Here is a 143,687-nt window from a genome sequence, read left to right on the forward strand (position 1 = left end):
ACCTGTGCCTCCCAAGTGTTGGAATTAAAGGCATGCACCAGGCCTGGCATAACTTTCTATAGATTTTTTTTCCCAAGACAGGGTTTCTCTGTGTAGCTTTGCGCCTCTCCTGAAACTCACTTGGTAGCCCAGGCTGGCCTCGAACTCACAGAGATCCGCCTGGATCTGCCTCCCGAGTGCTGGGATTAAAGGCATGTGCCACCACCACCCGGCCTTCTATAGGTTTTTAATAGATGGAAGAAAAGCTACATTAATAGGCAAGAATTTCAGGACTATGGACAGAAGAACCCTAGGCAATCTTTGTATTTTTAGACAGACTATGATGTGGGTTTCAGTCCCCAATTCAGATCTCAGAGATATAGGGAAGCAATTTCTCATTTGGATGATCACCCCAGGAACTCCTGCACATTAACCTCAGGTCAGATTTGGTTTTCTACATCATCAGTTGGAGAAGAAGTATATTCTATACTCTTCTGCTCTGGTTGGGTTTGACACTGTTGGGCAGCCTGTGCACAATGCTGAAGTAGTGATGACCTGGAGGAGGTCATGTTTCTCACAGACACACTTCTGTGTGGATCCAGTGAGCATGGCTGCTGCTGGGTCCCTGCAGTGCTTCCAGGGCAGGAACGACAGAGTCTCAGCACACTCAGGAAGTGAAGCCACAAACAAGCTGAGAGACAAAAGTTCCGTTGGACCTGGACTGTCAGTGTGATGCTGAAACAGGAAATCCCATGCCCTTCCCTGTGCACTGGCAGAGACAAGAGCTCAACAATAACATGAGCTTGCCTTTGTGAGACTTCTAGGAATGAGTATAATGTCACAGCATGGCAGAGGCTGCAGCCAACCCTCCTCCCCCCACCCCCGGAAACTGATCAGGAGGAAATGTCCTGGCTGGACAAACTCTGAACTCTTCTGTCTCTTCTGTGTGGAGGAAAGAAATGGGAACCTGCCCAATATGGGATCTGTCTTCTACACCTCCTCCTTCCAAAGCTACAGATTTCTCTCTGCTTGGTTGGAAACCCCTTGGTACTTCCTATGTGGGGAACTGAGAGTTGATTTTCCATATACTGCTGAGGAATGTCTCATTCCTTCATTAAAATCTCCTTTCATCACATTGAGAAAAAAGAGAACTGAGAAATTACATCAGGAATAATGGGGAGGAGGAAAGATCACTGGTCTCAAGTACAAGAGCTTTGAAGTACACCCAGAAAGAGCCTGCAGGGCTGATTACAATGTGGTGTTTGGGTTAGGGAGTACACTCAGAAGTCATGAGCCTAGTTGTTGAAAACAGCCCCAAGTTGTCTCAGCAGATAAGATACAATACATCCATCAGGATTCTGGCAAAATGTGATGAGCTGTTGGCAGAGATAACTGTAATAGTGGAGCCACCAAAACAACATATCCTCAGGCTAATGGTGGTGCCCTTCACTCTACAGTACAGACACCAAAGGAATATCGATTCCAGGCCTCTGTGGGTTTCATACTGAGAGTTTGTGTTAAGAAAGGAAAAGAAAAAGCAGCTGAGGACATAGCTCAGTTGGCAGAGTGATTGTCTGGCATACACGAAGCCCAGGGTTCAATAAGTAGCATGATTCTCACTGGCCTTGATGGCCCCACCTGTAACCCAGATGCTTGGGAAGCAGGAGGAGAATGATACTAAACTCCAGGTCAACTTGAATACAAATCAGGTTTGAAGACAGCTTGGGAGAAATGAGACTCACTTTGCTGGAAACTAGACGTTTCTATTTCAATTCACTTTACAATATTTAAATTCAAATAGTGCCTGGCTAGGGGCTAGCTTTCCCATGCTGGACCTCACATTCTAAGGCCCTTTCCCAGTGATACTTGGAGGCTGGCTTCCTTGGTTCTACATATTCTTGGTTAGAAAAGTAAATTAGCAACAAACACTAAAAAGCTCTGAGATAGAGCAAATAAATAACAGTAATGTATTTACCTGAGTACATTGTAGTGGGTAGCCATTCCAGCTTTAACCTGGAAGTACCACCCACTTTGAGGCTTCGGTAACAGTCACGCCTACAAGGCGGAGCCCAGAGAGGACCCCTGAAGACCCAAGATCTGGATGGGCCAGCTCTCTTGGTTCCTGGATGCTGGACACTGGAGGTAGACTGAGCAGAGTTCTCCAGAGAATACCGCTGGACTGTGCTTCACCTTTCCCAGACCCTGTTACCTATCCCTTCACTTGAAAGTTACCCCACAAAATTAACATCCCTTTTAACTACATGGAGTTGCCTTAATATTTAAAGCCAGGTGGTGGTGGCACACGCCTTTAATCCCAGCACTCGGGAGGCAGAGGCAGGCAGATCTCTGTGAGTTCGAGGCCAGCCGGGGCTACCAAGTGAGTTCCAGGAAAGGCACAAAGCTACACAGAGAAACCCTGTCTCGAAAAACAAAAAACAAAAAAACCAAAAAAAAAAAACCCCACAAATATTTAAACCAATAGTACATCAGTGGAAAATCCAGCCTAACTGAGGAGTGAGAAACCATGATTACGTCATGATTACCTAGTCTCTCTGGGTCTAGACCTGGCTCACAAGCATCTGTGTGCACACCTTAGAAGCTTCAGTAAGGACAGAGTGAGATGTAATAGACTCAGAGGCAGGGTGGGCAGCAGTTTAGAGCCCCCACGGGTCAGGAAAAAAAAAAGCAGACTTCCAGTTCACCATCCAAGGAGCTCCTGTCAAGGCCATGGGACTTGTCTGACAATGATTACTGGTAAGGTCACATACACTTCTGTCTGAGGGCCACAAAATTGTTTTAGTCAGCAACAGACAGGACAAGAAGACAAGCTCAAGAATGGTGCCTTCCTGCCATGAACTATGTAGCAAACGGGATGTAGGAGTTACTTATGTCAAAGAGCTGTGGCCTCCTGGATGGGTTTGGGTCACTATTGGCCTTGTGCAACATCTTGAAGAGCTCAGTTCTGATGTTCATCAGGATCCCTGTGATGAAACACTTGGACAGGCCTGGAACCAATCAGAACTGAGGTCAGAGAGTGGACTCACAATGGAGGGAAGGTTACTGATTCAGGACTGCAGACTTGGGATCTGAGACAAAGCTCTGTTACATATCAGCTAGAGGAACACTGCTCATCACTTTCCTTCCCAGGTATAATAGGGGGATGGCTGAAGAGCACTGTCTCTGAAAGGACAGTGCCTGCCACAGCCTAGCTAGTCACTGGAGGCCAACTCAACTAAGTCAGTGCTCTGCCACAGGAGCCAAAGGCACGGGATAGATTCAGTCTTTGAGAAGATCCTTAGGAAGCAGCCACTCTGGATATGATAACAAAAAACCCTGCCTTCCTTACCTTACTGCCTAGAAGAAAAGATAAGAAGTTGCTTGCAAGTGAAGGGCCAGGAACACCAGTGCCATTATCAGAAGGTAGGCTACCACTGATTTCCAGAAGAGATGTGTACATATTCCCTCTGATTGTAGTTCAGCTCTTAGAAGCTCTAAGTATTGGCCATCTAGGGCTTTGAATATACAGGAAGCAAGTAAGAGGCTACTGTACTCTAAGTTGGTAACACAGAGAAGAACAGAACCAGAAAGGCCAAGAGCCAGACTAACCCCATGAGCAGTAAGAGCTAACCCTGGGCTACAGGGATTGAGGCATAAGACAGGGGACATCTCCAATTCGGGTAGGGGACAGAGGCTGTGCCAAGGCTGCAAAAGGGCCACTGGTGGAGAAGCACCAGGAAGTGGGTGCTGCGTGGCTTTAGCAAGAATTCAGTCTCCTGTATCATGGCTGGGTGCTAGCACTCAGTCTCGGTGTCTGAAGGCTATACTCTGCCTTGTACCTGGGCTTTTCCTATTCTGACACTTCCCACCTTAATCTCTGCTCACTTTTCTTTCACTTCACCTTGATGTTGTTTTGAAGACAGAATCTCACTGTATAGCCTTGACTGGCCTGACACTCGCTATGTAGAACAGGATGGCCTTGAACTCACAGAGATCTGCTGGCCTCTGCCTTCTGAGTCCTGGGATTAAAGCCGTGTACTGCCAGGCCAGCCTTCCTAATCACCTTCTCTATCTCTCCACTTCAAATTGTTGTCCCCCTATTTTCTTGGGTTCTTGGATCTTAAACTGTATGCTAAGTATCTTACCATGAGGCATGACGGCAGGCTACCTTGATGCTACCTGGTGGCTCCTCCTGTCAACCCTGGTGTTAGTCAATGTGGCCAAGTACAGCTTCAAGGGCTAAAAGGTCCCCATTGGCTCAGAATGCATCTTTTCATCTTGGAACTCAAACTATCTACATTGAAATTAGCTCACAGCTGAGTAAAAGGGAGGGCAGCTTGCCTTAGACTCTGGAGTCAAAGATACATTCATTCTGTAAGCAATAGGCCTTTGACACTGCAAACCTACCACATACGAGGTCTTTCTGCCCAAAGTAGGCAGCATCAAAGAGATGGTCCGCTGTCTTCTCAAAGGGGGACAGCATTAACACCCTTTCCATTTTTGGCCAGGCTAAACCTGAAAATACCCAGGACTTTACCCAGTGTCATGGGAGATGGTCGGAAGTGTCAAAAGCTACTCCCAGAAGCTCCAAACCATAGCAGGAGAAAATACCCTAACACCAAAACCAACAAAACCAGCCAAGCAGCTACTCATGGTACCACTAAAGGCAGATGGTTATCAGTGCAGCTTCACAGCCAGTAGGGCAGTAGGGTTACTTAGGACATGGGGCCTGTCACTTGTCAGTTGTACCCAGATGCTGTGCCATGCAGAATTAGGAATCTGAGTTTTAAAGTGGTAGAAGTTTCTCCTCCTTTCCTGTGTCCAAAAAGATAATACTTGAGACAATCAAGGTAATTCCAGACAAGGAAACATTATGTCAAACATGCAAAAGACTCACACCAGACCCATGCTGTCCACATTTTATCGTGTGAGGGAGGGTTTCATGAAGCCTCATCCTTCCCTGAGGATTTGTAGCCAGTTAGTGGTTGAGTGGGTCATGGGCATAGTCTTCAAAGTATTAAATATTAGTAAGGTATCTAAGTTCCTGTAAATAACACCTCCCTCACCCCTGCTCAGAAGTACAACTAATGACATTCATTGGCTTATTTTTCAAAAAGGGAGGCATGAAAACAGAAGGACTCGTTTGGAAAAGGAAGAGGATAAGCAGGAATGAATGGGTAAGAGGGTAAATGGAGATGATTACAATAAAACCACATCATATGCATACATTAAAAAGGACATAATGAAATCCCATGTTATGCATAATATATGCTAATAGAAGCATTAATAAAACAAAGACCAATGGTTTATGAGGAATAGCACCAAAGGTTGACAACTGGCTTTCACACACATGGAGGAGCACCAATATGATATATACACACCCACATGTATATATAACAAACAAATAGAAAAAAACATGGCAGATAGAGTGAAGATATATATGCATTTAAAAAAATCAGACCATAAGAATACACACTTGAAAACACCCTAGTCTCAGGGATCCCACTGTCACACATTGTCTATTTAATACTTTTGGTGCTGGGAGTGAGCCCAGGGCCTCAGGAATATTTACCAAGATTCTGCTTCACCTTTGTATTTTACCTCTGGTTTCTAAACGTCCTCTACTATAGTATAGGCTTATCAAGAAAGGGTCATGAAAAACTGAAATACTATTGTATGAAACCAAACACCCACATTATGTTTCTCCTATACTCCCACCTGAGAACATGATGACTTACTTTGTGTGTGTGCTGATGGAGATCAAACACAGGGCTCATGCATGCTGGGCAAGCACTCTACCACTGAGCTATACTCCCAGTCCTACTCTCTGGAAATGGCTAGGCAGCAGCACTAGGAACAGGTTAGGAAACCAACACCAGGTCACCAGGGCATCTTGGTTTTGGTAAAGGCAAGTTTTGCTGTAGAATAAGATTCAGGACATGGACAAAGGCCATGTTCCAGATTTTCTCCTCCAACAACTGTCTGTGTTAAAAATCTCACATTGAGAATTTACTAAAACACCTGGCCCCATCACCACACTTGGGTCTTTTGTTGTTGGTGACACCTTACTTCCTGTCCAGGTCAGTCCTCACAGTAGTGTGCTTTACATGACATAGATGTTCCCATCTCTGTTTGCCAGATATTGAATTTCAAGATCCCTGGCAACCTTGAACTTTCATCCCTCACACCTTGTAGGTCATCAGGACAGAGAGTAGCATCGCATTGTTCCCTCTTGATGCTCATGCCCTGATTGACCACAGTGTACGGGATCTTGTTGATGGCAGTTGTCTGACCAGCCTGGACGTTCAGATGGATGACATCAGTGTGTCACTGTTTCAGCATTCACCTGCAGGATGCCAGGAAACTTTTACAATGTACATCTGCAGACTGTTGTGACAAGGGCTCTCATTCTGGTTTCCTGGTGGATTTTTAAGAAGTCTGTTGTCATTTTTATGTCATCATCTCTCCCACAAAATTTACTTTTATTCTTATTCGTGTGTGTGTGTGTGTGTGTGTGTGTGTGTGTTTGTGTGTGTGTTTGTCTGTGTGAGTGAATGTCACCTGTGTGGGGGTACACATGAAAACAAGAATAGGAGTTTGATCTTATGGAATTGGAGTTACAGGAGGCTATGAGCTAGCCAATATGGGTGCTGGATCAGAACTTGTGTCTTCTGGAAGAGGAGTGCTCTTAACCGCTGAGCCATCTCTCCAGCCCCACAAAATTATTATATACTACATACTTATGTTCTGTATCTGTGCTTTACTCATAAATAGAATGAACATTTTCCTCACTAAAAATTCATGCTCAACACATGGCAACAGAGTCCAGAGAGAAAGTTCTGGATTGTCTAGAGAACAGAGTCCAGAGAGAAAGTTCTGGATTGTCTAGAGAACAGAGGCCAGGAGGACTGAAAAGATTATTGCATGTGTGCTACAGGCCATGTGTAATTGCATTCTTCAGTTTTTTCTTTCTTTTTTTTTTCTGGTCCTGAGATAAAACCCAAGATCTTATACATACGAGGCAATTCCTCTACTACCACACTATGTGCCAGGCCCCTAAGTCAAGTCTGCTAGCAGAGTCACAAGGCACACAGCAGACAAACATGACTGTGGTTTGGGAATCACAAGATTGTAACACATGAGAATGGTTTTCAGAACTCTTTCAAGGCTAAGATAGGCTTAAATAGAAAAGGGGAAGGGGAAGGTGACAGTTATCAATCTACAAGTTACCACCCGCCTTAGTTGACCCCTAGATACATGGTTATCGGTCAACTGATATCTAACTCCACAAATACCAATATGAGAGGTCTGGTTAAACTTCCAACTGAAAATGTTACAAACCAGCCAAGCCCTGTGTTGAAGACTCACAGGTGAGTAAGGCAGAAATGGTTCAGGCTTTTTCCATAGCATGTTAAGATGAACAAAGAGATAAATTTTTCTAACACTGCATGATGTTAAAATGCCAAATGTAGATTTCACTGAGTCTCAAACAGTTTCTAGTGCATCTACAGATGGCCATGTCTTGTTTGCATTGGAGTCAACTCACAAGAAGACGACTAGAGTAACCAATAATAAAGATCAGCCTGGTCTTTTTTGGATCACCACGTCCAGAAAACCTGGGAGATTTTTCTGTGGAGGAGAAACTTAGAGAACTGACTTTACTTTGTCAGGCCAAAGTGGGGCAATCAAGTCTCCCAATGTCCTGCTTGTCTACAGTTTGGGCAGGTTCTTGGTAGTAAGTGAGGCATAGAGCAGTTTTTCCCAGTGGTTAACATTACAACAATCCAGGTGGAGTCATCCTGCCCCATCATCTTCTTGGAGACTTTGGGATAACCACTAGGAGCTAGGATCTGTCTGTCATAGTAAGCTTTTTCCATTAATCATTTTAAGTGTATGTTCAGCAGATCTCTGACAAGTTTGAGGATCATTATCTATTAAGTATATCTAAGTTAAACAAACTTTGCTTGTTTTTGGTTATTTGCTTTTGGTTATTTCAAGGCTTAACCTTGAAAACACACAGGAAGCTAATATGGCTTATTTTTTATAGTTAACTACTTCAGTGCTTAGAATGACTACAAGTATAGTTTTGAACACCTTAAATAATTTGATCCTTTGTGAGGTGACTGACCATTCACTTGAAATTCTTAATTCTCTTTAACAGTTTACAATAAAGCAGTAGCTTTTTAGAAGATTAGGATTTTTCTGCTTTATCTCTGTTAAGTTTGAGCCTTCAAAAAATTCTGAATTGAAGTTCCTTTTAGAATCAAAATAAAATTTTAAATCAGGAATACATTCCATAGGGAGACTGGAGCCTTTAGTTTCCTGATCCTTTCACAGTGCACCATTATAGAATAACACAGTTTCTTACATGGCTCAGTTCATCAAAAAGGCTAAAGCTTAACAAAGTAGCAAAGACAAGGAGGTTAGACACTCATTCTGAAATCAGTCTCTGTTATCCTGAATAGACCTAAGAAAAGGAAAGACTCTGACAAATTGCTTAGGTCATTGTCTTACTGTATCATAAGAAAGGAGCATTCCAGTTTCTGGTGTTTAATGTTTGGTACTCTTAGCTGTGGCACTAACTCTTTAGCCTTTCATTTATTTTTTATGATTACATATTAATAAAGGTATCATAATATGAAACACTTTATGAATTTAAAATATCCCATAACCTTATAAATTTAAATAATTTTAAAAGCTGTTCCTTTTTATTTTTTAAGAAAATTTTTTATTCATTTTACACCAAAGATCCCCCTCTTCCCTCCTCCTGCTCCCCCAGCCTCCTTCAACCAACCCCCCCACTCCCACCCACAAGAAGGCAAGGCCTCCCATGGGGAGGCATATCCAGTAGAGGCAAGTCCAAACCCTCCCCCCCTGCCTCAAGGCTGTATCAGGTATCCCATCATAGGTAGTGGGCTCCAAAAAACCCACTCATGCAGCAGGGATGGATTCTGATCCTACCACCAAGGGGCCACCCAAGCAGATCAAGCTACACAATTGTCTCACCATGCAGAGGGCCTAGTCCAGTCCCATGCAGGCTCCACAGCAATTGATCCAACTTTCATGAATTCCTACTAGTTTGGTTTGGTCGTCTCTGCATGTTTCCCCATCATGATCCTGATGCATTTGCTCATAGAATCCTTCTTTTCTCTCTTTGACAGGACTCCTCGAGCTCTGACTGGGGGGTTGCCTCTCCTTTCTAGCCCCACCCTAAGCAGTACACACAGTCTGTCTTCTAGGCCCCAGCAAGCTTCATTTCATTGCAGCTAGTGTTTCTGGTGGTTGTCACATGGCATTAGTATGTCTTAAACTGCTTGGGCCCCATTGCATACTGGGCTCTGTTTAGAAACTCTAGCCTGGCCACACAGTGCCAAGGCTCAGCTGTTCTTCATGACCCTTTCATGCCTTTAAAAGCAATCCACCTGGAGGACTCTTACATTACAAAGTTTGCCTGCAAGCATGAGGTGAATTCTTGTATATGAATGCATGGAGATGCAGCTTTAATACCTTATTAAACATGCATTATTTTTAAATCCCATCTTTCATAAACCTTGTTTTTAGGACAGGAATTACTATACAAAAATCCATCCTAATCTAAAATATCTTGAAGACATGATGTTGCCTCAATGGTTGGCCCACACCACATGGTCATCTGTAATCAAGATGGTGAAGTCACATGACCTTTATCTTCTCCAACCTTAGCAAAGATGATTGCTAGCCACGTGGATGCCTAAAGATGGCAGTGAAGTCCCATGCTGCTTATATCTCAAGATGGCATCATACCTAAGCATGGATTTTTAACTATAGACCCTATGTTACAAGTTTTAAGTTAGCTTTTTTGTTACAGATATTACAAACTTTTAACCATACTCAACAAACTGACAGATCTTGAGCTAAGGATTATATCTTAGCAAAAGTCTTAGGCAATTAAATGAAATCAATAATCTTTTTTTAGCTATTCTGTTTTGCTCTCTTCTCCCTGTCACAGCATCAGGTGGCTGTCCTGACCCTGAACATAAAAACTTAAAAAAATCTGCCTGGGTCTGAAAAAGAAAGAGCCATAATCGAATTCCAGAGCCAGCTTTTCAATAAAGCAGAACAGCATAAAACAATTTGAAGATTATTCACACCCAAATGACATTTGAAGCCCTACTAAACTGGACCCACTGACCAGAAACCCCAGAGGTAAATTCTGAGCCCCCGGCTACCAAAGCAGTCGTGGCCGCAATGGAAGCTCACGCATGCAAAGGAGACCAATCTGAAACACATGATGTCATCATACATTCAACTGATCCGGACCCACCGCTGCCTCCATTCCAGGTTTGTGACAAAACTTTGTCACATCAGGAAGCAGACCTATTCATACACACCAGACAGATCAAACGTTCCTTCTACCAGAGCCTGCGGGTAATCACTGAGTGACCCCTACTTCCTTCAGTGTCATAATTCCAAGGGGGCCCATTTTCTTGGCAGGACTGGATCCTTAACTGGGGGGTGGTGGTGGAGGGAGTTTTTAGAGCACAAACCAGAGGGAAATCCAGCTTACCAGTCTTGTAACCCATGAGGCTTGTCCATTTCAGTCCCTCTAGTTGGAATACAAACACAGATAAAGCAAAAAAAAACAAGACACAGAGACAAAGTGACAGTAGACAACACAAGACAACGATGAGGACATCAATTAGAGTTGTTCAGAGATCCATTAGTTTGGACAGAGAAATATTCTTAACAAGTAGGAGGCCGCCTTTTTTTCCTCAATAGCCTACCTGCAAAACCCACATGTCAGGAATCACCACAAGCCAGGCCTTTCTGAGTTCTTCTCAGTTCCCAGAATGCCTGACATCCCACACTGGGCCTCTCCAAACCTATCATCCAACTGGAGACCTCAGATACAAGTCTCAAATGTGCTCAGTTCCTGGCAATAATGCTGGGACAGTGTGCTTGTTAGTTTTTATTATCAGATTGAGCCAAATTAGAGTCACCTGGGAAGACAAACGCTCAATGGAGAATTATCTAGATCAGGTTGATTTGGGGCATTTGGTGGATTTTACAGATTGTTAATTGTGATGGGAAGACCCACCCTGAAAGTAGGCAGCATCATTTCATTGGCTGGGACCTGAAGTGTGACAGTGTAGAAAGCTAGAGCATAAGCAGAGGCAAGCAGGCAGCATGGGTGTGTTTGTTTCTCTCTGCTCTTCACTGTGGATAGGATGTGACTAGCTGACTGAGTTCCTGCCTTGACTTCCCCAAAAGGGACTATACCCTGTGTCTGTGGAGTAAAATCAATTCTTGCCCTGCTAAGTTGCTGGACTTGGGACTCAATGCAATAAAGATTGCTAAGAAACCACTCTGGGTCAGTGGGATTACCACAAGTCTGTGAGATGTGAAAGTAATTCATAAGATGCTCAAGAGCAGCCTATCTGTCACAGATCAGGAGCTCCTCCTTCTCTGTGACTGAAACTTGTGTTTTCAGTCACAGTATTACAAAGACACCATTGACTTATATACCAAGTAACCCTGTCCACAAATGGCACCAAATGGTGTCTTGCCATATCAAGTGCTACCATAATTTCTTCTAATATATTAAATAGAACAAGCTCAAGTTCATTGCAAGTTATTGTCTATGGATTTCCTGACCACTAGAATGTTGAGATATGGAGAATGTTAAGCTATGCCCTTCCTTGGAAGTCAGGGGAAGCTCCTTAAAGGTGAGATCAGAGAAGCACCATTACTGGCAGGTATGGAAGGTGTAAGTGATGAGTAGCAATCTGTCCACTAGGTTCTTTAATCCAGAGGTTAACCACAGGGCTGATTCACACACATCCCTGTGAGGACTACTTGGCTCCCCTCTAATTTCTATGCTTCTTTAGCAAGGCTTCTGCAAACATATCTTTGATAAACTTCCTCATTCAAGAAATAAATAGAAGAAATTTGAAGGGAAAAGTTCCTTTATGAGGTCCCTTTCCTCTTAGGACATGTGACAGCCCCTTCTGAGCAAGTTCAAAGGGTTATCCAAGGAGACTATCAGCTTTGCCCAGGAACTCCAATAACCACATTTACAGGGATAGGGTGCAGGTCTGAGGAACAGAGTGCAAAAGCCCCAAGTCCAAGGGGGAGACATCAGGGACACCCATGATATTTTCTGTTATGAGGATGGGACTTTAGCCTCTCTGCATGTCAGTTTCCTCCAGCTAGAGAAAGGAAGGATGAGATGGTCCAGGGTAATGAGAGTTGCCAGAAAGGGCACCATATAGAATCACTCCCTTCATAAGTGCAGCTTTTAACAGCCACAGAAATGGGTCTCCTCAACCTAGGGCCCACAAGTTGTTACAGGAATTTTTGTTGTTGATGTTTTCTTTTTTGTTTTTCCCTGATCTCTTCATTCTCCCTTCTCTTACATGTGTGTTTATTGATTTTATTGTATGTATTGGTTCACTTAAGACAAAGGCAGGACCTAAACAAGACACATGTGCTATTGTTTTCAAACTCTGAATATGTTAAATAAAGCATCACACAATTATTAAAAACTCTTGGCATTCAATCCTTCCTGAGCATTTTAACCACCGAAAACCACAGTTTTCTCTTGGGCAAAGCAGAACTAATAGGTCACATGCCATTAACTGCAATTAAATTGGACAGTTTAGCATTCCTGCAACAACACACACCATGCATGGCAGCGCTCTTTCCTCTGCACTGTCTTCTTGCTTTTCTAAGAGGGTGGCTTCCATTCTCCTCAGATCAAGTCTACCACAAATTCCCAGCATCACCTCTCCCCCTCTACACACTTACAAATCAGTCACTTCCAAGTCAAGATCACAGGGTTCCAAAGGGCTCCACTCAAAATGGATAGTCACCAGCTCTCTCTCCTCCACTGGGAACTCAGAGCTCTCGGGGAGGGAACTGAGCCTCACCAACCACTACTAGGATTTTCACATGGTGCCTGTAACTTCCTTAACTTTTCTGGTCTATTAGTTTCTAAAGGGAACTGGGGAAAGTGGTGTGCATAATTCACAGCAAATGCAAGCCAGCTAGAGACCGAGTTCCTGGAAGCTAGAAGGAAAGCATCTCAAAGAGAAAAGTCCTTGTGATCCTAAAACAGAGAGTCAGGGATCAAAACTTAGGCTTTCTGCTCTGGCATAGAATCCCATTTTGATGATATCAACCCATGGCTCCCAAAGACCTAAGGAATGGTGAGGAGCTTAGAAAAGGAGATGACCCACATCCTTCCAAGACGTTCTCCACCTCTGCCCAGCCACCAAACATGATGACCTCCTGAGGACCCTATGGGAGCAGCAAACACAACAGGAAAGGCAAGGCTTTTGTTGCTGGGTTATTATTGTTCCCAGAGACCCTCAGGACAGAGGCAGGAGGTGTGAATTTGGGTGGAGCCATTGGTCACTTCCTGGGTAGGCTAAGGGAAGAAGTGTCACCCTTGTCATACAGATAGAGCAGTGGCCTCCACCAGATCCTTGCCCAGCTCAGTAAAGCTGTAGAAAGGAAGGGTGGCGGACAGGCTGGAGGAGCCAAGGGGGACTTCTACTCACCCTTGCCATCTGGGATCTGTGTCAGCCTGATGATGCCCTTCAGGTAGAGAATGGGCACCAGGTGTGGCTGCATCTTCTTCAGGGAAGAGCCCAGGTCCTCGAAGTGGTCCTGCTCCTAGGCCAGATGCACCTGGAGCAGCAGCTCCTCCTTGGTGCCTCCTTCCTCCTCGTCCAGTTTGAAACACTTTCCTAAGCTTGTCCCTCCCAAACATGGCCTCCACCTCAGTCAGGGCCCTGACCAGACTCAGCTGCCACCGGGCAAGGGGCTCCTTGCACCGAGGATCCTTTGTGGTGGCCTGCCCTTCGTTGTCTTGCTCAGGACCAGCTTTGCAGACTCTTGGCAGGGCTTCCGCAGAGAAGGATGCTGGGGTCGGAGCTGTCAGGCAGCGCCCACAGCCTGGGTTCTTATGCCCTGAGGCTTGAGCCTTAGGGTGGCCCTCAGCAACTGCATCCTGGCCTCCAGGGCTTAATGCAGTTGGCTGCTGTGGCAGAGACGGGGATGATCTTTGGGCTGACCTAAAGGCCCTCCTCCTCCTTTGAGCTTGAGCTTGCCTGTGGCCAGACTGCATTTGCTCCTTAGGGAAAGTGGCTGAGTGCCCAAGACTCCACCACCTCAGCCTGCACAGCTGTGGCCTGCACCCACAGCCTCTCTGCTCTGGAGACTAAGGCTGGTGATTTAAAGCACCAGAAGGTCACACCCCAATTCTGACTCTGACCTATCCCTGTGGCTGCTCCCACGCCTTCTCCATCCCCACTGGTCCTTGAGTTTTCAGGATGAAGGAACAGGTGATGGGAGTTAGGCCTGACCCCAAGCTTTTTGAAGAAACACCCCTCACCTGTTCACCTACTGCCCATAATCTAAGGTCTCCTGAAATTTCCAAAATAAACTTTGGACACAATTGAAAGCCCTTAGCCCTAAAGTTAGACATCGCCAATTTTAGACCTCTCAAGAATCAGTCACCATAGAATTTCTCACAAAGAAAATCTTCCACTAAACAGATAATAGCATCCTGCTCCCTGTATCTGAGCTCCAGAGTCAAACGCAGTTGGATGTTTGCAGGAGCAGGGCTGTGCATAAGGAGCTTTTACTGTGAGCTGTTCGAGGTTTCTAGTAAGAAAAGTGCTCTCCCCATAGGAATCATGCCCCAGTTGTAGCAAATCACAGTTACCTTGCTTCCCCTAATGACTTTCAGAGACATTTAATCAGGCTGCATCTAGTATTGTGTTTTGATTCATCTAGGTTCATAAATATTGCTCTTTTATTTTTATAATTTGCCATTAATTATTTGACCGTGTTTTACAATAGCTGGATCTTGTGGATAGTAACGGATTTTAGTAACATGATTAATATTCCATAAAGTGTAAAATTCTTGAAGGTGTTGGCTAGTATAAGCAGGACCATTACTAGTTTTAAGTTGTAATAGGAGTTCTAGAAAGGATACCCATAAAGAGCTATTTGACAAAGTCAAGTTTTAGATAAGACACAAATGTATTTTTGTGGAGGTGCCAGTGGCCCATGCTAAACATGGGTTGTGCTCTGCAAATGACTAGCTAGAGAGAGGCATCATGCATGCCTGTAGTGAGCCTATTCTGAGCATAGACATCTAGATACTTGATGGCCGAGAAAGAATAATTTTAGATGAAAACTACCAAATACTCCAACTTCTACTGATTGCGTTTTTGTTTAACTCATTTTGGCCTCCAAGGGAATTTGAGCAACATACAATTATTTTGGCATTGTTGGACACTATATTTATATTATCTAGTAGAAATATTTTTAAAAACTTTTGTTTAATTCACACTTATTTTTAAACCCAGCTAAGCCTGTTTACATTGTTTGATTTAACTTCTTATGATATACAAAACATTTTGATATAAAATTTATATTTAAATATAAATTTAAAAGAATTAAGGGTTTTTTTTTGTTTTTTTTTTAAAGATTTATTTATTTATTATGTATACAGTGTTCTGCCTGCATGTATGCCTGCAAGCCAGAAGAGGGCACCAGATCTCATTACGGATGGTTGTGAGCCACCATGTGGTTGCTGGGAATTGAGCTCAGGACCTCTGGAAGAGCAGCCAGTGCTCTTAACCTCTGAGCCATCTCTCCACCCCCCAAGAATTAAGTTTTTTAATCACAAATACAAGGAATATGAGTGGTGTCCTGGCTTTCAATTTCTGAAAGACATACAGTGCAAATGTCTCCATTGTTTGTGTTAAAGAGAAGACCAAATTTCTTTTGCTAGCACTATGCACATTGGATGTGTGCATTATTGGACCAGGCATAAGCAGGGAAAGCTCTTACAGTCTCAGTAACAGACAACTCATGGCACCAAGCCTTTGGTTAAGCCTCCTGCCAGCAACCTGAGTCAAGGCTGCTTCTAGCTTTTCTCCTGAGCAAGCTCTTTGTTCTATGTTCTCTGTGACAAATGATCGAGCAGTTCACTGTTTTAATAGAGTTGAATTTATTACTTGTTTATTTACCTGATTGCATAGCAAGTTCCCTGAAATAAAGGAATAGTGAGAAGTTCCACTGAAACACATCATGAGGAATATTTCTTTCAGTGTAAAGTCTTTCAGCAAGGTAAACTGTCTGTGTAAACAAACTTCATTCATTTTTAATCATTGCTTTTGGCCTAACTTTGAAAATATGAACAGCATTCTAGCTGAAGCTTTTCCCTGTAAAATGAAATAGATTTGTAATTAGTATGGCTACAAGCATAGTTTTAGAAGACTTTAAAGAATTTTATTATTTATAAGGTGATCATTATTAACTTGTAGGACCTGATTGTATTTAACAGTTTACAAAGAGTTGGAAGCTTTTTCTATAATTACAATTTTACAATTTTATCGCTGTTGAGTTTGAGTTTTAAAAATTTGGATTGAAGATTTAACTTAAGATCCTTTAGCCTCAAATATAAAACTTAAATGAAAACAGTTCATAGAATTGAACTTTATTTTATTTTTCACTCTTTCAGGGTGTACCATTATAGAATATCACAGTTTCTTGTATGACTCAGTTTATGCAAAGAGCTAAAGCTTAACAAAGTTGGGAAAGACAAAGAGGCTAGATGTATTATCTTCAAGTGCATTTCTGCTAGCCTAAATAGACCTGAGGTATTTAAGAGCCTTACTTATCAAATATACCAAATTTATCAATCACATATTTGATTCTTTTTTAATTTTTCCAGAATCCTGGTGTTCAACAGTTAGCAAATACATAAGTGGTTAGACATACATCTTTTGAGTCAGGTTCTTCTATCCTGAATAGACTTATATTTCCTTAAGGATATCTCATGATATTAAATTCATTCTTTCTCCAAAATATTTTGAGGAACTGTGATTGCCTATTTAGTCTATAAAGGAGATATAATAATAACCAAAGGGGACAGTAGGAATAATAACTTTCATATATGCTGCCTATGTATAGATTTCTAAAGTGATAAACTTTTGTTACAAGTTTTCAGCTGATTTTTGTTATACATTTCACAAATTTTAACCATGCCCCAGGAATTTACAAATCCAAAGTTAAAGAAATTATATGTCTTAAGATATTATTTTTTTGAGGTAGATGGCAAAGAAATTAAGAGATAAAATGTGTTAGAGTACAAAGTAGATAAAGCTCAGAGATTTCCATCTCTTCATTACACTTTTTTTTTAATTTATAACACTTTTGTAACAATTCATTTCTATCAGGTTAAGCCAGTTTCCAATTTTAGTATAACTCTATCCTTCATGTGCAAATATATATATACATATGAAGTGAGTTAAAAATAACCTATGACTGAGCAATGTCTAATAAAAACTGATGGAATATAGTAAGTTTTAACTGTTGAGCTGTACAGTCAGGGAAAGATACTATCCATTTTGAGGAGTGTGAGGAATTTGTGTATAAAATATATGCTCCTTGTCTTTTTGAAGAACAATCTGTTAAATCACTAAGAGCAAACTACAGGATTTTTACATGTAATTTTGGGTCATAACCACTGAGTATTTTCAAAAACTCTTAAAAGTTGATGTACTGTGCAGTGATTATCTATATATCCTGTGTAACATGCTAATGCAATCTGCCAGTGGTCATCAATTTTAATCAAATAAGCTGCATATTATCTACTAGCAGTAATTTCTGTGGGTTCCATACCAGGAAGTTGTTTACAAAGTGTCCTTTCCATTATCATTAAGTCTATCATTGCTTGATAATAAGAAGATGCAGGTACTTGTGGAGAATCATACCTCACATAAATGTCTATAATACTGTTACCTTCTGGAGATATACTTTCAGTGGGAGATGAACACTCATTTTCTTTCCCACATGGAAGTACTGAGGCATTTTCAAACAATCAGAGAGCAGTCTCTGGCCATGGAATAAAAGAGTGCTGAAGGATTTCTCTTGAGTCCCAGGAGAGATTCCTAGAATGGGAAACCTGACTTCTGGCGAGTTATGAAGACATCTGATTAGCAGGGAGGCAATGTCAGTTCCCCATGACATCAGGGGGTCTCATGCCAAGACATTCTATTGTATCCTGGAGACCTTAGAATGTTTTCTGATGTTACCTGTGTTGTAGCAACACCAACTGCCTTTGGACAGTTGGTTCAGTGCCCTTACAGTTCAGCCATGAACATGTTGGCACGACTCAGGAGTCTATTGGGTAGAGAGAATGGAGAGGGAAGAGAGACCAGAGAGAGGCAGACACAAGCTGGCCTTCAGCCTCCATGTAAAAGATCAAGAAGGAAATGGTCCAGAAGATGGTACAGTAAGTTCTGGGCAGGAAGTTGGGATCTTCCTGCAGGACTTGGGCTTGAGCAGAATCTTCCAGTGATGAGACACAGGAGGTAGGAGTCTCTGGGAACCAACAGAACTTCCCTGCTTGTCATGGCTCCTGAAATTCAAAGATTCCAGAAGAGTAATTTGTCTGTCCCAGAAGTCAGGAGCAAGTAAGGCCAAAGCTGTTGTGCTGGGAGCTCTTGACTTTCCATCCTACAGGAGGGTAGGGGTTGAGAGGGGACAAAAGAGCCAGTATTAGGGTAGGAGGTGGTGTGCCCAGCAAAATGCAGGTCATCAATATACTTCAACCTCAGTGGCTTCATTTATTTACTGCCCACCAGCTCTGTGTATCCGCTGTTATCACTGTGGAGCCTTATTGAGGATGGTGACCATGTTCTGCCCCTGTGTGGCTTCTCCATTTTTGCCATGTGCCTAGAGTGACCTGTCAGGATAGTTATGCATCTTTAATGACCTGAGTGCTTGTGGACTGTGTCAATTTTATCTTGGCTTTGAAAGCTAAGACTAGTGAACCCTGCAGCCAAGTTGAATGCAGAGTCCAGGGCTGTTAATAAGCCTTAGTTACCTGGAGCATGTGCTAAAGGAGCAGAGAAAATCAGCTGGCTAAGACACCTATCTCCCATCAGAGAGATGGGAGACCTGAGACCCCTGGCAGGGGCATCTCAATCCAGGGCAAAATTCTTTGGGGTGTCACTGAATTGCTTGCTTACAGCCTTTCTCAAACACCTTCTTAGGTCTCAGGGTGACCTGTTCATGTCTTGTCACAATGCAAGTTCGCTTGTGTTCATCTACCCACAGGGGCCTCCAAGGAGCCACCACACACTCCAACCTGCCTCACAAAGAGGCAAGTGAAGCAGAAGGTGGAGAGTCTGACCACTCAGCTACAGGTGATGACCGCCCAATGGAATGATCTGAGAGATCGCCTCATCTTAGTAACCGAAGGATCCTTGGACAACAAGTAATTAATGTTTCAAACTCCATGATGACTGTCTTGGTTCCACAATTTCACCCTTAGTTTATTTTGTCTAAGAAATGGGCTTCTGGGAGGTTAGGTGTCCCTTTGCCCAACACCATTTCTCTAAATGCTTCCCTGAAGCAAAACCTGACACATGGGCAGGAGTGAGATGGGGACATAGACTGTTCTGCTTCCTCCAAATGAAAACCAGAGCCTGTGGCCTGAAACACATAACTCAGGGATTGAGGCAGTAGTGTGTGAGTTCCCAGCATGCATTTGGAGAGATCCTGTCAAGTGGTAGCTAGTGTGAGAATGCTGTGATTTTTTTTTTTTTTACTTTCCTGGCAAGACATTGTCTGCTGGATGCTTCTAGTAGCAGCTGGAGAGGCCTGGTCCATCATCTTAATATGTGGCAGCAAGGCCTGGTACCGATGTCTGCTGCTCTTAGAACTCTCTGAGATGACACAATTGCATGCATTAGTTTGGCATCTCGATGAGAGCATTCTATCGCCTTTCCCTCTCTCAGTTTCTCTCTCTGACACTCTCTCTTTCTGTCTCCCTCTTTCTCCCTCTCCTCCAACTTTTTGTATCTATGTGTTTGTGTGTTTGTGCATATGCGTCCCTCTTCATCCTGCAATCAAGGGTCTATGGTTGAGCATGAAGTGTTGCTTGTCTCAGTATCTAGGTGTTGTCTACATGGTGTACTGGGAGCCCCATTTTGAGCAGCATAGCACTTTGCCAGTGTGCTCACTTTGGTGCCAACTAGGAATGCCCTGGGGGAGTTTATGAAGCTGTCATAATATTGAGTCCCATCCTCAGAAATGCTCATGATGTGATGTTAGCCTACATGTCAATATAAGCATCTTGGAATGAGAATCATTTATTTGAATACAGCAGAAACATCACAGTTTCTGGTGGGCCCAGATCTGTGATAGACTCTTGGGAACTCCATAACAAGCCAGCTGTGCAGGATTCCTGAGGGAGCTCATTCAGTCCCAGTTGCATCCCTCTTAACACCCTGCCTCTGCTGGCCTAGGACCAAAAGAGCAAGTGTGATAAGCAGCCCGAGGTCCCAGTACATAGGAGCCAGGCTGTGGCATCTCATTAAATCCAATAATATAGAACACACACTGAATTTATGTGATCCTTGAGGCCTATATTCATGGAATTCTTTGCTTCTGGGTCCAGGCCCTACCTCAGGCCAAATCCTTTCTATGAAACCTCAAGATGGAGAATCAGCAGGTGTTGTCAGAACTGTAGAATTTCAAGAATGAGAATATGGAGGCCTCACAGAAGCCTAGTGATTTTGGTGATGAACTGGAAAATGACTAAGCAGGTAAATATCCTGTAGACAAGACTAGGGACATGCAATTATATCCCTGGGACCCACCTTATTGATGGAGAAAATAACAATGTGCCACAAATTGTCTCTGAGTGGTATGTAGTTGGGGATGTCAGCTCTTGGCCCACAGAAGCTAAGACAACTGGCTTCCCATTCCTCACTTATGCTAGAATCTCTCCAACTGATGCATGCATATAAATATATTACTATGTATCCCATTTGAGTGATTTGGGACTTTTTCTTATTTTACTTTAGCTACACAAATCATAGAAATAAAGAAGGCCAAGAGCAAGTCATTATGAAAAAATAGATTAAGAGAATGTGGTCATCTCAAATTTGTAGATTTGCTAAGACCTTTGTTACTCCCCAAATGTCCCAACACATCTTCTATAGATGCTTGGCTAACCATGATTTATTGTCTCCTTATTTTCTCCAAGAGCCCAGACATTGTAGTGAATAATAAGACAGTCTCTATGGCTTGTCCATGCCAAACTGGAGCTGACAGACTCCTCAAATGAGGATGTCATGTTCTGAATGATTCAAAATTGGTTCAGGTCACCATAACTACCCTCTGTTCACATTCCTCTTAGCTGTGAGCAGTCTATACACCACCCAGAGCCAAGGAATCCACAGAATTAGCACTCCTGAGAATGATCCTGGGATGAACATGGTGAAAGTAGAGAATTAATGGCTGCAACTTGTCCACTGAATCACAACCATGCTCTGGCACATGTGTGTAAACACATATATAAATATATAGATAAATAAATAATAAAAGTTTTGAGAACAAAATTCCATACCAGGCGACTCTCAACCTTGTTTTGTCAAGTGACACAGACATTTATGGTGAAATGATGAAGGAAAACCATGTTTCCCTTGAGATTTTTGGACAAATATTGGATGTAAGGAGGTGAGGCTGCCAGAATGATGCTAAGGAAGGGGACCACAAAGGCTTTGGAGGTTATAGAAATTTTGTTTCATACAGAGTGAGGAAGAAGACTTGGATCTGTGCATGACAACAGACACACACATCTCTGATGTTTTCTAAATGGACAGAGACCCTCAGTGAGGAAACATTGAGAATGTTCAATGTTGTGACAGTAGAGGGGAGACAATGTCCTTCCCCCCTTCCTTCCCTGCTGTCTCTGCCACATTCCACTACCATTTAGCACTTACTGCATTCTATTTGTACTATTGTTAGCTATAAACAATCTCCTTTACTCTCCTTAATAGGTTCATTCAGTTGACAATTATGGAGGTTATAAGTGTCAGCAGGCACAAAGGGGTAACACTGTAGGGAACATTCAATAAAGATGAGCCACCAGCCATGATGGTATGGTGACATGCCACTGATCCCAGCACCAGAGAAGTAGTCACAGAACGATCAGGAGTCTGAGGCAAGCTTGGGCTACAAGAGATCCTCCCTAAGACAATAATATAAATAAAAATGAAGAACAGCCTGTCTTTACAGTGGAGAGAGAGCCGATTGTGCAGTATGTAGGAACATGGCCTGACTTGGCCCTGTGTGCTCTCAGGTTCTGTCTCCCAGAACATGTAGCAGTTGGGGAGTTGAAGCCTCTTATTTGATAGACCAGCCTGGATTTCCTGCAGCAGGCAGAACCCTCCCTAGCCACCCAGCAGAGTCAAGGCCTTGGAGACAATTGCTGGGCCTCTGGACATGAAAGCCTTTGGTATAAGTCAGGGATGCTCTCCTAGCTTACATGCAATCATAAACATCTTGGATAGTTCCTAGAGGGGATTCATGTAATCCTGGCTGACTGGAGTCTTACTGATAAATTGAGCAGTGTGCAGAGAGGGCTTATTATACTATTGGCCTGGCCAAAGTGTCTAGGCCAAAGCCCAGGAATCTGCATGTCACCAAGACCATCTTTGGCAGTAGTTATCAGTCTTCCTAATGCTGTGACAGTCTCAGGTAGACATCACTCCAGGGAGAGAGAAGCTGCCTGAATGAATAAAGGAAGCTTAGAGAACAGGTTCAGTTCATAATCCTTGAAACCAGAGAAATCAAATGATATGGAATGATAGCACTCTTTTCCCAAGCAACTGTTACCAGATTGTCGTCGAAAAGTTCCCAGGGTCACTCATTTCTCTGTGTGTGCGCCTGTTCATAGGGATAACCTGAAACAGTCGAAATTTCCCATAAACATTACGAGCTTTTCTTTCCGATTAGTAGAGGGGAGTGCCAGAACTAAGACTGGTTGCTTGGAGACCTCTGGAGAAGCCCATCTGTATTGTAAAAGTGCCATCCAAAGAAACCCACCCTGGTCCTGAAACCAGAGCCTATGAAAGAAACAGTGGGAGGAGGGAGGGGAGGGGAATCTGTAGTTGGCATGTAAAAATGAATAGAGAATTTCTTTAAAAAAAAAAGAAAGAAAGAAAGAAAGAAAAGAAAAGAAACACATCCTGGTCTGAAACCCAAGCCAGTGAAAGAAACACTTTAACCCTGAAACAAGAACCAAAGAAACACACCCTGACCCTGAAACTACAGCCAAAGAATCACACTTTGGCCCTGGAACCAGAGCCAGTCAAAAAAATACTGTGGCCCTGAAACTAGAGCCAAAAGGCTAAAAAGGGCCAGTAAAAGAAACACACTTTGGCCCTGAAACCAGAGCCAACTTTGCCCCTGACCAACTAAATCAACCAATCCCTGAGCAGGAAAACCAACCAATCCCTGAGCAGAAAATCTTCTTCCTGGAAAAACTCTACCCCTAAGAAGCCCCACATAAACTTCTCGGCCTGCTCAGTTATCAGTTGTCCTTCTCCACCCTGGCAGAGTCAGCCTCTATCCTGATTCCTCCTTCCCAAATAAATCTCTTTCTTTCAAGATTTTGGGTGAAGATCTTCTTTCCCAGGTGAGGGACAGAGTCTCTTCTGGGATATTCCCTTAGGGGAACTGAGCAGAAGAAGAAATGGATACTTCTGCTGGGAAACCCCCTTGGGAAAGGAGCATAAGTAGCAACTTTTTTGCCAGCATCTGAGCAGATTGCTACATTTCTGAAGTGGGTTCCCCTTCGCAGAGTGAAGCAGAAGAATTAACATCTTGGGTCTGAGCTGAGAAGAAATGGCTATCTCTGCTGGGACTTTCCCTTAGCAGAGGAGAGCAGAAGAAATGGATACCTCTGCTGGGCAGCCCCCTTAAAGCGGGCAGAACAGAGCTAAGCTGTAATGGCTCTTTCTCAGAGAAAAGAAGGATTGCTACATTCTGCAGGGAGACCATTCTCCACAAGACCCCAGCTTCAGGTATCACCTGACTTCCCAACAAGTCAGGTTACCTTTCCCTCTGGAGCTGTAACATTTGCACCACCTTTAACAGCAAACATGTTACCTGCCTGGAGGCCAGGTTCCATGCAGAAATAAAAAGGAAAGTAACCAGACCTCTGGAGTGCTCAAAGTAAGAGGAAGTGTGTTATATGGCAGCTGAACTGAGGTTACAGGGGACCAGGGAGTGGGGAAGTATCAGGTGGCTCCCCAAAAAATCCAAGGCATATTTCTCCTACAAGATATATGTTCAACATTATCATTCTATTTTATAGATAAGACAACTAGGCCATCCAAGGATGCCTAAAAGCTTATGCTGAGGGTGAGATCAATCTTGAATTGTAAACAGGGGCATTGTGGGGGTTCAAATAAGAATGATCCCTGTAGTAGGACAGGCCCATAGGGTTGAAGAAATTGGCTCAAACCAGTTGCCAAGACATGCACATAATGTACTTCCTTATTAGCCATCCTGGAGTCTGCCTGAGAGTCTAGCAACTGTCAATTTCAGAGTTCCTGGTCACTGTCAGAGTTCCTGATCATGTGGAATCTGCCTCAGGGCCTAGCAACAGGCACTGTCAGAGTTCCTGATCATGCCCAGACAATAAGGGACAACCATGTAATGCCACCAGATTGGGACACAGACTGGTTGCTGGGAGGAGGGTATATAAATCCTTCCCTGTTATTAAATCAAGGAGTCTGATATGTGCCTACCATTTGACTCCCAGTGTCTGTGTCATTGATGCCACATCTTCTCATCTTTTCATTCAAGGGAGCCCTTAGGATCCAGCAACAGATCCCCATAGGCTCATATACCTGAATGCTTAGTCATCAGGGAGTGGCATCATTTGAGAAGGATTAGGATGTGTGGCATTGTGGGAGGAAGTGTGTCACCAGGGGTTGGGCTTTGAGGTTTCAGAAGCCAGGGGTGGCCCAGGTCTCTCTTGGCAGATCAGGACGTAGCTCTCAGTTACTGCTGCAGCAGCATTGGTGCCACCATGACGGTAATGGAGTAAATCTCTGAATCTGTAAGCAAGCCCACAATTAAATCCTTTCTTTTATCAGAGTTGCCTTGGTCATGGTGTCTCTTCACAGCAAGAGTACAGGGACTTAGAGAGGCATCTTTAGCAGAATCTTCTAGCCTAAATTTATTTGCTTGGGTCTGTAGGGAAGAGGATCTGCTATCTTCTACCCCAGTTTTGGAAGCCCTTAATCCAGCATAATCATTGGTGTTGTGGCAAGCCCCCACCTGCCACCACTTTCAGGGGATCAGAGAGAGTTTGCAAACCTCCCTTGGGCTACTTCATTGAACTGGACCAGTAGTTCATTCTTCAGTGACAGGTTACTTAAGGGGAGGTCCCTAGGGTTTGGGAAAATAAAGGCAATTATAGCTGCAGTCATTAGTACCATTTTTATTTTTTATTTTTTTTTATTTTTTTTGGTTTTTCGAGACAGGGTTTCTCTGTGTAGCTTTGCGCCTTTCCTGGGACTCACTTGGTAGCCCAGGCTGGCCTCGAACTCACAGAGATCCGCCTGGCTCTGCCTCCCGAGTGCTGGGATTAAAGGCGTGCGCCAACACCGCCCAGCTAGTACCATTTTTAGTACCTTAATGCTGTGCTGGAGAAGACACAGCCTTGCCCGATGCTCATTCTCTACCTGAAAGGAATCACTGAGCCTCAGTAAACCTCAGAGAGCACAGGTGGGTGGGAATGCCTAGCAGCTCCTGATGCCTTCCTGACCTCCATCTCATTTCAGCTCACTGAGTGGGGCACAACCTGGTTGAAACCAGTGCTCCATCTGTATCTAGCTGGTGACGCTTTCTCTCTCATCCTTCCCCTTGACCATGGAGAATCTCCTGGAAAGGGCGCATTGGCTTCAGGGAGGTGAGGACTGTACCATGTGACATTAGCAATTCCTTCCTTAGACAATCTCTTGTATTCTGGAGAGCTCTGTCATCATCTGAGATGTCACCGGTGTTGTGGAGACACCCATGACTCTTAGGGCATTTGTCCAGTGCCTATAGAGCTCAACCAAAGACATGTTGAAAAGACTGAGCAGGCTACTAGAGAGATAGAATGGAGAGCACAGAGATACCAGAGACACACAGAAGGAAGCTGGCATTTGGTCTCATGTAAAACAGCAAGAAATAGATGTACCAGGGGAAGGCACAGTGATTACTGGGCAGGAGATGGGGAGCTTCCTGGAGGAGTTGGACTTGACCTGGGCCTCCCAGGAGTAGGGTTCAGCAGCTCCTCTGGGAAGCAATGAGCCTATCCTTCTCTGGATTCCTAAAGGGCAGACCCAGAGTTAGGGATTTCTGATGTTTAATTTGTCAGAGCCAGGAGCTTACAGACTGCTCTGCTGGAGGTCTTCTGCTTTCCCTCTGAGTGAAGAAGGAATCAGGGGAACTACTTTAGTATCATCACTGCTCTTCATCCCCACTCCATTCCTTTAGGAATTGTTGTAATAAAAACAGGGAGAGGAACCCCCGGCAAAGCCTGAGGTTCTCACAACCACTAGCAGGGCAGGAGTCCCCAAGCATTGCTGTCTGCCAGTGAGTCCTAAGGTGTCTGAGGTCCCAGCTGCATGGGTGGCAACCTAGATCTCCAGTGTAGCCTGAGAGCTTTTAGAGGCAGTGTATTAGGACAGAGACAGTCCCTTTCCTGACAGCACAGGGTGAGGAAGGGGTGGTGAACCTGATGACTAAGTTTTGTCCTGCATGACATTTCCATCAATATGAAGGTCTGCAGCATCCAGGAAGTGACTTGGGCACCCCCACACTCCCTGAGTGCTTGTGGGTAGTACCAGTTTTCCTCTGGCTCTGACAACAGAAGACTGAAGACTCTGAAGCCAAGTTGCATCCTGTGCAACTGTGAATCAGTCTAAGGAGATTGTCTTGTGGGTCACCTTGTGCAGGGAGGCAGAAGAAGCAGCTGACCTCTGAGACACCCCCTACCTATAAAGGGATGGGAGGATTGATAGCCACAGAGGGGGAGACTCCTCTGGGCTTTCAGATCCTGCGAGGGCAGAGTCTCATCTGCCAGTCACTTCCTGAATGTGTATGCTTCTGTGTGTCAGGTTTGCCTGAGATGAAGTAGTGTGTAGGGCAGGTCCTGTCCCTTGGCTTCTGGAATCGGGTATTCCTGAGATAGCTAACCTTGGCTAGCATGGCTTGTCAGTGTAACACACCATCTAAAAGGACACAGTACACCTCATGTCATTCATTTGTTCTGGGGCCAAACAAGTACACTTCCTAACCTCATTTCCTAGAAACTTTTATTTCTCATCTTGATTAGAAATCTTAAGGAAGAGAAGAGCCATTAGCCATTCCCTGGGCTGTTTTTGAAAAGCGAGTCTTCGACTCCCTACAGATAATTAGTGGAAAGAGAGAGAGAGAGAGAGAGAGAGAGAGAGAGGAGAGAGAGGAGAGAGGAGAGAGAGATCTATGCCTTTATAAGGAGGAGGTGCTGAATGACATCCCTGTTTCTATGGGAATGCTCCTTGGAAAAGGCAACTACTGGTTAATTGGGGAAGAGGTCAGTAACACGTAGTTGAAGGCTGTTGGCAGTGACCCTAACAGTACCTTCCCTGAACATTCTATTTTACCCTGAAGAGCTCCTAGCATTCTCTTTGATGTCATTACCGTTGAGGCAACACCAACTGCCATTTGGGGCATTTGTACAGTGCCTCTGGGATTCACAAAGACACGTTGGTGAGACTGAGAAAGCTACTTGGGAGAGAGAATAGACAGTCTAGAGAAGAGAGAGAGGCAGGAGGAAGCTGGTCTTCTGTCTCAGGGTAAAATATCAAGAAATAAATGTTCCAGAGGAAGGTACAGTGAATCTTGTGAAGGGAATGGGGAGCTTCCTGGAGGAGGTAGGCCTTGAGTTGGGCCTTCCAGTAATGGGGCTCAGCAGCTGGGAGCCTCTGGGAAACAATTGGTCTATCTTGCTTCTCTAGGTTCCTAAATAGCAGGCACAGAGAAGAATTTCTGAGGGTTTGTTTGGCAGAGATCCAGGAATTTTCTAGTCTGCAGCTACTGTGCTGGGGGAGCTCCTTAATTTCATTCAGAGTGGAAACAGGGCAGCAAGAGGCATAGGATGATAGATGAGGGATCCCTGTCAGTACAGGGTGTTACTGAACTTCACCCTCCGCAGATTACTTTATGTTCCATGGATATCCAATTATAATAACAGGTAGATTAACTCCCCTGGGTATTCACCAAGGTCCCAGCCATTCAATTGCTCTTGGTCTTAGACACAGGTGGACAGGGCTTGGTGCTGCTAAGCACTATGGACTCCAGGACTTCCCTGCACCACGTCAGATACGAGCTGAGGTTGTCCTCCAAACCAGCATGGTTGGACAAGCTTATGAGTACCAGGGCCTATGAGATTGAGGCACATATCTAGCCATTGTGGTGGGGGATAGGGATATGGGTTATATGCCCCAGCTTGAGGATAGCTGCCCTGTTCCTTCATGGCTCTACAGATTCCAAGCATTCTCTCTTCCTCAGGCCTCTACTTGGGACTTAGTGTAAGTATTACAGCTTTAGGGGGAATGGCTTCCCCAACAGAAGTGTTACAGCTCTGCCCCAGCAGGCAAGGTTTCCCTAGTGCAAATGTAACAGCTCTGCTCTGAGGGGAAGTTTCCCAATGCAAGTGACACAGCTTTTTTCTGAAAGGTATCCTGGCAATCAGGAGTCAAGAAATACCACAAAATCACACCACACAACATACCTCACACAATATATTTATTGGGAGAGAAAACCCCAAGAGGGTGACTTTTCTGCTTGGGTGAGAAGCCACAGGGAATTGAGCAGAAGGCAGGCTATATATGGAGTTTCTTGAGAGTGGGGAACTTTCCAGTTTGGCCTGGGGTTGGTGGGACTTTTGCGGACTGATCTTGGGGCAAGCTCAGAGATTGGTATGATTCTTTTCCTGATCCTGGGATCAAGTCAGGGTCAGAATATTCTTTCCTTGGCCCTGGTCTCAGGGCCTTCATGGTCAAGTTCTTTCCATGGTGCTTTTACCCTACACTTAGCATTACCTCTCCTGGCCCTATGCCATTCAACTATGTAATTACACTTATGTTTATCTATCTCCAGGGACTACGGGGAAGGCATCGTCCCAACTCTCCCCTCACTAAGCAGGATCTGGAAATGAACAAGGTTGAGAAACTGACCATTCAGCTACAGATGATGACCTGTTAGAGGAATGAACTGTTTGGAATCCTCGACCATTATACCAACAATAACTTAAAAAGCAGGTATTTATTATGCCTAGTTCTCTGTTGACTTTCTTGAAATCACTATGTCAAGCCCAGATTTCCTTTGAGACAGGATGACCTCCATGGTGTCCTCATGCCCAAACTAATTTTCCCAAGTGCATCTGAGAGGCAGAACTTGATGCCCAGGTAGGGATGAGATGGGGACACAGGCTGTTCTGCTTCATTCAAATGAAAAGCAGAGCCTGTGGCCTGAGTCACCATCTGGGTATAGGAGAAATAGTGTGTGATTGCTCATCATTCATTTCAAGATGTCTTAACAGGTGTTGGCTTGTGGAAATAGCATTAGCAAAATACCGAAACAATGATTACAACAAAAGAAAGAGCAAATAAATAGCAAAACCTTGAACCATAACAAAGAAAACAAAACAAAACGCAAACAAAACCCAACCCCCCCCCAAAAAAAAAAAACAATTAAGGCCAGCAGCATTCTCTGCTGCACAGTTAGCAGCACAGACCTACAGCCTGTGGCTGGCCTTGGAAACATGGTAGGAAGGCAGTCAGTGATTGGAAAAAGCCTTTTCAAAGCTAGTATAGCCATGCCTCCTTCGAGCTTTGTAGGTCAAGTCCTCACAGAGACTAAGGATGAGCCGTTTTCTAGAACATTGTTTGTGGCACTATGGGAAGCTTTTGATAAATTATTACCCACTGCTGATCCTATAATGTCTTGGTCACTATTTGAATCTTTCAACCTACAAACACTTGTGTGCTTACTGGAGACCCAACAAATCCATGGGCAGCATCTGAGTGCCCAAGAACATCAAAGATGACTCAGATGTCTTCTATTAAATCCTTTCTCAGGACCAGTCACTTCAGGCCAGGCTGTGAAACTGAAGAATACCCTCTAATTTTACATATGGAGGAAAAAATGTCTAACACAGGAATAAGGGACTTCCGCCATCTCTGTGGTGCGTTTTCTTCAGCAACACTTGTGCATGACGTGGAGTCAGCTTCAACACTGGACTGGAGAATAAAATATGATGCTTTTGGGTGTGGTCTTTTTAGAAGAGTTTGACATCAACACGGTCTTCCATGACATATTTCCCACCATGTAGGGAGAGCAAGGGAAGTCAGTCGGCTTGCTAAAGCCATTGACATTAAACTGACAGAAAAAGTCTTGTTCACTCCATCTCTTCCCTCCATGTTGTAGTACCCCTCACAGGGGCCACTTGCTGTTGAATGTCAGGGTTCTCAGTAATTCTTGTCTCAGGTTTTCTGTATCTCAAGCTCATTTTTGATGCTTTCTTTTCTTCAGGAGTACTGAGTCAACAGACCCATGGATCTGATGGGGGCTGGATCACCTGGAGGTCAATTGGTGTTTGTCTCCCTGGTGAGTTCACGCCTATGAGGGGGTGTCTTCATCTGAGGAGGTCTTGATATGAGGGTGGAGAGCTTCCTGGATCCAAGGTGTCTGTGGCTTCTTCGGCCTCCTCAGTTCTCCCAAGGGCTGCTCTGTGAGAAGGAAAGGCCATCACACCCACAAGTAGCCTGGCTGGACCCACACAGGCTAGACAAAATCAGGGCCTATTCACACAGAAGAGGCCAAGGTCAAGAGCCCCAGCAGCATGAGTGTTGGGATGCAGTGGTGACTCACTTGGCCTGTGAGACTTAGTGCTCCTGCTGCAGCGGCTCTGTCTGCAGGAGGCTCTCATCCTGGACTGCTGCCTGTTCCAACTCAGATGGGAGATCTTCTGACCTAGAGGAGGAGGGCAGTTAGGGAACAGGCCTGGTGGGGACCTGCCATGTCAGCTATTGAGCCTGAACCAGCTTTAGTCAGCTGGACAGTCCAGTGTGACCTTTCAACTCAGGTCATTCCCTGCATTCCCCAAGGGGGAAGGGTCAGAGTGCAACTGAGCCTGGATTTTATTCTCAGCTTTTAAAATCTACTAGAAGATGAATTGAGAACTACACTGTGCTGGGCAAGAAAATCGGCACATTTCTCCAGTTGTCTAGATACATTATTTTGGGGAAAACAACAGTGTAGCAAGGTCTGAGTTACAGTTCAGGACAGATATGCGTGGCCTTGATTAGATACCAGGGAATGTGAGCAACCTGGGAAACTGAATGTAGTCCCTCCAGGGGAGCCTACACAACACTGCAGTGAAGGATCTGGTTATTGTTAAGGAACAGAAACCTGCCTGGTTTCAACTCCTCAACCACTAAATCTTCTTATACCCAGAAAAATCTTTTCACAGGAAACAGATGCACACTGGAGAGAGCCTGTAATCGGCAGGAGTGTGCTGCATGCACATCTACCCAAAGGTAGGAGCTTCTCTCTAAAGGTGATGTTCTGGAAGGAAAATGAAATGGTAGGAGCACACAGTGTCCTCCACAACTAACCCTCCTCCTGCTAAGTTGAGGGCTACCATAGGGAGATTTGTGGGGAAACACAGGGGACAAGGTACTGAGAAGATGCCAGAGAGCTCAGGAGGGAATAAGGGGTACACACTCCCCAGAAACACTAAGGATCGAACGTAGTGTTTCCTGGAGAAGTTCTGGTTGACTGGACCAGCACAATACCCTGAGGTGTTCTTTCTCTGGCTGTGACTGAGAGCCGTCCAGATGGAGAGACACCAAAAAGGACAGGGATCCAGGGAGAGGTGACCCACATGGTTCTAACTGCTCTCCCAGCTTGGGCTCCCACCTCATCTCAGAGACACTGAAGTGATGTTGCAGCTTTTCTGCCAAGTCCCCTTGCTGGGTGACCAGCTCCTTCTGCTTCAGCAGGTCCTTCAGTCCTTCATCCAGGCTTTCCAGCTCCTGTTCATTAGAAGATTGTATTCTCAGGGGAGGGTTTGCTCATGCACATGCATACATATAAACACATGAACACACACAAGTATATGTATGCACACTTATAAGCACACTGTAAAACAGGAACATGTTTAGTTTCCCAGTTAATGCTAATATAAGAGGCAATCACCAGGGATACTATTGAGAAGACTAACTTTTATTGGAAAAGAGAACAACACAGTGAGCATGAGAGATAGGCAGTTCAGACACTGAATTGCCTGTCCTGTAACCTAATACACAGGCAGGTGGACCTCTGGGGTCTTGGCCCATGAGCCAACCCTGCTTAGGAAGTTCCCCAGGCTGTGCAGTATAGGAATGTTCCCCAGCACAGGACCATCACATGGTGGTGGACCAGACCACTGGTCTTGTTCACTGCTTCCTAGGTGCCCCCAAGGTGAGAAACTTCCTCCAAAGGAGGCTCCCTTTACCACAGGCTGCCTCACTTCACAGCAAATGAGCTCAGAAAACTAGAAAACCAGTGAGCTCAGGAAACTAGAATATCTCCCCAGCTAGAATCTAAAAGAAACAATTCCTGCCTGTAAGGTGATGTGTCGGGAATTTGTTTGAGTAACAAGTGGCTGACTAAATCAGTGCCAAATGATTTTTATGCATTATTTCATGCTGAACAATATTCCATGGAGGGGCCCAATCATATTGTATTTTTTCACTCATCGAATGATGGACATCTGGATAGTTTCTACTTTGAGGTAATCTGAGGAATGCTGCTACAACCCTGATGTCACCTAGCTTCTCCCTGGACACCTACTTCATGTTCTGGAATCACTGGGTCACCTGAGATTGCAGTTCAACCTTCTGAAGAATTGTGTATGGCTTCTCACTGTGCTATATCATTTTATACCACCAGCAATGTCTGAGGGTCCTCATTTCTGCCAACCTTCCTTGAGGCTGATTTTAACTCAGAGTAAACAACTTTGAAGAAAAGCAGTTACTGAGTGCTACCGATACAGAACAAGGTGAGTGCTTTAGACCCTCGGGAGCCTAAGTGGGGTGCACTGAGACACTCCCATTCTCACACCACAGCATGGCTAGGGGACTTCAGCTGGACTGAGATGCAGCTGGAAGCACACTGCAAGTCAATCTCTCAAGGACTAACATGGAGGCCAAGCTCCAAGGCCAAGGTTAACTGAGCCAAGGTTAGGCAAAGGGGGAAAGCAAGTGGTAGCAGGCAATGTGGATGAGGACAAAACAGGACATAGAGAAGACACAGCAAGTCACCTGACCATTGAGTGTGCAGTCACCATTCATCCAGAGCAGACAAGGACGCAAACCCTCAGCTAGGCTATCCTACCTCTCAGACACCTTTATTTGCCACAGTGACCTCCTCCTAAACTTCATGTACCACATTCCTTTGATTTGCTCCAAGGATTTCCATGCAGATAAATGTTTTTCCCTATATAAACACCTGAAAACCATTGACTTAGAGTAGTTTTTGTGTCCTTTTGTCCTAGAGAGCTAGGTGAGCATGCAGAAAGATTGGCAGAGCTAGGTGGGCATGCAGAAAGATGGGCAGCAGCATGCAGAAAGATGGGCATGCAGAAAGATGAATACAAAGTGAGTGTGCACAGTACTTTTTCAACAAAGCTGGACTCCATGATCATTAAAGATGAGTAAGTGAACATATAAATATACAGAAACACACACACAAGAGTTTACATATCCACACACACTTGCACATATAAGCACCCAACTCACAAACACACACATAAGCACTTACCCCCATACATACAGAAAACATGGGCACGCATACATACATACTTACCCACACATGGTCACATACACACATACAAAGGAATGGTATTGTACAAGCAATAGACAATATTCACATACAGACAATCACAGGGAGTTACACACACACACACACACACACACACACACACACACACACACACACACACCCTGAACCAGAATGGCCAGTGAGAAGAACGCTGACTTGCAGCACATTTTCTGCTGCAGGGGGAAGTAGTGTGTCCTCTATGCTGTCTGTCAGACTGAGCCAGGCTCTGCTACCCCAGCCTGCACTTACATTTACTTTCATGAACTTAATCTATCCCAACACTCCCTGATTCCACAGGTTCCAAGTTGATCTATCACATTTCTTCACTAAACCTACCCTAGCTCCTCCAAGAAGACCTTGATAACTCAAGTGAAAGAAAGTGACCCATGGTCAACACCAGGAAATTTTCAACAGATGACAGTGCATATGATATGAATTCAGCCCAATGTCAGTCAGGAGGCCAGTGACATCACCTGCAGTGCTTTTCAGGAATGCAGCACTCTGCACAACTATGAGAGGGAATCTGTTCTGAGACACAGCCATGCACAGGATATAGTCAGCAACACAATGTCAGCAAGGAGATGTTTATTTTTAAAATAGTTGTTTTGTTTGTTTTTTGTAACTTATTAGAAAATACATTAATATAAGCACAATAAAAGTAAATAAACAAAAGAGAAAGCTACTCCATCCTTCCGCTTTCTGAGCAATTGAAACTTGTAACAATTGGATGAGACAAAACAAGACAGAAGGTCTACCTTGGAGAACAGGAGATCCAAAGAGTGCTGGACAGCCAGATTAGCCCAAACAGAAAATGTCAGGTTCAGTGAAAACCTGGGCTCTAAGGGAATAAGGGAGTGGGCCACAGATGATAACATGAGATTTTATTATGTAGCCTCTGAACACATCCACCAATGTACACATTTACACAGGCCTGCATAGATCATACACAGACCACAGAAATCAGAAGTGAGAAAAAAACATGAAGAGGACATCATGCTGAATAAACAGTCGAATTTAGAATATGCACATCAGGTATTTCAACTGAGACCCACAACACTACTATCCATCCCTTGGGACTAAAAATTCCTAGAAGAGAACACAGCTTAGTCAGATTATGTTGAGGTGATTGAACAAAATATTCTCTTGAAGCTTCAAATCTGTCACTCCAACCCTCAGCCTGTCAAAGTCCTCCCACATGTATGGTCATCCAGTCAGCTCCAGACTGGAAGATCCAGGATGGGAGAACTGTCCAGCACCATGCCCAGAAAAAGGGCTAACAAGGTGCTACTCAGGCTTCTGTCACTTTGAACCAAGAGCTTGGCAAAAGGAAGAGAGCACACTGGGAGGCAGGAAGAAAGAAGACCACATTCCACCCAAAACGTTGACAATGAGAACCACTCACTTGGCACTGGCACTGGGCTCTAGTCCTTGAAGGCTGCTTCCTCCCTGTGATCTCACATGACCCCTGCAAAGCAAATGAGCCACAGGCCACTGACATTATCAATAAAAGCTTTGTGCTGTTCCCTAAGTAACTCCCTACATAGCAGCCCTCTGATCATAATGACATGTAGGTGTGTGGTATGTGACTGACCCATCTCTATCAATGTACTGCAGCTTCTAGCAGAGCAGGAGGGTTTGCTTGTCAATTATTCAGTTTTTTGCAAGATGCTAACTCTCCAGAAAGACTTGGGAATGATCACAGAAAACAACACTTGGATGGTATGTAAGTGGGAGTCTGGATGGATGGTTATATGGGTGTCTCTATTTTTATGGTTGGACAGGTATTCAGCCTGTCCCCAATGCCTCGGGCTACCAGTTGCTGATCAGCAGAAGGCTCACAGATCATCTCATGGGCCTCCTTCAAGAGACTCTTCAGATCCTCACAGGAATCTTGCAGTTCAATCTGTTCCTTCCATAGCAGTCTGTTCTTGAGTCTCAACACATATACATTCTTCTTCAGCTGAGTCCAATCTCGGAGGACCTGGTCATGGAGGTAACTGAACAATCACCAAAACATTGTGAGCCCTAGTCAGCCTCCATTTGCCATTCCTACCCCCAAGTACCACCAGCCCTGAAAAGTCTCAGACCCCCAGACAGCCCAAGAAGGGAGCTCTCAGTAGCCAAGCCAGCATCACTTAGCTGCAGGCCAAATCCAGAGAATAACCAAATTCCAGAAAGATTCAAACTACTTCTGAAAACCCTGGTACCAAAATAGATCCTGTCCCTCTGAGAACAGGGCACAGCCCACACCTGTGCTTAACTGTTTATGATATTGGGAAAGCATCAGCAGGTAGAGGGCAAACACTCTCGAAAAGAGGGCAGAAGCCCCAGCCAGTCTATGACTACCATGGAAACCAGCTCTGTGCAGCCCCAACGAAAGCCCCAGAGGACCTGGGCTGTCAGACATCCCCTTCATGGTGCAAACCAGTTTTCTATCTAAGGCTCCCAAGGCTGGCAGGACAATGATGGTAGGGCCTCAGTGTTTTTCTCACATTTAGTAAAACTGAGTCCAAGAGGCACAAGTCCAAGGGCCACAAGGCAGGCTGCTTGCTAAGAGGCAGACAGGCTGGAACCAGAGCCCTCACTTTGGGTCAAGGACAAAGAAGGGCAGAAACAGTCTCTCCCATGCTAAACTGGGCACTTACCTGATGGATTCAGTCTCCTCAATCAGCCCCTTGCAATTGTCCAAGACATCGCTGATCTCCATGGGCAATTTCTGCAGCTCAGATATCATCTGATTATGCTCCATTTTGAGCATCTAAAGCTCAAAATTCAGCCTGTGGTAGGGCATGGCCCCAGGAGAAAAGAACCTCATGAACACAGGCCACAAGGATCACATTAATGAGGCTGTGTCATGGACTACCCTAGCCCAGTGGATGCCACAGCCTGGCAGTTGTACACTGGGAGCTTCTGGTGCTTATTAAATTTCCCATCCTGTCCCCAGGCCAGAAGATGCAGCAGGTCCAAAGGGAAGGAGCCAGGGCTGCATGAGCTCCCTCTGTGGGCCTAGAGCTATAGATTAGCTCTCTAAGATTTTCCCAGGAGTCTGTGCCAGGTGTCTAGACCCACCAGAAACCTATGATGACACTTGTCCTGTCTTCACAACAGGGATTCTCATTCTTGTGTGCCTATTGCTAAACAGAGGACCGGAACAAACAATGAGTATTTCCAGGGAGGAGTCCCAACTTCAGGATGGCTTTATAAACTCCACAGGGAATTCCAATATTCCACCAAGATGAGCACAGTGCCCAAGCGGCATGCTGCTCAAAGTGGGCTTCCCTGGCCTCAGCAGTGCCATCTCCTGGAAACTGTGTAAAATCCTCAGGCCATGCTTCAGAGCACAGACTCTCAGGAGCACACAGACAACCCCCCCCCACACACACACACATACACCATGCAATCAAGATACCCAAGAAATGCAAGGAATGACATTGTCTCAGAGTATAAGGAACAAGACCAGAGAGGAGCAGTGATGAACTCCAGGCCTTCCAGCCACACACTGAGATGGATGAATGGACCAGGTCCCTCCAGCTACTGCCAGGAGCTTTCAGCACACAATCATCTGCTGGTCAAGCACAAAGACTCACCACACACTCACAGCACCTAGCATCTCCTACAAGCCAACACCTGTCAAGGCATCTTGAAATGCATGTTGAGAGCTCACACACTACTGCCCCTATCCCCAGACCGTGATTCAGGCCACAGACTCTGGTGTTCATTTGGAGGAAGCAGAACAGCCTGTGTCCCCAGCTCAGTCCTAACCAGGCTTCAAGTTCTAGATCTTGACTCCACTCAGGAAAATTAGTTTAGGCACCAGGACACCCTGGATGTTCAGTCTCCTGTTCCTCTGGAAACCTGGGCTTGATACTATGATGTCAAGACGGCCAGCAGCGAACTGGGCATAGTGACTACCTGTTGTTCAAATCCTTGTTGGTATAATTGGCCAGGATTCTACGAAGCTCATTTCTCTCGCATGTCATAATATGTAACTGAATGGTGAGTTTCTTTATTTTTTTTTTTTTTCATCTGCTGCTCCTGCTCAGTGAAGGTGGAGAGTTGGGATGGTGCCTCCTCAGTAGTCCCTGCTGGTAGATAAAGAAAAGTGAACTTGTATACTGAATGACATAGGACCAGGAGAGTCCATGCAGAGTCCCAAGAAGAAGCCTGAGGAAATGCTAGGGACCCAGTAAAGCTTCCAAACAGGAGGGCAGCTATCCTCAGACTGGGGCCCCCGAGCTCTGTCTCTGTCCTCAACCATCATGGCTAGCCTTGTGCCTCACTCCCTAATGCCCTGGAAGGCATAATGTATCCCAGTCATGTAGATTTGGAGGACAGTGTCAGCTCATATCTAATATGATGCAGCTAAGTCCTGTTGTCCCTAGAGCTTAGCCGCACCAAGTCCTGATCGCATGTGCCTAAGACCAAAACATCTGAATGTCTGAGACTTTGGTGCATGGCCAGGCGAGTTTCCCTCCCTTCCTATTGGCATCAGATTTCCATGGAAACTGAAGGAATCCACTGGATGAAGTGCAGCAACACCCTACCCAGAGAGGGACAGCTCAGTAGTCCTTGTGTTCCTCCTGCCCCTCTTTGCCAATCAGAATAAAATGAAGGAGTTCCCAGAAAAGCAGCTAGAGATTGAATAATACATGGCTCTCCTAAACTAACCATCAGAAATTCTTAACAATGGGTCTGCTCTTTAGAAACCTACAGAAGCAGGATAGGCCCATTGCTTCCCAGAAGCTCCCAGATGCTGAGGCCCATACTGGAAAGCCCAACTCAAGTTCACCTCCTCCAGGAAGCTCCCAATCCCCAGCTCAGGACTCACTGTGCCTTCACCAGAACCATTTATTTCTCCATGTTTTACACTGAGGCCAAAGGCTAGCTTCCTTATGCCTCTCTCTGGTCTCTCTATGTTCTCCATTTTGTCTCCCAAGCAGCCAGCTCAGTCTTACCAACATGTCTATGGGCACTGAACGAATACCCCACAGGCATGTGGTGTTGCCACGACACTAGTGATATCATAGATACTACCAAGGTTGTCTAGGATATAATAGAATTTCCAGAGAAGGGATTATTAGTATCACCTTCAGCATCCCTCACCTACCTACTAACTAGCTCTTTTGCCATGTTGCCCTTCTTGGGATCCTTCCCAGAAATATAGACAGACCTTCAGCACCCTCTCCTTACAAAGCCAGGGATCTCTCTTTGCTTCTTTAGAACATTTTCACTACTTCATGTATGGGAAGTTGAACATTCTATTCCCAACACATCCAAGGAAATGGTTCATCCTTTCTTGACATCTCTAATCAATAACATGGGAAATAAAGGTTGCTAGGGAATTAGGTCAGGATGGTTGGGAGGAAAGATCGTCCCCTGATGTGAAAAAGCACATTTTGGATTATTCACATGACTTATAACAGTATGTGGGTTTGTGAAGATTGTGGGTATCCAGTCAGAACAAAGATAAGTCTCATTGTTAATGAGGAAATTACCCTGAATCATCAGCAAAATGCATCATGATGTCAGCAATTTGTGATCAACTAGTGACATGTCAGACCAGATGCTAAGGAGCCCTCAGACACAAGAGCAAACACTCCCAGAAAGAGTAATGGCCCATCTATACACTACAGTTTGAGGAAAGATGAATGGCTAGTGAGAGGCCAAACAGATATATAAAGGCATTTACAGAAAATCAAATGTGTCATAGTCATGGGAATAGTATGTACTGTGTCACTGCTGTGGTGCTTCACCTAGAGCTACACAAGAGCCAAATTCCTTGATCTGGAGCCACCTGTGACAATGCACATGCCCTTAGGAAAGGTGGCACAGCCAGCTTAAATTACAACATCCATTGGAGCATGAGAGAGGCAGGCAAAGGGCACAAGAGGACAGGTTATTAGGGATCCTTCACCATAGACCTTTCCCAGAGCAACACTTCACACTTTTGAATTTACTGACAGTTCTGAAATGAATAACTAGCACCATGTTCAGCCTGGATTGAAAATTCTCAGAAGCCTGGACTGTGGCTTCAGACGTGTACTTGGTAGATCCCAGAACAAATGAGTGACGTGAGGCAAATTATGTCCATTCAGATGTTATATCACACTGACAAGTCACACTAGACAAGGTGAGCTATCTCTGTAATACCCAATTCTAGAAGTTGTAGACAGTGCCTGCCCTACACACTGCTTCATCTCAGTCAAACCTGACACACTGAAGCAATCTCATTGTCTGACAGATGAGACTTTGCCCAAGCAGGTTCTGAAAGCCCAGACTTGAGTCTCCCCTCTGTGGATGTCAGTTCTCTCATCTCTCTATAGGGAGGTGGATGTCTCAGAAGTCAGCTGGTTTCTTTTGTCTCCTTGAACAAGGTGACCCTCTTAAAGTTTACTCACAACTGCGGAGGATATACCTTGGCTTCAGAGCCCTCAGCCATGTGCTTTCAGAGCCTGGAGAAAATTGCTACTGTCCACAATCACTCACATAGTAGAGAGATGCCCAAGTCATTTACTTGATGCATCATAGTCTCATGTTAGTGGAGAAGCCATGCAGGGGCAGAACATGGTCACCAGATTCGCAAAGCCATCCTCACTGACAGTCCAGGACACCCAGAGCTGCCAGGAAGGGGAGAGTCTCAGTGCAGATCCACTGACTGTAACAGCTCTCAGGCTGAAGTGAACATCTGTGTGCCACCCACAGCTGGGAACTCAGAAACAACAGGGGTCACTGAAAGGCAGCAGCACTTGGTGGCTCCTGCCCTGCTAGTGGCTGTGATGTCAAGTATGAGAACCTCAGGCCTTCTCAGGCACTCTCTTTTCCATATTATCACACAACCTAAAGGACTCCGGTGGGGGTGAAACTCAGTTATGGTGCAGAAATCTCATTAGTTCCTCTGTGCCTCCTTCCCCATTCAGAGTGAAAGCACAGGGTACCCAGCAAAGCAGCTTCAGCCTTGTCAATTCCTGACTCTGCCAAACGAATCATCATGGATCCTTGATCTGGCTCTGCTCTTTAGAAATTCAGAGAAGCAGGATAGGCCTATTGCTTCCCAGAACCTCTCAGTTCCTGAGCTCTAGCCCTGGAGTGCTCAAGCCCACCACATCCAGAGAGCTCCCCAGCCCCTTCCCAGCACTCACTGCGTCTTCCTCAGGACCATTTATTTCTCTATTCTTTCCAATGAGACCTAGGGCCAGCTTCCTTCTGCCTCACTCTGGTCTCTCCATGCTGTCCATTCCTCCTCACAAATAGAACAGCATGTCTAGAGGCAAAGATTGTGCTCACTGAACAAATGTCCTCAAGGCAGTCAGTGCAGCTACAACACTAGTGACATCACTGGGGATTCCAAGAGATCTCCAGGATGCAATAGAATGCCCAGCAAAGGGTCTGCTGAGGTCATGGGGCAAAGTCTTTGCCTCCTTACTAATTAGTTCTCCATGAACTGACCAGAAGCTGAGGTTTCTTTCCAGGAGTCTCTCCTGTGACACAGGGGAAGCCATTCAGCTCCTCCTCCTTCCAAAGCTAGAGATTTCTCTCTGCTTCATTAGAATCTTTTCACTACTTCACCCATGGGGAGTTTAAGGCTCATTTTATAAGCACTGCCCAATAATGCCCCTTCCCCTCCTTGGCATCCATACCTAAAATTATGAGAAACAAAGCATGCCAAGGAATTAGGTCAGGATGATGTGGAGGAGGAGGGTTGAGTTCTCTGAAGTGAGCAAGCACCTGGGGAAGGCTACGGCTAAGGGGAGGTGACAATTGGGAATTTGTAATTGAGCTGAGACACTTATGAGACTCTAACTGCTCTAGAATGTCCTCTCTACCTGCCTGGAGTCTTAGCCAGGGTTCTCTAGAGTAACAGAAGTTATAAAATGAATCTCTTTATGCATAGGGTATTTGTTAGAAAGGCTTACAGGCTATGCTCTAGCTAACCCAACAATGGCTGGCTATGAATGGAAAGTCCAAAAATAGAGTAGCTGCTCACTCCACAAGACTGGATGTCTCAGCTGACTGCGATATTATGCTGTAATCTTTTTTTTTTTTTTTTTTTTTAAAGATTTATTTATTATGTATACAGTGTTCTGCCTGCATGTATGTCTGCAGGTCAGAAGAGGGCACCAGATCTCATTACAGATGGTTGTGAGCCACCATGTGGTTGCTGGGAATTGAACTCAGGACCTCTGGAAGAGCAGTCAGTGCTCTTAACCTCTGAGCCATCTCTCCAGCCCCCTATGCTGTAATCTTAAAGAAGTAGGCTCTAATGCCAGTGAAGGAATGGATGTGCTCACAAGGCAAGAGCAAGCAGAAAAAGAGTAAAAGCTTCCTTCCTCCATGTCCTTCTATAGGCTTCCAGCAGAAGGAGTGGTCCAGATTACATCTGGATTAAAGATCTGAATTAAAGGTGTGACTTCCTTCCTCAAATCCACACTAAAGTAGTTCTTCCTTAAGCAGAAATCTCCCACAGATGTGCCCTCTATTTTTAGGTGTTAGTTAATCTTAGATGTAGTAATGTTAACAACCAAGAATAGCCATCACAGTGTTATTCCCTCTTTACTAATATTTATGAGCAAATGGCTCCCTTAAAGAGTGAAAGGAAAGAGTGATAATAATCAGCAGGTTCCTGTTAATCAGCTGTAGATCTCATGGTCATGATGACTTTTATTATCCTTATGGCCATGGATGGCTGAAATAGGAATAAATACCTGTCCCTGGTTTCTAGGTTAGGAGGAGATCAGCTAGAAACCCAGTTACAAAAGAAACTGGTCTATCTCTATAATTGAAAATTTGAAATTCAAATAATGATGTTATGTCTGGTAGTGGAGGAAAAGGGTCCAAGAAGCAGAAAATGGGAAAGAAAATGGGAAGAAAGCACACAGACTGGACCTGTCAGAAAGAGTGGGGTGTCAGAACCATGTGAGTTTGGACTCGAACTCATCCAGACCACATCTTGCTTACTCCATGAATTCTGAGAAAGGAAAAAAAACTCCTATTTAAACTGGAGGACCCAGGAATGACTTCTGTGAGGTCTGTATTGCAAACAGCCGCTAGAAGCCTCCTGTTGCTTTAACAGCAAAAATGGTTTACTAGGATTTGAAGTTTCTCTGATGGTCAAAGAGGCAGAATTGGAGACAGCAGCAATAGGAAACAAATCATACTTCAGAGTTAAATTATGTTACAGAGCTCACCACTGACATTAGCATGATGAGTGTGGGCACTGCAGTGTGTGTCACCAAGAATAATGACAATAGACAATGTGCCTGGTGCTGCTTTAGAAGCTTTCAACATCCACGGCTCTGAAAATGGGATCCAGCCTTCCCCAAATCATCAAGCAGAATGGACTCCTCCATTTCTCTAGAACATAAGCTCTGGCATCCAGTTGGTGATTCAGGCTCGTATTTGGGACCTGGTCTCTGCAGTAAGGGATAAGGGCTTCTCATGGGAACCCCTCCATCAAAACACTGGAAGGATGGTCAAAGGTGCTGTCAGTCAACAGCCCCTCTCCATGTTACCCTGCAGCCTCCAGAACGGGCTTCAATAGTCAAATTTATCAACTTTTCCTTTGTGGCTTGGGTTTATCGTCACTTATTATTTGACTTATTTCATTTCTGATATAAATCCTTTTAAATTATTCTTCCTACGGTTGAAATTTCACTATGGACATAGAATCCTATTCATGGAGGGTCAATTTTCTTTGCAGTAAGCTGAGGTTTATGTTTTCCCTTTTCTGGCTTGCTGTGATGGCTAATCTTGGCTGTCTACCTGACACATAGTTGAGGATTTGACCCCATCAAACTGGCTTGCTGGCAAGTCTCTTTGGCATTTTCTTGTTGCTAATTGATGGAGGAAGCTCAGCCCCCTGTGAGTAGTGCCATCCCTAGTCATGTTAGCCTGGGCCTCAGAGGAAAGCTAGCTGAGCAGAGCAGTAAACAGGATTCTCAGTGGTTTCAAGCCCCTCCCTTGGGATCTTGCCTTGGCTTCCCTTGATGATGGACTGTAACCTGTGAGGTGAATAAACCCTTCACTTTCCCAGATTGGCTTTTTGGACTTTTATCACAATAGAAAGCTAACTAGAACACTTGCCATATTCTCAGGACATGCTCTCATATCCATCCTTCTCCTTCCGTCCTGTAGCCTCTCTTTTCACCAATTACAATTTTCTGGATACTGAAATCTGTTGCAATATCCACATTACCAATCACACCCACTGCTTACATATCTCCATTAAAGTATTTTTTTATTTTTTTTATCTCATATGTCATGTTTCTCTCTAATATGGCATGCTTCCCTACTTTACCCTTTTAAAATTATCTCTGGATGTTCTTGCAGGTTAATCTTTAAAAATTATCCTTCTGGGCTGGAGAGATGGCTCAGAGGTTAAGAGCACCAACTGTTCTTCCAGAGGTCCTGAGTTCAATTCCCAGAAACCACATGGTGGCTCACAACCATCTGGTGCCCTCTTCTGGCCTACAGGCATGCATGCAGACAGAACATTGTATACATAATAAATAAATCTTTAAATAAAAAAAAAGCAAGATGAAGCTTTGTCTCTTTAAAAAAAAAATATCCTTCGCCCAATAATAGAACATTTATAGTTACATTATTAAGTTCCACAGAAATGGGTGATGTATTGTATTCACATTTTCTAATTAATTTAGCATAACTGACCTTTTATATTACCTACTTATCCACAAAACTTTAAAAACTTCCATTCATTTAAGTCTTTAGCATCTTTCAGAACATCAGCTTTGAAGGTCTTGCATGTATTTAGGATTGCTCTTGGGTACTCCATAGCACTTTTTATTAATAGCATGCTTTTAAAGTGCGCTTATATAAAATGTCTTGTCATACATTTTTAAGCCTTTTGTGAGTGGAATTGTTTCCCTGATTTCTTTGTCAGTATGTTTGTGATTGGTGTACAGGAAGGCCACTGACTTTTGTGTGTTTATTTTACAATCTTTCACTTTTATGAATCTATTTGTCAGGCTTAAGGGACTTCTGATAAATTTTTAGTTTTATTTGTTTAGAATCATATCATCTGCAAATAAGGACATTTTGACATCCCCTTTCCATTTGTATCCCCTTTATCTCCTTCAGTTGTCTTATTGCTCTTGCTAAGAGTTCAAGTACTATATTGAATAGGAGTGGAAGGAGTGAATATCCTTTTCTTCTTCCTGCTTTTCTGGAACTGCTTTGAGTTTTTCCTCTATTCAGCATGATGCTGCTGTGGGCTTGTTGTACAATGACTTTATTAGGTTGAAATATATCCTCTATATTCCTATCCCTAGATTCTCCAGAACATCTCTCATTGATGAAAGCTGGATTTTTACAAAGGCTTTTTTTGCTCATATACACACATGTTCATGTTGGGTTTTCCTTTATTCATTTCATGTGGTGGAATAAATATGTTGATTTGTGTATGTTGAATTATCCTTGCATGTTTGAGGTGAAGACAACTTGACCATGGTGGATGATTTTTTTTATGTGACCCTGAACTTGATTTTCAAGTATTTTATTGAGAATTTGTGTGTATATGTTCATCAGGGTAATAGGCCTATAATTCTATCTATCTATCCATCTATCTACTATCTATCTATCTATCTACCTACATACCTATCTGTCTCCCTCTCTCGAAACCAGGATATCCCTGGCTTAAAAAAAAGAATTTGGATGAGCTCTTTCTTTTTCTATTTTATGGAATAGTCTGAGGAGTGTTAGTTGTTCTTTAAATGTCTGTTCAAATTTGACACTGAATTTGTCCTGTTCTGGCCTTCTTTTAGTTGGGAAATTTTTTATTACTGCTTCTACACCATTAGACTATTTAAACTTTTCATGTTATCTTGACATAATTTTGGTGGATCACAGACATCTGAAAATTCACCAGTTCTTTAAAAAGATTTTCCAGTTTGGTGGAATATAAACTTTTAAAGGATTAAATTCCCTCCATGTCTCCTCTTTCCTCCTTTGTTTTATTATTTTCATCCTCATCTTCCTTTTGGTTAATTCGGGTAAAAATGTGCTCATCTCGTTAATGTTTTCAAAGAACCCACTCTTTGTTTCACTGTATCTTTATGTTTTTGTTTTTATTTCACTGATTTCAGTCATATTTAAAGGGACATCTGTATCACACCCTTTCCACAAGGCTCAAAGACCACCATGGAAGATGAGGCAGGAAGACTATAGGAGCCAGAGGTCAGGGAGGATTAGAGCAAACAGTGTCTTCTGGCCATGACAGGACCACTGCACTCATGACTCAGAGCTGCTGTGGTCATTGTCCAATATCAAGCTGGTCAACATTGAAGCATGGAGTGGGAAGGGTCCTTGAGCCCCTACTCCTAACTGATGAGCTTTGGACCATTAATGGCTTCTGACAAATGGAGGGTCAGTTTTCTTTAAGAGTCTGCCCCTGGGGTTATTAAAAATTAATGTAATGAAGAAGATATAAATTGGTCATCATAGATGTAGGGGCAGACTTGGGATGACAAAATGGGAGGAATTGGGTGGTGAATATTTTCAAAATGTATTTTATGCATTTCTCAAAGAACAAGTAAAGTATATTGAAGTATATTCATTAAATTATTATTGTAAAAATTATTATTATATAAGGATATTTTATTAAATAACATTAATGAATTCTGTTAATCCCAATGTGTCTGTCAACTTCTGGGTTCACCCACAGGGCATTATCTTTTCTGCCCCTAATAGTGTTTTGTTTCAAATGGCAGCCTACAAAATGGGGAAGGGTTTTTTTTTTTTCATCAACTACATATCCAATAGAGGTCTAATATCCAAAATACATATAGAACTAAAAAAATTGTATATGAGGAAAATAAATAACACATTTAAAAACTAGGTATAGATCTAAACAGAAAAGTTTCACTAGCAGAAATTCTAGTACCTAGGAAACACTTAAAAATGTAGTCTTTAGGGCAATGTAAATCAAAACTATTTTGAGATTTCATGTTACATGACTTAGAATAGATAAGATTAATAAAAACAAATGATAGCTAATGTTGTCGAGGATGGGGAGCAAGGGAAACACTCATCCATTGCTGGTGGGAATGTAAACTTGTACAACCACTATGGAAATACATGCAGCTGTTCCTTGGGAAACTGGAAATCGATCAAGACACAGTATATCGCTCTTGGCATATACCCATAGGATGCTTCACCTACAACAGAGACACAGTAAGTGTTCTCTTTCTCTCTCAACCATGTTCATTTATGCTCTATTTGTAATAGCCATAAATTGGAGACATCTTAGGTATTCAACAGATGAATGTATAAAGAAAATGGGGTATATTTATACAATGGGCTATTACTCAGCAGTTAAAAAGGAAAAAGGAAATCATGAAATTCATGGGTAAATGCATGGAGCTAGAAAAAAACCATCCTTAGTGAGATAAGATACCCGGAAAGACAAATATGGTATGTTTTTACTTATATATGGATGTTAGCTGTTGAGTCAAAGATAAGTAAGTTACAATCTGTATAACCACAGGTTAGGTATAGAGTAAGGGACTGGGGGGGGGAGGTACAGATCTCTATAAAGGGGGAATAGAATAGATTGTTATGGGTGGGTGAGGAATGGAGTCTGGAATAGGATGGTCAAATGAGGAGGGAGAAAGAAGAAGGGGCAAATAAATATAGGGAGGGAGAGGTAAAATTAAGGGCCATTTGAGGGATCTTATGGAAACCTAATAGAGTAGAACCACTCTAAAATATATACATATATGAAGGGGATCTAGATGAAATACCCCCACACAGAAAAGAAAGCACAAATAAACAAAAACAAAACAAACAGAAACCAGAGTGTAGGAGACAAAGACCCAACTGGATATCTCTTGTTGCCAAATGAAGCTTGCAGTACTGGCAATGGGTTACATCTAGTCAAGTTGTAGGTGAAAGGTGTCCAATAGTGATCTCAAACAACCCAGGGTATTGCAAGGCTATTGGTTGCTCTCCATAAACTGACAGGAAGGTGGGGTTCCTGAAGATGACAATGACACAACTCATTGAACATGGAGAAGTCAAGCTAGTGTCTCCCTAGAGTCTTCACCACTTATAGACTAGATTTCATGGGACTGAAAAGCACTCTGCTCACTATCAAAGGAGAAAGGTAAACACCAACCCAGCTACAAAACCACCATCTAGAATGGTGACTGCATCCAAGATATGCTGGTGCAGTAGTGGAACAAAGCTTGTGGGAGTAATCACCCAGTACCTGACTTGATTAAAGGCCCATTCCCTGACAGGGAAGGCATACGCAGCACTGCTTGGCTGGCCAAGAACCTAAGACTAGATAGGCTAGGGTCTATAGGGAAAACCAAATACTACTGTTCTGCTTAAGGAACATAGCAATAAAATGATTCCTAACAACATCACGCTATACTCATAGACAATTCATTTCTCAGCCATCCATCATAGGAGCAGCTTCCTCCTGCAGCAGATGGGAACAAATACAGAGACCCTCAGCTAGACAATATGCAGAGAGGAAGAGATCTTGAACACTCAACATTAAACAGGACCTCTCTAATCAGACTCCTCCCCTCAGGACATAGGAAACCCTGTGGAAGAGGAGGTAAAAAGAGTGCCATAGAATATTGTGGATGGCAAGACCACGGTCCATCTACCGAGGGGAAGCACAGATATGGAGTGGAGCCAGACTAACCCTGAGAAAAGCTGCACTGCATGTGTTGCAAGCAGTGGAACTGGAGAGGGAGGAATGCCCCATCCACTTAGAGCCCAGAAGATCACACGAGTGCTGTGGGATGTGTTTCTGTACACTGTGAAAATGTGTTGCTCTGATTGGTTGATAAATAAAGCTTCATTGGCCAATGGCAGATCAGGATGGAGCCAGGCAGGAAAATCCAAGAGAGATAGAAAAAGGAGAAAGGAGAGGCAGGAGAGACTTGAGCCAGATGCCCAAAGAGCAACTTGTAATGGGAAGCAGGTAAAGCCAAGGAACATGTGGTGATACATAGATTAATAGTTATGGGTTGAGCCAGGTGGTGGTGGTGCATGCCTTTAATCCCACCACTCGGGAGGCAGAGCGAGGTGCATATCTGAGTTCGAGCCCAGCCTACTCTACAGAGCGAGATCTAGGAAAGACACCAAAACTATACTGAGAAACCCTGTCTCGAAAAAAAAAAATAGTTATGGGTTGACTTGAATTATAAGAGCTAGTTAGTAAGAAGCCTGAGCCATAGGCCATATAATATACAATTAATATTAAGCCTCTGAGTGATTATTTTATAAGTAGCTTCAGGACCTTGGAGCTGGGCAGGACCAGAGAAACTTCCGGCTACACATGTGTATCAGATGCTAGATACTGGGCTGTAGGAATTTAATTAATAAAGCTGGATTTTGGTAATGTTCCATCTGAATATTTCTGTGCTCCATTCCTTCATTGTGGAATAAGAAAATAATTTTTTGGTTTGTTTTACTAGACCAAATTAAGAGACTTTTTTTCTAAGGGACCTTGGACTTTCAAAATGTAAGTCTTAAAGTTTGTGGGGTTTTTTAAGCATACACTGCGTTTTATATTATGATATTAACATAAGAATATGGAGAACAAGAAATAAATGGTTATGACATTCAGGTGATGGGTGTGTGTGTGTGTGTGTGTGTGTGTGTGTGTGTGTGTGTGTGTGTGATGCTGACAAGGAATGGAAAGTTCTAGTTAACTTTATCTGTCAAATTGAAACAGCCCAGCAACAATAGAGATGAGAATCTCAATCTAGAGGCTGCATGGATCAGACTGCCCTTTGGCATGTCTGTGTGGGACGTCTTGATTTCCACTGACTTAGGATAGCCTAGCCCATTGTGGGCTGTGTAAGGAAGCTAGCTGAGCAAGCCACCAAACAGCATTCCTCCCTGGTTCCTGCTTCAAGTCCATGCTTTTGTTCCTGCCCTGACTTCCTTCAGTGATGCACTATAGCACATAAGCTGCAATAAAGTCTTGCATTTCCTAAAAACAAACCAAAAAAACAGTGTTTTGTTTCTATGTCCCTTTCTCATTCATACATATTTCATTTGATTTATTAATCAATTGATTGCCTTATCAATTGCATTATTACAGTAGCAGGACCTCTGTTATTTGCTAAGACATTTTCTTAATCTATGAAAGGAATGTATAATGTACTTAGAAAAAGATGATTGCTACTAACATTTATCATATAGACTTCACCAGATGCTGGAAGCTCTCATCTGCTCTTAGTTTCCTTAGAACATTTTTATCAAATGCTTCATTTGTATCTATTGATGCAATCATGTGATTTTTCTCTTTTAGTCTTTCCAAGTGATAAGTCACATTGCTAGATTTTATATTTCCTAATATTGTTTTCTTGGGAGCATATTAATATATGGTTAGGTTTACTTATAACTTTCATATTTGTGTTAATAACTGAAAGTGGACCTATAATTTTATTTGGCTTTCTTAATCTTGTAAACAATGCTAACCTACTCTCAAAAAGAACTAATGCAGAGCCAGACATTGCTGCATACCTCTTGAAAAACAAAACTAGAATTGAGACACTGTTTTCTTTTCTGTTTGGGAATAGCTTTCATTGAAAAGGCAGTACTGAGTGGGTCACAATGGAGCAAGCCTGTAACCCCAGCACACAGGAGTCAGAGACAAGAGGATGACTGTAATGTTGAGCCCTAGGCCAGTTAGAGTCACATAGCAGACTGTGTCTTTTTTTTTTTTTTTAAAGGGCATTAACTCTTCTCTACAGTTTAGTAGAATTTAGATGTTACCTGTGAAGTAGTCAGAGCCTGGAGCTTTCAGTGTGATGGGGTCAGTTTCTACAAAAGTTCCTTGTTTTATATGACTTCACCACAATCCCTGACAGAAACAACTGGGAGTGGAGTGTTTATTAGGGCTCATTCCATCTCAGCAGAGAAGGCAGGTGGGGAAGCTCGGTCTGTGGAGGTGGGAGGCAGAAGCTGTTTCCATGGCAGCAGACCAGGAAGCTGCCTATAGGCTCAAGGAGCTAGGCCAGAAGTAGGCCTAGGCTAGGCTTTATTGCTCAGAGGCACAGCTGAAGTAAGTGACTTACTTCTCCCAGTAAGCCCCTACTAAGAGTTCCCAACCTCCCACTAGAGGACAACTGTTCAAAGTGTGAACCAACCCTGTGGAGAGGTTCCTGTGACTCTCAGAAATAGAGCTTAAGTGGAAGAAGTAGCTCTTAGGAAAGAGAGGTACTCGGGGTCATATCTTTCCTGTCTGGCCCTTTCCTGTTTCTGTGTTTCTGCTTCCTGTCAGCAATGAGGTCCATTTGCTTCTCAGAGGCTCCAGCTCTTCTGCCTCATTACTGGAAGGCCCAGCTCAAGCCCACCTCCTCCAGGAAGCCCTCCATCTCCTGCCCAGCACTCACTGTGCCTTCGCCAGAACCACTTATCCTCTGAGCCTGGACGGCACCTTCCTTCTGCCTCTCTCTGGTCTCTGGATGTTCTCCATTCTCTCTCCCAAGTAGACTCCTCAGTCTTGACAACATGTCTATGGTGTACCCTACAGACACTGAAGGAATGCCCTAAGTGATGTTGGTGTCTCTACAACACTGGTGACATCACAGGGGATGCCAAGAGCTCTCCAGGATACAATAGAATGTCCCGAGAAGGGACTGCTGATGTCATGGGGAACAGCCTTTGCCACCCTGCTAATTGGTTCTCCCTGAACCGACCAGAAGCCCAGGTTCCCTTTCCAGATTGATTGCCCAGGAATGTGTCTCATTTCTTACTCAAAATCCCTTTATTCATCAAAATGAGCAATTAAATATCAAGAAGCCATGTCAGGGTGAATGTAGGTGAGGAAAGATCACCTTCCTCAAGTACAAGTGTTTGAAAGCACATTCAGGAAGAACCTGCAGGGCTGGTTACAGTGTGGGGTTTAGGTTAATGGTACAGTCATGGAAGATATGTGCTTAGCTTTAGACAATTGCCCCAGGAGTCCTTAGCAGATAAGAGAATGCAGCCATCATGGTGCTGGGGAATACCTGATGATCCATTGGCAGAGGAAACTGAAATAGTGGATCCACGATGAGAAAAAGCCTCAGGCTGAATATGGTGCTCTCCACTCTGCACCAAAGACACCAAAACTGGATTAGTTATAGGCCTCTGAGTTACAGTGAGATTCTGCCTCTTGGGGGAGAAGAAAGGATAGTGGGAAAATAAGGACAATACCTGAGACACACCTCAGTTGGGAGAGTGACTTCCTAGCATGTAGCAAGTCCTGGGTCAATGCCTAATGCTGTCCCCACCGGCCCGGTGGCCCCCCTGTAATCTCAGCACTTGTGAAGTGGAAGCAGGATGATCTAAGCTCAAGGTGAACGTGCAAAGCCAGTGTGAGGACAGCTTGGGAGTCATGAGACCCTGTCTCAACAAATAATGCAGAAACATTCCCTACTCCAAGGTCTCACCTACCAATCCTTTCTATTGAAAAGAACTTACCATTCTCCCTACCAGTCTTTCATCTTAGGGAGATGGAGGGGAAGGTGAAGTGATGTTTTATATCTGAGGACCGTGCTCTTGCCTTTCCTTAGGTCCACATACAGAATAGATGAAATTGTGTATGACCATGTGAACTACCGAGTAATACCCAATGCTGCCAGCATAGAACTGTGCCTATGACAAACTCTGCCTTTCCCTGAGGGATGCTGCCCCAGAAGGAAGTGTCAGGGTCTGAGGCCAAACCCCACTGATTCCTTCAAGGGACTAGACAGAAGCCATCAGAGACACTCCACTCCCTTCACCAGAGATTAAATCAAGCTGGTCCATTCCAAACCTGGGTGGCTATTGAATCACAAAGGATACTCCCATCCAATCATTTACATTCCTCACAAGTGCCTTTGTATACTGCCCAAGGCCCAGATTTCTTATAGGACTGGGTGTAGACAAGCAATGTGTTGCTGTCAGTAAGAGGTCCTGCCCAGGACCTCTGTCCAAAAGAAAGTTTAGAGGAACCATCCCTCTTCTTCCTCAGATCTGCTGATGATTTATTTTGTACAGTCTTCACTTGGGAGCCACAGGCTACAGAGCCCTTCAAAAGTGACTCACATTACTAGGAAAGTAGAAGTTTCCATTCCCTTTGCTTTTAAGGCACTTAAATTCAAATAGACGGGCTGGAAAGATGGCTCAGAGGTTATGAGCACTGACTGCTCTTCCAGAGGTCCTGAGTTCAATTCCTAGCAACCACATGGTGGCTCACAACCGTCTGTAATGATGCCCTCTTCTGGGCTGCAGGGACACATGCAGGCAAAAAACTGCATACATATAAATAAATAAAAATAATAAATAAATAAATAATCTACCTTTAAAAAAAAATTCAAATAGACAGTGCCTAGCCAGGGACTAGCCATCTCTTCCTGGACCTCACATCCTAGGTGCTTTTCCAGGAATGCATTGAAGCTGGTTTTCTTGGTTCTACAGCTTCTGGTTTCAAAGTAAAATAACAACAAACACTGTATATCTCTCAGACAGAACAAATAAATAACAGCAATTTATTTACATGAGCACATCAGTGGCAAATCCAGCCTGAGGAGTAGGAAACCAGGACTGTGTCCTGGCCTCTGTGGGCCTAGACCTGGCTCACAGGCATGAGTGGGCACACCTTAGGTCCTCTGCAGGGTCACAGTGTGGTGAAATGGGCACTGAGAAGACTGAATAGCCACCCTGAGGCCCCACAAGTTAGGTTACAAGCTAATTCCCAGTTCCCCTTCCAAGGAGTTCCTGCTGAGGCCATGGTCTGTCTAACCCTGTGCTCCATTTAAGGTCAATCAGGAATACAGAGTTCTTCTATTTAGCAACAGACAGGACAAGGAGCCAAGATCAGGAATGATGACCTCTTGCTATAAATTATGTGACAAGAGGGATGTGGAATTCATTTGTGTCGAAGATCAGAGGCCTCCTGGGTGGTTTTGGGTCCCTGTTGGCCTTGTGTAACAGCTTGAAGAGCCCAGTTCCGATGTTCATTGGGATTCCCATGATGATGCATTCGGACACACCTGGAACCAACCAGAACCAAGGTCAGAGAGCTGGATTCACAGAGTGGAGAAAACATGACTGAACCAAGATTGCAGACTTGGGGTCTGAGGTCCAGTTCTACCACATACCACCTGGCTGAACCTGGCTCATCATTTTTCCTCCCATGTATATACCCTAGGGGGATGGCCAAGGAGCACTGTCTCTGGAATGACAGTGCCTGCCTCAGACCAACAGGTCACCAGAAGTCAATTCAGTTCAAGCCAGTTCTCTGCAACAGGAGTAAAGATCAGGAGATAGACAGCCTTTGAGAGAGTGCCTTGGCAGCAGGATCCCTGCACATGGTCAGGAGATGGTGACTTTGCCACCTGCCTTCCTTAGCTTAGTGCCCAGAAGAAAAGATGTCAATGGGGCTGGAAGTGCAGGGCCATGGGCAGCGTGTCCTTATCAGACACTGGAAGGCAGGCTGCTATTGACTTCAAAAAGGGATAGTGATTTTCTCCTTTCCTGGTTCCACTTCAAGTCTTTCTTACTGTCTTCCTTCCTTCCTTTTCTCCCTTCCTTCCTTCCTTTTTTTCCTTCCTTCCTTCCTTCCTTCCTTCCTTCCTTCCTTCCTTCCCTCTCTCTCTTTTTTTTAATGGTTTTTGGAGACAGAGTTTCTCTATGTAGTCCTGGCTACCCCTCAGAGATCTGTCTGCCTATGCCTCCAGAATACTGGGACTAAAGCCAATGCGCAACCACCACCCAGGTGCAAATCAAGAGTCTAAGGCTCTATGCTAGGACTCTTGATTCTACAGGAAGCAAACAGGAGGTAGATGCATTCTATATTGATGCCAAAGACAACTCCAGAACAGAGAGGCAAAGAGACAAACTAACCCCAACACAGTGAGATCTAACATTGGGCTAGTGTTCTCAGCATAGAGACAGGACATTTCCTGTACTGTGGGGGACAGAGGCTGTGCCAAGGCAGCAAAGGTGTTGGTGGTGGGTGCTAGGTTTCAGTCATGGTGTCTGACAGCTATACTCTGGCTTGTGCATGGGCTTCTCCCATTCTAACCCTCCTCAATTTTCTTTCACTTCACTTCGATGTTGTTTTGAAGACAGGGTCTCAAAATGCATAGCCTTGACTGGCCTGGAACTTGCTATGTAAAAGAGGCTGGCCTTGAACTCAACAGAGATCTGCTTGCCTCTGCCTCCTGAGTTCTGGGATGAAAGGTGTGCATCCCCACGCCAGGATTTCCCATCACCTCTCTCTCTCTCCATCTTCCACCTTTGTCTCCCCATTTTCTGTCCTACTTGGCTCTTAAAATGATGTTCAGTGCCTCACTAGGAGGCAGGACCACAGAACACCCTACTGCTACACCTGGAGGCTCTTCCACTGTCTACCTTCTGTCAATCCTGGACAACATGTAGGCTGTTAGTCAATGTGGCCAAGTACAGCTTCAAGGACTAAAAGGTCTCCACTGGCTCAGGGTCCATATTTTCTTTTTGGAACTGAAGAACTGTCTGCACTGAAAGGAGCTCACAGAATGGGGAGAGGGAGGACAGGGTGCCTTAGCTGGGCTCTGAAGACAAATGATCCATTCTTTCTGTAAGCAATAGGCCATTGATACTGCAAACCTACCGCATACAGAGTCTTTCTGCCCAAAGTAAGCAGCATCAAAGAGATGGTCAGCTGTCTTCTCAAAGGAGGCCAGCATCAACACACTCTCCTTCATCTTGGCCAGGCCAAACCTGGTAATACCCAGGACTTCACCCTGTGCCAGGGAAGATCGTCAGATGAGTCTCAAGCCATTCCAGGAAGTTCAAAACCAAAGCAGAAGACATTATCACAACACTAGAACCAACAGGAACAGCCAGGCAGCTTTTCGTGGCACCACTAAAGGCAGATGGTTTTCAGTGCAGCTTCATAGCCATTGGGGTTTGATGATCCCAAGGACAAGGAGCCTGTCACTTGTCAATTGTACCCAGACACTGTGCCACACAGAATTAGGAATCTGAGGGTTAAAAAGGGGGTTTCTTCTCCTTTCCTATGATCATTAAGCTAATACTAGAAACAATTTAGCTAATTCCAGTCAAGGAAATGAGCCAAACATACACCAGATCCACACAGGACCACCACTGTCAATATCTTATCACGTGAGGGAGGGCTTCATGAAGCCTCACCTGAGGATTTATAGCCAGGTAGTGGTTGTTAGGGCAGGGACAGTCATATTCTTCAATGATGTAAACACTGGTGAGGTGCCCATGGTCCAGGAAAGAACTTGTCCCTCACCCCTGTCCTTGTAAGCAGCCCTTACAATGTCATTAAAAAAGGCAGGAAAATAGAAGGACTTATTAGGAAGAGGAAAGGGATAAGGGGGCATGGGAAGTGCACAAGAGAGGGAAACAGGTGAATATGACCAAAGTATGTCAGGATATGCATACATTAAAAAGTCATAATGAAATCCATGTTATGCATAATTAATATATGCTAATAAAAGCATTTGAGAAAACAAAGTCAATGGGTCATGAGAAAGAGTACCCAAAGTTGATCTCTGGCCTCCACATAAACGGAGGAGCACCCACATGATTATGCACCCACATGTACATACAACAAATAGATATTACAGATCCAGTGAAATACCACAACCATTAAAAAAAAAAATCAATGCAGAAGAAGACTTGCAGACACGGTCTCTTTCAGGGATGCCATGGTCACACTTGGTGTAGTTTATTTTTTTGGTGCTAGAGGTGAGCCCAGGGACTCAGGGATATTTACCATGGTGAATATTTACCTTGCTCTACATCTGAGCTACACCTCTGGTTTCATAATGTCCTCTACAGCAGTATAGGCTTATCAGGAAAGGGTCGTATAAACACAATGCACTACCGTATGGGGAGGAAGCAAACACCCATAGCAGCTTCCTACTACACTCTCACCTGAGAGCAAGGTAATTTACTGTGTGTGTGTGTGTGTGCGCGCGTGCGCGCGCGCGTGCTGACGGAGATCAAACACAGGACCCATGCACGCTAGGCAAACACTCTGCCACTGAGATACACCCCAGTCCTACTCTCTAGAAATGGCTACAGAAGCAGCACTGGAATGGGTTAGGGAAACATCACCCAAGTCCCCTGGGCATCTTAGTTTTGGTAATGGCCAGTTTGGCTGTAGAATAAGACTAAAGACACAGACAAAAGCCATGTTCAAGCTTTTCTCTTCCAACGATTGGTTGTGTTGAAATTAACTGAAACACCTGATCCCATCAGCACATATGAGCCTTTTGGTGGTGACACCTACTTCCTGTCCAGGCCAGTCCTCACAGAAGTGTACTTTCTATGCTGTTTACACTCTCTGGCTATTTGCCAGACAGAGGATTTCACGACCCCTGACAACCTGGAGCATCCCTTCTCTCATACCTTGTAGGTCATCAGGTCGGAGAGCAGCATCACGTGCCTCCTGTCGATGCTCATGCCATGGTTGACCATCGTGTACTGGATCTCATTGATGATGGTTGTCCGGGCAGCCTCAATGCCCAGAGTTTTCTCCACCTAGGGAGAGCTAGGAGTGAGTGGAGGCAGTCCCTTCTGGGAGCTACCTCACTCCTACTTCTTCCCATTTGATAAGCACAAAACAAACACTGCTTTATTTGCCAAAGTTGATTGTTTTGTAATTGCTGGGGAAGCAAATGCCAGGGACAGGAAACTGCTGGGTATTGGCTGAGGGTCCAGACGCAGTGGTACCTCATACGTGTTATTGGAAGTCGTCCGGGTTCCTTTCACACCATGGGTGGCCATGACTGCCCGAAGGTTGTCACCTTCTACCAGAAGCTTGAACTTCTCCTTCCCACTCTGCTCGTCAATATGGATGACAGCTCTGGACACCTCTGGGATGCCCTGTACCACCACCTACATTCAACACAGAACACTCAAGATGCTATAACCTCTAGGTCCCAACTGAGAGGTTCAGAAACAGGGCTGAAGAATGGGCTGGTAACTAATTCATGCCATTCTCAGCCCCATTATCACCGGCACTGTGTGTACTCCAGGAGTGCCTAGGTACTGCTGGGGTTAGGGGAAAGATGGTTCAGAGGACTGTGCCCCAACCTACAGTCAGCCTGAAGAGACAGCAGAAAAAGACTGAGAGTTGCAGTCTCAGAGCTAAGTATAAAATTTAGCTGAGGGCTCAGTGAATAAAGGAGACAGCCATCAAGTCTGACAACCTGAGTTTGATCCTTAGGACCCACAAGGTAGAGAGAAGGAGCCAACTCCCACAAGCACACCACCCACTCCCACACCCCCAAATCAATTAATAAGAACCAGATCAACCCCTTAGGCATATGGTCATAAAGTACTGGGGTGCCATCCTTGGTCTCTGTAGTAACCTGTTCCCCATCCCCACTCTTGGCTGTCTATCCATGAGAGGACTCTTGGCCTCACCTTGGGTAGATCCTCTTTCAGAAACTGCAGCACATAATACATGGAGCTCTTGCTGTTTTCCCTGGGGGTGACACACACCACGGCCTCACCATGAACAGCCACATCACCAGGCTTCACTCGGAGCTTGGATGTGCAGATGGAGTACCGCACTGTCTCAGCGTTCACCTGCAAAGTGCCAGGGGACATTACCAACAGACATCTGCAGACTTCTGTGTCAATGGCTTTCAGCCTTGATGTTATGGTGGCTTTTTTCCCCCTCTTGTTCAACAAAAGGGTTTCTCTGTGCACCACTGGCTATCCTAGAACTCAGTGTGTAGACCTGATGTCCTCGAACTCAAGAGATTTGCCTGCCTCTGCCTGGCTCATGATGATTCTTAAATAAGTCTTATAGTCATGTTTGTGCTACCTGGTCTACCACAAAATTTACTTTTATTTTGATTCATGTGTATGTGTGTTTGTCTGTGTGAATGTATGTCATCTGTGTGTAGGTACACATGAAGACAGGAAGACAGGGTCAGATGCCCTGGAGGTGGAGTTATAGGAGGTTGTGATCTACTCTGTGGGTGCTAGAACAGAACTTTTATCTCTTGGAAGATCAGTAAGAAGTGCTCTTAACTGCTCATGCCCAACCAATGGCAACAAACAGAGCCCATGGTGAAAGTTCTGGACTGCCTGGAGAACGGAGGCCAGGAAGACTAAAAAAGTTGCTGTTTGTGTGTTACACTCCTGCATGTAACTGGATTCTTCATTTTTTCTTTTTTCCAGTCACTAGACAAAACCCAAAATCTTGTACATGCTAGGCAATTACTCTCCTAACAAGCTACATCAATGCCTATAAATCAGCTCTGTTACCAGAGTCACAAGGCCCACAGCAAGATAGACTTGACTGTCATGTGGGAATCACAGACTGTGGCACTTGAGAATGGCTTCCAGAAGTTCTTCAAGGCTAAGACTGACGTAAGGATTAGAGGGCAAGGGGAATGTGGCAGTTCTCAGTCTGCAATCCCAACCCAAGTCAGCTGACCCCTAGATACATGGTTATCAGTCAACTGTTCTCCATCTCCACAAACACAAGTATAAGGGGTCAGGTTAACCCACCAATTGAAAAACACTACAAACCAGCCAAGTGCTGTGCTGAGACCCACAGGTGAATAAGGCAGAGCCGGCCCAGGCTCCTTCCACAGAACACGAAGACGGACACAGAGATCTAAATATGCTAACATGCTGTGATGGTAAACCCACAAATGTAGAACACACCCACACCAAGTCAAACAGTTTCTTATGATGGCCATGTCTTGTCTGCATTAGGGTCAACTCAGAAGGACATGACAGTTAATGGGGTGACCAACAACAAAGACCAGCCAGAATTTACAGTGATTCTCTGCCTGCTGAACGTTAACCCTGGTTTGGTAGCACCTGTCTCAGGACCATGGGATCACATCCTCCACATTTTACCTCTCTAACTCACCTCCAGTCTCAGAAGTCGGATCCGTTCCAGGGAAAGCTTGACGAGAATAAAGCAGTCATCAGGAAGAAATACTTCTTCAATATACTCTGAGATCTGCCGTGGCAAAAGAGCAAAGCATTAGTCTTCACTCTCATGACCACTGCGCCATCCCAGGCCTGCACAGACACACTCCCCACCAAGGCACACGGCCTCTGCTGCAGGCCCATCCACAGCTGTGGTGCCACATCCATACATTGCTTAAAGGAAGTTTGACAACATTTTCTTGTTATCAAGAGGGATTCCCTACCTCTCCCAGGAGGGTTTTCTCAATTCTGCCTTTCACCAGGCGTGCGTAATCTGCATCGTCATCCTTGTCTAGGTGTGCTGTGATAATTGGAGTGCTGAAAGAAGGAGAAAGGATCAGCACACAAGGGAGGGACCAGGACTGTGTGCTGTGAACTGCTATAAAATCTGAGTGCTACTCACAAACAATTAGTACTTTATTAGAACTCCCTTTGGGGAGGGCTGCAAGAAAGGACTTTAAAGACCTGTCACTGAGGCTAACTAATTTCAGAAGACCCCAAGTGCCCATTCCATCCAGGAACAGGTTTAAGAAAATTTCCTGATGGAGGGAGCCCTCCCTCTTAGTTCTTGACTTTCTGCTCCCCAGGGAACCAACTCCTCATGCATTTCACCTCCCTCGGGTCCTCTCCAGCAATACCCCTGCTCCTATGACCACCACTATCATCTTCTGTCTTCACAGGAGACAGTATCCCATCAACACAGGCCCTTGGCACAGATCTGACCAACATGCAGGGAGGCAGGCAGACCTTCAACCACCCTAGATAGCCACAGTACCTGGTCTACAACCAGGAGCAGCTATTTCTCATTTGATGCTATTCTTCTGCAAAACTTAGAGAATAGGTGAAATTACTTTTATCCCTAAAAATGCGATGTATCTCTAGTTCTTCTAGTCTTGGGTCTCTTGAAAACCTGATTGAATCACTAGGGGCTTACAGAGAATGGCTACAAACTGACTAGGAGAAAAATCATTCAGGGCTATTTAGGTGTGAAATAACGGCATCAAAAGGATGAAATGGCTACTGACCTAGTGCTCAACACTGTTAGCTCATTTAATATCTTCTCTTTCAAGTAACTAGTAGCCATAAAAACCCAAAACAGGGGATGGGAGAGTTGGTTCAGCAGTTGAAAGCATTGGCTGCTCTTTCAGAGGTTCTAAGTTCAATTCTAAGCAACTACAAGGTAGCTGGCAACCATCTCTAGTGGGATCTGATGCTCTCTTCTGGCTTAAATGCCTGCATGTAGACAGAGTATTCATCTATTCATATATACATAATATAAACAAATGTTTAAAAAAACAAAACCAAATAAAACCACAGATCCCACTTTGACTATATCGAGTTTTAACTTGAGTGACTTCCTATAAACCCAAACACTGATCAACACAGTAAACCTGCCCTCTGAATACCAGACAATGCCCCATTAACAAATCACAGACATTCATGAGCACAAGGACCATTGGTCCTCAAGAAACTAGCCAGGGAGCAGCTACCTGATGGCCTTGGAAGCATTGATGATCTCTTTGATCCGTGGCACACCCAGGGTGATGTTCATGGAGGCTACCCCTGCAAAGTGGAAAGTCTTCAGGGTCATCTGGGTGCCTGGCTCACCAATGCTCTGTGCACAGAGTGCACCCACTGCAGAGCCTGGCTCCATCTGTGCCCTAGAAAAAAAAGGCACAGAAGAGGATATGATGTAACAGTGAAAAGGACAGCAAAGTTGCTGGGCACAGGCTTCTTCTGGTTACTCCCTCTTAAAAGAAAATATATAGATTCTGTTGGGTTTACTATGGAAACAGCAATTGGCCAGACAATGTTGGTGCCAGAGAAAGAGACTGGCACGGACTAGAAACAAGCAAGGCAAGCAAGATGGTCAGAGGGACAGACAACATGACTAAATTCTGTGTCCTCAGTATGTGGTACACAGAGGGCTGATGTCCAGTGTGTGGAGTAGTTTGAAGTGGTCTGTTCTTACTCGGTATTGAGGTGGTCAGAGAGCTGGAATCTGCCACAAAGAACATGAGTTTCCTTATGTGTGGGACCCCGTTCTCGGGTTCCTCATGGCCTTACCCAGCAGGTCCACATAAAGGATGATTAGGACCACGGGCCTGAGTGCAGGTGTCTGAGATGGTCTGTACTTGGCTGTGCTGGGGGAGGAGGTCTTTTGCTCCACCCCTTGGCATCTCTATAAAAACCCTGGAGCAGAGACAGTCGGGATCCGTTGGAAAAGGTTCCAGGCCCTGTCGAGGCTATCCTTTATTTTCTATCTGTTTATCTCTGCAATAAATCCTTCTATCTAATATTTCCTGCTGCTCACACTCAAGAAAACTCTGGGGAACTGTGGGGGTGGTGGGTAAACGCCCCACACTTATGGGCAAAAGAAATCCAGGAAATTCCCTGTAAGTCCTTTCATGCTAAGGAGCATCCAGCCAATGGTCCCAATGGAGACCATAGATGCCAGGCACAAATCTGCCCAATCCTGGCAGTGATGCTGGGACAGTGTACTTGTCACTTTTTATTATCAGCCTGACCCAACATAAAGTCACCAGGGAAGGGGGATTCTCAATGAGGAATTATCTAGATCACATTGACTTTGGGCCTATCTGTGGGTGATTTAGACTGTTAATTGAGATGAGAAGACTCCCTTTAAAATTGGCAGAATCATTTCAGGCTGGGGCCTGAACTGTGTAACAGTGAAGAAAGCTAGAGCATAAGCAGAGGCAAGCAGGCAGCATGGGTGTGTTCCTCTCTCTCTGCTATTGAATGTCAACGTGATGTGACTAGATGAGTTCTTGCCTTAACTTCCCCCAAATAGACTCTAATCTGGAACTGTGAGCTAAAAATCAATTCTTTCCTCCCTAAGTTACTTTTGGTCAGAGTATTTTTATCACATCAACAGAGAGGAAACCAGGTCAGCCAGGATGCTGAACCCAGTAAGAATATCCCAGGCATGGGAGTCCTGTATGGATGCCTGGCAGTCTAGAATAATTAGCATGCCTACCTCATGTACTTGTCCCTACAGGTCTCCAGAAACTTCTCTATTTGGGTGGGAGTGATACGGTCCAACTGGTACAGCACACGAGGCTGGAAGGACAAAGCCAAGTGCACAGTCAGGACTAGATGCATCTGTGAAACCCTGTGTCCCACCAGTCTGGGAAGGCCGTACCTCTGTTGTGCCATTATCATTGATGCCATATTTATCTCTGGTTTTCTTGATCTTCTCAGACACCCCCTTAATGAATGTTTTTATTTCCTGAAAAGATTATAGAACACAAATCAATTGTACAATTCTCAATGATTTAGATAGCACAATCATTTTGTAATCCCCAACAATGGACACAGTGTACCATATCTTAGCAACTGCTAAATACACAGCATCAAGGATGTAATATGTGTCTTGGTTCTCTTACACAGTGCTTGTAGGAGCCTTTCACTCTGGGGAAACTGACCCTCTGCTTAAGATGTGGCTAGGTCTCATTACCCAACCTTTTCCCATGAGTGATCTTGGGCCCTGATCTCAGCCATGTGGCTGTGGGAAGGAGCTCATCATAGCTCTGGGGACTTTATGTGGCTTACATTTCCACACTCAGAGTATGCATGCCTCCACTGTGAAGGCCTCTTTGGAAGCATTATCAATCACTCTGAACATCACTGTCTCTGTCCTATTGTTACAGCTTCTCATAGTTCCTTGGGCTAGTCAACTCTTCTTTTTCTTTTCTTTTCTTTTTTTTTCAAGACAAGGTTTTTCTGTGTTGTCCTGGAACTCACTTTGTAGACCAGGCTGGCCTAGAACACAGAGATCCACCTATCTCTGCCTCCCAGTGCTGGGACTTAAGGCATAGGCCACCAAGCCTTGCTCAACTCTTTCTTAATATTGAGAAGGGATGAGACATGGAGGGTAACACTGCAGTTCAGACATCTTTCTAGATAGAAATGATTTCATTTAAGAAAGAGCTTTATTAAATTTTAAGAATTAAAGTCTCAGAAAGGGCTGGAGAGATGGCTTGGCAGTTAAGAACACAGGTTACTCTTCCAGAGGATCCAGGTTCAATTCCCAGCACCCACACAGTCAAAAACAAAAGGTAAACCAAGGAAACCATCAAGGCACACCATAATGAAGGCTCTCACGAGGAATGGGAAGACAACACAATGGGTTTCTGATCTGGATGGAAAGACTCTGCAATCTGAGACACACGGCAGTCACTAGTGACAGATGTTCAGAATGGCTGCAGAAGGAATACGAGAGTGGACGTGGGCTGGTGACAGGGCTCACACAGACCAGCTCTCTAGGTTCTTTCTCCCAACAGGAAGACAAGACATTAATTCTTCATGCTGGCTAGTGAGATACTGCCCAGGACACAATAAAAACCACACTATGACCACGGTTTACAAAATGCACTGGGAGGCATTTGACAGACCACGTTCTCACCACTACAGGGCAGAGCCTACCTGCAGAAAGCTGTCTTGGCAGCAGAGAAACTCATTCTTCTTCATGATGGCCTCAGTGGTCAAGGTGAGCTCGTTCTTACTGAGAGCAGGTTCACTCTGACATGGAAACACTGCCTGAGTACAGAAAAGACATGGCGTTACATATGCCTGATGAGGGGGAGGGAGAGTACTAGGCAGAGGAATTTACCAGACATAAAACTACTCAGTGAGCTTTTAGCAATCTGTCTCTCTTTGCTAACAAACGCTAGACTCCACTTTTCATCTGAAAATGAAAACCAGATAAACTGATACTCTGCCTTTTGTTTGTTTGTCTGAGATAGACTTGGGTAGCTCAGGCTAGCCTCAAGCTCACTATGGAGTGAAGCTGGTCTTTAACTCCTGATCCTCTTCCCTCTCAAGCCACAGGACTACAGGCATGCACTATCATCCCAGTCAGCAATCCCCACCTTATTTAAAGAGTTCCACTCTAATTCATGAGTATGGATCTTTTACTTCCCAATTCGACTCCAGCCCAGATTTGTAATAAAAATGAACAATGCTACAGCCAGGTCTCATGGCCCACTCTGTAATCTCAGCTACTTGAAAGCTTGCTTGGCTGTAGAACATATTCAAGGCCAGTTTGGGCAGCTGAGCAAGACCTTGCCTGAAAATAAAAAGTAAAAGCATACCAAAAGATCAAGGTGTTGGTGATAGTAGAGTTTTGCCCAGCATACCCTAGGTCCAGGCCTCAACTTCTGCACTACAAAAACCATCCAGCCAACTGAACATCTCCAGAGGGGAAGTGTGTCAACACTCCTCAAGCTCATAGGGTTTCCTCAAAGTTTTAGTGCTTTCTGACCCATTCTCAACTGGTGGCTTCCAACTACTAGAAACAACTGAAAAACCACCTCAGTGGAACCACCTTCTGCTGCTGGAAGATCTGGGCCAAAAGGCACTAAACTGAAACCCAGATGAATCTTGTCCAGTTACTATTCAAAAAGATTGGTTTCAACTCATATTCCTGGCTACAGTATATGAAATGAGCCTTCTGTCCAACACCCATTCTTTATAAAGCTTGTCTCTAGTCCACTCCAGCAGAAAAGAGGAGCCAGAGCCTCTTCCATTGGCATCTGATTTGGACTAACAATAGGCTCAGGAATGAAAACAGAGTAACTAATAGTAATAAGGTACCAATCTAGTACTGAGGCACAGATGATTAAGTGGGAAGTGTGGTACTACAAACAGTGTCAACACCTATGACAAAGCCCCCCAGAAGACTGTACCCCTCAACAGAGTGCTGCATCTCACTTTGATGTTGTCCAGAACCCTTTTAAACTCCAGAGGCTCATCTTTGCCCTCCATGGCAGCAGGATCTAAGCCATCTCCTCCGTAGATGAACTGGATGATGTCACCAGTGGAGCTCCGCACTGTCAGGTCATACTGGGAGCAGAGGTCTTCCAGGGATTTGACCAGCCTTCTCTACAGGAAGAGAAGGAGGCTCAGCTGCCGGGAAGACTGCTTCATAGCACACAATCAGACTTGACATTCAATTTCAAGGTTATAGGTCATTTGTTTGCTTGTTTTTCATGGTGCTAGAGATGAACCCAGGGCCTTATGTGTGCTAGGTAAGCACTCTGTAACCAAGCCACATCCCCAGCATGAGGTTACAAGTACTGAAATTACATCAACAGCACTTTATTAGAAATCCCTGAAGAGTCCCTCCTTTGCCTGAGAACAGCAGGGCCACATATGGCTCACTAGCCTGTGCAGTGAGAGGCAGCTCATGCTCCAACCTCTAGTCTGACCTGTGTCAAGTCTCCCTGCAACAGAAACCTCACCAGCCCCAAGAACTCTGCACACTGCTTTCCTGGGCTGCTTAGCCTTCCCACCCCGCTCCCTATGGTGCAAACTAGTTTTTATGCAAATTCAAGCTAGAGCCCAAGCAGACTTCAGTGCAGAGAATCAGATGCAAGCCCTCTTTGGGGACAGAGGATGAGGAAGGAGGGCTACAGACTATGAATTAAGGGCAACAACCATTTCTCAACTATGCTTGGGAAAACCTTCCTCCACCAGCCAGCAGTGTGACTCTGGCCTAGAGAATGAGAGAAACCTTAGAAAACAAACTTGCTCTTGCCAGAACCCACTGCTTCTAGGTTATCCCGGTGCTCTTGGAAATTTATACTGTACATTTCAACACCCTAAGTCACAGCTCCCCACACCACGAGTGGAAAAGGCATTCACAGTTCCTTTTGATGAACGTAGCACACCAAAGGGCAATTCCCAGCAGATGTCCACAGCATCAGGGGATAACAAACAAGGTACAGATGGGGCACTGTCTGCACAAGTGACTCCGGCCACTATCTTACCCTCTTCACCTTTATCTGGCTCAATGGCTCATCAAATCCTGGTTTTGCAGTCTGCAAGGTCCTCACTTCCACAGGGGGACAGACAGGACAAAAAGAATAAAGCTTATGGCCCAACAATGTGGCCTGCCACCTTTAACTGGTGTCATAAACAGTAAAAAAGATGAAAAATTTGGGGGGGGGGCGCGGGGGCTAGCTCAGCAGTTAATGCACTGGCCTAGCATTAAGGAGGCCCTGAGTTCAATCCCCAGCAACAGAAACACACACTGATTTTCTTGTAACACATAGAGCTATTGAAGAATTGGAGAGTGGAAATGATCATAGAGTCTGGAAAGAAATCCTCTGCTGTGACCTTAAGGGAGACACAGAGGGTCAAGTTTTACAGCCATTTGTAAGTGCAGCAAAGAACCCTCTAGCTCAGCCCTGTCACCCTGAAGCTATAATTCCTGGGAGCCATGGAAAGGATGAATGATGAGACCTAACCAGTGGCACGGTGAGAGTCAGAAATCTCTCAGTAACTAGCAGGTAGTTATCACCTTCATGCCCCAGTCATGTTAGGAAACAGCTAAGGGAGGTTGAATGAGAAGTCCAGGCTACAAGCTCAGCATCTCCCTCTAGAAGACTTAGCCATTTGGGACTCTGATCTCATCTCTACCTTTCAGAGTACACAGGATAATATGAGCTCGGTTATTATTTTGTTTCTTTAGTTCCAGAGCACCAACATGTCTAAATGTTCCCCTTCAACACCAAGAAGGGGGGTAAATCTCAGCTCTTGTACAAAACGCGCGCGCGCACACATACACACACACACACATATACACACACAAACCTACGCACAGAACAGGCATGGCTTACTCTCACACAGTGCTGTTGCTCTTTTGTCAATGACACTTCCTCAAGTTACCTGCATGTATCCTGTTTCAGCAGTCTTTACAGCAGTGTCTACAAGTCCCTCTCGACCAGCCATTGTGTGGAAGAAAAACTCAGTAGGTGTTAAGCCAGAGTAAAAGCTATTGGCCACAAAACCTTTGGCAGCAGGGAGCTAAAGAGAGGCAGGAAAAAAGAAAATCAAACACAGTTCAAGTTCCAAAATTCTAAAATCCATCCACAGAAGAAAATGTCCCCTGGAGGCTACACACATACCCAGCCAGTGACCCAAGAACTGGCAGGTGCCCTACGCCCTTGCCTACAGGAGAAATAATTTGGACACACCATCTTTGCTAGGGTGCCAGGGCAGGTAAATGGCTCAGAAGAGGAAAATATGAGTTGGAGCTGCTATTCCAGAAGTGTCAAGGACCTCAGAGGGCAGCCAACCCACTCCCTGGGAACCCACTGTCTTCAAGACATCCTTATTGTGGGCTAGTCCCACCCACCTCCAAACCAGATCCACCTGGAGCTAGAGCTACTGAAAAGGTAAAATAGACTGTAGTGATGGCGGTGGACTCTGACATACCAACAGTCACCGAAGAGGCACTTCATATGGGTGAAGACTGACATGAAGTACAACTCAATGCCACAGCCACACATTCTATGTAAACACCCAGTGAAAATAACCAATGGCTTTAGATCCTGATAAGTCTGTGTTCCTTAGGGGACAATCTAGACAAACAGACCTTCAAGCTTCCACTGCCATTTACCTTCGAATGCTTCTCAAAGTGAGGCAAAGATCTGTTTTCAAAGCCATCTGGAACCCGGGAGCCACTGATGGCTTGCTGTCCCACACAGGCGATCATCTGTGATATGTTAATGAAGGAACCTGGGAACAGGTCAGAAATGGAAACAATAACAGAAGCCAGGCAGGACAGAGGGATAAAATAGAATGCGACACAGCACAACCCTTACTCTCACAGCCTAGGGTCCAAGGGACTGAAGGACAGAACTACAGTAACAGTTGGAACCAAGGAAAGGGCTCCGGAGCATGTGCAGGTGTGGGGTGCAGGGAAGGGCCACTGGAGTCTTTCAGATGACCGTCAGACTGGCCTCTGGACATGGGGTCTGCAGAGAGAGGACGATGGGAGAAGGAATCTGAATGTGTGTGGAAGAGTGAGGGAGAAGCAAGGGTAGAGCAGGGGAGACCCCAAGTGTGCACAGGAGCAGGAAGTAGAACAATGGGTAAAAGGCAGCCAACTTAGAGAGCAGGCATTTTATTTCATAATGAACAAAATGACAGCAATAGAGGCCCTGAGGTTCTGAGTTTGAGCACGGTATTAGGAAACCTAATGCTGTAAGAGTCTGAGTAAATATGAAGTTAAGGAAGTTTGCTACATCTAAGCTAGTGCTATAGCTCAGTGATAGAGCACTTGCCTAAGATGCATGAGGCATCGGGTTTGATCCTCATGTGGAGGCCAAAATTACTCAGGGTCAGAGAATGTGAGCTTGCTTTACCCAGCAGGGCTACATAAGGGGATGATTTGACCATGGGCGTGGTTACCAGGTGTTTGGAAGGGTCTACACTTAGCTGTGCAGTGTGCTTTGATCTAGCAAAGGGGAGATCTTTTGCCCCACCCCTTGGCATTGTTATAAAAAGCCCTTTTGAATAAACAGAAAAGGCCTTGGGTATTGACCCAGGTCCTCCCAAAGCTATCCTGTGTTTAGGTTTGCGTACTTTCTGCCATAGTGGGGCTGTGGTGAGGAGAGCGCAGTCAGCCAGAGTGCTTGTGAGAGCAGACTGACAAGCTGACAACCTTGACAAGCTGAGCAGCAGAGACACCAGACCACAAGAGAGGAGAATGGCAGGCAGCGGCTTGCAGAACAGCATCCCCGAGGGTGAGACCATGATGGAGGTAGTGCTTCAGACCCTGGGGAAACTGCTAGCTGACAGCACACCAGGGTGGGACGTACCCAGGGATGTGGAGAAAGCAGAGGAGTTTTTTGAATCCTCCCTGCAATGAAATGTACAAGGTTGAGTCCCTAGCAGCCGTGTGCAACAGCAGTGCTCCAGGTTGAATGGTGGATACACTGAAACTCACACCAGCCTGAGCTCCCAGCAGCAGAGTAAGGTAGAGCTGCCCCAAGGGCAGCCCCCAGAGGCTTCCTGGACTCTGAGTGCTGCATTCGAAGACTACTGGCAAAGTAGGTAATGGAGTCGGGGTGCAGTGGCTGCTACTGGCTGAGGCTGGGTTTCCTCCCAGACCAGGTTGCTGAATGAGAGCTGTAGCTCATAGCTGCAGGGAGGAACCTTGAACTCCTGGGGTAAGAGGCAGTTGAAAGCCCTCAGTTCTGGGACTGGGACTGTAAAAAAGTCACACAGCTTCTATTTGCTAGCTGCACAGATAACTTTTTCCAAAGGACTCTGCTCAGCTATGGTGATGGTGATGCAACCTTCACCCTGAGGCAGAGTTCCTAGGGTAAGACTGTCATAAAATGCTGCTGTAACTCGAAGCAAAGTTTCAGAGACTGTTTGAACTGAACTGTTGCATTTAGGGGAACTGCAAAAAGTTTTTGGTTGTGGGCTTCTTCACATTTGGAACTTTAAGGCTAGTATCAGAAAGCTTTTAGTGGAATATTAAGACTGGTACCAGAACTGTCATCTTGAACTTTTCAGACTTAAGAAATAGAATGGACAGGAGTGATTCAATTACAATAGGACAATTTTGAATTTACTTACAAATATAAACCCTATTAACTGTGATGACTTATGAACTGTTTTGTGTATGCATATATGCTTTATTAACTGTGGTGGTTCACAAATTGTTTTGTGTTCCAAAACAAAATGGTTCTGTTTAAATGGAGAAGTTGTTTGTTTTTTTTTTCTACACAGGCCCAAGATGCAGCTCAAAAAATTATAAAGAAAAGGGGGATTTAATATTCCTCAGTCTATTTAATTTTTTAAAAAATGTTTTCTTGTCTTTTGAATGGATTAATGTTAACTTGTGTTAATGTACCTTATGTTTTGTTAGCAAGAAATACAAAATGTTTTATTAAGAAATCACTTTTGAATATTTGCTAAAGTTTGTAAAAGTGTAAATAGTCCTACTGAGAGTCTGCTTTTGGATGTAAGTTTGTAAGAATTATAATTGTGTATAGTAATATTCATGCTAGAATTACATTAATCCGTTGATATTAATGAACCATGGTTTGATGCAGTTGCATCAGGAATTTACTGATTTATTTGCTACAGTTACATCAAGAGTTCATTGATTTTAAAAAAGGGCTTTGTGCATCTGAGGCTGCTATAGACATCCTAGACCCATTCAAAAAGGTCATTCTATCTTTGTCATCCTCTACTCCTTTACTAGGAGGTCTAGCAGCCATAAGGAGCAGGAGTATTGCTTTAATTATTCCAGCTACTTGCAAGCTCTTAGTGGAAAGCTGATTCAGAGCTGCACAGAGTTAAGCTCTATACTCCCACTTGAGATTTATATTACTAAAAAGTGGAAATTTGTGGAGGCCCAAATTACTCAAAGTCAGAAAATCTGAGCTTGCTTTACCCAGCAGGGCTGCATAAGGGGATGATCTGACCACAGACATGGTTACCAGGTGTTTGGAAGAGTCTACACTTAGCTGTGCAGTGTGCTTTGATCTAGCAAATGGGTGGTCTTTTGCCCTGCCCCTTGGCATTGTTATAAAAAGTCCTTTTGAATAAACAGAAAAGGCCATTGGGTATTGACCCAGGTCCTCCCAAAGCTATCCTGTGATTTTATCTTTCTCCTCTTCGCTATCTTTCTAATATTTTCTTATCCCTCTTTCCACCTCATGGAAACCCTTGAAAAGGGGGGAGCTGGCCTCCCACATCCTCAGCACTACAAGACAGGAAAAAAGATTGCTATATTGCTAAATCTATTACTGAAATTTCCCAGCTTTCTTTTTAACACCGAATTTGGCCAAAGCACCTTCAAACTCAGGAACCCAGCCACATTATCAACCAGTTTCTCCAAAAGACTTAAACTACCCCAAGGTAGTTTCAAGGTCAGATTTCCATGATTTAGAGACAGGCACTTAAAGAAATGAAGAGCTTCTATGAAGTTACAACCACCAAAGACATGTTCTAGAGCCAAGCCCCTGGCAGGGCACACAAACAGCCAACCCTGAGGGCTTAACTCACCTTTGGAGCCACACAGGGCCATGGTGAGGGGGCTGTTGCTCTTGTCCAGTTCTCGGAGGCAGGCACTACCAGCATGGTCCCTGATCACAGACAGCTCCTTCAGGATCAGGGCCTGGGGGGAGGGAAGAAAATACAGTCTGTGAGGAGCCAGCCTCTGGCTCTGCAGATCACAAACCTTTAATCTGACATTTTTAGAAAATTAGAGAACATTTCATCAGGATGTCATATTTCTAATCAATGAAGTTTCCTGAATTCAGACAATCAAAAAGTGTGAGTTGCACAAAGTCCTTTCTTCTGCAAGGGTCTGGAAGAGTGTGAATAGCAAATTATAACAAAATCCTACATCCAGTCATGTGTACACGTGCCCCTGTAAATGCACAATGCTCATGTGAAGGAGAACTGTTTGCTCTACTTGTACAGTCTGTCTCTACCTGTTCTCATAAAGCATGCTTTCAATCTGCATGAGCAAAGAATGTGACAAGATGACTCCAGGACACCCTGACCTGTGAGCACAGTCAAAATTCACAATTTAAGGTGATGAGCCCTCTAAAAATTGTGGTCCTATTGAGCCCTTAATTAATTTTCTAGGTAGGTACAGTGAGAAGCCTCCTCTTACCTCTCTGTCTAAAACTCAGAAGACTGAAAAGGAGCAGACTTCCAGGGGACTAGTACACTCCTGTGAACCCAGCACTCAGGACTCTGGCAAGATTGTGAATTAGCGGCTACAGGTTACTTAGAGAAAGCCTGTCTCAAAAAAACCCTCACAGAAAGAAAGAATTCATCTTCCCACCTCTCTTTTAGTTATTGTATTGCTAAACTTGCCTGACCTGGTTTTGAATCCTCTTTAGCAAACTATTTATATGATCTGAACAGAAAACAAAACACTGGCTGTGAACTCTCCATCTTTCTGCCTCATTCTCTAGGTGGTTGAGATTATAGGTGTGTGCCACCACACCCAGCTGGGAAGACTGGATACTTCAAGAGCCTATCTTCCACACTCTAGGGAGGGAAAAGTGCAAGACACAGGCCATGGAGAAGGCAGAAGATAGCCAGGTATGGCAACGTGTACTTGTAAATCCCAGGACTTGAGGCTGAGATCAGAAGACATTGAAATTGTGGCCATCCTGAGCTACAGAATGAGACTGTCATGAAATACAACAAAACAAAGCCCAGTTCCCCAACTCCTGGTCCATTTGCTTTTGAACTTCAGGCTCCTAGAGGAGAAGATAGATTTTGATGTGGCCAGCTCAGCACTCAGCCAAGTGGTTTCAAACATGAGGAGGCTGTGACCAGGGTGAGACAATCCAACATGAGTATTTCCTATCCTCTATCCAAGTCATGGTAATGATCAACACACTGAGCGCTGGTGTGGTGTCTGTGGAAGGATGCTGCAAAGGAGGGCTGAGGATCTGAGGGACAGTGAGAGCAGCCCCAGTGAAGCACAGCCCCATGCTGTCAAATGAACAGATACCCATGTTTTTATACCAGAGTGTGAATGCTAAAAGAGCAAAGGTCCCACACTGCCAAACAAACAAGAACACATTGCAGGAACGGGTCAAGAACGCGTCCCTTCTTGCTTCTCGGCCACCTTCTCTTCATGGCTTTTGGCCCATCCCAAACACACTGTAAGCAGGACAGCTGACCACACCGATGTGGAGGGCAGTCTCACCTCTAGTGTCTCCTCAGCAGTGCAGCCTGGCTGCTGCTGCAGCTTGCCTGTGTTCAGGGCTTCGATGTATTCATCACACTTCTTGTAGCCAGCATTTAGTAGCTCATACTTGGCCTTCAGCAGTCCCTGGCCAGGTGTGACATCACCAATCCCGATGGAGAAGCCACGGTTAGCTGAGGAAGAATTGGCGGGCAGAGCAAACGAGCCATAACCATTAGTGTCCAGCTGTCAGGAAGAGCTCATCCCTGCTGCCTGCCCTCCTCCTCTCAGAAATCACTCTCCAAGAGAAGAGGAGGAAGGCTGGGGTCTAACTCAGTGGAGAGAGAGCGAGAGCGAGAGAGAGAGCACTATGTGAATCTGGGTTTACTTCCCAATAGGAAAAAAAGGCAAATATAAACACCATCTCTAGTAGACTTGGACTAATCTGTGAAGAAGTGGGTGGGTGACTGAGTGTTCAGTCTTAGTTGCACAGGGAAAGAGAGGCCCTTTCAATGTCTTCGGGTAGAGAACCAACAAGTCTGGAGAGGCTTGGAAATGAGACCACTAGTTCCTGCAGACACAGAGATGAATGTACTGGAGACAAGGAGAATGGGTGGAGAGTCTGTGTAAGAAACTGGCTCTGGGCTTTGCTCAGAAGGAAGATAGCAGTTCACGTCCTCAGGGAAGACCCAAGGGTTCTGGATTTGAGAATACCAGGCACAGCCGGATAGGATGACAAGAGACTGGAGAACCATCTGTGCAATATATGATGGCAGCCCTGGGCTCCCACCTTGGCCAGCTTCCAAGGCTCTATCCCCAGGGTGGGAGACTGAAACTAGAAGAGATGTCTCTGAGGAAATCAAGCCTCCCTAGAGAAAACTGTTATTGATGGGGTAAGTGGTGGCCCTGCAGTGAGAAAGTTGGTTCTCAGCTCAAACCAAGGAACCTAGAGGACAATAAACCCTGCAGCTCTATTTCCAGTCAGTGATTATTAGTCTCACACCCCAAGGATGAGTGGATAACCAAGAACAATGTTCCCTGTGTATGCTTGCATGCCAGAAGAGGGCACCAGATCTCAATACAGATGGTTGTGAACCACCATGTGGTTACTGGGAAATGAACTCAGGACCTCTGATCTCTTAACTTCTCAGCCATCTCTCTTGCCCTTTAGGAGAGTTTTTAACATGAAATATGAGACCACAAATACAAAAGGAAAGGAAAAGGAAGATTCAGGGAGCAAATATGAAAATACTCAGTAAAACTCCTTCAGAGCAGTTAAAGTCAAATCCAGAGATCAGAATGAGGCAGCTCCAGCCTGGTGTGGCAGTGCACGCCCTTAATCCCACTGCATGAGAGGCAGAGCCAGGCAGATGCCCATGAGCTTGAGGGCAGCCTGGTCTACATACCATTTTCCAGGGCAGTGGGGGCTACATAGTAGATCCTGTCTTGAAAACATAAACAAAAACAGAGGAAATTGGGAAAAAAAATCCCAATGTAGAAAACAGACAAATCCCCACCTTATCTGCAAATAATATTCATGGGAAATTTTATAAGAAATCCAAAACTTACCAAAGATAACATTTTATATCAACAGAAATGATAAAAGACAAAAGGAATGACTAAAGACATAGATTAAATAAAGGAAAGGTAAGAAAAGCAGAATTGATCCCGTAACTGGAAATGCAATTAACACAAGTTCCAAACAAAAAGAAATGCAGATAAAATTATCAAAGAAATGAGGAAATTTCCAGAAAGAAGGGCACTGCTGCAAGTTTATAGGAGCTGACTGAGTGATTAGCACAAGATAAAAAGCCTACCCCAGGGCATTGCTGTGAACTTTTGGGAAAATACTAAATATAAGACTCTATGGCCTCCAGGATGGGAAAAAAAAGGTTCAAAACACTGTGGGACTAGAAATGGCTGCACCCTTTTCACAGTACCCAAGAAGCTACAACAGAATAGAACAATACTGAGGAACTTCTGAGAGAAAATATTCAGTCTAGAATTTTCCATCCAGGCAAGAGTTAGTCAAAACGAGAAGAATCAAAATTTTATGGTTGGCAAGATGGTTTGGTGAATAAAAGTGCTCGCCGCCAAGCCTGACTACCAGAGTCTGATCCCTAAGACTCACCTCCACACTCATGCTATGGCACTAGTGTACCCATACACACACACACTCACACTCTCTCTCTCTCTCTCTCTCTCTCTCTCTCTCTCTCTCTCTCTCTCTCTCTCTCACACACACACACACACACACACACACACACACACACACACACACCAACAGCAATAAAACTCAATTTTAGGAAACGTGTAGAAATCACTTGATTTATGCTACCCTCAAAGTATGAACAAGCAAAACATGTAAGCACAGAGGGGCAATACTGAATCATCTGGTTGGGATAATTAAGGGCGGCCCAGAGGCTACAGAGCTTCCCTGGGTACTTGGGAAGCAGCCCACAAAGAGCTTTTTATGCAATACACCCATTCATAGACAATAAGAAGCTACCACAGATTCTGATTAGAAAAAATGAAAATCAAATTCCAAGCAACCAACTTGTCAGTACTGAGTCAAGTCACTGATAAATGCACAAATGGCTCAGCACACTTTATCCTGTGTGGGTGTGGGAAGGAAAAAGTGAAAGAACACACTATCAGAAGACACTAAGACTGTCTACTGCAGCATTAACATGAAACAGGAAGCTGCTGAGAAACTCACATAGGTAGACAGGAGCCAGCCTGGCAAGCCGAGACATGGCATCGGCAGCCTCATTCTGCCCCCAGTCTCGTAGCAAGATGTAGAAGATGTTGTTCTTGGATCCCGACCCCAGAGTTCCTTTGTCCATGCTGCCACTCATCAGCTCACTGTTCTGGATCGTAACATCTGGAAGGGTAATACTGACAATGCATTTAAATGAACAATTATCTGGTTGAGAAAAATGAAAATTCCAAGTACACCCAAAGAATTTCTCCTTAAAACTTTGTTTTCTGTTAAGGCAACAACTATGAGGAAAACCAGCGCCCTTCTCAAAGATATATATGTAACCTTTGATGCCCACCTGCCCCTCCCTCCCCTAGAAAGACAAATTGCATCAACTGACAAAACCGTTAAAAAGGGCCATTCTGAGCACTGCAACTCTGTCCAAATGAGCTCTGCCATCTAGAGACTGACAATGAGACAGAACACAGCTACACTTTCCTGAGGAAAACTTCCTTCCGAGCCCTTGTAGGAACAGTGAAGTTGCTCTCAGCCAGTGAAGCTCACTCTAGGCCACCTGCTTGTTCCTCCTACCCCATCCCATCCCTCCACTCACAGGAATCTTCCCCGTCCCATCCCTTCACTCACAGGACTCCTTCCTTCCCCGTCCATCCCTTCACTCACAGGACTCCTTCCTTCCCCGTCCATCCCTTCACTCACAGGACTCCTTCCTTCCCCGTCCATCCCTTCACTCACAGGACTCCTTCCTTCCCCGTCCATCCCTTCACTCACAGGAATCTTCCCCGTCCATCCCTTCACTCACAGGACTCCTTCCTTCCCCGTCCATCCCTTCACTCACAGGAATCTTCCCCGTCCATCCCTTCACTCACAGGACTCCTTCCTTCCCTGTCCATCCCTTCACTCACAGGACTCCTTCCTTCCCCGTCCATCCCTTCACTCACAGGACTCCTTCCTTCCCCATCCCGTCCTTTCACTCACAGGACTCCTTCCTTCCCCGTCCATCCCTTCACTCACAGGACTCCTTCCTTCCCCGTCCATCCCTTCACTCACAGGAGTCTTCCCCGTCCGTCCCTCCACTCACAGGAGTCATTGACGCAGAGGTCTTCCCCCTTGCCACAGTACTGCTTGCCCTTGGTCCGGAGGTTGGCCCTCACTGGATTGTCATCGCTGGGTCTGAGGATGACACTGAAGATCTGCTTTCCGGTCCACAGGGTGACAGGCTGGAGGAAAGGAGGCAGCAGATGAGAGCTGGGCTGGTCTCAGCATGGTCCACTTCAGTAAGGTAAGAGGGTGCAGGGACTACTTGCGAGCCCAGCACCAGCACGGCCCCTCCATTCCACCAGCCACCCACACGGACCCCAACACACCTTTAGTATCGTAGGGGGTGGGAGGCGCACTTTAATTTTCTCATCCTTGCCAACAAGTATTGAAGCAATGATTTGGCAAGCCTTGGCTCGATCAAAGAAAGTGTCCTTCAGGGTGAGAAGGTAGGCACCTAATGTAAAGAATCAGCACAAAAAAATGTGAATTTAATAACAAGTTGTAGATTTTCAACACTGTACACAATGGAGTTTGTTATAAATATTTGCTTCTTTAAAAAAAAAAAAAAAAAAAAACAGCACAAAAAAGAAAAGACCACATAGGGGAATGCACACATTTTCAACCTTCAAGTCAAGTCAGACAGTTCCCAGAGAAGAATAAAAACAGAGATGCTGACTGTGCCCCAACTCAACCAAGTAAGTCAAGGGGCTTTGTTCATCCACTGCCTCATTTCAGAGCCGTGGCAGAGTCTAGGCCAGATAGTAGGCCTAGAAAACCCCCAGTTTCAGGAAGATCAGCCTTGGCTGCATCAGAAGCTCAGGGCCAGCCCAGATGACGCCCTACTGAATGCCCCCTACATGCTCAGCCTACAGGAAGCCCTACCAAACTGCCCCCCAACTTAGCCTATATGAAGGCCACTGAATCCCCTGACTCAGCCTACACGAAGCCCGCTGGCCCCCTCATTCAGACTAATGAAGCCCTCTGTACCCCTATTCAGACCACATGAAGCCCCCTGTACCCCCACTCAGACTACATGAAGGCCCCTGTACCCCCACACAGACTACATGAAGGCCCCTGTACCCCCACTCAGACTACATGAAGGCCCCTGTACCCCCACTCAGACTACATGAAGGCCCCTGTACCCCCACTCAGACTACATGAAGCCCCCTGTACCCCCACACAGACTACATGAAGCCCCCTGTACCCCCACTCAGACTACATGAAGCCCCCTGTACCCCCACACAGACTACATGAAGCCCGCTGGCCCCCTCATTCAGACTAATGAAGCCCCCTGTACCCCTATTCAGACTACATGAAGCCCCCTGTACCCCCACTCAGACTACATGAAGCCCCCTGTACCCCCACTCAGACTACATGAAGCCCCCTGTACCCCCACTCAGACTACATGAAGCCCCCTGTACCCCCACTCAGACTACATGAAGCCCCCTGTACCCCCACTCAGACTACATGAAGCCCCCTGTACCCCCACTCAGACTACATGAAGCCCCCTGTACCCCCACTCAGACTACATGAAGCCCCCTGTACCCCCACTCAGACTAATGAAGCCCCCTGTACCCCCACTCAGACTAATGAAGGCCCCTGTACCCCCACTCAGACTACATGAAGCCCCCTGTACCCCCACTCAGACTACATGAAGCCCCCTGTACCCCCACTCAGACTACATGAAGCCCCCTGTACCCCCACTCAGACTACATGAAGGCCCCTGTACCCCCACTCAGACTACATGAAGCCCCCTGTACCCCCACTCAGACTACATGAAGCCCCCTGTACCCCCACTCAGACTACATGAAGCCCCCTGTACCCCCACTCAGACTACATGAAGCCCCACCCTACCACCGTTCCCCCCTCAGCCTCCATCACAAAAGAAACAACAGACAAACCCTGCCAAGTCTGTGGAGCTCAGTGAGTACACACAGAATCAAATGAACAAACAACCGGTAAAAATACCTTGAGCAAGCTCAAGGGTCAACGACAAACCTAAATACAGGACAGGGCATGGTGCTGCACACCTGTAACCCTGGCACCTGGGAGTGCGGGGCAGGATTCTGAGTGCCAGGCCAGATCAGCTGAGCCACCCAGGGGCACCCTGTGTCAAACTAAAAGTAGGAAGACTCCTAAGTACAGATAACAGCATTCAGGCCATCGTCTGAATCACTGTGCCTGGGAAGCCAAAGCCTCCTTTCTAGGTAACACTCACCTGTTAGGAAGTCCTGAATGGCAGCAATGAGTGGCTCCCCGTTTCTCGGGGTCACAAGGTTCGCTTTGGTCTGAAGAGAAACAAGCACAAGTCAGCCCCTCTGGCTGGACAGTGCAGCCTGAAGGTCTGCATCACGTGACTGTAGGCATCACATGACTGCTGAGCTGAGAGGTCTCCACCCCAGCATTCTTACTATCTTGCAGTTGCCTTACTGATAAAGGGAAAAGAAAAGTCCCTAGTAGGGGCTCACTCTGTAACCCAGGTTGGCCTAGAACTCACTATGTAGCCTATGCTGGCCTGGAACTCACGGTGATCCTCTTGCCTCAACTTCTTGAGCGCTAGTGTTAACAAGTGTGTAGACAAGCCTAGCTAAGAACATTCCCTTCCATGAGAGCTGTATCTCTGGAATCAATCAATTCCATGTTTCTCCACAATGACAGAACTGAGCGACTTCTCTTGTTAAGTTCTAACAGCAATTGAGAGCAAGCAGAAGTTCCTTGTCAGAGCGGGAATCTTCTAATGTTCATGAGAGGCTGTGGAGGTGCTCCTGTGAGTCTGTGGGTTTTCCGGGCCTCCTTACCATGTCCAGGGTCCTGTCAGGCAAAGACCTTTTACTGCCCATTTGTGAGTCATCATAGGGTAATGACCCTACATCTGGAGTGGCCGCGACACACTGACCTAGGTTTAGAGACCCTCTCAGAGGGAAGAGGGCAGGTGGCCTCACGTTAGTAGGGACGTGGGGTAGAGTTTCATGATTTTGTAAATCTGTGTACTCTGGGCCCACATCCATGCTGGGCCCTACAGACTTAGAACTGCTGCGTCAAAATGTCTCCAGTGACACTCAAAGAGATGTGTTCAGATGGAACAAGGGACTTTACCACCCCAAGTGTCCAAGCCTGTAGTTTATAGTTGTTATTTTAATCAATAAGATCTTATAACAAAATGACAGTGGTATGGCTCCTGACAGGCATAGTTTAACTGGTTGAATCCAAGTGGTGGCTGTTATTCCCCATAATATTTTAATATTATTTTTAATTACAAAAACAGCATGTGCTTTTTCCTTAAAAAAAAAAAAAAAACAACCTAACTACAAATATAGACAATCCAAAACCCCACAACTAATCCATGGACTAAGGCCTCCATCAATGCAAGGCTAAAGTATCCCATCAGTGATGGAGGCCATGGCTGAGCATGGTAAAACATTAAAGTATCACATCAGTGATGGAGGCCGTGGCTGAGCATGGTGAAACATTAAAGTATCACATCAGTGATGGAGGCTGTGGCTGAGCGTGGTGTCTCATGTCTGTTATCCCAGTGCTAGGAGTAGATGCAGGAGGATCACAGTGAGTTCTAGGCTAGCCTGGGCTACAGAGCAAGTCCATCTCAACAAGCAACTGTGGAGGCTGGGAGTGTGGTTTAGTAATCAAAAGTAACTGGATTTTATTTACTCATTTACTTTTAGTGGGGCTGGGAATGAAGTAAGGGTTACAGCTACACTCTGTCCCCACAAGTGGTTTTTGTGGGTAGCAACAGGAAATTTTTACAACCATACATAGGTGAGCTTATAATGTAGGAATGTAGGCCAGAGGGGAAAAATACTCAAGCCAGATGTGGTATAACGTGTGTACTCTTGACCACTAGGGAGACTGAGGCAGGAGGATCACTTGAGCTCATGAGTTCAAAGCCAACATGGGCAACAAACCAGGTCCCAAATAAAAGTCCAAAGCTGTACTTGTCAATAGTCAGGGATTACTAGAAGGGCGGAGCCCTACACAGTAGATACCCAACAGTGCCATGTGCAGCAGGATGTAGGGGCAGTGTGGATGGAACAACAGGTAGAGACCAACTCCTAAGAGCAGGCATGAACCCCCCCATCACAGAACCCCTGCAGCCACAGCAGTCTCAAAAATAATTAGGCTAGTGCCCTTTAAGAGGCCAAAGCGGCACCTAATACACTTTGGGAAAGTTTTCATTTACAACATACTGAGCAATCCACTTAGTAGGGCATCTTCCCCCACAATACCCATACTGGCACTGGTGCACAATTTTTTTTTTTTTTCTTTTTTGAGACAGGATCATGTGGGCCATGCTGGCTTTGAACTCATAATGTTCTTGTCTCTGCCTCCAGTGGGTTGGGGCTCCCTCTGCAGCTCAGGTTCTTAAGTGCTGGGATTACAGGCATGCAAATACACCACCATTCAGGCTATTTGGTTTAGTTTCTTTTTTTGTTGGGTTGTTTGTTTTGAGACAGAGTTTCTCTGTGTAGCTTTGGCTGTACAGGAACTCACTTTGTAGACCAGACAGGCCTCAAACACAAAGATCTGCCTACCTCTGCCTCCAGAGTGCTAGGATTAAAGATGTGTACTACCACCTCCCAGCTAGTTCATAGTTGTTACTCTCTACATACATTCTTCCAAGAATCCAGTGTAAAGACCAGAAAATGTCATCCCACCCTAAAAAGCACTTGTGAATAACTCACTTTTATGCTATTATTTTCAAGACTGTTCAAAGGCTCAAAGGGAACCAATGAGAAAACAAGACAGAAGAGCACAAGTATTGTAGCATGTGTGAGAACAGGAAGGCCCGGCTTCTCTGGCATTGGTACCTGAATGGCTTCCATGTGGGCCCTTTTCATAGGCAATACCCCAGTACCTACCCCCATGAGAACAAGGGCCTCTGCTTTGGCCTCCTCTGTCTGGGGAAGATGAAGGTTCATTTCATCCCCATCAAAGTCTGCGTTGTAGGGGGTGCAGACACATTCATTGAATCTGAAGGTCCGGTGGGGCTTGACCCTGGCCTGTAGAATACCAAAACAAAATATGAGCACAAAAGCTTCCCTGTTTCAAGCCATGAGGAAAAAACAAACATTGCCTAGAAAACTAGGCACTTTAAGGAAGTAAACTTCTATTTCTTCTGTTGTGGTTAACACAAATCACTGGTAGATTTAGTCAAGCAAGCCAAATTTAATATGAGGCAACACCAGAGACAATGTGTACAGTCCACACTCAAGTATTAATAAAGTTTCCTACCGAGTCTATAACAGGGGAAGCTTCAAAGTCATGCTGCCCCTAAGCCTGTGGCACTCAACACTCTGCAAGAGACCCACTGTGCAAGTCTCTTCAGCATTTTAGGTGCTAAGTTTCCTTTCTTTCCTTTTCTTTTTTGTTTGTTTTTTTTGTTTTTTCAAGTCAGGGTTTCTCTGTTTAACAGTCCTAGCTGTCCTGGAACTTACACCATAGACCAGACTGGCCTCAAACTCAGAGATCCACCTGCCTCTGCCTCTGCCTCTGCCTCCCAAGTGTTGGGATTAAAGGCACGCACCACCACCACCTGGCTTTAGTTGCTAACTTAACAGGCAAAAGCAAACCAAATCAATTTTTTGCCTATTTTACATAAAGCTTTGTACACAACACACATATTTTCCTTTGCCAAATGAAATCATTCCAGGGATTTTCACTCCAACTCTCAATTAGATTTGTGCCACAGTAATGTTGTGTATGAACCTTATACCTCACATCTTAAAAACACTGAAGGAAGGGCTGGAGATGGTTCTGATGTTAGAAGCACTTGCTACTCCAGAGCACTTCCAGTTTGCTTCTCAGCACCCATTTTAGGCCTCTCACAACTGCCTACAATTCCAGTCCAGGGGATCCCATGCCCTCTTCGGGTCTCTACACTTTCCTGCACACATGTGGCATACATCAGACACACCCACCCACACATACGTATACATAAAATGAAGATGAAATCAAGTCAAAATCCAAGTTTTACTCCTGACAACCTGACTTTGATCTCGGGGAGGAAGAGAATCAATTTCTGCAACTTGTTCTCTAACTGCACATGCCCATCATGGCATGAATGCAAACACACACTAAATTTAAAGGTTAAAACCAGTTTTATCTAAACAGAAAGGGAAATAGAAAGTTCAAAGTTACAAAACTTTGAGAGTTCCAGCAATTTTAACTTTACTCCTTCGGAATTCAGCTCAGAGTAGACCCTGTAAGTTCCCACTCAGTGGGTACTAAGAGTAGCAACCTCACACTCACCAGATGGGCCATGATGCTCAGTTTGTGCAGCGAGGGCTGCCGGTTGAACAACACCACATCTCCGTCTATCAGGTGTCTCTCTACGATGTCGCCGAACTTGAGCTCCTGAGCCATCTTTTCCCGGTTTCCATACTTCAGGAACCTGAGAGTACAGGACACACACACACATATCTCTGAACCAAGTTCTCTCGACACATTTCTCCCACTCAGATCAGAAACTGATGCCTATGACACTTAAACTAATCTAAGACGCTACAAACTTACCGACTTATATGAGACAAGATCTCCCCATGTAGCCCAGGCTGACCTGGAGCCTCCTGCATTAGCCTTCCAAATGCTGGGACAACAGACATGTGCCACCATACCTGGCCCCATTTTCTTTTCTTTTTTTGAGATAGGGTTTCTTTGTACAGCCCTGGCTGTCCTGGAACTCACTCTGTAGACCAGGCTGGCCTTGAGCTCACAGAGATCTACCTGCCTCTGCCTCCTGAGGGCTGGGATTAAAGGTGTGGGCCACCACCACCCAGCGAGACCCTATTTTTAATAATAGGGTGCTGAGAACTGGAGGTACAGTTCAGCAGTACACAAGGTGTTTGATTAGCATCCTGAAAGCCCTGGATTCAGTCTACAGATCCAGGAGAAATGGATGTTAAAATATGAAAGTATTTGTTTTAGAATCGTAGAACTACAGTAATATTCTTTCTTCTATGGGATCCTTAAAACCCTCATGACATAAGCCACTGGTGGTCACCTCACCTGGCTGTCAAGCCAGACTTGGTGAAATGAGCACCAATGAGAGATCCTTAAGAACCCAGTGACACAGAAAACAAGCTGTTCGTATCTCAAGCTGAGTCTATGTATCTAGGTCTAATAATGTCCCATGTAAGAGAACAATACTTCATGCATATGCAGTGATAAGAGACAATGATAGACACAGGACTACTCAATTTAAACATCTACATTCTACACGCCAAAATGCCCGTCAGTGTATCTAGAATGCATTCCATGGTTCTGGTGAACAGTACCGTCAGGCACGTTAATCCCACACAACAGGGAAAGCATTACCTTTTCATCTGCATGTGTCTCTGCTGGATGAAATTGGCTCCTGGGTGAACATCAGGGCCATTTCGAACCAATTTCCTCAAAAAATTGATGTTTGCTTTGTTCACCTACAGGACCGTGATAAAAACACAGTAAGACAGTTTCCTGTCTATAAGCTAGCCAACAGTACTCAGTTGTTCACAGCATAGGGTCTAATGACAGAGAGCTACCACGGGGCAGCTGTGGCCCCCAGTCGTGACTGAAGTTGCAGGAACAGCAAACTGGCAGACAGCAGCCTAGATCTAAAGAGGCTTGGCTAAGTCTTTATCAGTCTCTAATCTCCCTATATGTACTTTACTGCACAGTACTGTGAATGCAATCTGTGGCAACTTCATCTGTCAATTTTCACCAGGCTCTAAGGCTTAAAAGATATGGCAGCAGTACCATGGGCTGTTGTCTGCTCCAACCATGCTCTGTAACTTCTTGGTCAATGGTTTAATGGGAAAGAATTCTTCTTTCAAATGAGGATACTTGGAACAGGTTTATGACAAGCATTGATGATCCATATTGTCTATAAACCTCAGGTATGCAGCTAATCAGCAAGCTTTTATTACCAGGCACTACGGTGGTCTAAGTCGCTATATGGAGCTTAGGGTTGGGGAGCACTGTATCCACCATCTTATACTCAGAGTATGAACTGAATGCAGATGGTTGCAGGCTTTCTCACTGTAACCATCATCTTATACTCAGAGTATGAACTGAATGCAGACTGCCGCAGGCTTTCTCATTGTATCCACTAGAGTATGAACTGAATGCAGACTGCCGCAGGCTTTCTCACTGTATCCACTAGAGTATGAACTGAATGCAGACTGCCGCAGGCTTTCTCACTGTAACCACCATCTTATACTCAGAGTGTGAACTGAATGCAGACTGCCGCAGGCTTTCTCACTGTACCCACCATCTTATACTCAGAGTATGAACTGAATGCAGACTGCCGCAGGCTTTCTCACTGTATCCACTAGAATATGAACTGAATGCAGACTGCCGCAGGCTTTCTCACTGTATCCACCATCTTATACTCACAGTATGAACTGAATGCAGACTGCTGCAGGCTTTCTGGATGAGCAGAAACAGCTTTCAAATGATCAGACTCATTTTATAGTTAAAAACTAACAACCATACCGAGAAAACTAACTAGGAAGAAGAACTGATTATTTTTATTATTTTGACAATGTTGTGACCAGAAGTTTCTGGATGGCTAGACTACAAAATGTATAAACACATCGGAGCACTGCTTATTTATTAAATATTTTTAAATAACACTGTTTAGGAAAATGTTTTCAGTGAAATACTGTAGAATGTGAGGATTAAACTAACAAAGGTGTTGAAAGTGTTGTCAGTAGGGAAAAAAGCTGCGGCATAGAATGTGGAATGGATGCATTCATAAACACCAAGCAAGATACAAGGGCCACTCCAAAGACAACACCCCCAAACTGCTACTCATCTCAAATGCTCCCATCACCAAAATGTACAAACCAGAATGACTAGGTGACACTGACTGAACTGATCATGGATTGAGTGGGTTTGGTGTTTGGGGAACGCCTGAGGTAGATGGGTGTGCCCTTTTGTTTTAAAACTGCTGAATGGGCTTAGGATGAGGTCAGCTGACCTCCCAGCTATGAGGCCTCAGTTTCATCTCTAGCACTGGGGAAAAAAAGAAAATTAAAATTGATAAAAACAAACAGCAGATTCTTTTGCAAATATAAAAATGTTTTCTTTTTTCATCTGCAGCTATCTCTAATTGACAGCGATATGGTAAGAGCTGGTGAGATGGCTCATTGGTTTGGTAAAAGCACTTGCCAGAAGGTTTGAGGGCCTAAGCTCCATCACTGGAACTCACTGTGGGAAGAACTGACTCCTGAAATTTGTCCTGTGACTTCCACATGCACACTCGAGGACATGTGCACTCACACTCATGCATGTGTGCACACACATACACTAAAATAAGAACAGAACACAAAGACAGTAACTTAAGTACTTTATCCACCACCCCTTTAAACACTTAAAAACCTGAGCCAGGCATGGTGGCACAAGCCTTTAATCCCAGCACTTGGGAGGCAGAGGCAGGCAGAGCTCTGTTAGTTCAAAGCCACCCTGGTCTACATAGTAAGTTCCAGGACAGACAGCTACATAGTGAGACCCTGTTTCAAAAAAACCAAACCAGAACCAAAAAACACTTTTTAAAAAAAAGGAAAGAAAAAAAGCCTATTATTGAATATAGCTATTTTACAAGAATTGTCTCCTTAGAGTAAGTGAAATTCCATGGTGTGTGGCACACGTGGTCCCAGGCTAGGTCTCTACCTTTTCAACAAACAAACAAACGAAAACCCAACAACCTCCAGCTACAGCTACGACTGCACCAGTGTAGATGTAGAGGTTGTGTGTTTAACAAAGTGGAATGGAATGAGTTGGAGAAATGGCTCAGCAGTTAAGAGCACTGGCTGATCTTCCAGAGGTCCTGAGTTCAATTCCCAGGAACCACAGTGAGGTTCACAACCACCTATAATGGGTTCTGATGCCCCCTTCTGGCATGCAGATGTATATGCAGACAGAGCACTATTTTTAAAACCAAAAAAATAAAAAATAAAAAAAAAAAAGGAATGAGATATTTTCACAAAGCTGTGTAGGTTTCTGGAGACTTGCCTCTATATGTAGCATGAAATATCAAAATGGAAACATTGGATTGGAAACAAAGAACTGGGCAGCTGAATGGTATTTACCTTCTCAGGAAAAGTTAGAATTTTGGCCACATGAACTGGCACAGCTACTTCATCAATCCGGAGGTTGGGGTCAGGTGAGATGACTGTTCGGCCAGAAAAATCCACCCTCTTCCCTGACAGATTACCTCTAAATCGACCTAAATAAATAAATAACACCATAGGTCTCATTATATGCCTCGGGCTGTTTCTGAGGATCTGAACAGACATATACTCCCTCAGTAGGTAACAATGGTAGATCTTGTCAGGAACCTACCCTGCTTCCCCTTCAGGCGCTGGACAAAGCCTCGAGTCCACTTCTTGGGGGCCATGTTGAGGGGGATGCCGGAGAGCTCACTGTTGATGTAGAGGGCACACTGCAGCTGCAGGAAATCCCAGTCCTCCATGATCATCTGCGTCTTGGCTCCTGAGATCCGGTGCTACGAGTACAGAAAGATCAGAAACAAACCTGCTCTCTGAGTTTTCTCTGAGCATTCTAGTGAGCTAACATCTCTAGATGCACACAGTGCAGATTGCACAAGTTACCGGGAAACACTGACCTTTTTAATGACATCATTTAGGAAAATGATCTCTGTCAGTTTCATTGTCAGGTCATCTTCATTGGTTCCAGACTTCAAATCGCTCACGACAGAGGGTCTGATACACAAGGGAGGCACCAAAAGTCGGGTGAGAATCAAATCAGAGGGCTTTCCAGCTTCTGGGTTCATCAGAAGTAAAGGGACATCTTCAGCGGGGATGCGCTTAAACAAATTCAGAACAACTAAGGGATTCAAGTTCTCCTATAGGAAGTAGGAAGGAAGGAAGGAGATAGGAGGTGAGTTTCCTAGGGGTTGGTAAAGTTATCCTTCCCTATGTTTGCTTTTCTGAAGACAGGATCCCATGCAGCCTCAAACTTGCTATGTGGTGGAGATTTGCCTAGGGCGAGCTAGCCAGCAAGCCCTAGGGTTCTTCCCATCTCCACTTCCCCAGGGCTGGGATTATAAGCATATACCACCACAATGGCTCCCCGACCTCATGTGGGTTCTGGATAGTCAACTGAAATCCTTTTGCAAACACCTAACCACTGATTTTGTTTTCTTTTTATTATAGTCAATTTTTTCTTAATAAGTTTATATCACCTTTGGATTAAGTTCATCAGTGTAAGTGTTATGTTGTGGAGGAGGGGAAGGGCTCACGACACTCCACCCTAGCTAAGGAGCCATTGCTAGTTTATGGCTTAGGGAAGAGAGAGCCAGTTCTCTTTAAGGGTGTGGCTCCTGGTGGGTTAACCATGTTCCAGCAGATGACCCCATACCCTTGAGATATGGGCAGCATAAATTTGACTGGTGGGTTATTTAAAAGAGAGAGAGAACATGAAGTTGGGAAGAGATAGGCAGTGGATCTGAGGGGATTTAGAGGGGAGAGTAGGGTGTGAACATGATAAAAATATATTGTATGTATGTATGAAACTCTTAGAGAATTAACAAATATATTATATTTAAAATGTTAAGCTATGAATCACTAACTTACTAAGAACTCTGCACATTACTAGAGATCTAAAAATCCTAAGAATGGAGCCAGGTATGGTGTTACACACCTTTAATCCCTGCTTTTCGAGGCAGAAGCAGGCCAGCCTGGTTTACATAGTAAGCTCCAGGACAGCCAGGACTACATAGAACAATGGTTCTCAATACTCTTGATGCTGAGACCCTTTAATACAGTTCCTCATGTTGTGGTGACCCCCCCAACCATTAAATTATTTTTTTGCAACTTCATAACTGTAATTATGCTATTGTTATGAATTGTAATGTAAACATCCGTGTTTTCTGAAGGTCTCAAGTGACCTCTGTGAAAGGGCTGTTCGACTCCTGGGGGTCAAGACCCACAGCTTGAGAACCACTGACATAGAAAGACCCTGTCTCAAAATCAAATGCACAAAAAATGGTCATTATGTGTCTTGTTTTCTACTGACTAAATTTTCTGGGGATTTTATTCACTGAATCTTACGTTTCAATAATGAAATGTTAGAAACACCTCCCTACCATCGGAGAAAACAGGGTAGGAAACCCTGAAGAGCATGAGAAATGGCAGGAAGAGAACAGAGGTCAGACCTCAGCTGAGGATCTGTCAGAGCTGGACAGGACACTGGTAAGCCAGGAAACTGAAAGGCCAGAGGACTGCAAGGTCTAGAAACCACTTACTAGAAGAGCAGTTCTCCAAGAGGACACACAGCCTGCCAGGGGCACTGGGAAGAGGAGGCTGGCAACTGCGCTCTACTCTTCACCAACCTCGGGACTTGTACTATGTGGGACATGAGTTTGAGTGCTCACTAGTCTTCTGGGGACAGACTATAATTTCTGTCCAATTCCTGAAGGACCTGTACTGCAGTGCTGCCCACAAAGGCATGGACTGGCATAGACTGGACTGGACTAAGCAGCTCCATCCACAACTGGGATATGGCAGCAGAAGCCTGTAATGCCAGGACTCAGGAGACTGAGGAGTTATGGGAATGGAAGATCTTGGGCTACACACTGGGACCCTGTCTATTCCCCCACATCCACGAGGAAAGAAAAGCACTAAAGGGAAGTACAAGCAAACAAATGGAGTTACATCCAGACTCAGAAGGACAGACATGGTATGTACTCACTCATAAGTGGATACTAGATATAAAGCAAAGGACAATCGGACTGCAACCCACAGAACCAGGGAGGCTACCTAGCAGGGGGGACACTAGGATGACTGTGGCTTATAATAAGTTTTGGTTTTACCCAAACACTGGGCAAGCTTTAGTGAAACATTTCACTATTACGGTAAGAATTTGTACTGTTATCAAGGTGATAAAATAAAATGCTGGCCATACTTTCAGGAGAGGAGGCTAAAATCTTTTTAGAATATGAACTAGCCTATAGAAAAATGTCTGCCGTAAATCAAACAGTGAAGGGGAAGATGAATAGGAATCTAACTTAAACAACTTAAGTAAAACATAGCTCTCGGAACAGATTAAGATAGGTTTCTTCTGTATCCCAGAATCTAATCAATATTTATACGTATAATTCAGCTATCATTTGGCTTAAAAGGGCTTATTGGGAAATGTTATCATTTAAACAATTTTCTACAGAGAAAATATTTTACTGTTTAAAATAACCCTGGACTTTTACATTATAACCTGTTTTTATGTTCAGGCTATCTGTGTATTATTTCTCCTGCAGTTGTACATAAAATGTTTTTACATTCAAAAAAAAGGACAAATACTATAGAATTGTATTACATGAAACATATAGAATATGCCAGGTGATGGTGGCACACGCCTTTAATCCAGCACTCAAGAGGCAAAGACAGGAGGATCTCTGTGAGTTCGAGGCCAGCCTGGGCTACAGAATGAGTTCCAGGAAAGGCGCAAAGTGACACAGAGAAACCCTGTCTCGAAAAACCAAAAAAAAGGAGAAATATATAGAATACACAAATTTATAGAGACAGAAAGATTAGACATTATCTCAAGATAGAGAAGAAAGGAATATAGAGCAATGATTTACTAAGTACAGAATCTGTTTTGTGTGATGGAAAAAACCCACAAATAGATAGTAGTATCAGGACATAATATCATGAATGTAATAAATCAATACAATTATTAATTAATTAATATCATAATATAATTATTGAATGAATACTGTGAATGTAATCAATGAATACCACAAATGTAATTAATATCATGAGTCTAATTTAAAAAATTAATTAATTAAAATAAATAAATAAATAAAGCAAGCCGGAAAAAAAAAATGGAGTTACAAGGCCAATCCCAATAAACTCAGTGCCAGACGCACACCTGCCACAGTTCCATGAAGTACTATGGGGAGCTGACAACATCATTGGGGATGGAGCATGTAGGAGGAAAAGAATGTGTACAAGTGTATGTGTATGCACATGTGTGCCCTGCATGATGTTTGAGAGGTGCAGGCAAGGGGAAGGCATGTGTTTTCAGCTCACCTGAGCCCTTCCCAGCAGTGGCTCAACCTCTTTGTTATGCTCAATGGCTGTCTCAAAGGACTGCAGGAAATTTGATACAATGGGATCCACGACTTTTTTGTTGGTCTTGTATTTTTCATGAATTATCTTCAGCAAACCACATTTCTTTACGGTACCTACAAGAATGAATTCATTTACCAAGGATTAAAAAAGTCAGGTCTTAGCTATGCTAGCTAAAGAGTAGAGTCTAATGAAACTACTACAGCAATCAAAGGAGAGAGAAACATTTTCTAGGAACAAACCAGCTGCTGCGCCCATAAGCCTAATTCACAGGGAAAAGGCTGATTCTAAAACATCCTGCAGAACCAATTCATGAAACAAGAATGGGGCAGAAGGGCTGTCACTGAGCCTCTGGGCATCCCCCTCACCGTTAAAGGCGCCACAGTAGTGACAAGTGCTCTTCTTCCGGCACTTATCTGAGATCCTCTTCTTCAGGCCCCGCTTCTGCAGGTAAGTCAGACCAGGCCTCTTCAGGAAATCTAGAAACTGCTGCTTCTCCTCCTGGGATAGCAGAATGTGGCAGCAGGTTTTGCAGATCATCTTTTAAAGGTTAAACAGAATGGAAACCAAGGTAAGAAACAAAAAAATTCCTCCCTTTTAAAACTGCCACCTCTGACTGGGCAGTGGTGGCACACGCCTTTAATCTCAGCACTCAGGAGGCAGAGGCAGGCGGATCTCTGTGAGTTCAAGGCCAGCCTGGTCTACAGAGTGAGTTCCAGGACAGCTTCACAGAGAAACCCTGTCATGAAAAAAAAAAAAATCAAGCAAACAAAACAAAAAGCCACTCTTAGAGCTACCAAAATGGATTACTGGGACAGGTGCTTTGCTGCTAAGCCAGATCATATGAGCCCAATCCCTGGGAACCACAAGTTAGGAGAAAACTGACCCCCACTGAGTGCCCACATATATATATATATACATATATATATATATATATATATATATATATATAAATAAATACACACAAAATAAATAAATGCAATAATACTGCTAACTGTCACCCCTTTGTTGTGTACACAGAGTGAATTATCATGAATCAAGACCTACACATAGAGCCAGCCCATGTTTTCAGAATGTTGGCGGTACTCAAGGCCAGATTGGCAAGATTTTGTTGCTATCTTTTTCTTTGTGCTTTTTCTATTATTTCAACTAATTATTTTTGGGCAGTGCTGAGGAATTGAACCTAGGGCCTTATGCATGCTAAGCAGGTGTTTATCAATGAACTATATCCACAGCCCTTGGTTTTGGGCACAGGGTCTTGTTATTTAGTTCAGGCTGACCTTGAACTCACGTGGTGTCTCAGGCTAGCTTCAAATTTTCAATTTTCCTGCTTCTGCCTCTCTAGCTCTGTGATTACAGGTGCACATCACCAGTACAGAGTTTTTAACAATTGGAATCTGGATTTCTGAGCCCTTATACAGCCTCAGCTGGCCTTGGACCTGGGAATTCTCCTTTTCTGCTTGAGTGCTAAGATTACAGTGTGTGTTAATCCTAGCTTAACATTATTTGCAATGAATAAACTACCATTTGTTTGTTTGTTTTCTTTTAACGTTTACTTATTCTAGTGTGATAGTGTGTGTATATCTGCACACATGCTATAGCTTACGTGTGTGTGGAGGTCAGAGGGCAGAAGGAGTCAGTTCTCTTTTAGACATCATGGGACCTGGCCATTGAACTCAGGTGGCCAGACTTGGCATCAAGTACCTTTACCCACTAAGCCATCTCCTCTGTCAGCTATTACTTCTCAAGGGAAATAAAACATTACAGAATCTGTAAGAAATTTAACATAATGCAAGATTGTGATTGTGGTAGTTTGAATGTAATTGGCACCCATAATTTCATTGGGTATGGCACTATTAGGAGGTGTGGCTTTGTTGGAGTGGTTTGTGTAGGAGGAACTGTGTCACTGTGGGGACAGGCTTTGAGGTTACGCTCAGGATTCTGCCCAGTATCTCAGTCAACTTCCTGTTGTCTGCAAGCTAAGATGTAGCCAGCATCATGTCTGCCTGCACACCACCATGCTCCCCGCCATGATGATAATGTACTGAACCTCTGAAACTCTAAGACAGCCTCAACAATTAAATGTTTTCTTTATAAGAGTTGACTTGGATATGGTGTCTCTTCAAAGCAATAGAAACCCTAAGACAATGATAACATGTATTTAGTATAAAAACTTCCCCCAGCTACACAGAGAAACATTCTCAGAAAAATAAAAATAAAAAACAAAAACAAACTAAAAAACTTCCCCCGACACACCCCTCCTCACTCACAGTGCCTGGTTCACTCCAGTGCCCCTGACTAAGCACTGTTGAATTCTTCCCTGCTCACCTGTAGGATGCCAATGACTGCTCTGAAGTACCCCACGTGAAAGCACGGCAGCTCTAGATCGATGTACCCGTAGTGGCCTAGACAGTCTGCCAAGTTTTTCCCACAGGTTTCACAAGGGCGGTCCTTTTCGCTTGTGCCCTTTGGAGGAAAGTATACCCAACCATTAGTGGAAAGCACAAGAAAGGGGCCCAGGGCTCACACCTCACAAACAGCTGGGCGTACAGGCAAAGGCTAGAATTCCTAATTCAGACTCAGACATGCAGGGGGAGGGGAGGGAGAGAAACTCTGGCTCCGTCCCATATGGCAAGCCACCTGATTTAGTGGGTCAACTGTCGGACACTGAGTGGGACAGAACCTTACCATCCTATGGTCAAGCACTCCATACAACAAAGGGGCATGGTTGTTGTCTTGACTGTAGAGGTTCTTACTGACGACCTGGATATGTGCCTGCTGGCGCATCTCCTCAGGGGACTTCATTCCAAAACAGATATGGCTTCTGCAATGGAAACAAACAGGGAGAAAAGGTATATCAAAGCCCATGGGTCCAGACACACACATGGAACCCACCAAAACTACCCTGCCCTTCTGACTCTCTGGACAGGCTAGTTCCACCAGACTCAAATATAATTTAACTTCTCTAGGTCTTCCTGCAAAACAATCCTTTATCTTATGGGAAACAGTTTCTATTTCCCTCATGAAATGTTATTGCTCTCCAAGGTCACGGGTGACTGGCCTAATGATGAAGAGAATAACTTTCTCATTTTACTGTTCCGCAGGCACTGGGGGTTCACCCCGCTCCCTTCCCAATCTGGAATTCCTTCCCTCTCTCTGCTGTCATGGTACTCTACACACTGAGGATTCCTCTTCTTGCTGTATACTCCTTCTTCAGTGTCATTTGTTTATTTACTTACTCCTTTAGTGTCTGCTGAAGTTTCTTCTTCCACTGCTGTCATGTAATATTGGAGCCCCACCTTATCCTGGCTCATAACCCTCCGCGTTTCTTTTCATTGCATGAGCCTCTGACTAGTTCCTTTGTACAAATGGCTATCTGCTTGCCAAATCTCTTTAGGTTAGCCACTTCTAGTCAACCAGGCATAGGCATCTTCAACACAGTGTATCTGAATTATTACGTCTATATTGAATATATATAGGCTTTCTCCATTTCATTATTTTCTAAGAAATCAACCAACAAACAGACAAAAACACAGTAAAGTAACAATTTACAAAGCCAAATAGTTTATCTAGAGATACCGTGCCACTTTGCATAAAGGACTTAACATCCTCTTAGTTTAGTATCTGTTTATGAGTGCTGGGGGGTTGGAACCAATGTCCCATGGACTGTTCATAAAAGATGCAGAGAATCAAAATGACATAGAATGGTGTAGTCTAGGGGCACAACAGGGTCTCCGCAGAAAGCTTCTTTGCAAAACTGACCTTCCAGCTGGATTCCAAGTAGGAAAGGAGCCCACACATAAGGCAATTAGAAGAATGAACATTGGAAGCAGAAGACAGATCCCTGGGTCCACCCACTCTGGGCATCGTCAAGCAACCACATGCAAGCAGCACAATGGGGCACAGACAGCTAGCTAAGGGTACAGGATGGCTCTAGTAAGGTCTAAGGGGGCGGGGCTGGGCAAGGCTTGGGAATCAGGAGAGTATGAAGTGTCAGTGTAATAGAGAGCTACTGGAAGATCCAAGTGACAGATCTAGTTTTCTTTTGAAATGAAGGGTCTTGCTATGCGGCTCCAACTAGCCTCAAACTTATAATCCTCCTGCCTTGGTCTAAGTGCTGGGATTATGGGCCTGTGCCATCACAATTGACCTCATCTGCATTCTAACAGTATCCTGGGGCTGCTGTGAGACAAAGTATTTTAAATGTATAGGGTGGGTGTGAAGTACTGGGAAGGGTGATACTGAGAACAGCTGGGGATCACCCAGGTTAGACATCTGTTCTAGTGAATGTCAACCACACACATAACAATGTCCATCTCATTTCTCTCTTACCTCCATCTCTACTCTTTTTTCGACTTTACACACTAACCCTCTTTGAATCCCCTTCTCTCCATGTCCCTACACCCATCCTCAGGTCCCCACCCCCTGTTCAGGCCATCATCATTTCCAGTCTGGATCCCTGCCATGGCCTCCCAGAACAAGGAATCTTACTCAAATGCTGTCCTGGTCAAACACTTCAAAAGTCTGACACTCCTTGCAAGACTCACACAGTGTAAGTGCCCTGCTTCACTTCTATCAGCCCACCCTGTCCCTCCAATACGCATTTTGAAAAGGCCTGGTCTGTGGTGAGCCCGGACTTATTCATTACATGTGCTCCCATGATCCCCTCTGCTTGTCTTTGAATTTGCCGCAACCATAGCTGATTTGACTACTCTCCACTAGACCAAGCAGCAAATGTTGCATTCATGCGGAATCTTAAGTGCTCAACACTGGCCTCAGAACTCTCTGGTGTTCCCTGAAATATAAATGAATGCCGGGCGGTGGTGGTGCAAGCCTTTAATCCCAGCACTCAGGAGGTAGAGGCAGGCGGATCTCTGTGAGTTGAAGGCCAGTCTGGTCTACAGAGCGAGATCCAGGAAAGGCGCAAAGCTACACAGAGAAACCCTGTCTTGAAAAACAAAACAAAAAAAAAAAAAAAAAAAAAAGAAGAAGAAAAAAAAAAGAAACATAAATGAATATGAATCTGCCTTAAAATAAAACAAAATGCCGGGCATGGTGGCGCATGCCTTTAATCCCAGCACTGGGGGGCAGAGGCAGGTGGATCTCTGTGAGTTCGAGGCCAGCCTGGTCTACAGAGTGAGTTCCAGGACAGACTCCAAAGCTACACAGAGAAACGCTGTCCGGGGGGGAAAACAAAACAAAACAAAAAACCCGAAAACTCATAAGGAGGGTCTACTGTTTAATAACTAGGCTCTGAAGCAGAAGGCCCGGAACAGCAGCTTGCATCTCAGCCTGCCGCCTAGCTGCTGTGAACCCACTTTCTAGCTGACAACCTCGGGTCAGCACACTGTCTCCTCGTGCCAGGGAAAAGTTCCTGAGAGGAGTCAGCGCGGGGCCTCGGGAGGTGGCATCCTGGCTCAGGACGCCCGTTCTGACACTGCTCGGTCCGTCCCACTTTCTCCGCCGCAGTTCAGGGACCCGGTAAGATCTGAAATCCCATCCTGGACCGTCTTTCTTCGCTCCCTTCACAACTGTCCCTCACCTGGAACACTCTGGGACCCGGGACCCCAGCCTCCACCCCCAGCCGCGTCTTACATTTTCTTAGCTACATCCGTCTCCCGGAACTGCTCCTTCACCATGGTGCCGGCTGCCGGGCGCCCTTCTCCAGGCTCGGACTACAGAAACCACTGTCGCTGCAGCTTCTCGGGCGCTTCTGGATTTAGAGCTCAGAGAGCAGCCGCTGTCCCTCGGCCACCGTAGAGCGCCGCACGTGCCGCTTCCTCTTCCGCCGCGGGAGTCTGTCAAGAGAGGCTTTGCACATGCTGCTTTGCGACCTCCCGCTACACCGCCACCTAGCGGCTCCTGCGTAAAATGCACCCAGGCCGCGTTAGTCAAAAAAAATCCTCTTTCAGGTGGGTTTCTCAAAACGTCAGAGAAGTACTGTGCTTTCTTTATTCCAAGGCAAAAAAAAAGAAGAAGAAGAAGAAGAAGAAGAAGAAGAAGAAGAAGAAGAAGAAGAAGAAGAAGAAGAAGAAGAAGAAGAAGAAGAAGAAGAAGAAGAAGAAGAAGAAGAAGAAGAAGAAGAAGAAGAAAATCAATATTTTGTGAATGAAGAACATCTAATTGTTGGAGACATTGGAAGCCAAAATTCACCCGCCAAAGGAACAGAAGAGCACCATGTGGGCAATCAAAAGAAGAAATAAGTAGCTGAAGACAAAGCTGCACACACAAGCCTCCAGTCTATAAAGTTATTTGAGGGGAAATTGTAATTTATACAAGGGCAAAATTGGACGTGTGTGTGTGTGTGTGTGTGTGTGTGTGTGTGTGTGTGTGTGTGTATTTTGTTTCCTGAGAAAGGATCTCATTATATAGTCCCGGGTGATCTTGAACTTACCATCTTTCTGCTGCCATATCCTCAGTGCTCAGATATGTCTGGCTTAAATATACATATATATATATGATTCATTTTTAATTATGTGTTTTGTAATTAGGTGCAGCAAGAAACTGCAGAATCCCACCAATCTCCATGGAGAGAAATAACAGTATATTAAAAACTGCCTGGCTACCGTAGAGGCCAGTACCCAGCTGCCAAAGCTTATTAGGTTTAATAGGGTCATATGACTGGGGTGGGGCAGCTCAGAAAAGCCAGTGGTTAGCTATGGGGCAGAGGAGACTCTGACAGATGCCATCAGGAGCCTTCAGCCAGCTGTTATGAGCTTCTGAGAAATGCTTTAAGTTTTTGTTTCTAGCAAAACCAAGCTCAGGTGGGACCCAGACCATCACCCTAAAATATTGCCATCTGAGCTGCCATTTTGGGGCCTAACGCGTATGTGCAGGCAGATGCCAGAGGTATAGTCTGATTTCCTTGTGCACACTAGCCCCTGGGGATTCCCCTTGAAATAATGCAGGATTACATTCCTTTTTACATACTGCTTCACTTTAGGCAAAGCATAACTCTTGGATCAGGAAACATTATAAGCTAATTTTGTGTAAGGACAGAGATTTGAAAAAAAATGACAATATTTTTGAGACAGGTTCTTTTCTGTGTAACCCTAGTCAGTGTGTTGGTACTTGCTTTGTAGCCCAGAGTGGCCTCAAGTTCTTGGCTACTCTTGTTCAACTTTGCGGACTGATGAGATCATAGGTGTGTGCCACCACACCGGGCTCAAATAGATGACTTCATCCTACCCCGCCCCCGCCTAGTGCTGGGAACTGAATCCGAGCCCTTGCATAATGGACAAGGTTCTACCCCTGAGCGAGCGAACTACATCCTCGGTTCTTTCAGAATTTTGATTGGAGCCAGGATACAGCCGGGCTGGTCTGCAAGTTGCTATGCAGCCCAGGGCAGGTTTCAAACTTTGATCCTGTTGTCTGACCATGCCGGGCTCAGCACATTTTTAGAGACACTCAGTCTCATAACCAAATCATAGCAGTCCCAATCCCCTCCCAATCCAATATATTGGTACACGTGGTGCCACACTTGGGAGGTGCCAACAGGAGGATCAGGAATTCAGAGTATTCTTAGTAATACAACGAATTCTTCCAGGCCTTGATGGTCTTCACCACAAAGCCCTGTTTCAAAGAATCCAAAACAACACACATGAAAAATCTTACGAAAAAATAAGCAACCATGTGCCTTGTTGCATCCGTGAAATGAAAGACTGAGTTAAGGTTTCTGCTGTTTCCCTTGGTGTAAAATGGAGATGCTGACCGAAAGGCCTTCCTTAATGGTCTTCAAGATTAACTCATCTAGAGGTAATCTTTATTTTATTTTATTTTTTTGAGTCAGAGTCTCATTACGTAGCCCCGACTGACCTAAAAATTATCTATTTAGACCCATGCTGGCCTTGATACTCAGAGATCTGCTTGCCTCAGTCTCTCACGCCCGGCTTGATGGAAGCAATTTAAACAAAGAGCCACTGAGAAGAATTTAAACAAACAACATTAAAAGTGAACTGTGCCGAGTGTGGTGGCACAAGCCTTAAAATCCCAGCACTCGGGAGGCAGAGGCTAGCAGATATACGGAGTTCGAGGTCAGCGTGGTCTACAGAACGAGTTCCAGGACATCCAGAGCTAAATAGTGAGATCCTGTCTCAAAAAAAAAAATAATAATGATAATAATACAATAAACAGGAGGGAAAAGAAGTGAATCGGAATGGAACGTGGGGCTGCGAAACCATAAATCGGGCAGGCTAGTCCTGGGGGCGTGTCTAAAGGCAGAGAGGCGTGGCTTTAGGCACTTTCAGTCAGGCATTGGCGTGGTCTGCCCCGAGGCTTTGGCCACGCCCCCGCGCCGGGCCTCGGGTCCTTCCGTGCGCGTTGATATGATTGGCCGGTAGAGCGCGATCCTCTTTTCCTCCTGTGCAGCTCGGGCACCGTAGCCATCATGGTGAGTCTCCTCGGCCTGTCGTCTCTATCCGTCGCGTATCCGCGCCATCCCTGCCATCTCGGGCCCGTCACTGGAGCCGCAGCCGTCCGGGGCCCACCCACTCCGCTCGGGCCATGTCGCACGGAGGCCAGTCGCCCGGGCCGCTGAGCCGGGGCTCGGGCCGCCGTCCACAACACGCCGGGCACTTCGGGTTGCAGGGCCTCGGGGCCGCGGAAGCTCCGGCTGGGCATGCGGGGCAGGGGAGAGGCAGGCGCTGGCGGGCCGAGGTGAAGAAGGCGCCTCCGGCTCCTGGGCCAGCGGACCCTTCGAGTAAGCTAGCAAACGTAGCGACCCAGTAGAGTTGGCGTAGCGAGCCAGTTAGAGTTGGGGTGTCTTGGGAGCATCAAAATGCTTGGAGGGGAGGCTGCCAAAACGTGGCCATGCCCAGTCTCTTTTCCTCTCTCAGAGGTAGAGTACTGTGCCCGCCACTTGCAGGCTGGTTTTCTTTTTTGCTCAAGGACTAGGCACCATTGAGAGGACTTGAACAAGAGTCTTCCAGGTCGACAGGCTAGCAAGCATTTGCAAGCTTCTGCAGATTTTAGTTGATCTCTGATAAAATTCTAGTCTGGTTAAGCTTGCTGAATGCTAGCTACTGTGGTACTTCGTCCTTTACGGAGGGTAAACGCTGGCAAAGTCATGTGTGTGTGGATAATGACTGAGGTCAGAAGAGGGTGTGAGATTCCCTTGGAACTGGAGTTTATGGGGGGTTGTGGAGCAACCTGACATTGGGTTCTGGGAACCACTGAGACTTGTTTTCCAAGCCCTTGGAAGCATTGGCTGCAGTAACTAGGGTGGTGGTATCTAATGACTGGAGGTCAGGCATCTTCAGGAAGTCCATACAACTTGAGAGATCCGAAAGTCCAGTAGAGCCGAGCTTGGGAAACCCAAATGGTAACCATAATTAAAAGTAAGCTGATGACAGAAGTCAGTGGTTCAGGGTAATTTTATGTGGTGGCTGAGGTTGCCACATGCTTTTTGGACTGAGATCCTCCCCCCTTATTTAACAGTTTGCCACCAACTCTTGTGTCTCTTGGCCACATGGCTACTACTGAATTAGCATGGCAAAGGCAAGAAATGGTTAACGTAATTTTACTAACTTGTGTGTTATCTGCAGAATGACACAGTAACGATCCGGACCAGGAAGTTCATGACTAACCGTCTGCTTCAGAGGAAACAGATGGTAAGGATAAGCCTGTCAAAGTTTGGAGTGCTGTGTTTCAATTTTGAAGTAGTTAATTATAACAAATACTAAACTTTGTACCTCTTTTCAGGTTATTGATGTTCTTCACCCTGGAAAGGCAACAGTACCAAAGACTGAAATTCGGGAGAAGCTAGCCAAAATGTACAAAACCACACCAGATGTCATCTTTGTGTTCGGATTCAGGACCCACTTTGGTGGCGGCAAAACCACTGGCTTCGGCATGATCTATGATTCTCTAGATTATGCTAAGAAGAATGAGCCCAAACACAGACTTGCAAGAGTAGGTATCTGTTTGTGCAACAGCTGCTGAAGATTTAGTTCTCTGGGTGCATGCCTGTAATTCCAGCCTGGGTTGAGACAGGATGGCCAGTTAGAAGAATTTGTTTCCCAATGTCACTGTTGTGAGTAGATAGAATGAGCAATACCAAACAGTTTGGGAACAGTAAACATATGTACTAGGAATTCTAAATGTTAATCGAGGGTTCTTTGCTTAATGCAAAGATTCCTGGTCATCTATGGGATTAAGTCTAAACTTAAACCTTTTGACTTTAAAAGACCTCTCAGTATGGTATTAAGGTACTTTTCCAAACTTAACCTCCCACCCTAGGCCATCTCCATGTAGTTTACCTGTCCTGAACTGGAACTCGGCAGCAGTCTTCCCCCACAGCCTCTGGAGTGGGTGGGGTTGCAGATGTGCTGCCACATCTGGCTAGGAAAAGTCTGGTTATTTAGTGGGCAGGCTGCAGTGTGTTACAATCCACAGACAGTGGCTTTAAAATTCTAGGGCCGAATTCCATTTAGTCCAAAACTGGTGACAAACGCCATATCTGTTGAGACAGGGTGTTGCTCTGGCTGACTTCAAGTCACAGATCAACCTGCCGCTACACCTGGCTAGATAGATTTATTAAAGTGGTGCTCTGGGAATCATTGCTGAAGAGTTGGCTGAGAGGGTATTGAAGATTCTGCCAGGAATAACCAAGGGCAGATTAATGGGTTAGGATCTCCACAGTAGGAAGGGTAGAGCTTTTAGTGTCGTCCACCCCTTCACTAGAAAAGAAGGAATTGAAAGGGAAGTCTGTTAGACAGTGTCATGGCAGCTTCAAAAGGAATGTTAGGCTGGGTGGTGGTGACACACACCTTTAATCCCAGCACTGAGGCAGATTTAGGCGAATCTCTTGAGTTCAAGGACAGCTGGAGCTAAACAGAAACCCTGTCTTGAAAAAAAAACAAACAAAAGGTATGTTTGTAAAAGCTGTTTGAAAGTCTTTTCAGTTTTTTGAGACAATGTTTCTCTTTGTAGCTTTGCGCCTTTCCTGGAACTCACTTTGTAGCCCAGGCTGGCCTCGAACTCAGAGATCTGCCTGCCTGTGCCTCCCGAGTGCTTATAGGGTGGTGAGGGATGGTACACCAGATACATATGCTCTCTCTCTCGTAGCATGGCCTCTATGAGAAGAAGAAGACCTCCCGGAAACAGCGGAAGGAGCGCAAGAACAGAATGAAGAAGGTCAGGGGCACAGCAAAGGCCAACGTTGGTGCTGGCAAAAAGGTATGGTTCCGGGAGACACAGAAGCGTCGGTGGTGGTTGAGCTTAATATTGTCTGTGAAGAGGGTTTCTTTTCTAAATAATCTTTCTCGGTGTTTTTTCTTTCCCCTCTTCTGGATTGCAGAAGGTAACGTTTTGAGAAGCTATGTAGCATAGTAGTGTCCTAGAGTAGATTGGCCCACCTCTTCTGCTCCTAGACTAGCACAATCCAACAGAAGGCCACATTGACTCAGCCATCCTAGTGGGTGCTTTCAGTGAGAATTTCCTTCTCATGCTAATTGGCATAGACACCTCAAGGGAGAGCGGATCATGTTCCTAGGGTTTCATTTTATTTTTTAACATGGGTGATGGTTTTTGAAACAGCTGGATCAATGTGGCCCATGCTTTCCAAATGTCAAACTGCTTTCCTCGCCAGTTAGCTGAGATCACAGTGATTTGAGCGATAGCTTTATACCAGCTTTGCTAGCTAGTTGTGAATAGAGGAATGGAATTAAGGTGTTGGGCTGCTGAATAATCAAGTGTTCTGTGAATTTTTTTCCCCTCTTCTACTGTCTTGGATTTCTTGTTCAGCAGAAATGAAATATCTAGCAGGTACTGAGATTGAGCACGGTGTGGGGATGTGTCACCTTCACTGAGCTGGCTTTGATGCTTTGCATGTTGGCTTCTGAACAACGATTTTCGTAGTGTGGCCTATTAAAATAAATGCCAGTCACCTGTCTTAAGTAGTAGCTTACTACCAGAAGGAAAGACTTAGATTTATTTTGGAAACTCAAAAATGCATGTTACGTGTGGGGTGGTGACTCACTGAAGGAGGTAGGTGCCCTGGTCTCCTGAACTTGTAGTTTGAGACTGGTGTTCAGGATATGGCTTCAGTGACCCATCCTCTCCAGGGTGCTACAAAGGCAGCAGATTCTCTCGGGAGCAGCATCTGCTCCAGCGTCAGCATTCTATCCTCATTAGTCTCCTACTCTTAATAGAAAACTTTGGGGTAACATACTGAGGGTATTTTCACCACATGCATTTTGAACAGAATGGGTCTCCTACTCTACTACATTTGTAACGTGCAGTGGAATTAAATTAGTAGCGTTTTAGAAATGTGCCCACAACCCCTGATGCCTACCTTTCAAGCTGCCTGCCTGAGACCATGATCAAATGGCTTCTCTATCAGTACTGTGGAATTAATGAACACTGCCCATAGAACTACATAGGTGTTGCAGGTTATACCTTTTTATTGATAGAAGTTTTGATGGTGCAGTCAGATTTGTCCCTTGAGCCAGACCTGAAGGCCATTTAACAGATTCTTTATCGAGCCACTAGGTTCAGCCTCAGTCCCTCTGGAAGGTGTTCTGGGGGCTGACACTGGGGCTAGTGATCTCACTAGCACCACCTTGGAAAATAACCAGCTCAAAAATGAGCTGTAAATAGTAATGGCCTCTGGACTGTTTTGCTTGATATTGGAATGTGGTGTTCCTTTATATGTATGCAGTGGAGCTTAAACCAACGCACCAGTAGTAATTTTTTGTTACAAATCTGTATACCTCATGGTATCCAAGATTGATGTGCTTTAAAGATTTAACAGATGTCACAAGACTTGCCTAATCATTAGAGCCCCCCCTCCCCATTAGAGTCTAAAGAGTCCCAGGTCTGGGTCCTCTGCTTAGCATAAGGCTAAGCAGAGCCAAGGGGCCTCAGCCTTGGGGACATGTCTTCCATCTACATGCTGGTATTTGACAGTGTAGGGTTAGTACCACTCTGGCATTAATGCAGTTGTGTGCCACCTTGGAGCTGTAGTAATCAGGCAAGGTGCTGTCAGAATTGGGTGATGTGAGGAATGTTCATGTACAACCACAGAACAGTCACCCGAGGTTCCTGATTGCATGTACTTTTCAGTGCAGCTAATTTTGGTGTTTGAAAAGGGACTACTAATTAACTGTCTGTTTTCCTCCTTCCCATTCCCCCTTTCCTGCCACTGATTCAGTGAGTGGAGATTGGATACAGGTATAATTCAAGCTCTTACGTAGATCACTAGACTCCTTATTACTGATGTAGTTTGAGCAAGTGTGTGAACATTTATATGTAGATTTACAAGTGTACCGTTTGTAACAGTACTAACAGTGACTGTCTACAATTTAGAGGTGTTGACTTGTTTTTGTTTCATTTCTAATTTGAATGTTAGTTTAATTTCTGGATGTTTGCATCATTTTCTTAGTTTCTGTTTTAGGTTATTAATACTTGTTTTGCATGAGTTTTTTTTTTTTTTAAGAGTTTATCTGTCTTTGAGCTTTAAAAATTCTTTCAAGGTTGTTGCTGACTAAATTTATTTTTATATTTTTGATTCACAGCCAAAGGAGTAGATCTGCGGTGATTTGATCTGCGGTGGTGTACAGACAATTTCGGGGAGAACAAATAAACTAAAAGCTTATGTGTCTGGAGTCTGCTGTTTATTGGGTATTCTTTCAGTCCACCTGCCAGTCCAGCTTTAGATGAAAGCTTGCTGTAGGGGCTTGTTCACATTCTTCCTAGCAGAGGGTGTAGAGTAACTGCGTGGGCAAAGTCTGGGACCAGTGTGATGTACCCTGTTAGCATTTGCCTTGGCCGAACCGCTTTCTGTGTCCCTACATTCCAACTTAGTTCTTTTGGTTTTTCGTAAAGATTTATTTATTATGTATGCAGTGTTCTGCCTGCGTATATGTCTACAGGCCAGAAGAGGGCACCAGATGGCTGTGAGCCACCGTGTGGTTGCTGGGAATTGAACTCAGGACCTCTGGAAGAGCAGCAAGTCTTAACCTCTGAGCCACCTCTCCAGCCCCCCCCCCGCCCCTTTTTTTTAAAAAAAAATATTTGTTATGCATACAGTGTTCTGACAGCATCCCTGCAGACCAGAAAAGGGTACCAGATTATATTACAGATGGCTATAAGCCATCATGTGGTTGCTGGGAATTGAACTCAAGACCTTTGGAAGAACAGCCAGTGCTCTTTAACCCCTGAGCCATCTCTCCTCTTTTTGTTTTTTGAGTCAGGGCTTCTCTGTCTTTGAGCCTGTCCTGGAACTCAGAGATCACATGCCTCCCGAGTGCTAGGATTAAAAAGTAATTACCCTTTCTCCCTACCAGCCTGGCTCTCCCCCCCCCCCTTTTTTTTTTTTAAAGATGATCTATAGCTCTGACTGGTCCTGAACATGGATCTCCCTGCTTCTGCTTTGCTTCAAGCTGGGGTTAAAAGTATGCCCTCCCCCATTACCCCATGCCTGGCTCCTGGCCTTTTTTGAAGCTAAATCTGGTATGGCTCATTCCTGTAATTCCTGAGTTTGGAAACATACATGGGGAAACGCTTAAGACAATACAGTAAGACAACCTTATAAGGTCTCTTTGTTTAGCTCTAATGGAAATTCAGTCTTTCTTTGTCTGATTTTGGGAGGGGTCAAATTCAAGGGCCTAAACTGTGGATTAGTTGAATTAGGTGTTTGGGCGATTTGGGTAGGAGTCTGCATGAAAAGCATTACAGTTATGGATGCTTTATTTACTTTTGTGGTAGGTTCCTTGACCTTGCATATACTAGTTAGTACTGGTTGAGTGCTTTTCTGATGAAGCCCAGTCCGTGGTTTTTAGGGTTTTTTTTTTTTCCCCTTAAAGCTTGTATCAATTGGTATGGGTCCATGTGGGAATAAGACTTGACAGTGCAGTGGAGAACACTAGGTGGAAAACTAGACATTTTTGAAGAGGTTTGCTCTTGAAGACCTTGTTTCAAATTTTCAGCTCCTCATGGTCATTTGTAGCTCTGGTTCTAGGGGTCTGGTGGTCTCAGCAGACCCCACCAGGTATATACAATGGAGATAAAATACCCATGAATGAGACATCTTGAAGCAATGGCCAGCCACTGAAAGGCCAGGTATGTAGGACAGGTGAAATTGGGACAGCATCACAGGTCACATGGAGAGGCCTCCAACTTGAGCAAAGATGTGACAGCAAGTGTGCAGCTTTGTGGGCTGTTTTAGGGGAATCTTCCTTTGCTGGCTTCAAATGGCCAGTAGAAAACACCATAGGCTGAACTGGTTGGTTATCAGTGATTACAGGGTTGTGTGGAGTAGGATCAAGTATGTAAGATAACTAAGTCAAGGCTGGAATAGGTTGACTGTTGAGCTAGAGCATGCAAGCAAAGAAGTAGCCTGTGGTACAGGATGGACTGATGGGCATGTTGGTTCATGGCTAGAGTGGAAGGTGAAGGTAGCGGCTGTGAGCGGGGCTATGAAAGCAGTAAAACAGACTGGTTTTCTTAGAAAGCAAGTGGGAAGGCATGGGTTACAGGAGGTGCATGGGCCTTCCTGCCTTAATGTGGGCAGGGTCCCCTGTACAGGCGTGCTGCCGGGGCTCCACAAGGTGGGCCAGGCTTTTCAGAGAACCAGCTGAAATCAAGCTGGCTGCCTGTGAGCTTTGCTGGATAGTGATGGTTGAAGGCAGCCGAGTGGACATTGCTCTGCAAACAGCCTGTGTGCTCCAGCCAGTCATCACCCTCACTAGCTTGTTCCCTAATCCTCCCCTCAGCTACTTTTAGTCTGGATATTTGGGTTATTGTCAAACCAAGGACTTTGAAGGAGACCTGTTCTGCCACTCTGAATCACAAGCTATTTTGAGACTCGGGATGACAGAACCGTGGAGGCTGAAGCTTGAGCAACTGACAGGAAGTGAGGGTTTGGGGAAACTAGGTTGTGTGCAATTGTGCTATTGAACTTGGGAGTGTTGGAGGCTGGAGCACAGCGCTGACAATAACTAGACACTGCTCTCTGCATGTTTGGGGCAAGTCTTTATAAGAACGCAAAATCGATTTTACTGAGGAACTGGGGAGAGCAGCCCCTCCAGCTTGGCACTAACTGCATACTAGTGAGAGTACTGGACTCAAGCTCCAGACCTTGTGCCTTCTTGATGGTATGGTGAGCTTCCCTGCTAGAAACTATCAAGGGGTGGAGACGCTGGAGATGGTTCCGCAAGTGTATTGTTTCCATTGTGTTGTAGCTGTGTGTGTCTAAGCAATCAGGCAGCTTTCAGTTGTCCTTTACTGCATCCTTTCTTTGGCAAGTTGTTTTGTTTTTTTGAGACAGGGTTTCTCCTTGTATCACTGGCCATCCTGGAACTCAATCTGTAGCCAGGCTAGCCTCAAACACAGAGATTCACCTACTCCTGCCTCCCGAGTGTTTGGATTAAAGGTGTGTGCCATCACTGCCAGCTAACATGTTTATGTTGGTTTGCCTCAAGAGCATCTTATACAATACTCTCACTTAGCTGAAGCAGGGAGGGTTGTAAACTGTCCACTATGTAGACAGTGGTCTGCAGTTAACGTCAGGAGGAAGGTGTCTTTTCCAGGTTAGAGAGAGTGGACGATAGTTCTTGGTTACCAAGTGGTAGTGAGGGTGGGGTTAGCATGCAGTTGTGTGACCCAAGACATTACTGTATTCAGTCATATAGCTGCTTTATTTGGTGCATACCGTTGCTCAGGGAGGTGCCATTTGCCACAGGGATAGTGAGCATAGATAGCTAAACACATTCTCCATTTGCCAAGTTACTATGTGCACCACCAGTCCCTGATCTGGCACCTGAGGTGGAAAGATAAGCCAATAGGAGAATACACTTAAGATCTTACGGTCTGGCTCCTGGAGTGGCTAGCAATACATGGTACACGATGACAGTCCACAGCCAAAATTGGTGTAAGAAGCTGGATCCTGGAAGGCTTTTGGGGGAGGCAACACCAGGGCAAGTGACATGATCTAGTTCAAATGCATAGAGGCAATCTCATTTGAGGCCATGAAAGATGGGGCTACGGTGCACCAGGGAGTGGTGATTCTGTGGTGGAGCAGGGGATGGAGGGATGGATGGATGGACATCCTCCTGAAGTCCCATGTGACCGGTGGCTTCAGGTAGAGTTGCTCTTTACTCCTGCCTTTTCTCACAGGGGAAATTCCATTCCAAAAGACCTCAAGCTGACTAAGCAGAGGGCAGGACTCTGGGTTATCAGTGTTATCAGGGTGAGTTTCCTGAGTCCCAGAGCTCCCCACATCCATTCATCTACCCTTTAGACATCCCCCTACGCCAGACCACAGGCCCTGCCTCCCAGTGTCTTCAAGCTGGAAGTGAGTTAGGGTACAAGGCATGTTCTAGTGGAAGGGGCTTGGAAAGGTCAGCAGGGAACAATCCAAGTAAGACCTTGTGTGCCAGGCTAAGGACTTTTCTCATCCAGTATTTTGGTTGAGCGAGAGAAAATGTGGACAATTAGAGTTGAACAGTAGATCAAGTGCCCTTGTCACATGCTGAGTTTTTCCACACAGAATACTTGAACCGTTCAACTGCTCATCAGGCATGATGGAAAGATTGGTACAGCAGGAGGGGGATGATGAACTGGCAGCCGAGCCATGTACTGGGGAAGGAAGCCAAGCTGGGCACCCAGACCGGTTCCTGCTCCTCAGCCTCCAGGCAGCAGGCACCATGGGGGAACAGGGCCATTTCCCCTCCCTCTGTATCAGGTACAAGGATTAGCTTGAGTCATGAGGGTTTGTTAAAAATACTCAGCTGCTTACCCCAGAGTTCACTTTGTAGGTTGGGGGGGGGGGGGCAGGAGCACTATACATCTGAAATTTTAACCACTTCGAGGTTTAGGCTGAAAGTTCACAAAGGTCCATTCTGCCTGTGTCTCCTGTGGCAGGCCTTGTCCGAAAGAAGCTTGCAAATGAATGCTAATACTACGACTACTGCTAATAAAAATTATGAGCATAGAGTGAGGGAGATGGTTCAGTGGGTAGCGTCATTGCAGTGCAAGCCTGAGACCTGAGTTCGGGTTCCCTAGCACCCACATAAAAGCTGGGCTGAAGTGGACGCCTGTAACCCTAGTGCTGGGGAAGCCAGGCAGCTTCCTGGGGGGCTCGCCACCCTGTCCTAAATGATGAGGTCTAGGTTTCGTGAGAGACCCTGTCTCAAAAAGCAAGAGGGAGATTAATAGAGGAAGAGGTCTGAGGTTTACCTCTGGCCTCCGCATGTACATGCACAGGTGAGCACACACGGGCACCCACATGTGTGAATATGCACATGTGATATACATACACACACAGGAACACCTTTTTAAGGATATACTGTGAGCTAAGTCTAGGAGGGAGGCGCTTTTCCCCTGTTTTGCGGATGAAGAAGTTGAGGTTCACAGGGAGTTGCACAGTCAGTCTGATGAGCCTGGGAACTAGCTAAGGCAGGTTTTCCTTGTCTCCACCCGAACCTCAGCACCACCTTGGAGCTTGTTAGAACTGCACCTTTCAGGGCCCCACCCAGCCAACTCTACCAGAAAGTGAGAGTAGGGCCCAGTAACTCGGGTTTTAACAAGCCTGGCAGGTGAGTCTGGTGTGGACTAAAGTTAAGGGTATTGGGGAGTAGATACTGCAGCGGGGACAACTGTGGGGGCCAGCGAAGAACACTGCTGATAGTAGCCGCGTTCAGAATCTTCCTAGGTGGGATAAAGGCGGTCCCTCCGGCTGTCGTCCACGAGGGGGCACTGTGGGCACAGGCTTGGACTCTTGCGCTTTGTTGTCAAGGCCGCTGCTCTCGGGAAAGCCTGCTGCTAGATTAACAGAGGGGTCAGCCTTTCTTCTTCCGGGAAGGTCTGCCGGGGTGGTAATCTTGTTTACAGGATTCAGCCCTTGTAGGGAAGCTGAACCTGGAGGGCTTGCTGCTGTTCACATGTGCATGGCGATGTCTACCCATCCGTGGGGCAAGGTCTCTGCAGATCCTCTGCAAACAGCATTCCCCTTTTGTAGCTGCCCAGTCAGGCAGCTTACAGTTTCTTTAGAGGGCAGAGCACTAGAACCCCAGTAGCTGATTATGGCTCAGCATTCGGCATGCTACAGTGTCATACTGCTGTCTTGTTGAATGGCAGCCAGAAACTATCTTCAAGTCTTTGCTTTGTGATCTGGGGGCAATTTTCCTTTGCCTCTGGGCCTCAGTTTTCCAGCTCGGTTGAGGGAGTAGCTTTGAATTAGGTGGCTGTCAGCAGCTCTTTCTGTGTCTAAAATCCTGCCATAGGGAAGAAAGGTGGAAGCCTTCCTCTGTCTCCTAGTCCACTATGATGTGAAGCACCGTTCAAACATGTCCTCCCCTCCTACAGTAGAAGCTCCTGAGATGTAGAACCTCTCCTCTCAAAAATAAGTGTAAATGCATACATGTAAATAGATATATACAAATTCTGCCCCCAGGGAGCTAAGGAAGAGCCATACTTGTGCTTTGAAAGACATGTGATGCAAGGGGGCTGGCTGCAGAAGCTGCGACATGACATCCATCTCCGGTGTCCATTTAAGTAAGCCTTCCCAGGGACTTGCAAGGCAGTAAGGTGGAACCTACCAAATTGGATTTTTTTTTTTTTTTCTCCAGGTCCTTAGACACCCAGGATTTGCCTCTATATGGATTTCTATTCTGTGTTGTTTGGAAGGAGGAAAGATTTACATCATGATCTCTCTCAGCTGCACTGTGTATTTCTTCAGAAAATACATTGCCTCAGAGTGACTTCAGCGTTTCCGTCCTTAATACAAGGACTGGTGTCTTACGTTTATACTGGCTGGCCGCTCACCCAGTTGAATGCTGAGCTGTGCTGTAGGCCTCTGGCATTGCCCATCCTGAGTCTTTATAAGTACACAATACTTGTGTATTTGGGGATTGTGGCCCTCTGCTCTTCCCACTGTGTCTGGTGATGTGCAGAGAGTTTGATTAGAAATTGTCCATCCCGCTAGGCGGTGGTGGTGCATGCCTTTAATCCCACCCAGCACTTCGGAGGCAGAGGTAAGCGGTTCTCTGTGAGTTCGAGGCCAGCCTGGTCTACAGAGCGAGTTCCAGGACAGGCTCCAAAGCTACACAGAGAAACCCTGTCTCGAAAAACTTAAAAAAAAGAGAAAAAAAAAGAAAAGAAAAGAAAAAAAAAGAAATTGCCCATCCCACTAGCAAGACCATTGAGGCACAAGCCTCCACAGTATAAATGTTAAGCAAGGCATGTATCTTTCTATCTGCTTCCTCAGAGAAGCAAAGGAAAGTTTTTTGGCTCATCTACCAGCTCCATAGTAGTACAGAGTGTCAGTGACTTGTGAGGTCTCTGAATTTGTTAATGGTGAGGAGAGGACTGGGTTTTTCAGATTGCTTCACCCACAGTTCATGCTCCTCCTGACAGCGGTCATTTGAAGAAGCTCAGGAGCATTTATACATACATAAACATCTACACACACACACACACACACACCCGCCCCATATACACACCCCAACACACATGAGCCTGTGGTGCTGGGGATGGAACAACCTCCTTGCACACTCAGGGAGGGAGATTGCTTTACCTGAGCTGCACCTCAGCCTCTTTACTTACATCTTTGAGTTAATGAAGTTCTGTGGTACCCTACCCAGGATGTCTGGCTCATTTCCTGTGTCATCCTGCATAGTCTGTCACTAGCACATCAGTGACCCCTGGGAGGCTGAGGTTTGACACGGCAACCCTGGTCCTCCCTATGCCATCGTCCAGCGCACTGGAGGAAGCCTTGGCTGCCAGTAACTTTGAATCAACATAAAGAGCCTTGAGTAGGCAGGACACGGCACTCATGGGAAAAGGCCTCTGGGGTTGGTGGAGGCAGCCGTTCCCTAGCGCCATCAATGGCACAGATAGTTTCTCAGCATTGCTATCTCGTGTGGGTGTTTGTTCTGTGGGACGTGCCAATCACAGGTGGGCACAGAACGAGGCAAGGAAGTGCTCAGCGTGAGAGGTCTGAGGAGAGCTTCACTCTGGCTGACTCAGTGAAAGCTCATTCCCTGCCAACCCCCAGCAAGTCTGGAAGAGGCCACACCATCTCCACATAAGCCAGCTCTAGACTAGACCATCAGTAGAGAATGGATTGGGGACCACTACCAGTCTTTGCTGTGGCAGGAGGAAAACAATGGATGCTTTGTAGGGTCCCTCTGACCAGAGGCCTCTGGAGCATGAGGGATATTTATTAGAAAACTCCAGCAGTGCTGGAGGCTTCTCTGGGATTGGTTCAAGAAAATCATTCCAAAACATGGAGCTCTAAGCTCCAATTTCTCTATACTTTCTCTAACACTTGTTAGTTTCTGTTGTGTTGATTCAGCTTACCCCAACAGTGTAGGGTAAGCTAATTTTGGTTTTGGTGTTTTTGAGATAGAATTTTATGATGTCACCCAGGCTGGCCTCTAACTGAATATGTAGCTGAAGGTAACCTTGAACTTCCAACCTTCCTGCATCTACTTCCCAAGGGCTGAGATTGTAGCCCTCCACTACCATGCCTGTTTTTATGTGGTGCTGGAGAGCAAACCCTGGGCTTCATGTATGCTAGGAAAGCACTCTACCAAGTGAGCTACATCTCCAGCCCTCCTCTTCCTCCTCCTTCTCCTCCTCCTCCTCCTCCTCCTCCTCCTCCCCCTCCTCCTCCTTCTTTTTAAATAAGGTCTCATTGTATGGTTCAAGTTGGTCTTGAACTCACTATGCAGCTTTCTTAGTTACTGTTCTATTGCTGTGAAGAGACACCATGATCAAGGCAACTCATAAAATAAAGCATTTAATTGGAGTTTGCTTACAGGTTTAGAAGGTTAGTCCATGCTCATATGGTAGGAAAAAGACAGGCATTGTGCTGGAGCAGTAGCTGAGAGCTTTAAATCCTGATTCACTGGTAGTAGACAGAAAGAGATGATGGACCTGGTGTGGGCTTTTGAAACCTCAAAGTCTACTCCCCATGACACACCTACTCCAACAAGGCCACACCTCCTAATCCTTCCCAAACAGTTCCACTAACTGGGGACCAAGCATCCAAATTTATGAGCTAATGGGGTCATTCTCATTCAAATCACTACAGTAACCCCAACTGGCATTGGACTTGAGATCTTCCTGCCTTAGCCTTCCTAGTGCTGGGCATCTGCCACCACCCTTCATTTATGAATGTCTTTGTGTGTGTGTGTGTGTGTATTCTGGAGATCAAACCTAGAGTCTTGTACATACTAGGCAAATGTTGGGTGTAGTGGGTACCCATTCCAGCTTTGATCTGGAAGTTCCAACTCCCATTGAGGCTTCGGTAACTGTCATGCCTACAAGGTGGGGCCGAGAGAGGACCCTGAAGACCCGAGATCCAGATGCGCTGGCTCTCTTGGTTCCTGGACCCTGGACGCTGGAGTTAGATTGAGCAGAGTTCTCCAGAGAACACGGCCAGACTGCGCTACACCTTTCCCAGACCCTGTTACCTATCCCTTCACTTGTGAGTTACCCCACAAAATAAACCTCCCTTTTAACTACGTGGAGTGGCCTTAATAATTTCACCAATAGTTGGGTCATTGAACTGAACCTCCAGCCTTCATTATAGTTTCTATTTATATTTCATAGTAACTAATGTTTTTGTAGGGCATGGTGGCTCCATGAAGTCCAGTCACTTGGTTGTCATCCTGGGGATGTTTAGGATTATGATTATCTAGATCCATCCAATGCAGGATGTAAATGCCCAAATCTAAATGTAGATAATGTAACATCCTACAGTGATTTCATGTGAGCTGAATGTCCAACTCTCTGCCTTAGGAGAATATGAATGGGCTCCTGGAGTTGGGGCAAGGTTGTGCTTCTCTGCCATGTCTTATGGGCTTCCCTGGGAATTATGGCAGTTTTTTGAAGCTATGAGGAGAGCCAATGCATAGTAGAGTGTCAAGGTGAGCTTGCCTTCTGATTGTGGCCAGTTCGAATGTGAGGGGCTGTTTACTTGGGAGTGAAAAGGCAGTAGTTCTATTGGTCACAGCTATCCTATGGGAAAGGCCTAAAATTAGTCCTGGGAATGGAAGGCACAGGATAGGTATGGCTGGACAATAGGTCATTTCTTTCTTTCTTTCTTTCTTTCTTTCTTTCTTTCTTTCTTTCTTTCTTTCTTTCTTTCTTTCTTTCTTTCTTTTCTTGTTTGTTTTTCAAGACAGGGTTTCTCTGTGTAGCTTTGGTGCCTGTCCTGGATCTCGCTCTGTAGACCAGGCTGACCTTGAACTCACAGAAATCCACCTGGCTCTGCCTCCTGAGTGCTGGGATTAAAGACGTACACCACCACCGCCCGGCTCTTAATCTTTCTTTTTGAGAAGGGGTCTGTCTCATGGAGTCCAGGCTGGCCTAACACTTGCTCTCTAGTGAGGAGGATGATCTTGAATTTCTGATCCTTCTACCTCTACCTCCCACGTGCTTGGCTTACAGGTGTGTGCCACCACACCCCAAAGCCAGGGCTTTGTGCAGGGCAGGCAAACATTCCACCAACTGAACTGCAGCCTTCAACCTGGGAGCAAGTTTTTAAAACTCAGAGGTAATAGAAGAAGACAGGAGCTTCTTGAGGACAATGAGTTTCCTGTCCGGGCTTGGGGATAAGCAGAAGCTGCCTGCTTCTGTGGTGGGACTCCCTTGGAGACTCTTCCAGCCTTTGGTGACGTATAGACTTGAAGTGGGGGCCATTTAGGGTTTCTTTTAGCCCCCAACGCCTGCACGTCATGGCTCCTGATTTTATAGGGACTTCCTGTCCATGCAGCTGAGATTGCTCCCGGCCCAGATTTGTCATGTCTCACTGATCCCGAGGGCTAAATTTGGAATTTAATAATAACACTTTGGATTTATGTAGCCTGTTTCCTTGGAGGCGCTTCATCTGTTATCCCATTAATTCTCATAACGTCCCTGGGCGGAAGGTGAGTGAGCAGAGAGATGAGAAGGGATCTCTCTCCAGCTTCTACACATCCTGAAGGTGAGAGGAGATGGCTGCCGTGGGAGCAAGCTAGGGACTGGCACATGACCTGCATCATTGCCTCCTGGGCTGGCCCTCGTGGGAACAGGCTGCCGTTGGGTAAACTGAACATTTCTCAGAATGATGCTTATATCTCAGGCAGTGTGTTGTTAGTTTAGTTCCACACAAAAACAATTTAAGACCTACCCATTGTGCATAGGTTTCTAGGTAGAAGCCGTAATAGCAGGGGAGGGTGAGTGTGAGACCATGTAAGAATATGAAGCCTGAGCCTCAAGGTACATAGGGAAGGCCATTGTGTCAATTGTACCAGAGGAGACAAGTCACAGGACTCCAGATGGTTTCTGTAGAGAGAGGAGGGGGGCATGCTAGAGCAAACCCTAGCCTGGCAGTCTGGTGCTGGGAGTTCTTGTTGGTTTTCGTACCTCCCGATGGACTGCAGGTGACACCACTTTCTCCAGAATGGGGTGCTTTAAGACTCTTAGCCACGATTGGAATGCTTCTGGATGCAGCCACAGGGAGGCAGATTATTTCCAGGAGGGATGGCAGATTCTGCTGGTAGGGAGCTACCGGAAGTGGCTGGGGGAGTTGAGCAGGAAGGGAGAAGCCCAGGGGGAGTGCTGTGTCAGTTCCTTTTCTCATCACTGTGACGAAATAGTTGGTGAGAGCCGCTTGAGGGAGGAAGAGCTTATTTTGGCTTACAGTTGAGGGGATACAGTCCATCATGGTGGAGAGGGTTAGATGGATGGTTGCGTGCTGTCTCCCTTTGAGAGGGTGAGGTAGATGGTGGTGTTCTGTCTCCGGTCAGGAAGCAGAGAGAGATGAATGCCAGTGCTTCGCCTATTTTCTCCTTTTTATTCATCCTGGGACCCTAGCCCATGGAATAGCCAGTCAGATCTTAGGGCGAATCTTCCCACTTCAGTTAAGTCCGTCCAGAAGCTTTCTCCTAAACATGCCCAGAGGGGTGTTTCCTAGATGATTTCAGAGCTTGCCAAGTTGACATCCATATTAGCCATCTCAACAGTCTTGCTAGACAAACAGGCTGACTTTGGGGTTCAAGTCTGCTTCAGACCATAATGCCAATACTTTCTCTATGCAGACTCAAGGCACCTGACTTATAACCCTCTCAGGCTCTGTGACTTCAAGCCTGGGCATTTGGAATCTGGGCTGGCCTGGACATTCATTCCAGCCTTCAGTGGGGAACCTCTTAGCTGAGCTTCAGAAATGCATGGCAGCAGACTGCGACCAGAGACAGCAGGCAGATGCTTTGAAAATTACCTGGCACTGCACAACTCTTTCCTTTTCCCCTTTGGAGGTGAAGGAAGTGGGTCTGGGGGCTGCAGATGTGACACAGACTCCTTCAGGCAGAGAAAGAAGTATACGCACAAACCTGGAACTACACGAGATGTGCTAGATGGGCCTAGAGACTGTATGGGAAAGAGGCTGGGGATGTGGGCGGGGCTGACTGCAGGGACAGTAGCAGGTCTTTACAGGCGGGGCTGTACCTGGAGGGGCCATGTGAGGCAGGGTGTGAGCCATCATGTGTGCATGCATGTGTGCATATAAGGGCCTTGGCCAGATGTGGAGCCTCTGGGGTTCTGTCTTCATCCGCTTCCCACTTCCCTACCCTATGGAGGGCAACTGGATCCTTCACCCAACTGGCCTGAAAGCCTCGTTTCTCTGCAGCCGGGACTCTTCCTCTTATGTGACACAACTTGTTCATTGACAAACCATTTGTCTCTTCTTTCATGTCTGGGGTCTAGCTGCTTACCACCCCATCACTCAACTCTTGTCTAAGCCATCGACATATCTTCTTACCCATGTCACGTCCATGCCACATCGCTGCTTCCGCCACCTTTGTCCCTTCGGTTACCTTTTCTTTGACTCATGCAGCTCATGCAGCTCAGGCTGACCCTAAACTTCGTTTGTATCTGAGGATGACCTTGATTTTTTTTTTTCCTGAGACAGAGTCTTACTATGTAGCCTGGGCTAGCCTGAACTGCCTATTGAACTCATAGAGATCTGTTTGCTGGTGCCTTCCTCTTCCTCCTGAGTACAGGGATTAAAGGTATGCTCCACCATGCCTGGTGACCTTGAATTTTTAAATCCTCTTGCCTCTGCCTTTCGAGTTCTGCGATTATTGGCATATGCCACTGTACTCCGTTTGCACAGTCCTGGAGATTGGATCCAGTGCCTCGCACGTGCTAGGCAAGTGCTTCACCAGCTGAAGGGCACCACTAGCTCTCCCCCACCCCCAGTTCCTTTTGCACTCAGCAGAGTGTGTGAAAATGTGCATCCCCTAAGCTTGTTCCTGTCCTAAGCCCTCCAGGGCTTTATATCTGCCCCTTTGCCCCAGCCGTGTGTATGAGCGTTTCTGTGGCTTTTGCTCGTTCTCCTCGGCATTCTCCTTCAGTATCTTCTTGGTCACTAACCGAGCCCTGGCCGCAAGGGAAGCACATGAAGGCAGAGGCATCTGTGGTACATGGATGTCATTCCTCGCCACCCCCACCCCACGCCCCGCCCGGTCCCTGTGCTTCAAACATTGTCTGGCACACAGTTAATAAACTTCCGTTGACTGACTGACTGAGCAGTGGCCGTGTGAAGGACTGGGCTGGGACTGAGGCAGAGAGAGCAGCCAGGAGGCTGGGGCAGGAGTTCTAACAAGAGGAGATGATCATAACAGTAATTCATGGGTTTCTAGGAACCAAGACTCAGGCCCCTTCCCCACTGTGGATGCCAACTCTCAGTAAGAGCATTTAGGTTACACCTTCTAAACCACAATTTCTAATTTTTAAAGGTTTATTTATGCCAGGCAGTGGTGGCACACACCTTTAATCCCAGCACTTGGGAGGCAGAGCCAGGCGGATCTCTGTGAGTTCAAGGCCAGCCTGGTCTACAGAGTGAGATCCAGGACAGGCACCAAAGCTACATAGAGAAACCCTGTCTTGAAAAACAAAAAACAATAAAAACAAACAAACAAACAAACAAAAAAAGATTTATATACTATGTGGTGGTATTTTACTTGTACTGAAATGTGATTTTAATTGTATGTTAAAAAATAAAATTGCAGGCCGGGCGGTGGTGGCGCACGCCTTTAATCCCAGCACTCGGGAGGCAGAGCCAGGTGGATCTCTGTGAGTTCGAGGCCAGCCTGGGCTACCAAGTGAGTTCCAGGAAAGGCGCAAAGCTACACAGAGAAACCCTGTCTCGAAAAACCAAAAAAAAAAAAAAAAAAACAAAAAAAATAAATAAATAAAATAAAATTGCCTGGGGGTCAGAGCTATTAGAGCCATAGCAAGTGGGTGGTGGTGGTGGCGCACGCCTTTAAGGACCTGGAGGGCGGTACATACAGGCAGTGACAAGGCAGTCACGTTTTTTAGGTTTACAACCAATGAGAAGGCAGAACATCTAGACTATTTAAAGACATACACACAGGAAGTAGGCCCCTTTTTTTTCGGAGAGCTCTCTTGGCTGAAGCAGGAAGGGTAAGGCTCTTAGTTCTGACCTTTTGGCTTTCTTCTCTGAATCGGCTCTGTGTTTCTTATTTAATAAGATGGTTGGTTACATCTACAATACTATATCATTTTATGTGTGTGAATGCTTTATCTGCGTGTTTGTGTGTGCTGCACATGAATGCCTGGTGCCCAAGGAGGCCAGAAGAGGGCACTGGGACTGGAGTTACAGGTAACTGTGAGAAGCCGCATGGGTGCTGGGATTTGAACCTGGGTCTCCTGCAGGAGCAGCCAGTGCTCTTTCCCACTGAGCTGTCTCTTCAGTTACCTGCTCCATCCATTTCTAATTTGGAGGAACTTCAGCACACAGAGGGATTTTCCTTTAAGCTGGGGACAGATAAGGACAGCCTCTTATCTCCCGATGAACTCCCTCTGTGTCTCGGCAGCAGGCTGAGTTCTTGCCATTATTCCTGGGACACATAACAAGGATTTGCTCAATGGTCACTAGGCACTTGGTCAACAGGGGTCACAAGGTGTCTCTTGCCCTGGGCACTTCCTATTAAGTTGAACAAAGAGATGTTGGCTCAGTGATTTGTGGGAAAACCGATCTTGCAGGATCTCCTGGTTACTTCTCTAGGGTCTATTCTGTACCCCTACTGTTCCCACTATTTGTGTGTCTTGGGGGTGGGTCTGGATGGGCTTCAGCCAATAGAAGCACAGCGTCTATAGTTTAGGAATGAGCAGTGGCTCAGCCAATCAGCATATGGAAGCACCCTTGCCCAACTTGACTGGCTGAAGTTGGCCCAATCAGAATTGGTGATAACACCACAGACATTTTTTTCTGACACAAAGAGAGGCTGCTGAGACAGAAGAGGAGAGCAAAATAAGGAAATAACTGGATCCTTGAAAAGCTGGGTGAAGACTCCACCACCCCTGCACTCCAGTTGTAGAGGCTAATCAATATTATTTAAGGTTAAAAAAAAAAAAAATAAGGCCAGGTGGTGACGGCACACACCTTTAATCCCAGCATTTGGGAGGCAGAGTCGGGCGAATCTCTGAGTTTGAGGCCAGCCTGGTCTACAGAGTGAGTTCCAGGACAGCCAGGGCTACATAGAGAAATCCTGTCTCAAAAAACAAAACAACAAACAAGCAAACAAAAGTCATTAAAAATATGCTTAAAGTGGCTTAAATTGGTTTATCTGTAGACAGACATGGTGGCACACACCTTTAATCTTAGCACTTGGGAGGCAGAGGCAGTGGATATCTGTGAGTTTGAGGACAGCCTGGTCTACAGTGTTGAAGTGTCCTTTACATAGTGAGACCCTGTCTTGGAAAAAAAAAGAAAAAAATTGGTTTATCTGTTATGTGTTATTGAAAAAAAATTATTTTGCAGGGCATGGTAGTATAATTTGTAATCCCAGCACTGGAGAGTGAAGCTATGGAACTGAGAGTTCGAGGTCAGCCTCGGGTACATAATGAATTTGAGGCCAGTCCGAGCTACATGACACCCTGTTTCAAACAACAATAATAAAAAATTTAATACAAGTTATACTATATATATATATGCATATATATATATATATGCATATACATATATTTGTGCGTGTGTGTGTGTATGTGTGTGTGTGTGCCTTGAATGTATGTTGTCTGTACCATGTACTTGCAGGTGCCTACAGAGGCCAGAAGAGGGCACCAGATCCCATGGAACTGGATGTCATAGCTGATTTTGAATCCCCAAGATGGATGCTAGGAATGAAACCTGGGTCCTCTGCAAGAACAGGAAGTGCTGTTGACACTGAGCCATCTGTACAGCCCAGGACATAGTCAGAAGGCAGGAGAGGAAAAACACGTGTGCTTACATCACATGTAAGCAACTGGAGACAGACAACAGACAGTGATGGAAGTTGGGGCAGAGCCTGACATAACTTTGATTGAAAAGCTTTCAAGGTCTTGTCTAAGCTCTTGTTCTGTATCACCCTTCAAGGTAGGGGCCAAGAAACACTCTAAACAGTTTCTTCCTGAAAGGGACCAGTGTGGTTCTGGCCATGGGAGAAACATGTCGCCTTACAATGTCACAGTAATCAGTACCTTACAGGAGCCCCCAGGATGAAGGTGACATTTGGAACAGGGAAGAGCTAGTTTTTATTCCCTTCCGTTTTCACCGTAGGCATGAGCAACATGGGAGGGTCCTGGAAACCACAGCTGCCTCTTCCGCCACAGGTCCCTGCGCATGCGTGCTTAGATGTAGTGAGCCAGTACCTGCTGTGGCCACATGGCTTGATGCCATACCACACACAGGGTCCTCTGTTTCTCTTTACCCGTTGGTGGGAGTGGCCCAAAGGCTCCTTTATGTACAAACAAGGTACGTGTGATGGCAAGCGCCTTCAAACCTAGCACCTGGGAGGCTGAGGCAGGAGGATTGTGAGTTTTTTAAAGCCATGGAAGGCAACATTTCAAAATCCTGTGTCAAAACAACAACAAAATGAAGACAGAAACACGAATTTACAAAGAAAACCATGTTCGCTCAAGGACCTATATAGCAAAATGCCTATCTATTGGAGATGAGAACCCATAGATGCTTTTCTTTTTCTTTCAAAATTTTGTCTTTTTGTTTTTGTTTTTTTTGTTTTTTTTTTTTTTGTTTTTTGGTTTTTGGTTTTTGGTTTTTTTTTTGAGGCAGGGTTTCTCTGTGTAGTTTCGGTACCTGTCCTGGATCTCGCTCTGTAGACCAGGCTGGCCTCGAACTCACAGAGATCCACCTGGCTCTGCCTCCCAAATGCTGGGATTGAAGGCACGCACCTCCACCACCTTGCAAAATTTTGTCTTTTTAAAGGCTGGATTTCATGTAGGCCAGGCTGGCCTTGAATTTGCTATGTAACTGAGGGTGGTTTTGAACTCCCGATCTTCCTGTGTTGAAACTCCTATTGAGTGTTGAAATTACAGGAATGCACACTTCACCACACCTGACACAAATGCTTCATGTTTCTGTGTGTATGTGTGTGTGTGTGTGTGTGTGTGTGTGTGTGTGTGTGTGTGTGTGTACACGTGCACACACCTGTGTATACATGCTTGTGGGGCCTGAGGTCTACTTCTGTTGCCTTATTTCCTTGCTCTCCACGTGGCACTCATCACTTTGGCTATGCTGGCTGCCCAATGCACTTCAAGGATCTACCTGTCTTGACTGCTCCCACCAGGGGTGCAGAGATGCATCACTACACCCAGCTGTTCACGTAGGGCTGGGGATTTGAACTCTAGTCCTCGTGCTTGTATAGCAGGCACTTTACTGACTGAGCCATCTCCCTACCTCCTGCCCCAGGTGCTCCTTTATCGATATAATTGCATTCCTGGACACTCTGACATTCTATCCATGCCCACCATGAGGAGGTACCTGTGGGCCCCAAGTTAAGAATCCCTCACGTGTCAGGCAGCTAAAGAGCATTCCCACACATGTGTGTATGAAACGAGGTAGCTACGTGTACCTCTGTTCCTACATATCAGACTCCTTTTACTCACATGCATAGTTGCAAAGGCCAGCTTCTACACCTGCTGTGCACGAACACACACAGCCACAGCTGTGTCCAAAGAGACATTTGCACATTTGTTTACTTGTTGGATCTGTCACAAGGGCCATTGTACCTACCCCCTGAAATGAGTCCACAACTGACATCCATGTCCACCTAGAAAGCTGCAGGGACATGTGCTGGCATGCACAGTGTGGGGACATACATACCTGGCTGGACCCAGAGCTTTCTGTACACATGTAAACACAGTCAGGCCCCAGGCCACTGGGTGGCAGTGGGCATGCAGAAGTAGAGGTCAGACTTATGTCACGCGGACACTGCCTCTAGGTACCAAGAGGGCTCAATCCAGAAGAACAAAAATACCACCCAAGCTGCTCTCCGAGGCATGAACTAAGGAGACACCAAAGCTTGAATCTGTGTCCTCATGGGGACAGGGATTTATCTGACATAGCTGCCCCCAAGAGTGGGCCACCAGGGAGCCCTCAATGGAGGCTTGTCTGACCCTCAGGGGCAGCAGGCCTATGGACCCAGTACAGTGCTGAGATGCCCTCAGAGGAAAGCATTCTTCATTGGTAATGAACATTATGTCTGCAGAAACTAATGGCCCCACCTCCTATTCAGTTTATGTAAAATAAAACAGGCCATATGTTGCTGCTTCCAGAGTTTGGGTGTTTAAATTAAATGTTGTTTAATGAATATTCAAACCCATTTGCTCCAAAGTTGTGTTCAATGTGGTGGTGGCTTTCATCCTCCCCCTTCTCCAGAGCCCCCTCCCCACTTCAGTACCCAGGGTATTAAACCATTAGAACGGGGTGTGAACATCCAGGCATCTGTCTTCCAACGGGAAGTTGGATATTAAAATGCCAGAGCAGATGACAACATAAAGACATACAGTGAGAGGGGCTGGCGAGGTTGTTGTCGCTGTTGTTGTTTGGTAATTAAGACTGAGGGGCTTTGGACTTGAGTTCTATGTGTGTAAGAAGCAGAGGTGGGGAGCTGAGAGGTGTCCCCCTCTTTGCCCTTCGCTTTGCCTCAGCCCAGAGCGGGGCTCCACGGTGGCCTCCACGCGTAACAGGTTTGTTGACGAGTGTCAACTTGGTGGTGTAGAGAAATGAAATAGTTTCATTTCTCCCCAGCCACTTCTTACTGCTGAACTCTGTCAAATTACCCTTAACGCCGGCTAGAGTGGAGACCATAGCTTGACAGCCGTGGAGGTCAGAACTGCAGGTTTAAGGCTGGGGGATGGAGCTCAGCTGGTAGAGTGCTTGCCTAGCGTGCACAAAGATCTGGCTTCAATCCCCAGTACTACATAAACCTGGTGCGGTACAGCCCCATAATACAAGCACTTTGGAGGTAGAGGCAGGAGGATCAGAAGTTCAAGGGTCATCTTTGGTTATATCATGAGTTCCAAGCCAGCCTGGGCTACATAGAACCTTGTGTCAAATACACACACACACACACACACACACACACACACACACACACACACTAAAACAAAATAAAACACTATGGGTTTATGGAGGGCTAGAATTTCCCCTTTCCCCATTTAGGGTCACACCTGGACTTGGAGGGTAGGAGCTTTAGGGACAGTACATGTTCTGTTACTCAACTGCCCATCTAGAGCCTTAGGTCTGCCCTGGGGTTGGAGACAGGACTTCCTGGGAGTTGTGGGAGAAGTAATTCCCATGGAATGTCAAAGGAGACAGGTCCTGTTTTCTCAATGGCTTTCTTCCCCAGCTTGTGTGGTGGTCCCCACGTAGACTTAGGGGCTGCTGTCAGAGGCTGAGTTCAGTTCAGGCTGGTACAAAGCACTGGGAAGTCCTTCAGCCCTACAATATTACCCACCCCTAGACTCCTGTCTGGGAGGGCCGCTGTTTCTCTAGGACTATTCTGGGGTTCTGGCCCATTCTCTAACCTCTGTACCTTCAGGTGGTCACATAGGAAGTGCCATGGGACCAGAAATGCAGAGGTTCCCCCAACGTTTTCTTTCTAGGCCTTGTCTTAGGGTATGGCTTCCATCAAGCCTTCTACCTTCGGTGAACTCTGGGAGAATGGGAGTACTGTGCGCTATGCTCCAGAGGGCTGGGGTATCATCACCCCATCCCCCCTCCCAGCTCTATCGTCTTCTGTCCCAACAGCATCAGACTGGCTCTGCAGATGCTGTAGCTCGGTAGACACCCAGCCAGGAAGGAACACTACCTTCTCATACCTCTGGCACCCTCTTTCAAAGTGTGATTCTCTCAAGCCCCTCCTTTCCCTTCCCACCTCGTGTGTGTGTGTGTGTGTGTGTGTGTGTGTGTGTGTGTGTGTGTGTGTGTTGACTTGGGGATGGGGCCCATATTGGAGGGTCTGGGTCAGGTTCTTGTTGAAACCCTTGGGGATACATCTATTGCTAGTGCCTCTCTTTTATTTTTTTTTCTCTTTACCTTGGCTTATCCCCGCTGTCCAATCTCCAGCCACAGTAAAACTCCCGACTGCCAGGGTTGTCTATGCTGAGAATGATTTTAGGAACATACTAAATTTAGGATGGGTGATTTTAGGAAGGGTGTCATTCTCTCTTTCTAAGTTATCTCCTAACTAAAAGAGCTGGAGTTGTTCCCATGCTCCTAGTTATCAGCCCAATGTAGGATAGCCCTCTAGTCCCCTCACCATCCCCAAGCACTGTGTGGCTCTGTCTGCATGGGGACATCACACCAAATTTCAACTTGTTCATATCCAACTGTGTTATCTGTCCTTATCTTCTCTTTCATACAGTCCAAGCTACTTTTTCCTCCACAAATTAGAACTGGCCCCACTAGCATTAATTAAACAACTTCACACCACGCCCTGTGATAGGTGTTGGGGCTCCAAAGATAACCAAGAAAGATCTTGGTCCAGGGCAAGCCAAGGGCCCATAGCAAGACTCTAGGAAGAGGTAAGAGATGCAAAGCACAGGAGATGCACACTTGAACTTACCTGGTTTGGTGGTCTCTGAGCTTAGTCTTGGGTTATAACAATCAGCAAAGCGAGACATGGAGGAAGAGCTTCTGGGGAAAGAGAACATCAAGAACAAAGGTGTAGAGGCATGAGATAACAGAGTGTGCTGAGGAGCCAGGGAGCCTGTGGTCCTGGGGTCTAGAGACCAGTGGGGAGTAGTAAGATGCCTCCTCTTAGCCTTTACGTGAGGTCATCTGAAGATGGAGGTAAGCTGGGGCAAGGCAGCTTCCTACCACTAGCTCAAGGAACCTGACTCTCCTCCTGGGCTCAGCTCTTGAATTCTGAATCTCCTTCATATTTGACTTCTATTTCTTTCCTGGGTCCATGATTTCACATCAGAATCTAGCTGCCTGATTCAATACGGTCCCTTGAATAGGCAGCATGTTTATCTGGTGGTATTGCTGTTTTGCACATGGCAGGATATGCCTCAGGACAATGGAACGCCCTGTGGACTCCTGGTATCACCAGAGCTCAGCTCTCCACAATTTATGGCTTCCAGTCAACTGTCTGGAAGGCTGAGTTGGTAACTCTCTTCCCTGATTTGGTTGTATACATGCATCTGCATGTGCACACACATACGTGTCTTACAAGAGATTGGACTGGGTGTAATGACAAACTTCTATAATCTTAGTATCTGGAAGGCTGAGGTAGGGGCTCCCATGTTTGAGGTCAGCCTGGGCTATAGTGAGACCCTGTCTAAACAAATACAATGTTGATGAGGAACCAAAGTCCCATCTCCAAATTTGTTCCTGTGATTACAGGAAGGGGAATCTCTCCCCACTGACCTGGTCCCTAGTCATCTACCTCACTGTGCATTGTTCACGGGGGCTATGGTCTAGCCCAGTTTGGTGAACAGCCTGGTGCCAAGGCTGTTTGATGCCCAGACTCTCTTGGGTGACAATGGAGACCTACAGAATGCATGTCCCTGAACAACAGAACTTGGCAATTCAGGAACTGGACATTTCAGAAGGAAACCATTCACTTATTTTTTCACTCTTCCAACCAACTTCAGAACCAGGGACGAGACTGGGGGAAGGCAGGGGAGTAGGTGGTAGTGGCTGAGAGGAAACAACTCACAGGGTTTGTGGTCTGTATGTTTTGACAGCATTGGCATAACCACCAATATCCTGCTCAGGATGAGGCCTGATGCTCGTCCAGCCCTTGCTGTAGTCCCCACCGGGGGCTCATTTGCCTCACTACATCCTCACTTCATTCCATCAGTCCTGCTCCACCTGAGGAAGCATGTCCAGGGAGGAAGAGCCAAGTGTCCACTGTCACTCAGCACAGAGGAGCAGGGACAGGCTTAGAGTATATGCAATCCTCGGGGTTCCCGAGTGACCACAAACTGCAAATTGCGCCTCTAGTGTGTAGTTCTGTACTGATAAAACACACAGGCAAGGTTCCCTAGGACAGGAATGGCTCTAGAGCAGTGGTTCTCAACCTTCCTAATGCTATGACCCTTTAATACAGTTCCTCATGTTGTGGTGAACCACCAACCATAAATCATTTTGTTGCTACTTCATAACTGTAATTTTTTTACCATTGGTAACCATAATGTAAATATCTTTGTTTTCTCGTGGTCTTAGGCTACCTCTGTGAAAGGGTCATTTGATGCCCAAAGGGGTCGTGACCCACAGATTGAGAACTACTGTTCTAGATGCTCTTTACTCCTGAGCATCTCTGAGACTGGCAGAATGATCCAGCCAGCTTTCTAAGGCCTTCAAGCATTAGATATGCCTGACCCTGGACCCAGTCTGGGACCCTTCATCACCCTGGGGCAAAGGTTCTAAGGGTCAAGTGTTTATCTCATAGTTTTATTTTGTTTTTTAATGACATTCTAGGTAGAGACAACTGGTCGACCCGAGTGCACTCAGGTCTCCACACTGTGCTGCCAGTGCAAGGGGATTAGAAAGCCCTCGTGAGGGTAGAAGAGGCAGCCAGGAGTCAGTGTGTCATCTGTGCATTGGAGACAGTTCTGCTTTCCTGAAAGAGGCATGGTGAGCAAGTAAGAGCTCAAGATATGGCTGGACTGATGTGTAGAATTAGTGTTGGGAAAAGATCAACTCCTATGACAAGGTAAAACATTACACTTCAATCTGAATTTTTTTCTCTCTTTTTTTAAAAGATTTATTTATTTATTATGTATACAGTGTTTGACTGCATGTATGCCTGCAGGCAGAAGAGGGCACCAGATCTCATTACAGATGGTTGTGAGCCACCATGTGGTTGCTGGGAATTGAACTCAGGACCTTTGGAAGAGCAGCCAGTGCTCTTAACCACTAAGCCATCTCTCCAGCCCATGAATTTTTCTCTTTTCATTACCATTAGGAGTTTCTTAAAACCAAACAGCCAGCCAAGCTGCCCTCCCCACATACCCTTCAACCCACTGTAACATGTTTCTTCTCTACCTCCTGGTTGTTGGCCATTTATACGAAAGAAAGGTAAGTGGTGGACAGACAACCTTGCATTATTCTGATATTTTATTTTGCTAAATATTTTCTTTTATTGATATTTTCATACATGTATGCAATGTATTTTGATCGTATTCATTCTCCCTATTACCCTCTCCTGTCCCTTCCATCTCACATTGATCTACCTCTTCTCATCTTCTACTTTCATTTCCCCTCCCTGTCTTCCTCCTCCTCCTCCTCATCCTCTCCTTCTCCTTCTCCTTCTCCTTCTCCTTCTCCTTCTCCTTCTCCTTCTCCTTCTCCTTCTCCTTCTCCTTCTCCTTCTCCTTCTCCTTCTCCTTCTCCTTCTCCTTCTCCTTCTCCTTCTCCTTCTCCTTCTCCTTCTCCTTCTCCTTCTTCTTCTTCTTCTTCTTCTTCTTCTTCTTCTTCTTCTTCTTTTTTGGTGACCTAATAAGTTTAATTAGAGTTACTTACAGGAGCATGGATAATGTACCAGTGGCTACACAACTGAATAAAAATGTGTCTCCCTACATTTTGTTAAATATTTTCTAAACCATACTAGTCAGCTTCTATTTCCATGAGAAAGGAGAAAAAAATTCTTGTTGTGTAGGAGACTCAGTCTAAAATCTCTGGTGTTCAGCACACATTTTCTCCCACTGAGCTACATATTCCCAGCCTGAAATGAGAAATTTGAGCAACAGAGGTTAGAAAATTTTCCTGAGGTCATAGAGTTAGTCAGTAGTAGAGCCATCATTTAAACCCAAGTCTTTTGACTCCAAGCAGCTTGCTTGCTAACGATGCAATGGCCTGGCAGGGTTATAACTTTGTCAGTTCCAGGCAATCAAAAACGAGCAATCCTTCATGTCATGGCTGGATATGAAGTGAAGGTCAGTAATTGTGGGAGTATTTCAGGCTTTTTCTCTCATCTTCAAACATAACCAAGCTGTTTGTAGGAGCCTAACCTGCAGATTTACCCAGAAGATTTGAGGGAATCTCTGCAGACATGTGGATCTTAAAAAGGGTATTCAGACACCATGGGGTCATGTCCCTTGTAACAGAACCAAGAGGCCTTGAATGATGGCCCTGTCCCCAGGTGGGTGCCCCATGGAAGACACTAGTCCATTGCTGCTGGTGGAGTCATTAGCTTGCATGGAACATTGCCTTCCGGAGTGAGCTCATACACCAGGGATTGAGAAGTATGCTGTATTGGAGGAGGAGGACAAGGATATTCAGTTGGAAAGCACAGCTGGCAGGACTCATGGAAACAGGATCTGGGAGGCCACCAGAGGCAAGATGGCTTCTTTCTCTGTCTCTGTCCCCAGTGTGCAACTCTCCTGGGCTAGGTGTCTAGACATTTGTGTCTCCATGACTAAAATATTTGACAGAAGCAATGTGAAGGAGAAAGATTTATTTTGGCTTATGATTTTAGGGCATTTCAGTTCAATGAAGGCATGGCAGAGTGGATCTAACCCATGGTACTGGGAACATGAGGCTGTGGCTACTTACAACTTGGTGGATCCATAAGTAGAGAGAGCAAGGCTAAAACCAGGGGTGGGGATTACCTATTCTGCCAGTGATGTCCCACCTCCTAAAGGCTCCAGAACTACCCCAAATGGCACCACTAACTGGGAACAAATATTCCAAACATAAACCTGTATGGAACAATGTTATTGTTGAAATCTGAAAACGGATTTCAACAATAACATTGATTTTCCCCCCTCTTTGTCTCTGTCCTGGCTTACTTTCCATTGATGGGATAAATACAATGACAAAACTTGGGGAGGAAAAGGCTTACTTTACCTTATAGCTTATAGTTTATCATGAAGGGAAGTCAGAGCAGAAACTCACAAACCTGGAGGCAGGAACTGGAATAGAGACTATGGAGGAATGTTGTTTATTGGCTTGCTCTCCCTGGCTTGATCAGCCTGCTTTTTTTATACCATGAAGGACTACCTACCCAGGGATGGCACTGCCCCACAAGGGGATGAACCCTCCCATATCAATCCTTAGTCAAGAAAATGCCACATAGACTTGCCTACAAGCCAATCTGATACAGGTGTTTTATCAACTGAGGTCCCCTCTTTCCAGATGACTCTACCTTGTGTCAAGTTGGCATAAACCTAACCTAGACAGCCTCTTTCTGAGCCTGTCTTCTGTGTCTTTCTCTGCAGGCAGGCTTCTACTTGCCCTTCCTTCTCCTCTGGTTTCAAGCTGAAAGAGATTCCATTTGCTGTGACTGTGACACCATACAACACCAAAAAAACCACCAAAAATCTATCACCATCTAACTTAGTTCAACTCCTCTCTTCTCTTCTCTTTTTTATCTTTCTCCATCCCTCTCCTCTTCCTCATCTTCCCTCTTTCCTTTCTTCTTTCCTTTTCCTTTTTAGACAGGGTCTTGTGTATCCCAGACTAGCCTTGAATTCACCATGTAGCTGAGCATGACTTTATGTGCTAGGATTGCAGGTGTGCACTATGCCTGGTTTTATGTGGTTCTGGGGATTGAATGTAGGACTTCATGTATGCCAGGCAAGCACTCTATCAACTATCAACTGATAGTTATATAGCTTTCAGTTTTGATAAAGGCTACAAGAATAAGGAGGTGGCACCTCATGCTCCTTGCATTTTTCCTTTAGTTTCTTTGGAGCTGCTATGGTGGCATGGGAATGGGCAGGGGATTCCTTGTAAACAATAGGACTTTGGTTAAGTTATGCTTGAGCTAGAGGGCTGGGGAGACGGCTCAGCAGTTAAGAGCATGTACTGCTCTTACAGAGGACCCTAGTTTGGTTTCAAGCACCCACATTGGGTGGTTCGTAACCACCTGTAACTCTAGCTCCAGGGAATATGACTCCCTCTTCTAGACATCACGAGGAACCTGCACTCACACGTTCATATACCCTCCATACACAATTTAAACTAAAACTAAACTAAACTAAACTAAATACTTAAAAAAAGAATCAAGCTGGGGAAAGCCTGAGGTCCTTGGCTGGAGAAATGAATGCTCCTCCAGATATAAGCTTGGAACATATGTTCCCCTCTCCCACCTAAAATAGGACAATGGCTAAGAACCAGATGAGATACCCAGTGATATAGGGTGCCAGGTCCATTTCTGGCAACTTGGACAGGATCAGATTTGGAAGCCCTGAGATTAGCTCTCTCCCTGCTGGAACTGGGGGAGGAGACAGGAGTTCCAAGGACAGACAGAGAAAAGATAAAAAAGTGGTTGGAGCTGGTGGGGAGGTGATCTTGCCCATCTTCCTCAGGGGCTGGAGGAGCAGAGTCAATGGCATCTTATTTTGTAGGCCCCATGCTTCTCAGCAGAAGACTTCGTCTGGTCTTTTGTTGCTGCTTTGAAATAAGGTATCACTCTATAGATCACACTTGTCAGGACTCATTTTCCTCTTGTGTCAGCTTCCTGAGGGCCGGGATCATAGGCTCATTGTTAACTATGAGCTGCCCATCCTGCTCTTAGAGTGGGTGGCAGTGAAGATGGAGAGCATGTGGCCATCTTTGGTGTCCTGGAGATTACCAGGTCTTCCATCTTACCCAGGATGCAGCTGATGGCCTTGCAGTAATTTCTGATCATTCTGTCTACATAGGAAATTTGATGTTGTCCTGGGCTACATGAGACCCTGTCTCAAAAAACAAACAACACTCTCAAAGTTCTGAATGAAAACACATCTTTCCCTTCCATCTTTCTTTCCTTCCTTCCTTCCTTCCTTCCTTCCTTCCTTCTTTCCTTCCTTCTTTCCTTCTTCCCTTCCTTCTCTTCCATAGGATCTTGCTTCATTGTCTAGGCTGGCCTCAAACTCCCAGGTTCAAACAATCCTCCTGCCTCAGCTTCTGGAGTAGCTGGGACTACAGGTGTGTGTCAGGGCATCCAGATGAAGGTGCATCTTTAGTGAACGAAAGGGTGACCTGGGAAGTACTGTTTTCATTTCCCTTGGCCCAGATGGTGGGGAGAAAGGTCCTGGAGTTCCTCTGCCATCCTCCTTCACCCATAGGCTGTCATTTCTGCCTTCCATCCTCAGCACTGTTCCTGCCCCTTGGTGTGACCCACTTGACGGTTATGAGACTCCTGGTTTCCACACCGACAATGTTTGTGTCTGGGAGCCCACTGACCAGATGGGGCACAGCCACATTTGTCTGCACCTTCCCGTGCCAGACATTTCTCATTTCTCCTGAACTCCTGTGGATCACCCCAGTATGTCTGTGTTCACATCTCTGCAGAAAGTGTGTGTGTGTGTGTGTGTGTGTGTGTGTGTGTGTGTGTGTGGTCACTTTTATCCTTCACCTTTACAAGAGTTCTAGGAATCAAACTCAGGCTACCAGGTTTTGCAGGGCAAATGCCATTACCCACTAAGCCATCTCAGCCAACCCTTGGCATGAGCATTTTTAATGGGCCAAATGACAAGAAGACCACACGTAACTGGCCAACACAATAGCCACTTGTGTTCAGCTGCATGTACGCAAGCCTCCTGCTTCCTCAGAGGGCATGTCTTGGAGGCCGCTGGGAACATGTCTCAGTGCAGAGTCATCGGGCACCTGGAAAGCAACAGTCAACACCCTCCCCCTCCCCAACCTCCTCATCCTCCAAGGCTGGAAGACTTGAACTTACAATCATTGACTGACTGGGAAGTTTTTGGTCTGGATAAAAACAGCTCTCTCCACCCAGTGACTTTCATCCTTGCCCAGAACAGGGACTTCAGCTGCTTGTGAATAGTTCACAGGTCTCTGTGACTAATGCTTGGTGTTTGGGCTAATCCAGAAGAGAAGCCCCCAGTGAGCACACTGGTGAGGCCATCAGTGCTATATGGAATGAGCTGGGAGAGTGAGAAAAACCCTGGGGTGCTTGTGGACTGGGAAGGAAGGCAGAGCAGTGCCTGAGCACTAACTGGGCAGAGGGAGGCGGTTCTGATGCCATGGAAAGAGCATGACTATGGGAGTCAGAGAACTCCTATAGTAAAAACCAAGGAGCCAAGTTCAAACAAGATAGTAGCTAATAAAGTGTAGCCCTTAGAGTGGGCCATGCAGTCCTCTAGGTACTTTATAGGTCTGAAGCCGTTTAATGTACTCAACAGCCCTGTAAAAGATTTACATTATTTCCTTGAGCTTAGAGTTGATTCAGTGGAGGCACAGAGAAGGTGATCAGGGTTCAAGGTCACAGAGCCACCTGACCGCACACAGTCCTGCTGTGTGATCTGGGACGAGCCTCTGGGTTCTTTGACTGCTGAGCAGCAGGTCTCCTGGTACCAGCCCACTCTTTTCTCCCATTCGGGCCCTGCAGTCAGGCTGTGAGCCGCTCTGGAGCATGTGAGGCAGCCAGGGGTGAGACTTCTCTTCCCAGGGACAAAGGAGCTGCCCTAGCCAGCCTTTCTCTCTCCATCACTCCAGTCATCAATCTCTGCGTGAGGCACAGCTTGGGACTGGGCTGCAGACCTGGTGGTTCACTGCCATGTTCTCACAAGCCTGATAAACGAGTCTGCTGCAGAGGCTTGAAGGGTATCTGCGGAAAGCGGTACTGAGCAAGATTCTAGAAGACCTTTTTACACATCCCATCAATCCTTGCCGCCCGGGGACCAGAGGATGCTGGCAGCGTCAGAAAGTGGGTCTTTGGTTGGAGTTAGAGGAAACTAGTCAGGTCTTTCCCCAAGGAGTCAAAAGAGGGAGAACCTCACACAGTAACTAGTCCTTCTTCTTCTTCTTCTTCTTCTTCTTCTTCTTCTTCTTCTTCTTCTTCTTCTTCTTCTTCTTCTTCTTCTTCTGCTTCTTCTTCTTCTCCTCCTCCTCCTCCTCCTCCTCCTCCTCCTCCTCCTCCTCCTCCTCCTCCTCCTCCTTCTTCTTCTTCTTCCTCTTCTTCTTCTTCTAACTGGACACTGTCTCATTGGACAAGAAGGCGGCTCAAGCCTTGGTCTGAGCACTGAGATTTTTAGCCAAAACCCAGCATTTTGGAACCATGTTACAGAGCACCACATGAGTTACTCATTTGAATCTCCACCTGATTCCAGAGAGGTGGGTGTTATTAATCCCGATTTACAAATGGGAAAATTGAGGCCAAAGTGTCTGGACAGGGATTTGGCCCCAGATGCTTCTTTCTCTATTATCTCCTGTACTTTCTTTCATCTATTTAAATTAATTTGTGTGTGTGTGTGTGTGTATGTGTGTGTGTGTGTGTGTACACGTGTGCAGATAGATGCACAAGTATGTGTGTGTGGGAGTGTATATAGAGGTCAGAGGTCAGCCTTCAGGTGCTGTCCCACTTTTTGTTTTGTTTTGAGACAGGATCTATCACTGGCCTGGAACTCACCAAAGAAACTAGGCTGACTGGCCAGGGAGCCTCAGGGATGCCCCTGTCTTTGCCTCCCCGGTGCTGGGATTACAGGTGTGCCACACCAAGCCTAGCTTTCTAAGCCTGCTGCACTAAGGGCCTCATGCAATTCAAGCGCTTTACCGACTGCGCTACCTTCTGCTCATTTGAGTTTTATCTTTTAGTTTTTGCCTTGCTGGGGCTCTGACCCAGGGCACCTAAGGCACGGGCTCTTCCACTGAGTCCACTCCCAGTTCCTTTCTGCTTCATTTTAACACTTGAGACCAACTTTATATCTTCTAGAGTATCCCCCTTTCCATGCATAGAGTGTTTTTCTGGTGGCAATACTTGCTGAGTCTGTGGTTCTTCATTAGATGCCTAGTTTAACCAAAGACGGCTCAGGTTCAAATCCAGCATCTACTGGCTGCCCTTGAATAGGTTAGGCAAAGTGAAGGAGAGCCTAATGGGAATAATAGAGTCTAAGTCAGAGGGTTTTTTGTTGGTGGTGGTTTTTGGTTTTGTTTTGTTTTGTTTTGTTTTGTTTGTTGTTGTTGTTGTTTTTGTTTTATTTTGTTTTGTTGTTGTTGTTGTTCTTTGTTTAGTCCTGAGGACTGAGACCATGCCGTTGGACAAGCTAGGAAAACGTTCTACCATTGAGTCATACCCCAGCCCTCATAAGAAAAAAAAAAAAAATTGAAATGAATTTGTTTTATGTGTATAGATGTTTTGCCTGCATATATGTTGTATACTACACATGTGCCTGGTGCCCACAGAGGCCAGAAGAGGGCATTGGATCCACTGAACTGGAGTTTCAGATGATTGTCAGCCAACATATAGGTGATGGGAATTGAACCCCCATCTTTTGAAGAAGTAAGTGCTCTTAACCACTGAGCCATCTCTCCAGCCTTTAGAAAAAAAAAATTTTTTTGAGACAGTCTTACCATGTAGCCCAGGCTGTTTTCAAACACCCAACCCTCTTGCCTTGGCTTTCTGAGTCCTGAATTGCAGGTACCTATGCAGCTTGCGGGGTCCTTTTTTTTTTTTTCTGAGATGAAACCTCATGTAGCACAGGCTGGCCTCAAGTTCTCTATGTAGCTGAGTGTGACCTTGAACTCCTGATCCTCCTGCCTCTACCTCTTGAATGTTGGGTTTATAGATGTACACCATAATGCCCATTTGTGTGTGTGTGTGTGTGTGTGTGTGTGTGTGTGTGTGTGTGTATGTGTGTGTGTGTGTGTGTGTGGTGCTGGGGATTGAACTTGGGGGCTCACACATACTAGGTAAGCACTCTCCCAACTAAACTACTACCTCTGCCTTATGGAGACACTTTTTAAAGATAAAAATGACACAATTCATGGAAGAAACTTACGATATCATGCATTTAAATAGTAATGGCTAGGTGATTACTATTATTGGTAGAATGCCGCTTTTGGATAGTGAGATGATTGCTAAGACATTTGGAATTAAGTTTGTTCTAACTAATGAGGGCATGGCTGTTATGGCTTCATTTGTTAAGTAAGGCCTATGGCTCCCCAAAATATCCTGGTCCGAATTTTTGTGTTGCCTTCTCTATCAAAAGGACTTTGCTGATGTGTGTGTATGTTAGATATGGTCTTACTATGTATCCCGGGCTAGCTTGCAACTCTGGATGATCTTCCTGCCTCAGCTTCCTAAGTGCTGGGATTGTGGCTGTGAGTCATCATGCTCAGCCTGATGTGGTTTAGTGAAGTCTACTGCTGTGAGATTATCCAAGATTATGCAGGGTTTGCATGGCAAGAAGGAAGTGGAGGGATCAGAGTTATAGTAGGATATCTCTCTCTCTCTCTCTGAGAGAGAGACAGAGACAGAGACAGAGAAAGACAGAGAATATGAACCCTAGTGTATTGGAAGGCAGCTTCCTGCTGGCTCTGAAGACAAGAGGCCAGAAACCAAAGAATCTGGAAGAAGTAAGAAACAGATTATTTATTCACTCACCCCCATGCTGCCACAAGGTATGAAGCCTTGCTAGCCCATTTTGGACTTCTCAACCTCAGAGCTAGAAGACTAACAGATCTGTGGTGTGTGTGTGTGTGTGTGTGTGTGTGTGTGTGTGTGTGTGTGTGTAGGCTGGAGGTTGGTGTTAAGTGTCTCCCTTACTCATTCTCCATCTTATCTTTGAGACAGGGTCTCTCGCTGAGCCTGGAGCTCCTGGATTCTGCTAGACTGGCTTGTCAATAAGTTCCAAGGATCTGCCTGTCTCTGCCCATTCCCCATGCCTGGCTTTTAGATGGGTGCTGGGGATCCAAACTCAGGGCCTTATGCTTACACAGCAAGCACTTTGCCTACCCACTGGGCCATCTCCCTCCCCCGCTGTGAGATGTTCTAATGCACTAGATATGTTATCATTGCTTTTTGTTTTCTGCTACTGCAGCAGTAGGACATTAGCATGCAATCCTTCCCAGCTATTTCCCACGCAGATTCCAGAGGATTTATCACTGTGCTAGCTTCTTCTACCTCAGGGTGCTCCCACCAGCACAGCCATGAGAGGACTCAGAGAGTGGGAGCTTTAATGCAGAACACCGAACAGGAATCCAGCTTCAGTGCTGTTGCCTCTTAGCAATGTGATCTTGGACCAGTCATCTCAGATCTCTGAGCCTCAGTTTCCTTTTTTTTTTTTTTTTCCTAAAGTGGGCTGTAGAATGCTTGGAAGGAAGTTGAGCATCTCAGTGCTGAGCAGATTCCAATCCAGTTGAAGGTGTTGCCTGCCTCCCCTGTAATAATCCTTGCCTCTCTTCCCTAGGAGAGCCCTTCTGCCTGGAAAAAAAAACAGACTCTTGGGATCACATTCATGGGCCCCTGTCTCTGGAGTTCTTCCCACAGCCAGCTTGTCTTGGGGTGGCCAGGGCAGAAGGCAGATGGAACAGTGGAAAGGCTCTTCATTTGGCCTGACCTTCTGGAGTTGGAAAGAACTCTTTAGACCTTCTTTGCTGTGGAAGACTCTGTCATGACTGTCCCCACTCGATGCCCAAGGTCATTTGAGCAGGCACTGAATAAGCCTCACGAGGCAGAGGGCTTCCAGCTTGTGGTTTTCATTTGAGTTACTTGAGGTAGACAGTTAAAACTACATTTTGGTGACTGCAGAGTGAAAACGCTTTTTCTTTCTTTTTTTGGTTGTTGTTTCTCTTTGCCTATTCAGAGCTTGTAAGTAGCCAGAGTTGACTTCTTTTTTTTAAATTTGTGCGTGCAAGTTCACGTGTGTAGGTGTATGTGCACACATGTGCACGTAGAGGCTAGAGGACAACTTCAGGGGTGTCTTTCCTCCCCGACCTGGATCTTGCTGGGTTAGACTAGGCCGGCCACCACCGCAGGCTTTTAAAGAACGTGGGTTCTGGGCTGTAACTCAGGCCTTGTACTTGAAAGGCAAGCTGCACTAGAGACCGAGCTCTGCCCAACCACAGAGCTGATCTTCGTCTTAGGAAGGCTTTGCCTCCAGACTTCATCTTTCTCCAAATCTCACCACTCCCTCCCTCTCCTGTTCCTCCATCCCTGATGCTGAGGCCCTGCCACAGTCATCAGTTCACAGAAAGTGCCCAACAGGCCTCTGAGGGAGGCACTGTTATTCTGACTCCAGAAAATTCAAGGATGAGAGGAGGCCACCCACATACAATCTGACTGGTCAGGACCAGTTCTGAGGGCTGCTAGTTTGATTAATACTTCCGGTTCGCTCCATTATACAGGTGGGAAACGCAGGTGGACAAAGGCCATGTACAAAGTCCCCTGACTCCGAGAACCAGTGAGCTTTACTCTGCCCAGGCTGCCTCTCTTAATGCCAAGTTAAATCACACTGGCTTGAAAGACCTCATTACAATACTTTGGTTCTTTTCTTTTCTTTCTTTCTTCCTCTCTCTCTCTCCCCTCTCCTCTCTCTCTCTTTTTTAACCACCTCGGAAGAGGCTGTAAAAATATTAAAACCAATTGCCATCGTCTTTCAGATGGCTGCGTTATGAGATGTAGCTTTCAAATGAATGGAAATAATCGGAAACTCCCTCCCGGTTCCATTCTATGAGGGTGTTTCAGATTCATACAATATTTCTGAAAGCTCTCATAATGGGGCATGTGCACTTAGGGCATTAATGAAGTCGGCTCAGCGCTTGCTGGTCTCATTTCACGGAGCTAATTGTTAAGTGTTTTGCATACTTACAATTGAACTAAATTATTCCAAGCTAGCTGGCTTCAGGAAGTGTTAATTATATTTCAGTACAGGAAAATCCAGGCTAAAAAATCATCCACTTAAAGCTTATCTATTTGTGAACATCTCATTCTGGAGATTTCAAACATATATTTTAACGCAATGTGAATATTACGGTTAATATTTCTTTACCAAAAGAACCTTTATTCTTTCTCTGAATAGCCCCCACCCACCCTGGCAACCCCTTCCTCATCTCTCTAGTTTGTTCAACAGTCTAGTCTGGAAGTTGAAAGAAGCCTTCCTTTGTAGTTCTGGTGCCTTGAATCTTTCAGTTGGATGCCAAGAACAGCATTAGCCCTATTTACCCCAAGACCGACTGGCCTTCTGTAAACGATATTAAGCAATTAACTTACGGGGTCCTGTACAGGCCACTTAGGACCAAGGGATCTCCTGCTTCTGGGGGAGATCCCCAGATCTGGGGAAGTAGTTTGGACTGGGACTCAGATTGGAGTGGTCGTGTGGCAAAGGATTATCACTCAGTGCACAGGTGGGGTTGGAGAGCTGACATCCCAGTGGGTAACCCCACCCCTGCATTGTTCTTTCCCTCCCTCCTCTTCTTCATTGCCTTGGAGTCCGAATGAAATCATGACAACCTCTCCGAGTTTCTTTCAGATCCAAGGCATAATTTCTCCTCTCCTTGTTAGTTTTTTTCATTCGCTCATGCTTGTGTTCATGTGCTCATTCAGTACATACGTATGGAGCTGTGCACTCCTACTGTACCACCATTCTGGACTAGGGCTGGGCGCACAGAGCTGAAAGATAGCAGGGCCCCAGCCTGCAGGGGCTTCCATAGTCCATCAACACAATTGAACTTCTCTGTCCTGGGAGAACTGGTCCCATGAACTTCCTTGGATGCTAAAACCCGAGGATTCTCAGCTTTATTGTGGAAGATGGTATGGTGTTTTTGATGAGCTGTACTCCTCCCAGACACCTAACACAGGGCAGATGCCAAGTGTATCGTGGTTCTCTTAGGGATAACGACTTGGGAGAAGCCTGTCCCCTGTTAGAACAAGTACTATTTCCTTTTAAATATTTTCTGTCCAAGGTTGGTCGACTCTTTGGGTATGGGGTATTTGGATATGGTAGGCCAACTGAAGACTGGGCCATCAGAACTACAGGACACTAGGTCTGGAGATGGCTCAACAGGTAAAGGCATTTGATGTACAAGCCTGACAACCTGAGTTCAATTCCTGAAACCCATCCAAAGGTGGAAGGAAAGACCCAACTCTGTAAATCTGTCTTCTGTCATCTACATGCATGCCCTGGCATAACACACACACACACACACATACACACACACACACACACACACAAACACACACACACACACACACACACACACACGATGGGGTATAATTTAAAACATAGCTAGTGGTTCCCAGAATTTTCTGGTTGAGCTTTGGAGGAGACCTGTTTATTGATCCGTCTGAGAGGTTCTCAGATGCTCTGGTCTAGGGCACTAACCTTTGAGAGCTCATGCAGTTGACTACTGGGATAGGAGGCTTCAGGCTGGCACTGTCCTGGCTTATTTGAATCTGTGTGGATCAACATACCAGGGCTCTTTTCGGCTGGCACAAGATGATCCCCTCACACACGAAGTTTCTTTCCCCATTGGAAAAGCCGATTTTTTTGTTATAAATAATGGCTAGAGAATAATGCATATGTGTGAAGATGCAGATGTTGAATAGCTGGATAGGCTTAAGATTTAAGAGTGATGTTACCTACCGTTGCACATCAGCCTTCCAGGAGAGTCACATCCACACTTCTGCAAAGTGATTAGGATTGTCCTTTCTGGAGACCTCCAGAGATGCTTACTCTTGGAGGTACTCTTGTACAGAACCACATAGAGCAGTGGTTCTCAACCTTCCTAATGCTATGGCCCTTCAATACAGTTCCTCATGTTATGGTGATCGCCAGCCATAAAATTACATTGTTACTACTTTGTAACTGTACTTTTGCTACTGTTATGAATCATGCTGTAAATATCTGGTATGCAGGATATCTGACATAGGACCTTTGTGGGGGTTGTGACCCACAGGTTGAGAACCACTGATATAGACTATGAATGTCAGCCTAGTGCTAAGTCTCACAGGCCCAGGCCTACCCTTTACAGGTTTAGACTCGGAATCTGGTGATTGCATGGCCAACTGGCAGAGAGAAGAAGGGACTTAGAGAAGGTCACGGGGTAGTAAGTGGACAGCAGTTAACACATGGTACTTACACAGAATGGAGTCGAAGTGGCTCGGTCTGCCAGGTTGTGGTAATGCAGCTTCATATCCCTCCATCCCTTCTTCTGTCCCTCCCTCACACAGCATCTCTCCACTCCTTGGACACACCCTGATTTTTCTCACCCTTCCAACTGTTGAAGACCATCTTTTCCAGTTGTTTTCCATCTCACACTCACTCCAATTCCTAGATGAACTGAATTCTCCCACCTGCCCAGCACCACACCTCCATACCCAGCTTTTTTTTTTTTAAAAGATATATTTATTTATTATGTATACAGTATTCTGCCTGCATGTGTCCCTGCAGGCCAGAAGAGGGCACCAGATCTCATTACAAGTGATTGTGAGCCACCATGTGGTTGCTGGGAATTGAACTCAGGACCTCTGGAAGAGCAGTTGGTGATCTTACCCACTGAGCCATCTCTCCAGCCCCCCATACCCAGCTTTTTAACATGGGTTCTGGGGACTGAATTTGGGTCCTCATGCCTGCACGACAAGTGATTTACTAACCAAGTTATCTCCACGTCTACTTCATTTTTGAGACAGGCTGTGGTAGGTAGGCATCCTAGGCATAGGTAGTCTAGGATGTCTCAAACTTATGATCCTCCTGCCTCTGTCTCTGGAGTGCTAGGGTTAGAGACATACAGCTGGCTTGCTTGACATTTTATAGCGAGAAAGAATGACTCAAGAATTGTTGATGGACCAGAGAGATGGATCAGCTGGTAAGAGCACTGGCTTCTCTTTAGAGGACCCAGGTTCAATCCCCAGGCCCCACATGTTGGATCATAACCATCTGTGACTCCAATCCTAGGGAATTCCATGTCTTTCTGACCGCTAAGGGCATTACACACATGTTGTACAAGATATACATGTGAGCAAAAACATCCATACCCAAGAAATAATAAAGTTAAAGAAATGTTAAAAGAACTGTTGTTGAGGTCTGGTGAGATGGCTCCATGGGTAAAGGAGCTTGCTTCCAAGTCTCATGACTTGAGTTAAATCCTGGGAATCCACATGGTAGAAGACAGAACTGACTCTTGCAAGATGTTCTCTGACCTTCACACACATGCGCACACACAAATAAGTAAGTGCAATAAAATTTTTCAAAACTTGCTGTTGAGTGAGGGTGGGATGACAGAGGAAGTCTGGTAGGGCTGAGAGACCAGGAGGGAAAAGTTAAAAGAAGTGGTCAGTTCCTCAGGGGAGTCAGCCACATTTCAAGGGGTCTGTTGACACAAATAGTAGCTGCTACCACTGGGTGGCGCAATACAGACCCTTGCCATCACCGTGGAAAGTTCAAGGAAAGCCGCCTGTCTCACATGGATTCTTCATCTAGGAAAGACGTGTGGCAGAGGAGGACCAGAGTGGAGCACCTGGCTCCCGGACTAGCTGTGGGTGGAGCTGAACTACAAGTATATCAGCAGCAGAGCCCACCGGCTACAGAAGCTTCATAAATCTGTTTACGAAGAGGGAGGGTAACGACAGAAGCAGAGATGACTGGGCCTCCGTCACTATGAAGCCCCCTTTCCGCTTCCGCTCCGGTGTCTTCACAGCAATGCTGCCTCTGCTTGTACACGGATTACTGAGTGGGCGTCTGTTATCCTGTGTTGCAGCAATCTCATGCACAGACTCCTGCCTCCCAGCTCCTGCCGCAGTGCTGACACACACCAAGTGCCCTCTCATAGCTTGTGGAGTTGCCCAGTTAATGGGGGACTGGAATCCTGGGAGGAGGGGCAGGGGAAAGAGGCCCAGGTCCCAGAGGTTAGCCTCTATTCTCTTCCTCCTGCTTCCTCCATGGTGATGGGGACCGGAAGTCCGTGCTCTTCACTCACCCCTTGACATCTGTAATAGCCTCTCCCCCTTTTCGAGAAGTTATACCCATGCGTGTGTGCTGCTTGAGCCGTTTCTGGCGTCCCTACACTTTCACATCAATTCAGGTGGCAGTTTAGAGCCAATTAAAATTTATAAGCCACAGGTAGCGAGTGGAATCCCAAGGATTAATTTGCTCAGTGGAGTATTAATCTGTGTAATGTCATAGGTGCTTTTTTATTATAGCAACCTGCAAGATGGAGCTGAGGAAGCACACCCCTCCAGTGTTAGGCTGTAAACGCTCTAATTGGTCCCACTGGGCTGCATGTGGGCGTGGCTTCACCTCCTCCGAGCTCTGGGAAAAGGCAGAGTCAGCAGTTTGGGCCCGCGGCTGAGCCAGCCTCAGAACCAAGCCCTTCTCCTGGCTCTCTCTCTCCCCCCCCCCCCCCCCCCCTGCAGAGACTGGCCTTCTCTCTGTTCAGCGCCTCTCTTCTTTGCTTCGCCTTCAGGGCAATACAAGCGTCAGGTCCAACCAACCCTCAGGACTTGCTTCTGGGGCTTTGTAATTAGAACCCTGCTCAGTTAGGGTTAAGTGATTCTGTATTCAAGTTAAACGATGTGATAGTTCATCCATCTCCCCCCCCCCACACACACACACACCTCTGTCATCCAGCCAGCCACCCTCCTTGCCTCTGAGACAGCCCAAAGAACAGAAGTTAGGACTTGCCATTGAGGAAGTTCAAGTCAGGGCTCCATGTTGGACAGAACATGGCTGTCCAATCGGCCTTGGTGCCGGAGACCTTTGCCCTTCTTCATTTCCTTTTCCCCAGGAAAGCTGGGTTTTGGGAGAACCTTCTGGAAGGATCTCAGTCTCTGTGGCCTGGTGCATCTCAATTGCAGTAACCTAAGGGGTCGAAGCAGTGACCTTGGAGCCTGGAGGGCTTATGAGACGAGTGTAGAGGGTGAGGCCCTGGCCACCAGCAGGCGGCCCTTTACTATGAGGGCTGGGAATTCTACCTCACCTGAGGGTGTGATAATGAGGTGGGATAGTATTTAGCACAGCTTTGAAAAATGGGTAGTTGGTGGTTAAGTGTTACCCATAAGCTGAACTAAACCCCCCCCCCCCAAATCCTCTGGGAATAGTGTCTTAGTTCTTTTCTGTTGCTAGGACAGAATACTCCAGGCTAGGAAATTTATAGAGAAAAGAGGTTTATTGGGGTTTATGGTGTGGGAGGCCAGCACTGACATCTGCTCATGATGAGGGCTGGTGAGGGCTCCATGCTTGGAGGAAGAGCATAGAGGAAATAGATGAACAGAGAAGACAGGAAAGGACAAAGGAGCCGACTTAATTTATAAAAATCCTCTCTCCAGGAATCCTTTCTTCATTAGAATGGAGTCTCAAGGCCTCAACCATCTCTTCAATGCATCAATACCTCTCAACACATTTTATTGGGAACCAAGTCTCTACATGGAAGTTGGAGAAAACTCATATGCACAATGTAGCAGAAGGCTTCCCCACCCCCTTCCACTTTAGAGGACTCTGTGACAGTGGCATTAAGTATAACCTAAGTTCATTGTTACCAGCAACAGTAATTGACTGTGGGTGATGTGCATAGTAAAGACATTTGCTCACCAGGCATAACGGTACACGCCTGTAAGCCCAGCTACTTGGTATTCAAGGCCAGCCTGAGCAAGATCCTAGGTAATAAAAAATGGTTGGGAGTGTAGCTAAGAGAGTGTTTGCCTAGAATCTGCCAGGCCCCATGGAAACACTAGGGATCAGATAGGCAGGGAAAAGTCTCCAGTAGAGTCAGGTATGTGGGGTGTCCTGCAAG

At 45.5% G+C, this 143,687-nt stretch overlaps 2 protein-coding genes and 3 long non-coding RNA genes across 11 annotated transcripts; 3 read left to right on the plus strand and 2 right to left on the minus strand.

The window, feature by feature from the left end:
• The first annotated feature begins 27,522 nt into the window (after positions 1-27,522).
• LOC131919574 (uncharacterized) lies at positions 27,523-31,911 on the plus strand. Of its 2 annotated transcripts, XR_009381296.1 has the most exons (5): positions 27,523-27,705; positions 28,978-29,138; positions 29,958-30,064; positions 30,412-30,486; positions 31,352-31,911. It is a non-coding gene; the product is annotated as an uncharacterized LOC131919574 (long non-coding RNA). The 2 variants fall into 2 exon arrangements; XR_009381295.1 differs by lacking the exon at positions 29,958-30,064 and having other exon boundaries at positions 31,352-31,905.
• On the minus strand, positions 30,881-39,582 carry LOC131919575 (uncharacterized). 3 transcript variants are annotated; one of them, XR_009381298.1, is made up of 4 exons: positions 37,657-39,582; positions 36,390-36,521; positions 35,147-35,741; positions 30,881-31,916 (listed from the first exon to the last, which is right to left on the minus strand). It is a non-coding gene; the product is annotated as an uncharacterized LOC131919575 (long non-coding RNA). The 3 variants fall into 3 exon arrangements; XR_009381299.1 differs by lacking the exon at positions 36,390-36,521 and having other exon boundaries at positions 37,657-39,580; XR_009381297.1 differs by having other exon boundaries at positions 36,390-39,580.
• LOC131919576 (uncharacterized) lies at positions 33,516-46,383 on the plus strand. Its single transcript, XR_009381300.1, has 2 exons — positions 33,516-35,762; positions 44,071-46,383. It is a non-coding gene; the product is annotated as an uncharacterized LOC131919576 (long non-coding RNA).
• Positions 46,384-53,208: 6,825 nt separating this feature from the next.
• Positions 53,209-96,760, minus strand: Polr3a (RNA polymerase III subunit A). The gene is made up of 31 exons (XM_059273873.1): positions 96,590-96,760; positions 93,683-93,818; positions 93,323-93,460; positions 91,363-91,534; positions 90,956-91,110; positions 87,532-87,771; positions 87,249-87,411; positions 86,996-87,132; positions 84,240-84,343; positions 83,175-83,316; positions 81,785-81,925; positions 79,129-79,198; positions 77,237-77,364; positions 76,951-77,089; positions 75,870-76,034; positions 73,172-73,344; positions 71,503-71,614; positions 68,096-68,214; positions 67,363-67,500; positions 65,404-65,574; positions 64,117-64,230; positions 62,834-62,920; positions 62,669-62,751; positions 61,161-61,331; positions 59,895-59,988; positions 59,609-59,701; positions 58,141-58,305; positions 57,445-57,609; positions 57,121-57,252; positions 55,346-55,478; positions 53,209-53,744 (listed from the first exon to the last, which is right to left on the minus strand). Exons 1-31 carry the CDS (start codon positions 96,631-96,633, stop codon positions 53,596-53,598), a joined length of 4,173 nt encoding a protein of 1,390 aa, XP_059129856.1. The 5' UTR covers positions 96,634-96,760; the 3' UTR covers positions 53,209-53,595.
• A 2,516-nt stretch (positions 96,761-99,276) lies between these two features.
• On the plus strand, positions 99,277-104,598 carry Rps24 (ribosomal protein S24). 4 transcript variants are annotated; one of them, XM_059273875.1, is made up of 7 exons: positions 99,278-99,383; positions 100,537-100,602; positions 100,694-100,903; positions 102,059-102,169; positions 102,737-102,757; positions 104,145-104,164; positions 104,509-104,598. In XM_059273875.1, exons 1-5 carry the CDS (start codon positions 99,381-99,383, stop codon positions 102,743-102,745), a joined length of 399 nt encoding a protein of 132 aa, XP_059129858.1. In that variant the 5' UTR covers positions 99,278-99,380; the 3' UTR covers positions 102,746-102,757; positions 104,145-104,164; positions 104,509-104,598. The 4 variants fall into 4 exon arrangements, with proteins under 4 accessions (XP_059129857.1, XP_059129858.1, XP_059129860.1 ...); XM_059273877.1 differs by having other exon boundaries at positions 102,740-102,757; XM_059273878.1 differs by lacking the exon at positions 102,737-102,757 and having other exon boundaries at positions 99,279-99,383.
• Positions 104,599-143,687: the final 39,089 nt, after the last annotated feature.

The sequence above is a fragment of the Peromyscus eremicus genome, chromosome 9 (genome assembly GCF_949786415.1).
Source record: "Peromyscus eremicus chromosome 9, PerEre_H2_v1, whole genome shotgun sequence".
Classification (NCBI taxonomy): Eukaryota; Metazoa; Chordata; class Mammalia; order Rodentia; family Cricetidae; genus Peromyscus; species Peromyscus eremicus.

Excerpts from the sequence above, each read along its gene's own strand:
- Polr3a (XM_059273873.1), bottom strand. The coding sequence starts at position 96,633 with ATGGTGAAGGAGCAGTTCCGGGAGACGGATGTAGCTAAGAAAAT. Across the intron at positions 84,344-86,995 it reads TTCTAACTTTTCCTGAGAAG|GTGAACAAAGCAAACATCAA; the intron begins GTAAATACCATT and ends ACGGTCCTGTAG. Across the intron at positions 81,926-83,174 it reads TGAGCATCATGGCCCATCTG|GCCAGGGTCAAGCCCCACCG; the intron begins GTGAGTGTGAGG and ends GGTATTCTACAG.
- Rps24 (XM_059273874.1), top strand. Across the intron at positions 100,603-100,693 it reads TGCTTCAGAGGAAACAGATG|GTTATTGATGTTCTTCACCC; the intron begins GTAAGGATAAGC and ends ACCTCTTTTCAG. Across the intron at positions 100,904-102,058 it reads CCAAACACAGACTTGCAAGA|CATGGCCTCTATGAGAAGAA; the intron begins GTAGGTATCTGT and ends TCTCTCTCGTAG.